This window comes from Botryllus schlosseri, chromosome 7 (genome assembly GCF_051294905.1).
Source record: "Botryllus schlosseri isolate E-star chromosome 7, Bs_hap1, whole genome shotgun sequence".
In the NCBI taxonomy this organism is placed as follows: Eukaryota; Metazoa; Chordata; class Ascidiacea; order Stolidobranchia; family Styelidae; genus Botryllus; species Botryllus schlosseri.
Genome location: NC_137242.1, coordinates 21,999,117 through 22,116,810, shown reverse-complemented (window position 1 = coordinate 22,116,810; position 117,694 = coordinate 21,999,117). Strand labels below are relative to the sequence as shown.

Genomic DNA, 117,694 nt, shown 5'->3' with positions numbered 1-117,694 from the left:
CGGGTTCGTGCTTTGGATTTTCCAGAGTCAAAATGTCCGAATAAAACACCTCCTCGACGATGGTTGGTATGTGGATAACGGTGTTCGGAAAACGGTTGGATTTATGTCACCCATCGCAATAACAATTCCAGGTCGAGTTTTACCCCGCATGTTTACTATATTGTGTCTTTATTGATCAATGTATGTCTCGACATTCAGTTTGAAATCGGAAACCCTGATAAAGTATGTAACCGGATCCGGATATCAACTCTGAATCGATAAACCAATGAACAATATTCAAAGTACACATGTTACACCCTGTGTTTCCACGAAAAAATACCATCCAGACATACGTCGCGCTTGTTTGCCCACACCAGTATACGCGTAAATGGAGGTGTGTGACATTGCATGCAATGTGTTGGTATACAAACACCGGGGAGTAAGCCTTCGATCCACAGACATTATCATAGCCGGTAGTTTTGATGTAGATCGAGTGCCATCACACCCGATAACAATACCAATAAGACACATTGCAATGACTCTGAGTCAATCTGAAGCATGACATACAGACACACAAACATGGAACCGTAACATGGGTTATTCGCACGACGGCGAAAGTGAACTATACAGCATATACCAATAGAGCGTTCACAGTCGAATATGCGAACCATGCACAATCAAATACCCTGGTTTTTGTTGGATATGTACGAAGCCAATAAATCGATACATTTCTTCCCCTTCGATGTCAATAATACAATCGTCAATCCAATTCATCGCTCGAATGTGAGGTTCGTCCGGTGTAAAATCCATGTCAAATAACACCAAAGTGGGCCTTCCGTGTTTTATTATTTCCACCGACGCTTCTTGTCTGTGTCGTAACACTATGGTGCGGGGAGTCGAAAAACGGTGGATTGTGAAACGGATTGACATGACCAACTGAACCGACGTCAATAGCCTTATGACGATGCCGTTTCAAAATGTTACCGATCTCTTGTGGTGATGACCGTTTCGAAATGTTACCAGACGAACTGGACCCTTACGATGATGTGTTTTATGATTGCGTGTGAAATCACGAGGTAGTGTTCTATTGTGGTGTACGATTACAGTCTTCATTCCACAGAAACACACCTTATTTAATCACAGTATCAGTCCGAGATTTGCAGAATCACTGTTCACGATATTTATCTGGAGTCGTTATGTGGGAGTAGCGACATCGATGCATCGTGACTGAATCACTGATCGCAATCATTTCGAGCACCCATACTTCGATAGTTCACATTGGTCAAACGCTGCAGCAGAAAACTTCGGTGTCGACAACGCGACGGATATTGACCGATGTATCCAATTGGTCTGGGTGGTCTGTCCGGAGATAGGGTCATGACTATCTTGTAATGTTACAACGCGATAAAACCATCGAGTAAATCAGTGAACGGTGTCGAAATATCGATGTAATAGCGCGGACTCATTGCAATGTGGCTTATTGGTATGACATTGTTATCGGGTGTGATGGCACTCGATCTACATCAAAACTACCGGCTATGATAATGTCTGTGGATCGAAGGCTTACTCCCCGATGTTTGTATACCAACACATTGCATGCAATGTCACACACCTCCATTTACGCGTATACTGTTGTGGGCAAACAAGCGCGACGTATGTCTGGATGGTATTTTTTCGTGGAAACACAGGGTGTAACATGTTTACTTTGAATATTGTTCATTGGTTTATCGATTCAGAGTTGATATCCGGATCCGGTTACATACTTTATCAGGGTTTCCGATTTCAAACTGAATGTCGAGACATACATTGATCAATAAAGACACAATATAGTAAACATGCGGGGTAAAACTCGACCTGGAATTGTTATTGCGATGGGTGACATAAATCCAACCGTTTTCCGAACACCGTTATCCACATACCAACCATCGTCGAGGAGGTGTTTTATTCGGACATTTTGACTCTGGAAAATCCAAAGCACGAACCCGGACATCACAGAACTATCGAAGCCTATTGTCCAATTTTCCAAAACATACATTTCGGTGTACAAGAGCATATTGTATGTGGTTAACCGATGATATTGATGTGATACGACTGATGGGGGTATACTCTGAAACCGGTAGTCCTTGTATATTTCCGTCACTGTTCGTTGTAATCTATTTCAAACTATCGTCAATACAGCAAATACCAAATTGTCAGGTGTGTTTGTCAGATTTCAAAATGGAAATGGTTTTGTTACTCTAGGAAAAGGTAGATGACCAAGAGAAAATGTATTGTTACACTGGGTAAACGCCAGATCTCCAAAGGAAAATGATATTTTTACTCAGGTAAACGACGACCCGCCAGGTGAAAATGGTTTGTTGTTTGGTGAAAATGGTTTGTTGCTCAGTGAAAAAGGTTTGTTACCCGGAGAAAAAATATATTTCCAAGTGAAAAAAGGTTTGTTACCCAGAGAAAAAATATATTTCCAAGTGAAAAAGGTTTGTTACCCAGAGAAAAAAGATATTTCCAAGTGAAAAAGGTTTGTTACCCAGGGAAAAAAATAAGTTTCCAAGCGAAAAAGGTTTGTTACCCGAGGAAAAAAGATATTTCCAAGTGAAAAAGATTTGTTACCCACGGAAAAAAATAGATTTCCAAGCGAAAAAGGTTTGTTACCCGAGGAAAAAAAAAAATTTCCAAAGGAAAAGGGGTTTGTTACTCTGGGAAACGATGGACCCCCGTGTGAAAATGTATTGTTACACTGGGTAAACGCCAGATTTTCAAAGGATAATGGTATTTTTACTCAGGTAACGGCTGATCTCCAGGTGAAAATGGAAATTTTACTTGAGTAGGTATCGTATGTTTAGTGTCGTTGGTATTGTTAAACGTTGTCGCCGGTAGCCGTTGGTATACTATTACGAGTGTGAAAAGGATTTGCACGTCCTGTGCAGAGTATCGCGATAGTGAATATATTTTTCCACGTGATGAAACAAGATCGCTGTTTAAATTTTAATGCATTTCGATTACCGAGTTGCTGTACAATAGAGATGACTCTACATTAGACCGTACTGTGTACTTCGATTAAAACCACAAGACCACATGTAAATCTATTCGCACAGCTCGATGATGTTGATATAGTGTTACTTGAATTAATTATTACCTATTTACACAACATAAAATAACAATTCATGTCGTAGTAAGTAAGTTTCTTGAACTCGTGCTTGATGAAAACGAATGGCGACAAGTAGGTTTTTGTGTTTGAGTGAAAAATAATTATTTAGAGTAGTGACATTTTGCGGTCAACGAATACAAATCGATCATGATATTACAATATACGTCTTCGTCAACATAACGACTTGGTGTAGAAATACTTTCACGTTTTTTGAATAACTGGATTCTCGAGACTTGTTACTTGTACGATGTACCATTGGTGACTATAACGGCCATTTTGTATGATAGTATGTTTTAGTTGTATTGTTGTGAGGACAACCATGTGATGACTCAGCACTTTTCGTTAGCAAAGTAGATTGATTTGTGTGTAAGATGTAAGCACCGTAACTAGAAAACATATGTACTCTGTTGTTGGAGTAGCTGATTTATTGCTATGACATGGACATATCCTGAAGCCTTGGTTTGTTGTCTTACGAAAGATGAGGCGACCTCGGTAGCGTAAATTGTGTTAACTAAATCGGATGGATACCACAATTGTGCTGGACTTACACATGGTATTCGCATACTGTACACATACAAACTTTTGTGTAAACAACTCTGGTGTTTCTGTTAATACTAGTTCTGTGTTGAACTACTTGATTATTAAGATACGTGACCAACCATTCAGACAATAAAGTTCTTGAGGTATCGAAACATTTTGAAAGCGTAGTCGACCATTCTCTAGTATCGAATGACGTCGAATATTTTTGTGACGTAAATATTTTTCATATGCCTTTGGTAAGAAATGAGTTATGCAGGATAATCATACACAACCTACAAAAGTAAAACTTGTTGCGTTTGATTGTATACTTTATATCGATGTCTTTGTGATGTTGAAAGACGGCTGTGTTTACATTTGAATATAGTAAGCGGAGTAACTCAAGTAATAAATTTTACTCGTTTGAAAATACCGAACAAGGGATAACAGTATCAATATGAGCGGTAATTATTTTTCGTGATATACAACCAATCTTCCAAGCATAACTTTTCCAAAAATCGTCGTGTCATAGTCGGTTGTTACGAACTCGAAACAAATGTACTTCGATTATCACGTCAAAGGGGATTGAGATCAACGCAGTATTTCGGAGGTGAATGTGTATCGTTTGGTATGTTCAGCAATCACTAAATGACAAAAAATATCGAACTGTGCATACAACTCGGTTAGGTAAACGATACAGTTACAAATCGGATGTAAGCTTGATTTTCAGATGACAGCATGATGATGTAAAGCTCAACCACTCCATTGTGTTTATTGCAAAGTATTTGACACAGACAAAATATTGAACGAAGGCCCACCACTTGGGTTCATTACAAGGTGAGTGAAAATTGTTTTCTGTTGGCTAGGTATGATTTGCATTTAGAAAAAACGATCTACGCCGATTAAGTGACGCTGTTTAATATCCGATGAGTGAGTGAAATTTCCTTGTGGTTTGATTTAGCGGGTTAATTACCAGCGATTCAATCACATACAAGTAAGATCTTTTACGGGATGAGTATTGTGACAACATATACTTTGATGAATGACCATGTGGGGAAATTTCCGATTTCTTTGGTCGTGAGCGTTCTACAAATATTTCTGGCGTACATTTAGCAAGCAACCTACAATATTCTTTTGTTATGGTAATGACTTTCGCAAGTTTGGTTTTATGATTACAATTACTTATTCAAATGATAATTTATGATCACTAACAACAATACAAACACATTTTGTAGATTTCAGTGTAGCGCCTATTGCGATTTTGTTAATGCTATGAGTTTTGTGTATTACTCAAGTCTAGTAGAATAGGATGTATCCAGTAAAGATACTCCAAATTGTTTTTGTGTTGATCAAAGTCTTGAAGTGTAAATCTGTAGACTTCACAACGCCTTAGAGAGTGTGAACGGAATTATGTATTGATCGCACGCTTCAAACGGTACTCGATACCCAAAGTGATATTTTCACACTCTGTAAGTTGTGTATGTTTCAATGCGCTGTCACAAATCCCGACAATATATCGTATCAATTGCTGGATTCAATAGTAACGACGTGTCATTGTAATATACTGACTCTACACTTAGTCGTTTCAATTATCCGTTGTGAATCGGGATAATAAAGCATTTTGTATCGGATGCATGAATACTGGAATAATTACATCTTTAGCGCTGTTTATCGCAAACGATAGATTTTAATAATTGTACTGATTGTTGAATGATACCGATATTGTCGTTTCATCTTTAGTCTTGGTTACTGGAAATATTTTCTGATATCCGCGATACGCAGAGTGATTTTTACCAAGGTGGAGTAATTTTCCTATCAAGAACATTTCAGACACACATAGTTTTACAGCTTAATATGTTAATAACATTGGTACTGAAAAGTTTGTTGCTGTCATAACATTTACCACAACGCCGGGTCTAATTAACGCAAATAATTTAACAATCAAGTCATGATAAACTATTACATATGTCAAATCATTGTGTCAATCCTTATGTTCACAGCATGATAACTTTCAATGTAACACCGGCGTTTGATCGTAAGAAATGAATTCTTAACTACATTGGTCAGACATTCAAATATCATATACTCAAAACATATGTTAATCCCAAGTCACCGACACCGAGAAGTAATTACTTTTGTCTTACAAAATATACCAGATAGTAATTACTTTATCTTGCGGAATAGTAACGACTTTTACAGTTGAATAAAATACGATTTGGCGGTATATGACTACAACCGAACTTGCTATGGATTTTGGATTGTGGTGATTACTCGCGTAGTCTTGTCTACTTTTCATAAGGATACTTTTTGTTTTTGGTTGGGTAAGTTACAAACGGATTGACTTGACAAGGCTTTTTGTATTTTACTCTTTTGAGTATGGGAAGATGTTGAAATGTTGAGTTGTCATAGTGATAGTATTTCTGAAACTCTATTTTACAACGGAAACGGAGTCGTGAATAGAGTTGTCAGTTTCAAGGATTGTTTCAAAGTATAATCTTGAAATGTGACTGGGTGAAAGTTGGTAGTCATGTTTGTCAAACCTATTTCAATTCACGCAATGTCAAAGTCCAAATATTTCATTCTGGATTATCTGGATTTAGCTTTAGTACATCCCACGAATGGATTCCGACGCCGCGCTATAACATTTTTGATGATAAGGACTCGAGGATTTTCATGATAGAGTTGACGAGTGATAAGATGCGTGTTTTTGTTACGAGTTTGATTTCATGTTGATAAAGACAATAACTGTATAATGCACATACTTGTGATTCTTGATTTTCATACAACTAGTTGGTATTGATTCTATAGGCGAGAAACAGCGGCGTGGAATGTGTGAATAATTCGATGGGGCTGAAAGTCGGTGTCGGTAATATTCAGGTTACGTACGATTCAAAAGATCACGAAAAGATTTCTCAAAATAATTAGAATTGTACCGAATTAACACATTCAGATACGAATCAACTTGGTTTGTGTAGTAAGTTTCATTTCAAGTTGACAAATTGACACATTACTTGTATATTCACATGATTCTTATCATACAACTAAAGTCAACCACGTTCCGAAGTGTCAAAACATATAGCAAGCACCAGAAAGTGTCAAATTGTTGGTTTTCGAATCACCGTCTGCGACGGCTCTGTGACAAACTAATTACCGAAATATTACCTTGTGAGCGATCGGTATGTCTTTAACACCAAGTCACTAAAATGGTTATGCCCGAGACATTATCTTGTTAGCGATTGCGGGATTTGCAATCTATTTTACACTTTTTGAAGTGTTAATTTACGAGTGTGGTTATTTGCTGGTTGCTTTTTGTGTCACTGCTGAATACTGAATACTCCTGAATGTAATAGTGCTGACTGGATTAGTGTAATAATCGATACGATAGTGCGCGTTCGAAATCCTCACAACAGATCGCGTTTCCAAAGCGGACGTAGTTAGTGGGTCACTAATATCAAAACGCGGTCGCGAACATCGGTTTTTCAAAATCGCACATTGTACTGTGGTTTAGTGAATTTCCTGTTTAGCGATACTCGTGACTATTTACTTGATACATATTCAACACCGTGTGATAGATGCCTATACCAGAAAGTACGATTCACGACCGCACCCATAAGAAACAACGGCGCATCACCAGAGATCACGTAAGAATACATGACAGACACATTATCATCGTTAGCATGTCACCGCACGTATACCTAAAAACATTAGCATGCGACCGATCCCTATCTCCATAACGCTATCATGCGACCGGAGCCTATACCCGAAAGTACGAATCATCACCGCACCCATAAGAATAACGATATATCATTGTCGCACTCACCGTAAACGTTAGGATCAACTCGAACCGGTCATATTTAATAATTTTGGGTATACACATTAGGTAACGATCAATCACGTGACTATTTACTTGATACATATTCAACATCGGTCGAGAGATGCCTATACCCGAAAGTACAAATCACCGCCACACCCATAAGAACACATGGCGAATCACCACAGATCCCGTAAGAATACACGACAGGTGAATCACTGCCTCAGTCTATACCTGAAATTACGACTTACCAACACGAGTATTTCAATACGATTCACCGCTGCAGCCTATACCCGAAAGTACGAATCACGACCACGAGTTTTCAATACGAGTCACCGCCGCAGCCTATACCCAAAAGTACGACTCACCACCGCGTCCATAAGAACCCATTACGAATCACGGCCGAGAGGGGGGTCTGAAAGTACGAATCACCACCACGAGTTTTCAATACGAGTCACCGCCGCGCCTATACTACCCCATGCAAAAATCACCAATGTGCCAGCGATCGTATATACTACTATGGAAGCGCGAAATTTTTCACTATCATGAAACGCGGCGTGTCTAAAAAAGTTTGAAAACCGCTGAGTTCATGGAAATAAACAAATGCAGCCATCACATTAAATAATTTGACGTTCGTTGTTTGCTGTTATTTCATTGTGTTATTTTATTCTTCATGTGACAGGTGGTGAGAAAACAATTCCATGCATCCCAACAACCCAGGCTGATAATGCCTAGTTAAATAGCATTTGCTATTACGCCTCGCTTAGATCATATACGTGATTATGACGACATAAATTACGGAAACATTTTTTGACCGCCTTCGGCGCGCGTAACTTATATAGGTGGTACGCGAGCACTGCATAAAACCTCGAAATGGTACGTGGGTGAAAAAATATTGGGAACCACTGCTTTAGGGTTAGCATATTTGGAGATCCGAAAAGAAGACACGTTTCAATAGTTACAAAAGTTACAATAGCGGACGAAAAGCGGGTAATTTGGAAGTTTTACGGTTAATGTTATTGGGTCGACTAAAAACAAGGTCATTTCTCCGACTCGGCTCCTTCAAGATCCGTTGCAGTCGACCATTTTTTAGTTAACCTATACTGGCTATCGGTGTTTACTGTGTAGATTTCATGTTAAATTTTCTTCATATCCCTTGAAATCAAGTTTTACGTGATGACATTTTTAGTTGTTTTTGTACAGTCGCCTAACTCTCGAAGCTCGACATCATTTCTGCACCCTACATGAAACTTAAACGTTAGTTAAGAACGTAAAACTATTTGCGTACAAACCCCACAATCGCCCTCTGAGACCCTTTTGCCGTCGCCGCAACTTCTCGAGCAGAACTTCGCTAGAAACAGAAAAATCAATCTGATTCGAAATCGAACATAAATTTTCCTTACCTGACGAAAACGAGCTGATCGTTATTCCGAACATAATCGGAATCCAATTCTTGATAGACATTTTCAAAACTGAACTTAGAAGATAAATGATGGTGGGTTGGGTATGTCCAGATCATGCGGCCAACTGCAACCGAGCCACACAAGCAAATGTATTTCTTAGATCCGTGTTCACCAATTTATTACGAATTGTATTTTTTATTACACAATCAATTTCCCATCAATTTCAATACGTGTGATAGGTGTTCAATGGACTGCGCTTTCGAGGAAGTCAGCTCATCGATATCGTTTATGAAATACGTCGAATCGATTCTGCCAGGAAGCTAACCTGATCAAGCATCATATTTGATACTTCGACGCAAACAAGGAAACGTTGACTTCTGAACCAACTAGGATTTTGGTGATATGGCATTTTAACGACCACCAGAAAACCGACAATAACTAATCACTTCTTTGGTGGCGACGGCTGGGATACACAAACCTGGCAGTTTCTAGACTCCTCACGGCTTGTACGTATAGAACACCAAATCGGTGGAGTAGAGAATTACTGTTCGCACAATCTGGCCTTTCTGGACCGTGTCAGCGATACGGAGAACCTGATATTGAAGTTTCTTTCATTTTTATCAGTGGCCAGAGTGCCTTCTTATCGAGAGTACCCTAGCAGAGAATGGCGTACTCAACCCAAAGATGTAACCGTATGCTTGAAGAGTCCGGACGCATGAAAACTATATATTTCGAGTCACTTTCTCTCGCTCAAAAGTTGCAAGATAGATTTTTCTATTCATCGCAGTAGGACTGCACATAATGATGCAACATTGGGAGTGAATGCGTCAGGTTTGATCAAAATAACCATTATCAAAGACAATCGCCTCGCATGTCAGGGTTTGTAAATGACGAGTCAGCGCTATTCACATTCAGTCTATAGAAATAGAATATACAATTGAATAATATTTTCATATTGAATTAAACCCGAATACTTCCGCCTGAGACACGTCATACAATAGAGCAGAAAGGATTCATTCAGGCAGTCCAATAATAGGTTAGGAAAGGAAAGGACGTAGTCTATTTTCGTCTTTGATGTTTTTGCGGCATATACACCGACTCATGATACACATACACACGATCTGTGCATATGCATACCATGAGTGCATGATGTGGATATGACGCTGGACAAGGAAGTGCAGATATAGCCTTTTCGGCTTTCTAAGTCATGCACCACCCCTCCATGCTATCCCAGTAATGCATGAGCGACAAGCAGGGAAGTCATGGATCCCAGTGTTACTGATCAGGTCTTTGGTCTGACCCGGGCGGGGATCGAACCCATGACCTACCTATCAAGACACCGGACGCTTCACCATTACGCTATCTTGTCGGTTAGGTTAAATGAAGTGAGCTGAATTCTCTAGAGAAGATGCGTTTGTGAACTGTGATTCACTTTGTCAAAGTGATTTCGCAAGTAACTCATAAATGTTAAGGGTCGTTCGCGATATCTCAGAGCGTTCGAGGTTGCCGATACGTGAGGTCGTGAGCAATGTTCCCTCTAATTTTTGACGGGTCTGCGCAGACTCACCAACTCACTGCGCAGACCCTTGGAAAACAGTGCGTAACGACTACAAAAAAGGTCATCACTTCGGATTTTCTGTGCGCAACTTGGATTTTCTGTGCGCAGAGACCGTAAAAGCACTGCGCATTTGCGCACGTGCGCAGCTTAGAGTGATCATGTGGGGTAAAAGTATATTCGTTCGAGATAAAGCTGGAATAAGATTATTCGTGCCTCGTCATGATATTAAATAATAATAGTCGTGTGACGTATTACTATCAAATATTTATCCTTTCTCACCCACTTTGATCAAATGTTTTCGAAAATCTTGATCAAATTATGAATGATGATTTTCAGGTGGGCCAATTCTTATTAGTCCGTTTGTTGCATGTTGTTATTTCTTGATCTCCCATCAGGATTGTCGCCATCGCAATTTGTCCGTTTATTGCGGTGGTCCTCAAAGTGGCCGCCAGCGCCCCCTGAGAGCGTTCTCGAGCATGAAGGGGGTGCTTGCGATGAAATGGGCGATTAGGATGCGAAGAATTTTGTTGCAAGAAATTCAACAAATATTACATACATACAAACAAATCGTACTGGTGCCGTGGCGATCCAAAATTATACCCATTGCCCCCCATACACTTTAAGTGTGATAATTGTTCAGAGAAAGAAGGCAGAAAGTCAATTTTACGGAATTTTCCCGCTTGTGGCATTCTCAGAAGTGCCGATGCACTAGATGGCTGCCCCTACACCCGCACTCGAACCGGACTTTTGATTATGTAATAACTATAGGGCAAGTTTTTGCAACTTTTTTTACAGCTTCAGGCAGCTTCCTAGATACTCGGAAGTTATGTGGAATATGCTGTTTTAAGCTGTTTGAAGGAATCTTATAGTGCAGCATTTTGCAACTTTTGTCCATTATTTTCATGCAACTTTTTTGCAACTTTTTCGATTTTTCATGAAAGTGTTTTCGATTTTTCATGCAACCAACTTTTTACTGGCAATATTTGGCAGTATATGTAAATAGATCGCTTGATTATGTCACTGTTTTTTGAGAATTTTGGTGAAATACTCGGCCAAATTCGATTGAAATACCGTAAATCAGCACTGAAGTAACGCTCTAACGGGTATTTCGGGAGTAGAGCCGGGAATTTGACCCTTTTTTTAGTCAACCAATGAAGAATGTGGATGGAAAACTGTATTTCGGGAGTGGAACTGGAAAGTTGACTTTTTTTAGTCAACCGACTAAAATGTGGTCTTTTAGTGCAACTTTTGTGAAAAAATGAATGCAACTTTCCACGGATTTAACTGCAACAAAAACTTGCCCTAGTAATAGCTATAGGGGGCAAATATTTATTCACTACGGGCGGCGCGCTACAAAGTTATTGTAAAATCTACGATTAGTGGTGCGTGTCTCAAGTCAAACAAGTTTTTACAAATGCGTTTCAACGAAAAAAGTTAGGAGCCAGTCCACTTGAAGTTCCTATGAAGTTTATTTGAATTATTCCACGTCAGAAAAAGTAACAATTATTTACGATTTTAATTTGCTCTCATCCGGAATTTCATATGCACTCATTCGTACCACATTTTTCATTCGCACTGCGTTTTTTCATCCGGACAAGTGCGTAGCATTCACAGGCTGAAAAGCACTGCACTAACCTGTATCTGGCTATCCTTCACAGCAAAATAATTAGGAACAATTTAGGATGTCAAACAGTGATGCGATATGAATACTACCGCCAAAGAATATAATCCCGCGAGCACAGCAAGTCCAAATGGATTCACGTGCCAGACTGAGGATCCGAGAAGCTATTATTTTGTCCTATTTCTGTCGTTTTCAGCTTTTCTGGTAAGTTGGATTTATATGGATACAGTATTTGAATAAAGTAGAAACATTTGATTTGGTTTCGTTTGAGCGAGATAATGCAGTGCTCGCAGTTTCCTGATCGGTAGGTCGGGGGTTCAATTCCCGGCGGAGTCAGACCAAATGCTTGAACGTAAACTGGCATACGCGACCTCCCTGCTATGCGCTCAGCATTTCGGGATAGCATGGAGGAGGGATAATGGTATTGCTGACTCGATAACCTTACATATCCCATCACTGTCGTCAAAGCACCTCGATAATGTTATCTGTTTCTTTTGTAAAGCTAAAAAAACCAAGACAGAAATGTAGCAGCATACGACAATACAATTCGCCACCTTCTCGCTTACTCATGGATATGGTTATTTGCATGTATTGATCTGACGTTATTGTTGAGTGAGCCATATTACTTTTGTCGTACTAGCAGAGTGGGGTACCTTGGTAGCATACAAGTTATGCAGTACATTAGTTCAGGTGTCCCGCACTCGCTGACTGAAATACATTGATAAATTAACGAGGTCAACACGCAGCTCGTACTAATTACTTCACATGTTAGATTGGGTTGTCCATCAGTTAGATAAGTGTCAATGACACCCTTTCGCCTCATATAACCTATGCTTGTAGTATTGATGCGCGGTCTAACGAAAGGTTCTCGCAATCGAGCGAAAAGACCTCGCGATAGACGTTTTGAGCAACCCCCGCATCAGTAGCAATGTGAAAATGGATCGAATAAACTTGGCTCCACAGAGCGATCACTGAAATCCAAATAAGAAATGTATTAGGATGCAGTTTGGGATCAAGTCACTACCTTCGAGTCACGAGTCATTTCGAGTCATTGCACATTTTGACTCGAGTCAAGTCACATTTCCAGTCAAGTTGCCTTTTCAAAGTATGTAGGAGGCCTGATTACGTCACTGCAATTTGCTAGCTGTATGAAATACCGTTTGAGTGGCCATTGATTCCGAACCGATGAACGAACATAGAGTTTAATATACACGCAAGAAGGCGCTGTATCGCTCACATATACTTCGAAATGGTAAACTACGTAATTGCATAGTCTCAGTTTATAGTTACCAGCCAAAATAGAGAAACGAATTGATAAGATGCAATACATTACCCATTTACAAATAGATATGATACCATTCGCCTGCGCCAATGGTTAAGGACTATATAAACTATATTCGACTTTAACTGCAATAAAACAAGAGGTTTGGTTGAGGTAAGAACAGAGAGGAGAAATAGACATTTTGCTATTCTATTACTTTACTACTAGAGTTACGACAACGTAAGCTGTAAGCTTCGATCACTTCGTTTACGGTCAATTTATTTGTCAGAGAACAATCGAGGCTCAGTGAAATGCACGGTCATTGAATGATTGGTCGCTCTCGCGGGTTGCACAAGCGTTTCGCGAACAATTCAAACATATGCAAGATACAGTGATTTTTCTCGACACCAATTACTCAACGACTTGAAATTGACTCGTGAATTTTGCTTCGAGTCACGAGTCAATCCACGTTTCTGATACGCCGAATCAAGTCAAGTCAAGTCATTTTAGCAAAGTGACTCGAGTCAAGTCAAGTCATGCGAAAAAGGTGACTCGAGTCAACCCAACACTGTTAGGATGTGGAATTCCCAGGACATAACAAACTTCGTTTTAAGAATAGACACATTATCGCGTCTCACCCATAGTAGTCAGACGGACTCGTAAATAAGCTACCTATAATGTCTTGAATATCATCGATTGCAGATAGTATGGAACAGTCTGCTAGTTATGACAATTGTCTGCAACTGGCGAACGTTACGTCGTAACAGGATATACGTCTACCTGCTGAGCTGCCTCCTCTCGGTCATAAGCTTCAGCATCATTGCATTTTATGAAATACTTCACACTCGTTATCATTTTGATGATGGCTTCATTTCTGGCGGAGTTTTGCAAAAGTAAGGTTTCAGTAATGAGCACAGCTATAGTAGGCATAGATCATGAATCCTGCTACACGCTCTAATATTTGATAATCAAGTGGTGAGCGTATAGTGAATTGGATCTACGAGCAAGAACTGTCTAGTAAAATGCCAATACAGTTCGCAGTACAGATACAGAGTATATGAATAGATTAGATACAGTTTGTTCTACATTGGCTTGCGAAGATATGAATTCACCCTACGACACTCGAGTATTGAAACAGGGTGTATAATATGGTGATAATATTAGTTGATGTGGTATTTCGATAATTCGATTTTAGATCGCTATTTTCTTTTTGAATATGTATTTATGAGTCTCTCCCACCCATGGAATTCATATATTCATTTACTTTCCACTTACAAGCAGGTCCGTAACTGCCGCACCCAAACCCCCCATTTGGTGGGTGGGGAGCTCGAAGAGGCCCAACATTATGTCGCAAATCGATATAAATAATAGGGTATTTCGTGGGAGATTCCCTGCAAGTTCAAAATTTTCTTAGCACATGGCGCGATTTAATGGATTTAAATGTGTACATTTTAATATTGGTGCCCGCCCCGACCCAAGAAAAAAATGCGCATCATTTATGAAAAAGAAATATGCAGTTCAGCGCCGACCATACCACTTTACGACATAACAAAACTTATGAAGTTTCGGCCAACATGCAACTTCGCGAAGTACTGTTTCGGCCCTGATTACGCGACATACAATATAAGGCTATGCGATATGCATAGATGAATGTGGAATCGATTGAGGTCTACATACGGTAGACCGATCCGTCATAGCTCCAGAAATGCAGTCGTCAGAATGCAGTCGTTCAGTCTCTTGAATGAAAGCTCATCTTTTGCAGTTACAACCGGACTGACTTTCGACATAATTGGGTGATGCGATCATGGAGTTTCCGTAAGGGCCTCACTGCTTCCTTTCAGTTGGTCATCGAGCTGAATATTGTGGTGCTCATATACGCCGCAAAGAGGTCCTTATTCGTAGTGGCCGCGGTGATTGAAGATGACCGAGTTTCCGGACAAAGCAGAGTTAGAATGTTGTATAATCGCACCATACGCAAATGGGTAAGTTATATAGCAGGGGCGGGCAACTTCTCCGGTCGGCGGGCCAGATGCGGGAAAATGAAGTACTCGGCGGACCGGATTGCAAAATCGATACATTGATGGCGCATTTCCCCCCTATACTAGGGTTACCATATTTCTGTAACCCAAATTCCGGACACTCTTTAGCGCTCACTGGCGGAGTTCAAAATGAGTTATGACGTCACACTAGCAAAGCTTTGCTCATAGATCAGAGGTGGTCACGATCCGGTACAGGAATATGTGGCAGTGTGTTGTGTAACCGGGACCGAAAGCACATGTTTTCAGCCTCTTCCCGCACTATAGGGTAATCGATACAACTTCTCAGGGGGGAGTTGCTTGTCTATATGCATCTGGTCGTTAAATTATTTGAATGAATTCTGTCAATAATATTGGTTGTTCCATATATTGCTAAATAGATACTACTTTCCGCCCACATGATCAGAATTAGCGGTAGTGCTGGTGGAGGATGATGAGTTCAAAAATACAGGGAGCGTAATTGCACATCGTTAAGTCATGTTCATGTCCTACCGATAAGATTGTTTATCAGCCTTATACCGGTGCGCACCGCGGAGCTTTAACAACACCCCACATCCAGTGGTTTCCAACCTTTTATGGTCGCGACTCCATCTCCAATTTAAAAATGTTCCGTGGCCCAGATCAAAATTTGACGAGCTAATTACTAAAAGAAGTCAGCGCCTTTGCCCAGACTTACGGCTATTTTAGAAGCTGATTACGTTCAACATATTCGCGAACCCCAGAATAAAAACAAACGACCCCATACCGTTTAGAACCACTACCTTTGAATAAAGCATTTAAACGGCCTTAACGATCTCTAAGAATATACCGTTCTCCTATAATTGAGATTACAATTAGGCTTATTCCAGTAAATGAAGGCTGTTTTTATTTATATTTTATTGCAGTTTTAGCGATGGTGGTAGTCTCCATATAAAAATTAACAAATATGATAGTAAATCGCGCGCAGCGCGAAGAAAAATATCATGCATCAGCTTAAATATTCTCAAAAATATTGTCTTTATGCTGATTTACGAAAAAAATTATGAACTCACGTCAAGTCTTCGAAATTCCGGACATTTGGCATATTTCAGAATTCCTCCCGGACGCTAGTTTGAACAGTGAAATTCCGGACATGTCCGGGAAATTACGAACGTATGGCAACCCTACCCTATACAAGTAATACACCGTGTTTAATGTAAACTTCAAATTTAATGCATAGAGACCAAAAACAGTATTTAATTAATTTATTACCATAATGTACTTCAATATAGCTTTTAAAGTCAATCAGACATCTGTGGTCGATAAACTTTGTCAACAAGTTGTTTGCGCTCTGGCTGCATGTCGAATGTACACTAGGGCTCTTCAAAAATGACTTTTTTTTCAAATCGTACTGGCTACTTGATAAAATTGTTAGGTTACCTAATTTAAGCCTACACACAAAATTTGCTTCAATTCCAACCAGTAGCCGCATTGCTACAGGAGAAGAAAGTTTCTACTTATTATATAAAAATAAATAGCGAAAAATTTGAAAATTTTCTGTTCACCCCATGAAAGTGTTAGGTTGTGTATAGAAACGATGCTCACCAAATTTGGTTCAATTCCAACCAGTGGAAGCGGAGTTATTGCCGTCGAAAAATTTTGATTTGAATAAAATAGTATTTACAGTGAGCACAACCATAATAAATAAACAAAGAATCGGTCACCGTAAATACTATTTTATTCAAATCCAAACCCATCTCTGTAACGCAGAACGAATGTGTATGTGATGTGGTTGACGTGTAATCTGACTCCGGGTGAGCATCGTTTCTATAGACAGCCTAACACTTTCATGGGGTGAACAGAAAATTTTCAAATTTTCTATTATTAATTTTTATATAATAAATAGAAACTTATTTCTCCTGTAGCAAAGCGGTTACTGGGTGGAATTGAAGCAATTTTTGTGTGTAGGCTTAAATTAGGTAGCCTAACAATTTTATCAAGTAGCCAGTACGATTTGAGAAAAAAAGTCATTTTTGAAGAGCCCTAATGTACACACCCTTAGTATGACTGCACGCGAATGTCATTTATATTAGAATGGAGCCTTGTCTTGTTTATCTTCATTGTCCATGGTCGAAAATGTATGCTCGAAAATGTATGTAGACCCGAACAGAACAAGTAATTTTATGACTATCTTTCTCAGGTTGGCAAACTTGGATACATTCTGTGACGCATCATAATTTTCAATACTTACAGATTAGGAATTCACTTTCGGGATAGGAACTCTCTGCGAGCTGCTCATATACCCGTCGCGCGCCGGATCCGGCCCGCGGGCCGTATGTTGCCACTGTTATATAGGCTTACCAGGGGTGGGCAATGGCCATTGGCCTGTTCCATGTTCGAACCGCATGTCGCAAAATACGGCTGTAAGAGAAGCGCGATACACAAAATACGAATTTATTTACTCATAATGAAGTGTAGGCCAATAATGAATGAATATTGTTGTGCGGTGATAAGCCTACTGTCGGTGACCATCTGTGAGCAATGTGATTGATATAATACTGATAAGTCGTCATAGCAGTGAGGAGCACTTCCTTCAAGCAGACATTTTTCAGTAGATCCGGTTTTAGTGCTAGTTGCGGATTTCAGAAAGTGAGTAAACACGTGTTGTGAATCGTGAGACCGGTGTTATGTTGTGTGCTGAACTTTCAGCCGTTGCTAGCTTAGAGTCATCTCTACTAAAATGAATGTAGACATTATAGGGATTGTGGGGGTCAAAACCTCCGATTTCAAACTTGTACTGATTGTCACATGAAAAGCCGATTCAATTCTGATAAAATAAAAATTAATGAGTTGCTTGAATCTTGTTAGGTGTGTTTTAGTTAGTAAATCTCTGAGTTTTAAAGGCTGTTAGTTCTAGTTCTAGTTCTAGTCGAAAAATCATTATATAGTTCGAGTTGCACATTTTGATAATCCAGTAATAGTTTGTACAAGTCTGCCTTCAAAGTTAAAACGAAGTTTGGGCCTGACAATATTCCATGACTCAATGAAAATAGCTTTAGTATATTTTTATCAGCTCTCATGCCGAAGGTGGCATATGCGGGCGTGTTATTATTACTATGTTGCATACTATTCATTCTTGACCTTCCGTATGCTATATAGTTATCGCCTAAACGTACCATACTGAACTACAAGAAAAACTTCTTTCGTGACACGCAAACTTCAGTTACGGCCCCTGCAAAAGAATACAAATCATTGGGTGCGATAAATGGCCAGTTATAAAGTTGATCAATTGGTATATTGTGACGTAACACACAAATGACATCATATTAAAAACGATAATTGTTCTCTCGCGAGGCCTTCCCATCGATATCGTTATAGTGTCTTCGAATATGTCTTCAAAGATAAATTCTAAGAAGCAAAATAAATGTAATGGTGATCGCTTTTCCAATATAATCGTAATCGTAATAGACTACTTCCAGATTTTGCTGTAATCGTAATCGTAATTGCGTGATTAAGAATTAATCGTAATCGCAATGGATTACATACATGAAGTAACCACCTCATGTCTGATTGTATCCAAGTAAAAGGTACTATAAGGCTGGAACGGCCTTATGTAAGTTCATTTTCGTCTGACTATTTTTGACCACAATCACTGATCTGGTAGTAAAACGAACAAAGTACTGTTAACTGTATTGTGTCACAACCTAACGATAAGAAGTGAGACCCTGCATCGGAATTCAGCGGATAATTTTCCGAATTAACCTTCTTCCGGCAAGTTTCACTTTTGCTGCCATCCCGAGAATTTTGACCAAGTAAAACGGTTGTCACTGGAAGAGAAACAATGTCATATAATTCGAAGCAACTAGAAATTGCTGGAGTAAATTTGGCGCTTGTGAGTCGAATCAAATGAGAGATTACTTTGTGTACTCTAATCTCTGTTACAAATGCTGCACAGATGCACAGTGAAAAATTATCGCTAACCAAATGCTATTTAATTATATCAATAAATGGGGTTTAGTTTTATAGGGATATTTATGCATACACTGGGCGGATACATCGAACATAGGTTCCTCAGTTTGTTCGCAACGTCTCGATCTATCCGTAACTCTATTATTAATTGAGATCGATGATCAATTATGCAGAAGCGGTCAGTAACGGCGTATTTCTACTTTTTGGAATTACTCAAGTAGTTTTCATCTACTTCTGGTACTTACTCAAATAGATCTGATTTTCTCTATTTCTACTTCGTAATATTTTGTGATCTAACTACGTACTTTTCGCTATTTTCAGTTTGTCAAGTAGAAATAGTTTAATCCCTAAATACGAAAGATAGCCTGAGGAATTTCGGGGATGTTTTCACGGAGTATCAACATTTTATATTCCTAAATGTCAAGAGAAGCTCAGGAATTTTTTACGCTTCGCGGACAGTAGTTATGGAGTGGTAAATATGTTTTCACGAAAGTATCAGTGAATGTAATTTAGGTACCGGATTGCCTTGTTCCGCTCACACCGCATTGTCGCCCACATAAAATATTTCATCACAGTTAATATGGATCACCATAATGTTTGAAACTGTCGTTTTACAATCTAGCAATTATCTCTGATATCGTAATCTAGCAGCCCATAACGTGTCTTGCTAATCTGGAAAATCCGGATTTTTTTAACGTTACACTTTGTTTTAGCAGATCACCTTTGAAGCTTTATGGACAAAAGACATGAAATATATTTTACGCATTTTAGAAGTGGTATTCGTATTTCACTCTCAATTCCGATCATCATGCATTGAGTTCGAATTACTTTCAGTTCTTTTGTCTGCAGTGCAGAACATACATGTTGAAGCATAAAAGCAAGTGTAAGCTACTAATGCCTCCATTTTCCGAAAATGAAGCTACACTAAATGTAAATTTTACGATCCACAATATATGTTAATAACGCATACTAATCGCGCAGTGTTGAAACCGTATTCGATACAATTTCCCCGTATTGCTCTTCGCCTAAACTTGGGGCCTTATAATATCGGGTAGGGCGTCATGCCATGATATTTGCTAAAACGGGGTCTTCTAGTAAACATAGCGGACAAATGCTTATTCTGTCGAAAATTGATACCTCCTGGGATGTATCAATACGAATCAAGCTCTCAGCACCTACCGCATTGCTCAATTTGCAGCTTTTGGTAGTCATGCAAACGAATTAAGACTGTTTTTAAAACTACGTACTTACTTGAGTAGATTTAAAGTCAGTCAATTCGACTACTACTTCAAGTAGTTTTAGGTGGCTTATGGAAGAAGTACTTATACTCGTACTTAAGTAGATTTTTTTCGTTACTTCTACTTCTACCTGAGTAGCTTTCTTAACTACTTTGACCACCTCTGCAATTATGACGCAACAGAAACAAATAAATCACATCACAACACATTAGTCATTGTTTGTTTTGGCGGAGGAAGGTGCGCTTCACCTCCCCGCGCAAGGCCACATAGCAGGGCAGTAATCGAATTTAGCGTCGGAATTCTACATCATAACGCTAATATATCGTTGCCAATCTATACTTCAGACAGCGAAGCTTTCAAAGGATTGCGAGGCAGCTCTGGTAATAACAGTGACATGGCTTGTTCCTATTGGTATTGCAATTCCAACAGCATTCGGGTGGAACTGTCTCGAACACTGCAAATGCCTTCCTAGTTACAGGGGGATGATCTCATTCTGTGAATCAGGTTTGTGATGCATCATCTCTTGAATCACCTCTCATCAGAAATACCCCTGCCATGCATGCATGGTAGAGAAACACAGATTACAATACCGTCTGTGGGGGTTCTGAACTTGTTTATGTCTCGAAATTTGAGATCCGGGAAAAACAGGCTGCTTATATTCAAGCTTCAGTTAACTGCAGTGAATTACTTAGCCTTAGCAAGGCGTATTGCAATTTGATATTTAATATGATATAATGCATTGACGAGACGATGAGGTAATATAAAGTTGCACCATTAAGCAAGCGAATGTGATATTCACGAATTAGATCTTTAAAATAATGTTTTGATTTTGATCCGCTACTTTTCAATAACCGACAAAATGAAACCAGATCCAATCATGTTTCTAAAATACCATCGGATTTCGTCCCAAGTGAAACGCGCAATCCTGACCCAGCACACCTTCAAGGTGGACTTTATGTGCATTTTATCAAACAAGAGAGAAATGCTAGGATAGTGTGAAAGTGAGGTTCACCCTCTGTGTGTGGACCTCTGGAATTTGAAGGTTCGCGTTCAAAAACGGACATTGGTGGATTCTGCACTGTGAACCTTTTCAGGTAATACAATTTTCAAAGTGATTATTACGTTTCCGGTTGAAATTCTTTGCATTTCAACTTCGGACCATACTGTCCACATGGCGTTGGCGGCATGAAAAGAAATTCTGCACAAAACGCGCATGCACCCTGCCAATTTGTAAAATTATTTGCTCACAAGTTTTCTCGGAATATTATCAGCTTTCGAATCTTTTGAACAGTGGTTCTTAAACGGGAGGGAGGGGGTTGTCATATCATCAGAAGGGAGCGCGAAGCTGCGCAATTCAGGTACACTTCTTAGTTATTGCTCTGTGTATGGTCCTAATTTCATATTTGAGAATCCTCCCATCAACAGTCCTAACCTTCCATGCGATCAAACTATCAGTTGAGATTGCCAGCATTCTGTCTGCATTTTGTGATATGACGATAAGGGGGCGAGGAAGTTTTCACTATCCTAAAGGGGAAGTGTCTAAAAAGTTTGAGAACCACTGCTTTAGGAACTCTCTGCTATGAGCTTTACCCGCGATCACACGATAATAAGAACGAAACACTACATGTAGCAGATCAATGTATTGTGCTTAGTCAACCAATAAGTTATTTATGTTATCGAAATTGATACAAATAATGCATCGATGTATGATGTAAAAAATCTATCCCGCGTACGGGGTCTATCTTGATTTGACATCCTTACTGCCTCGTAAAAACCAAATCCGTCTGATAGACGTGTTGGCTACTGTATAACTTGTTTTTGAGATAATATCTGGTGCAAGTATAGAAACCGATGTGTAACTCTTAAGATTATATCTGCCCTGTCTATAGTTTGAATCCTCGTCGAAATTGTTGGCAAAGCAATTTTGTGGAATTATTATAGCATTTGATTGTTCCAGTTCATACATTGGGAGACGTTTACAGACGTCACATGTACTTCAGCATTGCTGCATAATATCGACTAAGTTGTCTCTAGTTATCATGGACATTAGTATTTACGGAAATGCAGGGTTAGAATTAGCAATATGACGTCACGTGAAGTGATAGGGTTACGTTCGCGTTCACACATGAACTTTTCAAAAATGTTCGCACGAACCAGAACCTTTTAGGGCTTCGCACCATCCTTGAAAATACCTTTTTAATTGTACTTGTACTAATCAAATAATGAATATGCCGATTTTGCTTGGTGAGAGCACCATCTCCGTGAATAGATATCCAGAATTTACCCGTCTCAATTTTTTTCTCTCTCTCTCTCTCCCTCACCGGAAGAACATGATACCTCTACTCGATAAACTGGAAATGACGAAAACTTGGTCTGTAAATCACAAAATATGACGAAGTACAAGTAGCAGGAAATGAGATGAACTTCGGTAAGTAGAAGCACCGAGGAAACTACTTGACTACTTCCAAAAAGTAGAAGTACTTCGTTACTGACCAGCTTTGATTAAGATTGCAATTTATAGTTACCAAAATGAAGTATATTTCTCGAAATGATAAATAAACTACATTACATACCATAACAAATTTCACGGAATTTCATCAGCAGTTTTACATTGTGATTTGATGTTTTCGTGGGACCATTGCGGCTTTAGTTTGCCCTGAATAAACCTGCATGCGCATAAGCATTTACATAGCTTCCTCACCTTGTTTATCCAGACGATCCAGCCGTTGTTTGTTCAAGTATCTGGTTGCCAATGAGGAGGAGTTTCTTCGTTGTGTTGGGATCAATCTATTTTGTAACTGTGATATATATGCTTATTACTCTGGTGTTTGTCATAAGACAATATAAAGTGACTTCATCTCCTAGAAATTCAGCAGGTGAATATAAATAAGAGGTACACTTGAGCTACACATAATTTTAGTACTCTACTTTTTCCCTAGCAGAGCCGCGTGAGCCTGTGGAAGCAACGGTCAATTCACGTTCGTGTTCTGCATCTCAACACGACACGCCATCGAGACTTGGATCAGAGGTAATAGTCAGTAGCAGTAAGTCGTAGTGCTTAGTATTACTGCTTTTGGTAGGAATATAGCGTCCATAATGCAGGAACGTTTCCTCATTCCACATACGTTAAATCAGTGATAGGTTACCAAAGCTTAACGGTAATGAAGCCACCAAAAAGGGCGTGGCCCGTGGGTTCAACTATACTGCTGTAGTGGCCTGTGTCGGCCTACCAGTCCTATGCTACGGTGACAGTAACGATATATATTTTCAGACTAATTGTGGATCGATAAGCTGTTGCACGCGTGTGTCATTTCACGCCACCGTAAAGCTTCTGATCGCTCTAACTGTGAGTGTTATCTTGTCGGTGACTCCATCCATATCGGCTTGTTTCGCTGACGTGGTTGCTCCAGAAGGTTAGTATTCTCTATTTTTAAAACTATCCCACTGTATAAAGTTCTACAATTCAGGATGACTTATACGCTAAGTTTTAGGCAACATACGTGTGACGCACCGAACTAAACGGATTAATGGCATATCTAACGACTAACGACAACCTTTGTATGGAAGACTATATACCACAGCATGACTGACTATACGCTAGCTACAGCAAGAGAACAATAATATAAACCCTCAAGATTACCGGACCACGATATGACCTTTCGATGTCGCCTTCCGTGACATGCCACCTCATTTTCCCGCTTGCTATTTATATCACCTTCTTTTACTTTTCATTCAGTGTGCATGCCGCCTTTTTATATCCCATAGGCCAAAGACTACTCCAAGCCGTTTGGACACATTCCTATCTTTTCATGGTATCGCAATTTTGTGGTGTAGTGAACTGATAAAAATTGCCAACAAATCGAACGATGAGTTCAATCTCGCGACAATTGCACATGTTGATACACAGACATTAACAAAAATTATGTAATTCTTGCAGGACCAAAACCGAACATCAATGCCACTATCATCGTTTCGTTTTCGCATACATTAATCATGCCGGTAATAGTGATCAAGTACATGGGCGGGCTGCAGCAGGCCTGCAAAAGCATGATCTTCAAGTTTCCGTGCTTAACAACCGTTGCAATCCAAACAACTCAACGAGAAAACGACGATCGCAAGATACTTCAAGTCGACGAATCCAACGTAAAAGCACAGACGAGCAACTGAATAATGTCGTTGATCGGAGAGCCGAACAAAGACGATATAGGCTATATTCTCGGCAATTTATCCAGCATTCAGCGTTGATTTAAAATGCGGCGTGTTTGACACTCGTAGGGCATCAAAAATCATGTATTCTTTTTAAATAACGATTATATGCGATACTCTTCAACAGGGGTTCTCAGCCGTTCTTTGCCAGTGGCCCATTTTCCGGTTTGAAAATGTTCTGTGGCCCACCGCTTATCCTAAAGTCCCGTCCCGTTCAAGGCGTTGTCATCGCTGGCGCCTATATGCCTATTTCTCCCAAATATGCGCATTTTCTCTTATTTACCATTACAAATGTAGACCCTCATATTCACGAAATCGCGCGAAGCGCGACGAATATTTTCAACTAGAATGAATCTCCTACAACAAACAAACGACCAACCAACGAAATTTGGGCCCCTTTGAGCCCCCCCTCTAATTGGGAGTTTTAGGTACGGCAGTTTCGGTCGTGGTAGATCGTATAACTCTTTGGTACATTATTATGGCCGCTGTTCCACTCACGTCGCGAAACCCAATAATCTAATCCACACCTTCACTGTGTGATTCGGGTCTTAGTTCCACTATTGTGGGGATTGAGGCTGGGCCAGCTTCAAACTATTTTTTGGTGAAAGGGATACTGCACAGATGTGGAGAAATAATATTTTAATGTTCAATCTGAACAATGTAGGCCTACACATAGTATGTTCTGTATCTAGTGAAGTTGCGATGTCAGAACATTCAATTCAATGATACAATCATTTCATGTGAATCTTACATTGTGCACAATGATTTCAAGACCGGAAATTTTAAACCGACTCCAAACAGACTCCTGGGGTCCCTGAAGCTTTTTCAGGGGGTCCAGGAAGCCTCTAAATTTGTAAAATGCTTGATAACCTAATTTACATTTCATTTTTTTAATTAGGAAAAGCATTGGCTTGTTTAGCTTCATAATAGCTAAAACTTTAGGACTCGCAACATTGCAATGGTCGCCTGAGTTGCTATATCCGGCTGTGCAAACTCATTTTAATTGTCAAATTGTTAGTAGCCTGCTGATGAGAACATTATGCTGTTTACGGATGTTTTGTTGGGTTTTGTGTAAAAATGAAATGTTGGAGATGTGGTGGTCAGACAAGCAAACGTTTCGGATTTGAAGTCGTCAGTCTCAGCAAATTAGTAAACAATCGTTTGAAATCGAAATTCCATAGTTTTTTCGAATATGTCCCGATGAAGGAATTGAAACCTCGCAACGAAATCCATTTTCTCGTGTGATATAACCTCTAAATAGCTTTAATATGAGATGCTATATAGAAATGACTATAGGTTGGGCCCACGTGGTATGTTCATTAAAAACTCACACCAAAAGCTGTCGTCTGAAGCGGTACGCGTTAATAATACATTCGCGAACAATATATCTTTGTGGAAATGGATTTTCGGCGCTCGTTCATATCAAATCGAAAACGCAGATTTTCTCGACAATAAATACGGATGTAAAATGACCTTCGAAATAATAAAAGTCCACCAAATTTCTGCATATAGTGTGCTCTTATTTTCAAGAAAAGACATTTTGTGTCTGTTTATCACTAGCCAACATTTACTATTTGCACAAGACAGTTGACGGTTGCACGATAATTGAGCTAATTTTGAACCAAAACTTAAGGCGGTCCGCGGAGGTCCGTGACAGTCGAAAAGGGGTCCGCGAGGACAAAAAGGTTGAGAACAACTGCCGTAGCCGGTGGATAAAAGCCACCGTTTCCCCTCCCATTTTCGACTTGTACATTATGACTCCATACGCTCTACTACGTCCCATCAGAGTCGGATGGAAAACTTAAGGCTGCCTACGTATAATTTGATAATATGAATATATTTTTGAGCGAATAACATAACAAGTATAACCAAATTTTCACTAGTTCTACAATATTCCCAATAGCTCTGTGGCTCACCAGTGGGCCGTGGCCCACCCTTTGAGAACCCCTGCTCTACAAGTATGTACAGATGTCTCCAGGATGCGGTCAAACTACAGATAACTAACCTACGGATAGATGCGCTACACGTGATTCACGGTCGAGTGATGCAAGGTTTGGCAGATTTTTGTCGCTTCATAGCATGAAACGGCTACGAAATTGCTAATCCCATAGATGACGACCCGAGCGCTCAAATTAAGTAAAGTGGATCTTATTTGAAAGCTACAGACAAGTCTTCAAAATTCCAGACATTTGGCATATTTTAGAAATTCCTCCCGGACGCTAGTTTGAACAGTGAAATTCCGGACATGACCGGGAAATTCCGGACGTATGGCAACCAGAGTTGGATCAATTGTAATTTGTAATTGAGCTGAATGTAATCAATTACATTTTTCAATGTAATTGTAATTTAATTGTAATTGAAGCATTTTTATTTTGTGTAATTGTAATTGTATTTTGACAAAAATTTTGCTCAATTACAATTTCAATTACATTAAATTGCTATTGAGACCTGACAAGCACAACATAAAATAATTGACTTATAATGCATTCTCTTTAAATGTCGACAAGGAATTTAATGGATCCATTCGCGGCAGTGATGAGCATCGGACGGACTCGGATAGCATTCGGACCGGATATTAGACAATTTTTTGGCGGTCGGATAGGATTCGGATATTATCGCAGATTTTTTCCCGGATATTGTCGGATAGCTGTAAATTTTCATACGGATATTTCCGGATAGTGGTAACTAGATGTGAGATTTGATTACAGGCCAATAGAAAAAAGTCATCGATTCAATAGTTAACCAAATACAGACAGCTGACACCTTGCGATATGAATGGTAGCAGTCTAGAAATGTTTGTCAATAGTCCAAGAAAATACAAATAAACTATCGCCACTACCATTCTTACTATTCAAGAGTAGACAATAATTTATTTGCTAAAACACATCAAGTATACCATACTTGCCAGTCTAACGATATATAATATGTGAACTGATAAAAGATGGTATGATCAGACATGAGCTCTCCTGACATAGTTATCATCAGTACAGTATTCTCGCAGAGCAGTTTCTCAAGTTCACAAAATTGAAGGTTTTGTTTCAACATCAGTCGCAGAACTGCATTTGCTTTCCACCTTGACATGTAGTTTTGGAATAGCTGAGGAATGTCACAATAGGCCATACAATCTCCAGAATCCTCAAAGTAGTTGTTGTGGCAGTCTTCTGTAGATAAATATAAGACAAATCCCTCTTTGCGTACTTTGTTGCATTACTGATTTTCATACTACCACAATAGTTGTATGATACCCTTTCAATCAGCACTATACAGCGGTGCTTGTGCTATGGCACAATCTTTAGCCACCATGGCACAATCTTTAGCCACCATGTGTCTTCCGGCAGTTCATGATCATAACGGAATATATCCCAATGACGTTCAACAATGTATTAACTCCATTTTGTGATTGTGAGAAGGTATTCCCAGTGTGGACTTGGACTTTGCGTCAGCTTGGCACGTCGAGTTAACAGCTACAGTACCCACACACTTGTAGCCCGACCAATCAAATAAGAATATGCATACAAACATATACAAGTAACTTTCTGCAGTCAGAAAATTATATAGAAAGTTATATAAAAAGATAGGTAGACAGATAAAATGACGATAATTATTATAACGATGCCTCGACTATACAGTAGCCTATCGTCCCCTTTGAAATCATTCAAGATACATGCATACCTTACTAACGTTAACTAATAACATATAACAAGGCTATGAAATCCAGAATTCCTATATACAGTTACAACGAAACCAAAACCTATTCAACTCCTGCTTACACTTCCCTTCCTTCAGCAGCTATATTTTCTCCTATATGATTGACGGAATCAATCATCTAGAACCACTGAGCCATATAAACAAAAGCTGTTAGTTTTTTTTTCAACGAATGGTCTGTTCATATAAATTTGATTTCAGTTGACGAATTGTGAAAAAAAAGCTTTAGCGTTATTATGGTGCTTTCCTATATGATTAAAACGAGAGATCATGTTAACAGTTTGAAAGTCAACACCAAGCAGTGGTGATCAGTGCGTTAGGGATGCATCATTTCTCTTGAGTGGAGCTCCATGAACTGTTCGAAGTGTACCGCGTACGGTACAGTTAACTTTGCATTGTTCGAAGACCTCGAATGTTGTCAAACTGCTCGTGCTGTCTTGAGTTTCGTTTCTCCGTAGTAATGGATCAATGAGGAAAGTCGACGTCTTGAGAGATAGCACAGCAAGAGTGAAGCATGGAGAGATTGCATCCTGATTTATGGGTCACTGCCTCTATGCGATAATTGCTATGTTCAAGTGAAACACCACAACTTTTCAAATGGCCCAATGCACCTTAGAAATTATATCCGAAAGGCCAAGGATACAGCACAGTTGAAGATAAGTTTCTTCTCTTCCAATATACAAGTCGGCAAGACAACTACTGACCTGCTATTAGTCACTGGAGAGGAAATTTGGACAGCTAAAGAGGGACATTCAGGATGGTGCTATTATTGACATTTTGTGTGACTCGACTATAAGCGTCGTGCTCATCACTTTGAACTGATTTGCTAAAAGTATTGTAAGCATCAGCAAGTTTCCACTGAACAGGCCTTCACACATTCCAGCATATTTGTGGACAAAATGTGGATTATCCGCATCCAATATTGACCATCTGAGATTGTAAAATTCCATGGTTACAACTTGCTACTATTACTTCTTGATATTGGGTAATTTGGTTAAATGCCTGATTGCCTAATAATCTGTCATTTTTAATTTTCTTTTGATCCGAGACCCCACTTTCATTTGCACACTTACTTTAAATTAGTAGCGTTGTTTCTTCGCGTTAACGTTCCTATAATTAAAATTCCAATTTTTGTTGTTTGTTTTTGTTCATTCCATAGATACAATTTGTGATCTTTTCGTGCAGAACTGTATCTAAGCTCAGCTCTACAATTGATATTCTGCGATATCATTATTCGATAAGGATTTTTCGGATTCTTGTACGAGATTCCCGGATAAAGTCGGATAGTTGGATGAGATTCTTCGGAGTCGGACGGATAGTTCCGCAGACACAAAAACTGTCGGACGGATTCGGATTCTCAAAAATCAACATCCGCTCATCACTGATTCGCGGAAGCCCTTGACTGCGCCCTTGCGGGCGAAGTTTTTTTTTATTTTTACCGCTATGCTGACTCACACTTGAATACGCCGAGAAGCGAACTGCTGAGCCGGCTAAAAGCAGCAGAATTGATAGTCCCATAGCTGGCGCTCCAAGCGTAGAAATTTGATATGTATGGTCCTAATCGAAAGCTAGTGTCGCACTGATTCCGCAATAAAAGTATATTTCCGGGCAATGGTACCATCCCAAAATAGTCGTGAAAGTCAGGGAATCGGCATTGTTCTGAGCAATCGCTGGGCGCAATTGGTCATTGTTGTCGCCATGCTGCTGCGGCGCTCTCACTTTTCAGAACAGTCGGCCCTAAACGGCTATTTTGGAGCAGTTACATTGCCCTGACGAGATTTTAATTTGTAATTTCGGAATTAGTACATCAATAGCTTACGATAAAGAACAGATGCATCAAATTTGGACGCTTGGATCGCCAGCTCTAGGACTACAAAGTTTGCTGCTTTTAGCCGGCTCTGCTGTACTTTTGTCGGTGCATTCATCCGTGACTCACATCTTGCGAATCTATCCGTGGGTTGGCAATCTACAATACGATTTCAGATCACGATGCTGCATCGTTACTTCGTCTGGCTAACTAACCATACCACTGGATATTATATAACGTCTTATCTGACAAAGCACGGTTTTGTTTTTACTCCTCATCCTAATTCCTACGTCCCTCGATAAAAATAATATTATTTCTTCAATTATATACTATATACGCAATTCCAACACGTGCATATATTATAATACTTTTTTCAACGACATACTGCATACTGGTATAGTTCGAAAACGTTTTTTCTTTTTATTAATAAACGGGTGTTTGCGTTTCATGAATGAAACATGAATACTTGAATTGTTGTTTATTACGACGCTACGGTTGTCAAGGAGCACGGTTGAATTTATGATCATTCAATTGCATGTTGAACAGCAGCAATTGTAATTGTAATTGTAATGTAATTGAAGCATGCAAGGAGTAATTGTAATTTGATATTTTAGCATGGAGTAATTGTAATGTAATTAAAACATGCATGAAAGTAATTGTAATTGTAATTGTAATTGAACTGAAATAATGTAATTGATCCAACTCTGATGGCAACCCTACCCTAGTTGGCTTCGTTAGAATAGTGAGGCAGGGCTGCATACTAAGATGTAATATAACTTTTGACCAATGACATATATACAATACAATGATTGGAAACTTCAGTGAGCTCTGCATTTGAGCGTGTCGCCAGTCGTCCTTCACCGAGGTTATGTTATTGACGATGTAAACAGAAGGTTCGTAAGCAATCTTTCTTTAGGAACTATCGTTTAAGTATTGAAAAGTGTTAATCATGACCTCTGTTGAAGGTGAAATGTGTGCATGTGTGCAGATATTGGCCACTACCGGTAGCATGGCTTAGTATCTGAACAAAACCGATGTATCAGTGTGCCTATGTGATGTACATAGTGATCGGAGGCGGTTTCGCAGTTGCAAACAACTGTAGCCGTTCCCTCGCTCATCTAACACTGTAGCAGAAGAGGATGACTATTACTTTCCGGTTCTTCCCTGGATGCACAGTGTTATGGTCATTGTGCTGCGTCGCTGCGATTGTTTAGAACAATGCCGATTGTCAGACTTCGAGGTGTATTTCAAGGAGGTTCCATTGCCCTGAATAGCTTCTCGTAATCAGTGCGACAGTAGCTTTCAAATAAGATCAACTTTATTGAATTTAAGGAGGCAGGTCGTCAGCTATGGGATTAGCAATTATGTTGCGTTCAGATTGCTGAGCAGTAATTCCCTTCCGGCAAGCAAGCGTGACGATGGGTGTTGCGTATCCATCCGTAGGTTAGTTATCTATAGTTTGAGAGATCCAGAGGTGACACAGGATCACTCACAAGCGACAAGACATCAAGACGCAGCAGGGAAAACACAAGTAAAACAAAACGCAGGAATATGTACAAGAGATATGTTACACACACCCATAAATAATGGTCATGAGACCACCACCACAATGTTTTTAAAAACTCAATGTCAACGTCTTGAGACGAACCCCACAATATGAACAAAACTTCAATGTCAAGTCTCAATATATATTTAACAATATCATCAAAACTTCAATGCCAACGTCTTGAGACGAACCCCACAATATGAACATTACGATTACAACTGGAACATATTACAACTGGAACACCCCACAGACATGGTTTCGTAACTATCAACACTTACGGAGAATCGCGTTCATACTGGCCATAATTTCCCGCGAATTTACCGAAAAAACGACCTGTATGAACATAAGTTCGCGGTAACTCTAAATAGGTATGAACGCGACCTTTTTCCGGAACTCTTTCGGTATTTTTTCTCTATGTGAACATCGCTTGTTTCCGAACTTGTTCCCGAAAGAGTTTCGTAAATCCGGTATGAAAAGGGCCTAACAATACCATCAATTCAATGCCAACGTCTTGAGACGAACCCCACAATATGAACAAAACGGCAATGTCAAGTCTCAAGATATATCCAACAATATCATCAAAACTTCAATGCCAACGTCTTGAGACGAGCCCCACAATATGAACAAAACGGCAATGTCAAGTCTCAAGATATATCCAGCAATATCATCAAAACTTCAATGCCAACGTCTTGAGACGAACCCCACAATATGAACAAAACTTCAATGTCAAGTCTCAAGATATATCCAACAATATCATCAAAACTTCAATGCCAACGTCTTGAGACGAACCCCACAATATGAACAAAACTTCAATGTCAAGTCTCAAGATATATCGAACAATATCATCAAAACTTCAATGCCAACGTCCTGAGACGAACCCCACAATATGAACAAAACGGCAATGTCCAGTCTCAAGATATATCCAACAATATCATCAAAACTTCAATGCCAACTTCTTGAGACGAACTCCACAATATGAACAAAACTTCAATGTCAAGTCTCAAGATAAATCCAACAATATCATCAAAACTTCAATGCCAACGTCTTGAGACGAATCCAACAACATCAACAAAACTACAATGTCAAGTCTCAAGATAAATCCAACAACATCATCAAAACTTCAGTGCCAACGTCTTCAGACGAACCCGAGAATGTCTTCAATACTTCAATGCCAACGTCGCGGTTCTCGCATAGAGTCTGAACTTAAAGCAGCAACTTCGTGATGTAGAAGAATCACCAGTTCACCACCTTGCGCAATTCGAATGTTCTGATCCCAGCTGCATTTGTGTATCTGCAACGTTCAACAAATCTCTCGCTAATCCAATAAATACGTCGGGTCGTTCACGACCGTCTCCGTTCTCCATCAGCGCATCCGTGTCATATCCAGAATTGGACTGCGTGCTCGCCATTGTAGCCGTTCCTCGCTCATCTAACACTGTAGCAGAAGAGGATGACTATTATTTTCAGGTTATTCCCTGGATACACAGACTGCACCGATTGGAGCGGATATATTATATATTCCAAAACGCACAGGGCACAAGCCCATGCGCAACGCACCACTCGTCACAAATCAACTCAGAACCTATTTTTCCCTTGCTGCATGCCTGAGTGGTCTTGCCGCGCGGAGGTCATAGGTCAGGCGGTTACACAACGCTGGATATTTCATAGTACGAGGTAGTGAAAGGATCAGGCAATGATATATACAATGATTGGAAACTCCAGGGAGCTCTGCGTTTGAGCGCGTCGCGAGTCATGCTTCACCAGCGGTATGAAATCGATGTAAACAAACGGTTCGCCAGCAATCTTTCTTCGGGAACTTGCGTTTACCGTAGTGAAAAGTTTTTTTTATCAAGACCTCTGTTGCAGGTTAAATGTGTTCATACTGCCGTACAGGTTTTGGCCAATACCAGTAGCATGGCTTAATATTCAGACGAAACTGATGTAGCCTACCAGTGTGCCTACGTGATGAACATTGTGATCGGAGATGGTCTCGCAGTATCAAATAACGGTGGATACTTCATAGTACGAGGTAGAGTTGGGATCAGGTCACTATCTTCAAGTCATTGCAAATTTTTTATCAAGTCACGAAGTCATTTCTAAATTTTTCAAGTCAATTCAGGCAGGTTCTAAAATTGACTCTGAAGTCAGGCCTTCTGAAGTTGTGAAAGTAGGCAAAACCTACCTGAGGATATCGCAAAAAGCATCACGTTTATGAAGTAATAATAGACATTATTCCTTTGTTACGGAGATTCATCTTGTGATTCGAATGCTCCTATATACAATTGAATAAATAGAAATATTTTTGTTTGATACTTAACAGGAGTAATCGTCAGCAGCTTGTAGATACAGTATACAATTGACTAACTAACAGATGAATACAATGTATAGTCTAACTCATTTCTTCATACTACTCGAGTACTTTTCAGACCGTTCATTTTCTGCTTTAACAAGTAGATTTCAATATCCAATTGACCAACAAACATCTGCAAAATCTGGTCTTATCCTACTTTTTCAAGCTACTTTTCAGGTTTGATAGACTTGTGCATGTGCACAGCCAATGATATATAAATGATTGTTCACAGCATAAACTTTGTAGTCATTTAATTGTAATATTGTCCATGTCCAGTTTGTCAACTCTTACAATCATAGTTGACTTGCAAGAGGGTGACTTCGAAGAATGGGAGGGAATAGAGACTGTCCAACAATCCCCTTGAGGTCTGCCCCGAACACCGCATCGGCACAGCGCCTCATTAACCAGCTAGAGGCCGCCGCCGCTCTTGTTGGCCTCCAGATCAACGCCAAGAAGACTGAGGTTCTGGCCATACCAGCTTTACCGCAGAACGCTACACCAATTCGACTGGGAGATATCGATCTCAAGTATGTAACGAGTTTGGTATACCTCGGTATTGACGTCGCTGACTCTGGAAAAGCGCTCAAGGCGAGGCGAGCAAAGGCCTGGGGCGCGGCAAGACGGCTACATAGCCTCTTCCATTCAAGTGCCTCAACCCAACTCATGACCCGCATCTTCCGTGCCACTGTCGAGCAGGTTCTTCTCTACGGAATAGAGGCACTCACGCTGACAGAGAAGCTGGCTAAGACGCTCAACGCTAACTATGACGCACTCCGCCGCTATGCACTCGGCATTCACCATCCGGAGCATATATCCACGAACGCATTGCGAGAACTCACAGGAACGGTCCCATGCCGTCTACTGGCAGCTGAACGACGCTTCCGCCTAATCGGCCATCTAGTGCGGCATCAAGACGAGCAACCAGCCGCCGCCATCATTAATCACATTCCCACGGAGCCATGGCGCAGAGGTGGCTGGAATCGGAGAACATGGCGCTCGACAATGGAGACTGATCTAGCGCAACGCGGGCTGTCGCTTGAAGACGCCCACGACCGTCCACGTTGGAGACGCTCAACACGAGCCCAAAACTGATTATCTCGATGTTCTTTTTGTCTCCTCTTTTCTTTTGCCCTTTTTTATTTTATCTAATTGAAAAGTCGATATATATATAACAATCCCCTTCACTCAACAAATTTCCGAACTTACACATCACCATCTACTCCCTCAACGGTCGAGGTGATCATGGAAGAAGTTGATCGAATCTGAGCGTCATAACAATGTGACATCGGATGGGTATTACAGAAGCAGGATTTTGAACAGCTTAAATACCTCACCTCTTCATGGACTCCTAAATGCGCTGATACTAGTCGTGACTAAATTTCAATGAGGATACCAACACCATAATATCATTGAGAATTTTATACAGGGTATAGATATTTCATTTACTATAACAATTGAAAACTCATACTTTTCGTCAGACCATCCTGGAAGCTTTTTAGTGCATTCTTCAGCATCCATCAATGGCGTATCAGTTATAGATGTCGAGGGCTCCAGATCATTCATGAATGGTGAAGCATCATCGCCTTGTTCTGAATTTCGCAGACCACTGCACATATCTCCTGCAATTGATATATCACCTATGAGAAAAAGTTTTTGTTCCCAAACGAAGCGCTAGCTACAAACAAGGCGATTGGGAGGGAGATACATTTTAGAATAATTTATATTAATCGAATGTTACTGTCACAGTGATTCTGAAAAATCTAAATATTCATTGACATCTCCATTCTCAAAGTATTCGGCTGTAAGATAACGTTACGCAACACGACTACATTTTCACGCCGGAACTAGAAAGCTATACTTATTATTAGGGCTGGGCACAATGATTCGAGTACTCGAATCTGAATCGAGCATTAATCTTAATGATTCGAGTCGAGTAGTAAAATACGATTTTTTCGAGTACTGAAATTATACGCTCCTCGCCACTGAAAGTTAATTTAATCACGAGAATTGTAGTTTCGCTACTAATTTTCCGTGTTGAAGCCTTGAAACCTTGATTGGCCGTATCGTAGCATACGAAAGCTTCGGGAATAAATATGAATGTATTTTTCACATGTGTTATCATACGAAACATGTAGTACAAAGCTGCGAACGTTACTGGAAATTTCCGAAGTCATGATCATCCCACGACATTGTCACCAAGTGCAATAAAATCGGTATGGTCGAAAAAATACTGAAGTATCTTAAATTTGATGGATAACAGGCATTTTATTCTTTCTGGACGCATAAAAGGTTCATATTTGAACTTTGACATATTACATTCTGTTATGACGTCATAATGAGTGATACTCGATTACTCGACTCGACTCGAAGCATATTACGTGATTCAGAATCGAATCACTCCGGTACTCGATTTTGCCCAGCCCTACTTATTATAATCAATAATATGATCACTGACAGCTATGCCGTTGTTTGTAATTTGAATTTGTAATTGTGAATGTCACTGACACATTGTGTATAAGAATGTATTTAGAAACACTGCTATACACCATCAAACAGTAGGTGGCATAAAACTTACTATTCGTCTGCTCTTCAGTCAATGATACATCCACATTACTGGTGCAATTTGACTTACGAGCTCCAAGCAAATCTGTCACTTTCGAAGTATCTGCAAGACAAAAATATCAAGTACCGAAGCATGTATAACCATAACCATGAGACTAAATTACCTGAATTTTTCTTTTCACTCAATTTCAAAATATCGCCACTGCGTAGTTCAACTTCAGAATCAAATTCAGCCCAGCCAAAATCTTTTTCACAGTACTCAATGTTGGCATTGTCGGCGGGAACTTCAGGGAATTTATGTAATACAGCAGTTTTCACTTCTAATACAGAGTTTACTCTAAACACTTTTGAACGGTCACCATAGGTCACCTTCAACTTCAACTGTGCTTGAGCGTTAGCCATAGCAATCAAGACATTTCAATAACCTGAAATACATCAAATCAAAAATATTGATCAGTTATATACGCCGGGACGTAACCTCATCAAGTTAATGTCATTGATTACATATATCTGTTGCGGTTCATGATACATCAAGCCTGTAGGACGAAAAACACGAAAGCCGTCTTCTTTTACAGAGTAACTATGAAAGTGTTTGATAAACTGAATAGACTTTATCAATTTAGTACAAAAGAAGCACTCGGCATTGACTAACAATATATACTCAATTCTACAAAGTGTTAGTTCATCACCAGTTTTCTCAACAACATAAATATCCTGAACCTGATGTTTGTGCGACTCATCATGAAATACATTGACACTAGCCACAGTTTGGCCGTCTACGTCATGTTGGACTCCAATTAGTTCGCTGTACTCTTTTGGAATCGAATCCCTGCGTAATAACCGTGAATCAAAAATTGGGACATCGTCATGCAGAATATTACACGAACAAAATTCATAACACCTCCGATATTGTAGCCGATATGCAACTGACAGAGAAATATTTTTAAAATTTGAATTCGCCCTGGCGATTTTCTCCAATCGTTGATGGTAACCCTCAAATCTCATGCACCAAAGATTCCCGTACCCTAAAATCACTATTCCGTAGTGTAAAAGGAAGTCAAATTTATGTTTTAAAATATCGGGTGCCGTCTCTTTGAAAGTCTCGAAGAATTCGGTAACGAGATACACCAGTTCATGAGCATTTTCCCTCTTTGTAACTTCAGCAAATATAATATCACAGATTTTTGATAGGAGCAAATACCAGGCCCAGATCATATTCCCTTCAGGGATGTCAGGACCCACAAAAAATGGAAGATGACGGAAAAAGCACCAAGTTTGCGACGCGCTCAGCCTGTTCATCTTTCCAGTAAAGTTGGGCTTGTTACGAATCTCATGCCTTCCATATCGAAATGACATTACACGTTCTACGTGTATGTCTGTACTGTACTCATAGCGCAAATGGACGCTATCGTTCCCCTGTTTTAGACCGTAAAACACAGTCTATTTCATTTTTCAATCAGATTTTCACAATCGTTCAGTAATGTCCTTAAATCAGGCGCAGTCAGATTTAGTCATCGAGATTCACGACATAGCCATAGCATATGAAATTGTAAGACACATCTCAGGTTGGAACACCCCCAAAATCTACGTAGACCAACGCTTACGGTAATATAACAGACTCAGATAACATCATGGGGTGGTTGACCTTACGTTCATTGACCTTAGACTACAAAACTACGTCTACCACAACGCATGTCGATCACAGTCAAATCAGTATTTCACAAACGATATCGATGAGCTGACTTCATTCTTGCAATCACAGTCAGTGGAACACAGCATATGGTCATTGCACACATATTGCAATTCATGGAAAGGTGATTGTATTTGAAAATATTGAACACGGAACTAAGAAATACATTTGCGTGTGTGGCTCAATTGAAGTTGGCCGCATGATCTTCTGCACCTACTCACCAGCGTCAGTTCAGTTCAGCTCCGAAAATGTCGCTCAAGAATTGGATTCTTAATATGTTCGGAATCGCGATCCGGTCGCGTTCGTCACGTACGAAGAATTTGTGTTCCATTTAGAATCAGACAAATCTAGAAGATAGGGGAGATGTGGTACCGATGGATCACTGGGACCGAAAATACTTTGAAAATCCTCTATGATAATTCCATGATTACACTTCGTGAACTTGTCTACAATTGCTTGCTGGCAAAATCTCTCCTCACATACAAAAAAATTCGACGTGCGCGAGCTATGGGGTCTCTCACAGATGTTTTTTGTTTTTGGGGGTGTAAAGTAAATTTAGATCGACATATACATTTTTCTTGGTAACCTTCAACACGAACAAACCAGCAATCATTTTTATTGTGAAGTGCAGGGCTTGTATCAGGCTATATAATGGCACCTATTATTTTTTCAGTACTTTCCTTGAGTGGATTTTTTTTCGATTCATGTATAAAATTCTAGGGGTGGGGACCGATGATACCATAGCCAAATCAAGCAAAATAATCAAGCATACTAATCATAAAACAAATGAAACATGCCTACGTACAGAAAATCTTTATGTAATAATTGCATATGATGTTTTATCGCTATAACGAGGTGTTTGGAAGTCACACTGTCGATTTTCGGGCAATATGTATGTACCCTCAAATTTATAAGTCCGAGCCTAAATCGAAACGTGATTTTATGACAACATTTGAGTTAATATTTATTCTATTTCTTGACGGTTGCGATCAAACATTCTTCTTTGGCTTACTGTAGCTTAGATTATAATACTGAGCAAGAACAGTTGTCACATCTGAGGCATTTAGGGTATATGTGTCATAGGTCCCCGGGTCGTGTGCCATTGGACCCACCGGGTGGGGACCGATGACACGTTCGAGCAACAAATTTTGAACGCCCATAAATATTTTTTGAAAAGACGGATGTTCATGTATATGTGCGCGATAGGTAGAGCTTGTATCAAAGTGCTGAGCCAGCAAAAGACATGCTGTTTTCGGCTGAACATTTTGGGGCCAGCGATCATTTTACAATTTTTGATCCATCGGTACCACATCTCCCCTATGTCAATTATACAAAAATAAACGCGTCGTCGGCAGGATTCGAACCTGCGCGGGCAGAGCCCAACAGATTTCTAGTCTGTCGCCTTAACCACTCGGCCACAACGACCTCTCGACGCCTCGCCGAAAGGCTTATTAAACTTCATGTGGACAACCATTTCATGCTACCCATCCATTATTGCAGTGATGATATTAGTAGTAGACAATCGCGTTAATACGTCAATATTCCAGCACGGGGATATGCTTCAATATCCACCCCTCCCAGTCATCGGACCTTTCAACCGGCTCACAATAAAAACCTAACAGTGATTTCTTAACGCTTGACACGCAATGGCATAGGATATTTTTTATCAATCTGAAGCCGACTTTCCCAAAAATTACCGGTGATTTCGTAAAATGGTTTGGACGATGCGTCTGCTTGTTCACCAATGGTGGCCAACTGTTTCTCGTTTTGAAAATTTTGTTGATAACTCGTAACCGACCAGATAGCAGTGATGGCGTCAACTCAGGTCAAGTCACTAACTTCGAGTCGTTATTAGTTATTTAGATTCACAGTAAATTTTGCCTAAGTCATTTCAGAATCATGCAAATCAAGTCACGAATCAGGTCTAGCCAATTATCAATGTCAGACAAGTCAAAACATATCAAATTTTCGGAATTAAAGTCAATTTCAAGTCATCCAATAATTTCAGTTCGCGACGATTGATTTTACTGCACGGTTGTACCGGCATAATTGCATATATCGAATAATTATTCGATAGTCACTCTTGGCTCCGAGTACCATAACGATATGATTCATGGCAGTTATTTTTATAAATTGATGAGTATGTTGTACACAGGGTATGCTTCATTCAAAATAGTGTGGGAGTTCAACGCAATTATCATAACGATAACACTGCTCAAAAAAATGAAAAAAAAATGGCAGAACATCCGGTGTCCGGTCAATACCGAGAAAACCATTACCGAGAATGTCATTACCGAGAATGGACACCACCGAGAATGGACATTACCGAGAATGGACACCACAGAGAATGGACATTACCGAGAATGGACACCACCGAGAATGGACATTACCGAGAATGCAATATATGCAATGCCGGCATGTTATGCATATGCGCAGGTCGTGTGAGTGCATCACGGCATTGCCACATTCGGTATCGATGCTTGTAAATAAATGATTTTCTGCTGAGTTAACAAAGTGGGTATACCTGTAGTATCCCTATCAAACGAGAAGATAAAAATCTGGTATCTTTGATAGATTTCTGATTGGAATACGGATGAAAGATTCCAATTTCATACTAGGAAAGAGCTCACTACATGGAATTTATCCTAAGATTTAGTGAATAAAACTTTTTAGATGATCACGGAGCACCCAACTGCAAACAGTTGGTCCGAAGATTCGTATATGCTTGGAACAAGCATGAGCATAAAAGTTCACTTCTTGTTTTGTCATCTTGATATATTTCCTGACGACCTTGTTGATTAGCAAAGTCAGAGGTTCCAACAAGACATCAAAACAACAAAGAAAAAAGGATATTAGGGCAGATGAGATGAATGTATTATGGCAGACGATTGCTGGAACCATTCGAGAAACTGCACAAAATTGCTTACAGGCGAAAATCACACAAAAACAATTGTGCTTTAAAATAAATGAATAATATTACATTCCAACTGATTATTTCAAATCTACAATAGGTGGTTTACGTAAAAAATATTGAATTAATGCCACGTTATTTGAGTATCTAGGTAAATACTTATATATACGTGACTGGAGTTTATTTATGTATATAATATCCGTGAAAGTCTATAACTATGATAAATGTAATACCCATAACTATAGTGCTGCTGGTGTATTTTCATTTAAAATAGTCTTCTGTGTGTAAAAATAACAGGTTGGTTGAATTTCTAAACTTTATAGTACGAGTGAGCCGATTTTCTATCTATCCATTACAGCGAAATACCCATGGGGTATCTCCAAAACAAGAGCCAATTTGACAAAAACTTCGGAACCAGCAGTGCCCTTCAGAACCTCCACACCACTCTTACATTGTCTGCCTAAAATATGTGTTGGCCGATGTAATCAACAATCGACGTTTATTGAATGAAATGGCGTATGTAGAAAAAGACGGCGACAACATCATATTTATGTCTAAGAAAAAGTAAGGTTGATTGTGAATAGGAGAAAATCGCTACCAGATCTTATCAAAATTGCCGCGGAAATACTGACTTCACATTTGTACAACTGTACGTATAGATCAGGGGTTCTCAACCCGCAGAGGTTTATTTGCGGCCCGCGACATCTTTCATCATGAACGCAATTATTACTGACAGGGCATTGTTACATATTAATTTATCTGCTTAGCTATCTTATCGCACCGTCTCTATTTCGTTTGATTACTCATTTTTATGTGTTCAGGTTTCTTGATATATGCTAGACTTCAGATTTTTATTGTTGTGAATCTGTACTAGGTTGAACTCTGTTTCAAGAGAATCTCGCTACGTAGTACATTTTTTTAAAGAGTTTTTCCCTCACCGCGAATGGTTTGAACAGAAACAGAACAAGGAATGGGAAATTAAACGGCGAAAACTGGGTTTGTAACTTTGTTTGGAACAATGAATTTGCTTTCCCAGATAATAATGGGAAACCGATGTGTCATATTTGTCGAATCCAGTTTTCATAATTCGTACGAAGCGTTGAATCTTAAAATGAAACTGCGACAGTTTCGTCTGGTGTTATACATATCGCCTGATCTTGAAAAAAAACGTTGCTAGGTAGGTGTCAAGCCCAGCAATCCATATTTCGAGGCATTGTAAAATTGCCGACGAAGTTGCAGGCACATCGTTCAAAATTGCTGGGAATATCGCTGAACCCAAGAAATCTGCTGAAGAAGGTGTGATTTCAATATAACTGTGCGAGTATTCACTGTTTCCGGAACTTAGCAGCAATTATAACACCACCTGACATATTTCGAAGCTACAGTTGTCCGATTAAACCGTGACCAAAAGAGTATCAGCAATGTCAGTCAATCTTTTATCGCATGTTGTGAAACACGTTGCCGTGTAAACCGCTTTAGCCTAGCATTGGACGAATTCACCGACTCCAGACATTGCATAGCTAATTATCTGGGTGCATTTTTATCAGAGTGGACAACCAGGACATATTTGCAGAGGATATGCTGGCTGGGCGAACGTCGGAGGGTGAGCAGCGAAAAAATCCAACTTGACCAAGCTAACTTACAGCTAATGGTGCAGGGCCCCCGCCATGGATAACGGCCTCTGTAACAAAAAAGTGACCGTAATTTTATACTTGCTCGCTCACGCTTTGAAGCAGAAAGTTCTGTTCTCGGGTGGAGGGGTTTAAAGGTGCATATTGCGGCCCTTATACCACCGGTAAATAGGGTATAGTAGCCTTAATTTCATAATAGCCCACAAATACACGGTATTAATGTTCTGTGGCCCACAGCGTCTTTTGGAGGTAAAATGCAGCCCGTTATACAAGGGAAGTTGAGAACCCCTGGTATAGATGTAATGAGTTTATGATGTCAGTCAAGACCGTTAAGTCAGCATGCTGGTACGGGTGTGCCAAAACTGTTTTGTCTGTGATGTCGCTTCTGATGGAACTAACTACACCGAAGACGTAAACAAAATCCAGCAAACAAAGCATTGTTATTGATTATGCTGCTGTGCGAAGAAGATAATTTTGTGACTAGAAGAATAACTCCCACAAATTGTCATACCCCAAGTAGCCCACGTACGAGTCAACTGTCAAGTCAAATCATTGTCTCCGACCACGCTAAACGACCTCGCGGTGTACATGTTTATGGGTTCTTGATCTATACCTTGCTTTTGGTAATCGTGTATAGAGGCCTCAGATAAAACGCCATTCTCATTTGTATATGGACTGTGTTTACTGGTTCAAATAGATTTTTTTCTTTGTGATATTGAAGATTATATGAAAAATATAGAATCAGAGATATTTTGGTCGCCACATTTCTGTGATTCAAGCTGCAGCTATCAAGCAATAATAGTGTGAATGTCACAAAGTTGTGAAGTGAACTGTATGTCGATTAAGAGGCCAGGAGTGGCCATCAAAGCGCTTATTGAATTGGCGCGAGTTTGAGTGCCAATAAAACTACACAGCAAGTGACATATCCACTAGAGATGAGCGCGAATTTAGATTCGAGATAACCCTAATTACACTGAGCAGCGGGGTAAATACCATAAATATTGCTTTGTACGACTGTATCACGACTCCGGTGTAGCTCTACTAGTGGGATGCTGGCGGCGGCCCCACGTGAACGCTGCATAACTTGGGCCCTTATTAAGCGCCTCCAGCGTGGGCGGTCGTGGGCGTCTTCAAGCGATAGCCCGCGTTGCGCTAGCTCGGTCTCTATTGTTGAGCGCCATGTGGTTCTATTCCAGCCACCTCTGCGCCATGGCTCCGTCGGAATGTGGTTGATGATGGCGGCGGCTGGTTGATCGTCTTGATGCCGCACTAGATGACCGATTAAGCGTAAGCGTCGTTCAGCAGCCAGCAAACGGCATGGGACCGTTTTTGAGAGTTTGCGCAGAGCATTGGTGGATATGTGCTCCGGGTGGTGGATGCCGGTTTTAATAGTGAACTTGTATTGGGTATATTGAGCATATTCCTGCTCCCGATGCTTCAAGTGAAAGACCTGTTAGTCCAGGGGTCACCATCATATACTTCCAAAAATATACCAACTGGGTGAACTTTTATGAACAAATATCTTGTCATGATTACATACCAAATCAGCGTACCAAATCTTGCCATCATGTCATACAACATGCGCCAAACTGATCTTAGTACTATTAACTTGTGATCAAGCTAAAATAGTGGCTCTCAGCACTATCGAGCTATCATCATCTGTTCCGGTCGATAAAACTAGGTGGTTCGTGAGCTCAGCAAATTGCCTGAAATGGTACAAGCATGCAAAAAGATTTGGAAGCACTGCATTAAACAGTACATAAGAAGTAGCTGTTGGTTTCAGAAAGATTGGTGAAGTGAGCTCTGTGTTAGTCAATCTCGAAACGCAAACGCAATTTGTAAGATTTTCTCGCAATTAGCTTCGTCTCGTCGATGCAGCCCCGGTATTGCACTGTGATGGGGTACAAAAGACGCCTCAATAATAATTATATTGCGGGAATTAGATGCCTCACTCACTATCAGTTGTCAAAGTCCACAGCTTCAATTCTTAACCGGAATTTTGTGCCACTTTGTTTTAATTTGATCTGCAATCATCGTTACACTGGTCAACACATATTTTTAGCAGTGTTGGGATCAAGTCACTACCTTCGAGTCACGAGTCATTTCGAGTCATTACACATTTTGACTCGAGTCAAGTCAAGTCAATCGATTGTCAAAGGTGACTCGAGTCAAGTCAAGTCACTCGATTTTTGGAGGTGACTCGAGTCAAGTCGAGTCAGGTCAAGTCAAGTCACGAGTCAAGTCACAATTCAAGTCAAGTTGCCTTTTCGAAGTATGGGGCATGATAACGTCATTGCATTTTGCTAGCTGTCTAAAATACAGATTGGGTGGTCATTGATTTTGAATCGATGAACGAATATAGAGTTAAATATACACGTAAAAAGGCGCTGTATCGCTCACATATACGTAGAACTGCTAAACCACAGTTTATAGTTAACAGCCAAAATAGAGAATAGATGCGAAATGATAGGAAGCAATACATTACCCATTTGCAAATCAATATGATACAATTCGACTTTGCGCCAATGTCCGAGGACATTATAAACTATATTCGAATTCAATTCCAATACAACAAGAAGTTTTGGTAAGGTAAAAACAGAGATTAGGCTTAATTACTTTACTAGTTTACGACAACGTAAGCTGTAAGCTTCGATCACTTCGTTTGCGATCAATTTATTTGTGAGGGAACAATGGAGGCTCAGTAAAACGCACGATCATTAAATGATTGGTCGCTCTCGCGGTTGCACCAGCGTTTCGCGAACAATCCGAACATATGCAACATTCAGTGATTTTTATCGACATCGATTACTTGATGACTTGAAATTGACTCGTGAATTTTGCTCCGAGTCACGAGTCAATCCATATTTCTGATACGCCGAGTCAAGTCAAGTCAAGTCATTTTAGCAAAGTGACTCGAGTCAAGTCAAGTCATTCGAAAAAGGTGACTCGAGTCTGACTCGAGTCAAGTCATGACTCGAGTCATCCCAACACCGATTTTTAGGCAGACAAAGTAAGAGTGGTTTTGGGGGTTCTGAAGGACACTGATTGCGAATGTGACCTTAGTTTTTTCAAATTGGTTCTTGTTGTGGAGAAAACCCATGGGGCTATTTTGACCAAAATCTCCCATTTTCGCGGAAATGACTAGATATTAAATCGGCTCAGTCGTACTATAAAGTTTAGAAAATCAACATACTTGTTATTTTTACACGCAGAAGACTCTTTTAAATCAAAATGCAGCAACAGCACTATATTTAGGAGTAATAGATTTATCATAGTTACAGATTTTCACGGATATCATGTACATAAATAAACTCCAGTCATGTAGCCTACATAAGTAGGCTATTTAGCTAGATACTCAAATAACGTGGCGTTAATTCGCTCAGTTTTACGTCAACCACCTATTCTAAATTTGAAATAATCAGTTGGAATATAATATCATTGATATATTTCAAATCAAAATTGTTATTTTCAAGATTTTCGCCTGTAAGCTATTTAGTGCAGTTACTTGAAAGTTTCCGGCAATGATGTGACATAATATGTTCAGTTTTTCATCTCGTCTGCCCTGATACACTTCTTTTGCTGTTCTGATGTCTTGTTGGATCCTCTCCCCTTGCTAATCAACAAAGATGACCAGGAAATATATTAAGGTTTCTGAACAGGAAGTGAACTTTTATGCTCATGTTTGTGCTCAAGTGTTCGATATGCAGATCGGCCCAACTGTTTCTATGATTGGGTGCTTTATGATCAGCTAAAAAGTTTTATTTACTACATCTTAGGAGAAATTACATGCAGTGAACTCCTTCCTAATGTAAAAGTGGAATCTTTCATCGGTATTCGAATATACCAGATTTAAGCTTCTCGTTTGATAGGGTTACTAGGTATACCCACTTTGTTGACTCGGCGGGAAATTATCCATTTACCAGCCAAAAGAAAGGAGACGCATATGAGTATTGTAGTTAAGCCTTCCAGGGACAAATTTTATAGTTTTATACTCCTCTTCAATCTTGGTAGAATGACCAATCGATACAGGAGAATATGTATTTCCGTTGTGCAAAAGTACAATTTTCAGGCTTGACAAACTTCTTTTTTGACAAACAAATATTTCGCATCATGTCATGTTAATATTGATAGAAAGACTGCGGATGACATGAGGGTTCTTCATAGTCAATTAGTTATTTATGTGCAGTATAAAATCAGTAAAAACCACGATTTTCTTCCTATCAAGTGAAATATTTAAGGGTAAATTCAGTAATTTTGGGCTTTTTAGGGGTATGAATATCTTCTGACAAAGGGCCAATCTGACAAAACGAATGTGATATTCGTAATCAGCAACCTCAAAATCCCCAGAAACGACTCTCAAGTGTTCTGCCTATTTTTTTTTCATTTTGTTGACCAGTGTTATTGATCCAGCTTTAGACTATTGCTTTTTCGTATTGTTTATTTCTGTTTACCGCACGTGGCTCTTAGTTTTTTATTTAATTGCCAAATATGATGTTGTGGCGCTGTTTATTTGATATGATGTGTCGATATAATCAGTTGGCAGACACAGCTCCATCGCTTCTTTGTGTCTGTTTATTGTTTCATCTTCTCTTCCCCAAAATATAGCCAACCACATTGTATAATAATTGCATGATGTGAGTCCAAGTTGAAACATAATTCGCACATACTCAATGTTTAGACTGATGGAACATTGGACATAATTATATTAAACGAATGGATTGGGATGCTGACGAGCAGCCGGAATGGGGTATGTATTTAGAAATCCTACACCCGCTAATCTGTGCTTCCCACTATCCAAATGACCTTCGGTATAAGCCTTTCGGCGAAACGTACGGAGAGGTCGTCGTGGCCGAGTGGTTAAGGCGACAGACTAGAAATCTGTTGGGCTCTGCCCGCGCAGGTTCGAATCCTGCCGACGACGTATAATTTTGCATATTTGCTATATTAGTCGAATAAGTTTTTGTTATCTTTATTAGCCTGGTGAACCCTACGCTAATCTGATGCAAGCCTTCGTCGAGACCCTAATTTCGGCTTAAATTTCACTACTATATAGGCTTACCATATTTTGCAAATCTAAAAAGAGGACATTTTTTCAGATACTTCAGACTTGCAAAACCGGAGAAGAATTCTCAAAAACCGGTGAATTTTTCCCACATTACCAAGTGGAAGACTAAAAAAAAGGTCTTCTTTTCGCTCAGAGCTCAAAATACCGTTTTTCCCCCCACATTGTCGGGTGGAAGACTAAAAAAAAAAAGATCTTCTTTTCGCTCAAAATCACCGTTTTTAACTCCGAAATATCCGCCGGAGCGTCACTTCTGTACTAATTTGCTGCATATCGCTCGCAATTTGCTCTAAATCTGACAAAATCTCAAAAAAGAGGACGAAAGGGCGTCCTCCGAGGACACTTTCAAAAAAGTAAAAAAAGAGGACGTATGGTAAGCCTACTACTATAGAATACAAGCTTTCGAACAAGAACAAATTCTCATTCATCACATTACATACCTATATACACATCTATTACATTAATATACAATACTAGAGTACAAATTGATTTTGTATCAAAACAGTGTTGATAAAAAACAATAAAACATGATTATCACAAAAAGCAGAACGAATAAAATTTATCTTTTTTGCAGATACGTGTGACGTCTGCCGTTCCATTTCAAAGTTCAAGACATACGAGGCTCCACTTCAAAAAGCGCCTCCCAACAGCGTGATATGAACTGCTGGATTGCAAATCAGCTACTAAATATCTGGAATAGAATCGGTATTTCAAAAAGACGGGGTTTCGCTTTCGACCACCTCCGTACGACCGCCACTGCACACGACGTAGGCCTACTAACACAATGATCACAATTCGACTGTACTGATTGCGCGTAATTCCCTACTGATGGCCAAGGCGGGCGTGTTATCGCGAATCACATGACCGACGTGGATTTATCGAGCCCTAGTTAAAAACCATTGCTCAAAAGGATATACCGAATCTATTAACAAAATACTCGGTTACGTGATCTTAGGCTGGCAGTATTGTGACGCCAATATGACTCACTCTCAAGTCAAGAACATAAGGTACACCAGTACTTAACTGCATGCAGAACAATAGCAACTATGGGCTTATATTTATTCTTACCATATCGATTCATCCCGACTGTTGTTCTGCGTATTTAACGTCACACAATCAACAGAACAAGACTTCTGCTAAAACCAATCACAGCCAATGTATTTCGAGTCTCTGTCAGAGTAGTTCGACTATAAGCTCTAACGCGTTGGTGTGCCAGAACAGCAGAGGTATGAAACGAGGGCGGCAGTGATTGCAAACTGTGTGCCGCGAATTGTTTTGGAATTTCAGAACAAAACTGTATTGGTATTTGTCGAATTTTATTTTACGTTATGGAAAATCAAAGCCCCGAAAAACTTGTCTGGCTTATTCGCCGCTGTTACTGAATCAACTCATAAATAAAAAAATATTTCGCAAAGCATAAGCGGAATGTCTGGACTTCGGATAGCACCGCACTTTTATTAACTTTTGATCGGTATTTTAATCCAATTGGAATCAATATATCAAACCATTTTTCTGCAGATGAAGGAGATTCAGCTCATTGAATTAAGAAACGACGTGTTATATCAAACGCTTTTTCAAAATGCATGAGTTTTGGCAGTCTATTACCAATTTCGATTCAATGATCGATGCAAAAGCAAAGAAAATTACATTGCCATTTGCATCTTCATGGGTACGGTATGCGAACATTTCATTCATGTTTTGACTGAACTATAAACCTGTAAAAGAAAAACGAGGTAGACTGCTTGGACTTGACAACGATATGAGGGCTTGCTTGTCAGCAATGCAGTCTCGTCTAGGTCGTATAGGCTGTTCCCATAAACTAGCATATCCTTCGCATTAACACGCGAACAACATCTTGCAAGTGCGTCACATTTCTCTAGTGTGCCACCAGATGAAAAAGGTTGGGAACCACTGCACTTGCGGATCGCTGGAGATGCATTATTTATCTTGAAAAATCAGGAAATATAAAATTTATATGCGTTGAAAATCGGTATCGCTATTTAATCATATCACAAATATCATTGTGAATATCAAAATGCTCGTTTGGAACATCTTGATATCGTTTTGAAATTATCAGCGAGATCATAGAAATTGACACATATGTTTGGACCACACGCCGGCTGTGCAGTTTCAGCGACGAGCGAGAATATTTTGAAACGTATCTTGAGTTTCTCCGCGGTATTTGCCTCATTGTGATCCGACCATATCTTGTTCCAGGTTTTAAGCAGCTACTCTGGCGCCTATCGCCATATTCAACGCACTTGCGCCACGACAATGAATGATGTAATGTTCATATGCCATTTTGCCTGAGTGCGCAATTGGGACGGCTTTCATTCACCCAGTCTTTCCAATCCATCCCCGTTATCTCTCACTTCCATGCGTCCTTGCGTGGAAGGGGCTGCCGACTCTGAAGCTTTGCTTCATCTCACTTAATCCAACTATAGGCATTTGTATAAAGTGCCCAGCCTACGCTGTGAGGTCAGTTATGAGGTGCAGAGATAAACTTCCGGCACATAGAAACTTATCCGAGTCGGAAGGAGCATAACACGGATGTGCTGATGGTGTGCCAGTATTCTGCATTGTTCATTGTTGTTGTGGTTATAGTAGGTTCATTATGACTCATTCCATATAGTAATGAACCAGAAGTACTGTAATACATTGATGCAATGTCTGCGCCAACGAAATATTATTCATTTTTGTAGCAGCTTGCTTGATTTTTTTTCAATTGATATGGACAATAGACATGCAGAGTACACACAGGCGAATACACTTTCGACTTAGAGTAATTTAGGGGCTTGCTGTCAATGGTATAGTTCCACCAAAGCGTTTAGCGAGTTCAGAGTTCGCCAGACAAAGTCCAGGAATCGTAGTGCGCAAAGTGCTGATAGGCGTGCGAGTGACAAGAGCTTGACATCATCCCTCATTCCATATGCTCAAATTTAATATGTTTAAATTAATTAAATTTTATGATAACGATATACCATGCCTTTCATTTCCCGTAAAAACTCTCAGAATCATCAGATATATCAGTATAGATGATGCCGCATGCAATATGAATACCACAGCAAAAGAATATAATACTACAAGTCACATGACAGATGCGATTGCAATTCTCTGCGGGACCGAGGACGCAAGGAGTCACTTCTTCGTCTTGTATTTGATCAGCACCGCATTCCTGGTAAGTGGCGTTCTTCGTGAATAAGTTGATATCGCATCGACAACCCGTCCATACACTGCAATGGGCCAGATTTAACGACCAATTAGCTTCTTTCACTGAACTACATTTTCGCTGCCTATATTTTAGCCTGTTCGCTTTTTCTATTTCTAAGGATATCGAATATGTACGAAGTGGCACACAATATCATGCACCGATTAGGTCTTCCGGACAGTCGGGTACATAACAACAAATTAACACTGCGGAAGTTTCGATCAATTAGTTTTGTCAATTCGAATATCTGAATTGCGAATATATTATCCGGCTAAAATTTGCAATGATTTTCAGAATATGATTTTGATTACGACTCGCCAACACTATGGAATTGTTATCACACATTATTGGCGTGGAGACTGGAGACATTGTAAAGGCGCGATAGTTCTCGAGCAGGATGTAATATCCAGACAGCACTATGGTTCTGGCGCGAAGTGAATAAAGCAGGGATTCTTACAGTGTGGTTTGCGACCCAAATATGGGTGACGAACGGTATAAATTTGGGTTGTGACCACACAAGAGTGATCTTACAATATCTATGTAGTATTTGCTGAATTTATTGCCACAAAAAAATTTCTGCGCGCCTTGCGCGATCTCGTGTGGATGGCTTGTGCATATGCGAGGTAATTGCGTTGGGCACTATATTCAATACTTGAGACACGCAGAAAAGTGGTTACGGCACTATGTAAAAGCGCCGACCATTGTACGTATAACACAAATAACTCTGTTGTCATGATGAGATCTGAGATGTGCCCGTCCTTGTTTTCTCTTGAAAGCTTTAGTTTGCGTGGTTAATCCTCGGCTAGGTCAGAGAGAGAGGGGAAGAACGGGGCCAAACTGTGGTACTCCATAATTTACATAGTTTACAAAAAGCATTTCAAATGTAATCGCCATTGTGAAAGAACGGTATATTCCTGTAGTATAGTAAGGTTATTGGAAGCCGTTGGGACGATTAGTCTAGAATTGTGTGCACCGTGGGGATAGTGTACGCTAGCTATTCGGGGCCGACCTTTTCCGCGCAGGGGTGCACATTGCACAAAGACACGAAGTTTTGGCCAAGATGCGGTGCTGAAAATATTGGTAAAAGTGACGCTCGCTATTTGGCCAAGACTATGAAGACATGCGATATTAATCGGTTCGGTCGTCGAAACGGTCGGCACCGAATAGTCTTGGCCTCACCATCAGATCCCCGCAGCTACATATGTGACACGCAGACGAAGATAATGTAGCCCAATTTGAAGTCGTGGGCGTCACAAATGTATCATTGTACTGTTTTGCGCACAACTGATTTTCTGCACCTCTCTTATGCATATATTTCTATAGCCCATCGGCAAAACCAAGCCATTAGGTATTTCCTTGCACGGTTCTTCTTTTCGACGTAAAGAGAAATCTCAAGTCTCCTATAGTCGACGAAGAGTGGGACTGCCTGCATATTATATCCAATCCAATATTATTTTCCTGTCATCATTCGCTAATGGTAGCCTACTCTGTATCGCAGATAGTGTGGAACAGCTTGCTATTTCTGACGATTGTCTACAACTGGGGAAAACTGCGCCATAACAGGATCTACGTTTACCTGCTGAGCTGCCTGCTGTCGGTCATAGGCTTTTGCATGGTTTCATTTTATGAAATACTTCACACCCGCTATCACTTTGATGACGGGTTCATTCCGGGAGGAGTTTTGCAGAAGTAAGACAGATATTTGATTACAGCTCCAGTCACGACGTCAATATATATGATTAGAATGTGTATGGAGAATCTATACAATATTAATAATTGAATCCGAATATATACCTACTTTCAATAAATGCGACGCATTAATCTGCCTCATTTCCTATAAGCTTACTCTCTATCAATTGGGGGAATTTTCGCGGTCATATTTCCAAACTTGAATAAAATCCGCGGTTGTCCAGTGCAATATATGCGTATTGTTTCTGAACCACAAAGTCGCCACTCGTTTTTCAGATACGACCAAACTAACTACCTTCACAATTGGGCGATGCGATCATGGAGTTTCCGTAAGGGCCTCACGGCCTCCTTTTATTTGCTGATGGAACTGAATATTGTTGTGCTCATATACGCCGCAAAGCGGTCGTCATTTGTAGTCACCGCGGTAATCGGAGATGCCACAGATCCAGTACAAAACAAAACCAGCGTTTGGTATAATCGAACTTTCGGAAAATTGGTGAGTTAAATATTATAGGTAATCGCGCATATATTATGTACCTGCAGATTCGAGTAGCCACTGCAACATTTTATTCTTGTTTCGATGTAGTTCAAGAAGTGAAACTTTTCGTTGCCACGAAAAATCTATGACAGCGTTGAAATGCATTACACAAGAATCTTTGAAACCAATTTAAGAACAGGCGTCCTATAGGTACTCATTGCCGACACTAAATATATGTAAGGTATTCAAGTTATATAGATCTTCGAGGACATAAATACCACACAAAAAGGTGAAATGAATCGCCCTTCAGTTATAATTATCCTCAGTTAGCTTAGATTGCTGCGACACCAATAAAGTAAACTGAACCTGTACCTGCAATATATATATATTGTCACGGTGGCTTTCTCGCAGCGTGAGTGACTCTGTCATGCTCTACTTAACTCATAACTCGAGAGAAGCGACGACCACGTTTTCGGCCTATTCAGAGACAGACGTCGTACAGTAAACAGGGATTTTGTGTCGCCTTTCGTGTAGCATTGCATTAATGTAATATCTTCCATTTATAGTAATTGCCAGCGTATATTTTAACGATACGTTATAGACCAGTTAGTTAATCCTACTCGCAATACAAGCTACGGAAACCCACTGTGTCTGGACTTTAACGGTCAGTTAGATATCGGTCGTTACTTGCAACAGATATTCCAGTCCAGTTCTATCGAGAACTGATCCTACGCGACAAAAGAGTTAAAATATACGAGTGCCGACCGACGTCGTCATGGATACATCACTGCCAGCAGCCGAAGCAGAGGTGCTCAGCCAGCAGCAAGTCAACACGGTTTTGACACTGCCAGCAGCCGAAGCGGCGGTGCTCAGCCAGCAGCATTCCAATACATTACTGCCAGCAGCCGAAGCGGCGGTGCTCAGCCAGCAGCATTCCAATACATTGCTGCCAGCAGCCGAAGCAGAGGTGCTCAGCCAGCAGCATTCCAATACATTACTGCCAGCAGCCGAAGCGGCGGTGCTCAGCCAGCAGCATTCTAATACATTACTGCCAGCAGCCGAAGCGGAGGTGCTCAGCCAGCAGCACGTTCACAAAGTTATACAAGAATCCAACACCGCTTACAAGACAGCTAAGCGCGCTTTCTTCAACACCATCAAGAACGCATCCTCACACACGCACGTCGCCGAGTGCAAATGCGAACTAGACGAACTAATCCTTGAGCTCAAGGATACATTACACGAACTGATACGGATAACACAAGCCTACGAGTCTACTGGTTCCAGCCTACCACGAATTTATAAGCTGAACGCAGATATCACCCGCTGTCAACGTAATGCCAACGGCGCCGCCTTCGCAGCATACCAGCGTACCTTCTATAATTCCAATCAACTACGAAGAAGCACTAAATCGAATCGTCCATTTCGCATAAGTGCCACTACTTCCAAGGAAGCCGCAAGAGAACGAATCAAGGCTGAACTCGAAATAGAGATGAAAGGACTCGAAGTCGAATTTGAAGCAAAGATGAAATTTATCAAAGCAAAGATGAAATTTATCAAAGCAAAGAAGGAACTCATCGACGCTCTCACCGAGCTGAAAATCGCCAGTATCAAATTGTCCCACATATGCCCACGAAAACTATACAAACCTGTCCCAGAAAACGTTGTCGTGAGTACCGAACTTTCACCTTTACGTACTACCTCTGACACAACTCGCACGCATGTATCTGATACATCTGTGGTTGTTAGCCAGAGGCCCGTTAATGGGCCGGCGGTCACTACGTTACTTACTTCCCGCTTGACCATACCGTCAATTCCTGCAAATGCCCATGTCCAACCTAGTCCAGTCCATTCCCCCAATCATTCCGACGATATAACCGTCAACTTCCTGAAAGCTAATCCTAATGGCACCGTCCAAATGGCCATTCCGCACAGTGTGAATGTCTCCACTGGGCTGGCCATGCCTGGCATTACTGAAGTCCTTGTGCAACTTCAGGGGTATTTTGAAGACTATGATGCCGAAAGTCAATCTCACACGAATGTACTGGACTCTGTACCTCCGCATATCATGACTGGGCGTTTCCAATCGCTTCCGCCCTGGGAGACGAAGACCGTGAAACTGTCCTGCAACAGAGTGGTAGCCGCTAAGCCGTTCGATATCCACCGATTGAAGTCCTCGCAAAATCCTGAAATATTCCGCGGACACCGAGACGGGATCAACAAATACCTGCATCGGGAATACGCTCGATTCGCTTCGGCCGATCCGATACTTCGCATCAAACGTCCGCCTTAAACTGTGTTAGCACCGCGCTCATCGTACTACACTTTTTATTTTATTTCTTTTCATGCTAACTTATTTTGCCTATTATTAGTCTTTCATACGCTGATCACCACCATTCCTTCAATTTGTGGCTCATGGATAACTGCATTTTTTTGGCATTCACCATTCGCCACAGGGCCGGCTATGTCACGGTGGCTTTCTCGCAGCGTGAGTGACTCTGTCATGCTCTACTTAACTCATAACTCGAGAGAAGCGACGACCACGTTTTCGGCCTATTCAGAGACAGACGTCGTACAGTAAACAGGGATTTTGTGTCGCCTTTCGTGTAGCATTGCATTAATGTAATATCTTCCATTTATAGTAATTGCCAGCGTATATTTTAACGATACGTTATAGACCAGTTAGTTAATCCTACTCGCAATACAAGCTACGGAAACCCACTGTGTCTGGACTTTAACGGTCAGTTAGATATCGGTCGTTACTTGCAACAGATATTCCAGTCCAGTTCTATCGAGAACTGATCCTACGCGACATATATATATGAATAAAGTAAACTGTACCTGTATCAGTCGACTACGAACCGAAGTATAGAAGTTAAAATTGAAGTGTCACAAAACATTGAAAGGTTGCAAGTTCTTCAAGGTAGTCCAATTAGGGAAATGGTATTTCACTACCTCGATAAGAAGTACTGCGTTACTGACCAGTTGCCACTTGTCGTTATTCTGGCCACCGATCCAAACCGAAAGTTACAAGCAATGCCCTGTTAAGAGGAAAATAATTTGGGCGGAGATGACAATTCAGAAATCACATATATTTTTGAACAAATGTTTTAACTCCACGCGGATAACTGAACTGTAGCCTAATCAATGTCTTAGAAGGAGAAGATATCCAAGGAACACGAAGCAGCGTTACTGATAACAATGGCTTGGCTTCTTCCCATTACCATCGCGGTCCCGACGGCATTCAGTTGGAACTGTCTCGAATACTGCAAATGTCTTCCAAGCTATAGGATGTTATCGACCTGCAAATCAGGTTTGCATAAGTGGGAATCCTTCCATGCATCAGTAGATTATATTCACATCCAATCTTTCCAGACGACCCTACAGTTGTTTGTTCGCGGGTGTGGTCACCAATGAGCAGGAACTTCATCATTACGTTTGCATCAATCTATTTTACGTCAGTGGTATACATGTTGATCAATCTGGCGTTGGTTATAAAACAATACCGAGTCGCTTTCATCGTCAAAAATTCGGGTGAATAGTAGAATCAAGTTGCAAAAATCAGTCACAATCACATATGCCTTCTATTGAATATTTCAGTAGCACAAAATTCAATCGAAGCGAGCATCCCTGCCAGTTCCTGTTCTGTATCGGAACATGACGCCGGATCAAGTATAATACCAGGATCCGAGGTAACAATAAGCTAAGCTTGAAGTGGGAATCTTGTTCCCTGTTACATTTACTTCATGTTTTCTTCAAATCTCATAGCGATATATGATACTGGTAACACATGGTTTTGTCGGGTCATGTAGTGGAGCGTCCAAATTCAACTGATATCTTTAAAAGTAGCGAGGCGAACGTAAAATAGAAATATCAACGTCGAGGCGTTAGGTCTCCACCATGAAGTTCTATAAAACGATAAAGACAACGATTATTAACAGGCAAATTTCCACGACTGTTTGCTATCTTCGGTAGGCCTACACGTGAAGTCTGTATATCACAACAGTGTATATTGACAGAGATGTTAAGTTACTTCACAAGGCGAGGTGATGTAAGGTCAATTTACGAAAAGTGGTTGTCCTGACTTCAGGTACATATGTGGGTCTTTAATTCGACGGAGTTTACCTATTTGGTTGACTGTTACGTATAGCTGAATTAAATCACCCTCGGGTCCTGCTTCTATAATAACGGTGAGCATTGCCGCAAACACTCAGAAACCTTTATCACACAAACTTTCAACAAATTTAGAACAGCTCAGATTCGAGGAATTGCTGCGTAAGCGTGTCGTTGCACGGCTCTATGAAGCTCCTGATTGCACTTACTATCAGCGTCATATTGTCGGTAACGCCGATCGTAACAGTATTCTTCGTGGATGTAGTAGTACCGGAAGGTTAGTAAAGACTACGCACATTGCGCTGTATTTTGTTCACAATACGTTATCATACTTGTTCCAAATACCAATCTATAGCTGGTTGAACATCAACTAACTAGTGTTTTTAGCATAGTATTAGATCTAGGACAGTGGTTCTCAACCTTTTTGTGGTCGCGGATCCCTTTTGGACCGTCACAGACCCCGCGGACCCCCTCAAGTTTTCGTTCAAAATTAGCTCAATTATAGTGCAACCGTCATCTGTCATGTGCAAATATTAATTGTAGGCTAGTGAGAAATAGCCACAAAATGACTTTTATTGAAAATAACTCCATACTATATGTGAAAATTGGCTAGGCTTTTAATATTTCGAAAGGAATTTTCCAGCTGTATTTATTGTATAGGAAATCCGAGTCTTCGATTTGATATGAATGAGTGCCAAAATCCATTTCCACCAAGATATATTGGTGGCGAATGTAATATTACCGCGTAACGCCTCCGACGACAGCTTTTGTTGTGAGTTTTTAATGAACATATCACGTCCAGCCTAGTCATTTCTATCTAGCATCTTATATTGAAGTTATTTAGTGGTTATATCACAGGAGAAAATAGATTTCGTGGGGAGGTTTCAATTCCTTCATTGGGGCAGATTAGGAAAAAATTCAGGAATTTATATTTCAATTTGCTGAGACTGATAACTCCAAATCCAAAATGTTTTGCAAACATTTAGAAGTCACCCTGTTTGACCTTGCTGTCTCCAACATTTTATTTTTCCACAAACCCCAACAAAAATCTCTAAACAGCAATATAATTGCTTTAGCAGGCTATTGGCAATTTGACAATTAAAATGAATTTGCACATTCGGATATTTTATATCAGACGACCATTTCGATGATGCGAGTCCTAAATTCTGAGCAATTATGAAGCGAAACTGGCTCATGCTTATCCTAATTAAAATAAATAAAAAGTAGGTTGTCGATCATTTAAAATTTTAGAGGCTTCGCGGACCCCCTGAAAATGCTTCACGGACCCCCAGGGGTCCGCGGACCCCCGGTTGAGAACCACTGATCTAGGATAAGTTGCGGATTTTGAATAGTGAGTAGTTCTAGTTCTAGTCGCACATTCAAAAAAACATAGTTGCCGAACAACTAGGAAACACGTATCGTTGTTTGGTGTGAATCATGATACCGTTGTTCTGGGGTGTGATGTTCTTGCAGCCATTGCTAGCTCAGAGTCATCATTACTAACTATGGCGTATCCAGGGGGTGGTTTCGGGGTCGAAACCGGGCCCGTTTCAAACTTGCACTGATGTTCATGTGAAATACCAATCCGATTCTGATAAACTCAAAATTAATTGGTTGTTTCCGAATCTGATATATAGTTATTTTTGTTTTAGTTAGTTGCCGATTTTGAAGGGTCGTTATAAGCTCGAGTTTTAGTTCTATTTGCGAGGTTTTAAAATTTAGTAGTTCTACTTCTAGTTCTAGCTGCGCATTTTGAATATCCATTCGATTTTGCGAGTATGTACGTTATCCGCTAGGTCACGGAGAAACATTAATGCCTGACTTATTCATAGTCTAACAATACTATTGTTATAATATATATAATACGGGCTTCAAATTACCATATATTCAAGCGGTATGACGAATACAGTTACTATTCTCACAGGGCCAAAGGTTGACGAAATGACGTCCATCTTAATTTCCTTCTTGCACATTGCAATTATTTCGTTGATATTGATCAAGTACATGGGTGGGCTGCAAGAAGCCTGCAAAAGTATGATATTCAAGCTACCGTGCCTAACAAGTGTCACGATCAACAAGTCTTCAATGACGACACGGTCTTCGCAAATTGTTTCACGCAATGAAAATGTGCAATGAAACAGAACGATGTCGTTATGCCGGAACAGATTGCTAATGGCATGCTGCTGTGTCCCGATCCCCTGCTAAAGTACTGCGCAAAAAGGAAACTATCACTTCACTCGAGCTGAAATCGGATAGCCATCAATGTTAGGGAACAGCGGATCATAATTGCCTCGCGTTCACGTTATATGATCATTCCGATTGAAGGAAGAGCTATTTTACTCACTACCAAGTTAACTAGGGAATTCATGCGACCAGTGAGAGGATGCATTAAACTTTATTGAGTTATAAGAATGCTCGGCAGTTATGATCATTTCGTACCCGATCCCTTCGTTCATTCTCACGAGTCCTGAGACAATCATCCTGCGCCGCGCCAACTCAGTAAGCCTCAAGATCGCCAGAAGCGATATGACTCATTGCACATCTAATTACACCACATCTGTTTATTGTCTCTTGCCCCAGTGATACATCATCATTCTACTCTGTATATGCTCTTCATCCATGACGACCTGACCAACCGGCATGCCCTCAAGCCACTGCTGTGATGAATTGAAAACTCAATATCTATACTGCGACGTACCAGTTTGCAAAAAATTACGGGGAATGAATTAATAATTTTATGCATATTTTAACGGCAATAACCATTTTTGGAAAAACGAGATCATGGCCGACATGTAATTGAATTGCGTGTATATATTATTATTAATACTGATCAGCGCTTATCTGTTAGTAAGTCATAAATTTGACGTACAGTAGTTCCATCATATAATGTACAGTACACATGTCGTGGATTTAGTATTGTTGTGTAATGAAAAGAGGACAATGAATCTATATATAAAATAAGGTATTAGCAACCAACAATATATATGGTGAAAATTTGGAATGATTCACATACTTCGCTGTTAGTTAAATCAAATACTTAGTTGGATACCATTCACCATCCGTATAGTTGTTGTGTCTGTTTGGTAGTTGAAATGTTTTGCTATATCATAAGTGCAGGGAATGATTTAATGGATTTCATATCTCGTGACGCAAATGGTAACTTTTAGAAAAAGAATCGCATAATTCAGAAACCAAAATAGTCATTTTCAATGACCTGAATTTTTCTATCACATGGGTATCATGTTGTATGACTGTCGACCATTTCTGTTAGCTATTCCGCTGTATAAACGCCACACGAATTTCTGTCGTTACCTTTTCCGAAGGTAACACTGTAACATCCAATATCCGTTGCGATTACATGCGAATTGATGTAAGTAACGTTGCCCAGTACTGATCAAATCCAGTATATTTTAGCAACAGTATTGCATTAATCAGAGAAAAGAATAGTCATTTTCAATAGGCATTTTAATTCTTATATCACTTGGGTATTAATTCGAAGTTACGTCTTCACCTGTTGTTGTTTTTGTATTTATGACTCATCATTTCTGTTAGCTATTCCGCTGTATAAGCACCTGAAGAATGTCTGTCGTTACCAGGTATCTTATCCTTTTGTCAAAGAAATAGTTTAACATCCGATCTCCCTTTCGCCTCCTTTTTCCGATTCAAGTTGTCAAGCAACTACTAACAGTATGAATATTAGTGCGAATGTCACCAAGTTGTGAAGTGAGCTATATGCAGATCAAGAGGCTTGTATTGGTCATCAAACCACTTATTGATTTGGAGCGAGTTTGAGTGCCAATATAACCAGTCAGTAAGTGAAATATCCACTAGAGATGAACACGAATTTGGATTCGAGATAACCGGAATCACTCTGGGAAGCGTGGTTCAATACCACAAATATTGCTTTGTCTGACTGAATCTCAACTCGGGTGTAGGCAGACAGACAAGTTTATTTCTAGAATGTATCAAAATATTGCGGTGAAATGGTGGCCAGCGATACAACCATCAGGCAGATCACCAATGGTTCCTCTAATTTTTCACGAGTCTGCACGCACTCCAACTAACTCCGACGTCCCTTGGACAACAGTGCGTACCGACTCTAAGAAAAGGTCACAACTTCGTGTCCTTTGTGCGCAGAGACCGTGTCAGCACTGCGCAATTGCGCACGTGCGCAGCTTAGAGGGAACATTGCATATCACTGCTGTCAATCTAGCTATATGGAAGAAGCAACTATACACACACGGTAAAATTACAAGCAAGCAGAACAAATGGTAACAATGGTATGAAAACGAAGAAACAAAACGATAACAAATTTGGTTATGATTTCAGGAGCTGATATTTATAGTGATACTAAAATCGTTGAATGACATATTTTTCAATTTAGTTGAAATCTCTGTCCAGATTATTGGTCATAAAAAGACTAGTACGGTGCTTTAACCGCAGCACCAAAACGAATCCGGTCCTTGCATCACTACTGAAGAAGTAGCAGAATCCCATCATAACAATAAAACATTCAAATAATTATTGACGTAATCAACAAATGAATAACAGTATACTCTGCTGATAAGTCAATAAAGCGTGATGATAAGGGATTTGGTGACCAATGGCTATGAAGTGCCAGTACCAGAATTGTGCACCTTGTAAAAATGCAAATAAGATCAGGAAATATAATCACGATATACGCCAAAAAATCTACTTAACAAATCGACTAAGAGTTACTGCAGGCTTTGGTGTTCTGAAGTTTTGATTCGACGATGCGGCGAGTGAGAGGGTAACAGTGTGCATGTTTTCTCGGTTTCAAAAGTAAACTTATATTGGGTATATGATGGAGCATACCCGCTCCCAATACTTCAAGAGAAACACCTACCAATCTTAAAAAGCAAAAACAATTTGTAAGACTCTCTCGCAACTTATATAACTCGACGGGGTCCAAAAAGACAGCTCAATAATTCTATAGCGTGCATTAGATGCCTGTCTCACTTATCCAGTGGTTCTCAATCGGGGGTTTGGTTTTTAATGTTTAATTAGGAAAAGCATGAGCAAGTTTTGCTTCATAATAGCTACAACTTTAGGACTCACATCTTCGAAATGGTCGTCTGAGATGAAATATCTGACTGTGCCAACTCATTTTAATTGTCAAATTGCGAATAGCCTTCCAATGCAATGTATAATACTGTTTAGAGATCTTTCGTTGGGATTTGTGGAAAACTGAAATGTTGGAGATAGCAAGGTCAAACAAGGTGACTTCGAAATGTTTTCAAAACATTTTGGATTTGGAGACGTCAGTCTCAGCAAATTAGTAAACTGTCGTTTGATATACAAATTCCTGAATTTTTTTCCGAATCTGTCCCAATACAAAAATTAAAACCTCGCCACAAAATCCATTTTCACCTGTGATATAACCACTAACTAACTTCAATATTACATGCTAGATAGCAATGGCTTTAGGCTGGATGTGATATGTTCATTAAAAACTCACACCAAAATCTGTCGCGGAATTTGAAGACGCGGATTTTCAAGACAATAAATACAGCTGGAAAATCCCCTTCCAAATAATAAAAGTCTATCCAATTTCTACATATAGCGTGCTGTTATTTTCACGAAAAGTCATTTTGTGGCTGTTTATCACTAGCCCAAATTTACTATTTGCACAAGACAGTGTACGGTTGCACGATAATTGACCTGATTGTGAACGAAAACATGAGGGAGTCCGCGGGGGTCTGTGACGGTCCGAAATGGGTCCGCGAAGACAAAAAGGTTGAGAACCACTGCCCTAATCACTATGATGTGCCGATATTATCAGTTCGCAGACAAAGCTCCCTCGCTTCTTGTGTATGTTTATGTTGTTTAATTTTATCTCATACAAAATGTAGCCAACCACGCGCATAATATGGTCATAACATGAGTCCAAGTTGCAATATAATTCGGGTATGATAATACGAAACGAATGGACGATTTGGACACGGACTTGAATCCAGGAGAGGATATGGATTTAGAAATCCTACATCCACTATTATAAAATGGTTGCCCACTGCCCAGCTGAAGTTGTGTAAACCTTTCGGCGTAATATCGAGAGGTCGTCGTGGCCGAGTGGTTAAGGCGACAGACTAGAAATCTGTTGGGCTCTGCCCGCGCAGGTTCGAATCCTGCCGACGACGTATAATTTTGTATGTTTGCTATATTTGTCTAATTCAGTTTTCTCGATCGGGTAAGGGTTGCGAGCCTGGTAATCTGCAAGCCTTCGGTGAGTCCCAGATCACGGTTTAAATATCGCTACTATTGAATACAAACTTTCGAATTCCTTATTTTCTGAGTCACCACATTACACATCTATCTACACATCTAATACATTATTATATGATGATGGTGTACAAATTGAACTTCAAAACATCAAATCATAAAACATGATTATCACAAAAAACAAAAAGAATAAAATTGATCTTTATTGCAAATCCACGTGACTTCTGATTTTCCATTTCAGAGGTTAGTCATTTCAAAGATCAGTTCAGCAAGGGCGTAGCCAGAAAAAAGATTGGGGGTAAATAATTTATGAATTTGGGGAGATACCCCCATATCTATCCATCCGACTTCATAACTACCCTTCACACGCGATTCATTGACACACACACACACACCTTCCGTAGCGTACTAAATCCGGTATTATAGACGATCGATTCATGAACAAGCTTCAATCGCATGAAAAACCAGTGAATATTTAAATTGCAGTCTCGCGCAAACATTTAATGAGGTAAATAAATAAATTTTATCGATAATATTATTCCGTGCATACGATGCGGATGATCACTGATCAAGTGGTGTCTTCGAAAGGTTTTGGCACGTAATTATAAATATTGAGCAATGTCAACGTCGCACGCGGTTCAGCCTATTCATGAGGCTCTACCACATCTAGCACAGTGGTTATCAAACTTTTTTAGATATGTGACTTTATGATAGTGAAAAATTTTGCGCCTTCCTTATCGTCATATCACAAAATGCAACCGTAATGCTGGCAATCCGAACGGATAGTTTGATGGCATGGAAGGTTGTGACTAGGGCAAGTTTTTGTTGCAGTCAAATCCGTGGACAGTTGCATTTATTTTTCACCAAAGTTGCATTTATTTTTCAGAAAAGTAGCACTAAAAAGTGGCATTAATGGAATAGTTCCCTAAAATCATCAGCGTATGAGATAATCGAGTCGATTCGTAAATCGAAACAATCGGAAAAATTTGCAAAAAAGTGCATTAAAAATGGAAAAAGTTGTCAAAAGGTGCATGAAAAAATTGCAAATAGTTGCAGTATAAGACTCCTCCAAATTGCCTAAAACGCCATACTACATAACTTCTGAGTATTTAGGAAGCTGTCGGAAGTATTTAGGAAGCTGTCGGAAGCTGTAAAAAGCTGAAAAAGTTGCAAAAACTTGCCCTAGTTATGACTGTTCAGTGTTCATGAGAGAATTCTCGAATATGAAATTCGAACTATACACAAAGCAAAAACAATGAAATGGAGGTAAATCGCGCATCGCACGACTTTTTTTTAGTTGGCCACAGCATCGTGCCCTCCGTCAGATGCTTTCAGGCCCCAAGTTTGAGAATCACTGCAGTAGCAGGTTAACTTTGCCTGCGTCCATTGTTATTAATTGTTTCCTTGAAGCACGTTGCTCTAGTAAAGAATGTCGGTACTCCAAAGATATTGGAATAGCTCACATGCACTAAACCAAACAAAGAAAAACTTATTTGTTCAGACCCGTGCAATTTTAAATTGGCTCTTCTTTACGGGGGCAATATTTTTATGTACGAGTCGCATTCCTGCCGCGGAGGTCTGATTGCAAGGACATGTGCATATTCGGCGCCAGTCATTTAAGCATCTATACATCAATATCTAAGGCTTCGGCAATCATGCGTCGATTTAATCGCCGTCAGTCATTATGGGAGCACACTTCGTGCTGCCGCATTTCGAGGGAAATGGGCGGTACCTGATCATTTCGAGTCCCTCTTAGAGTACTTCGACTAATCTTCAAGGTGGGCTGCTGCCATCCTCTAATGTGGTTGCGGGCCAGAACAGTAGAAGCGAGAAACCAGGGCAGTGATTCCAAAATTGCGTGCAGCCACATATAATCATGTATGCCGCGAATCGTTTGGGCATTTCGGAACAGAACTGTGCGGACGTGTTGAGGCTTTCCCAGGCCGCCAATATGGTCAACTCCACTGACCCCTCTGTGCGTGCGGTTGCGCGTGGAAGGGTTGGCGTTGGTCGTCCGGCTACTTGCCGAGCCTCAGAGGCGTCGAAGGCCATGACAGTCGAATTTTTAAACTGCGTGAGTCTGACAGGGCGTACGGGGACGCCTACGGGTTTTGGACCGAGGTCCGACCCGCTGCTAGGCGTCTCGGTGCTCGCTGGTTCGTGAGCGAAGACGGGCTCTATCAGTTGGCTCTGGGCGCCGACTGCTGTCAGGATTTGGGTCGTCTCACCAAATCCCTTCACCTCAAGGTGAACCAACGCTGGAAGACACACTGGATGGGGCTTCCCGACCAGGGCAAAACTGTGGAGTGCCACAGCCGGTACGGGAGCTCCAACCACTTCCTCTGGTCTTCCAACGTCATGACGGCAGTCGAGCGTAGCTGGATGCCTAAATCTCGACTGAATCTTCTGCCGCTCCGGTCGATCCGGGGTTGGTTTAGGAAACGTGTGGAACCAAGTGTGGTCTGCTGCAAGTGCGGACAGCATACCGAGACCCTACCCCTTGTACTGAACCACTGCCTGCCAGTGATAGCATCACGAACAGGCACAATTCGGTACTTGGGGTGCTTCCGAATAGTATACCAAGCTCTTCTTCCTTTTCCAGCTGCGATGGGGACCGCGTTTGCGAGAAGCACGCCACATTGGCCAACAGGCGGCGGAGGCCCGACCTCATCTTAGCGAACCGTTGCCGGGTCTTGGTCATCGATGTGGTGTGCCCCTTCGAGAATGGAGTCGCCAGCATGGACGCCGCCGTGGAGTTGAAACACACAAAGTACGAGGACCTCTGTCACTCCCTCCGTCTTGCTACGGCCAAGACGGTGGAGATGCACACGTTCGCGGTCGGGTCCCTGGGGAGTTACCACCCCAGGAACCAGGCCACTCTACGTGCGATGGGTGTTTCTCTCTTCGAGTCCAAGCTGGTCTCCGAGCGAGCGTAGTCGCTTCTCAGCGCGGCTCTCATCATGTCTGGAAGGCTTGGTGTAGCGTACGGGACCGCGAGAGGACTTGACCCGCCCTTTTTTCACGCAACTCTACTTCCTATCTTTTCTATCCAACATTTTTGTGTTTTTCTTCGTGCGTCGTGCTCCTCTCTTATCTCCTCTCTTTCTCCTTCTTATTACTCACTCTGAGTGCCTGTGTGTTTTTCTTCTTGGAATGAATTACCACTAGCCATCAAGGGGTTCGACTGCAGGCACATGGACACCGGCTTGACTCACGGACTCCTCCCCAAGAAAGGGTCATTTTAGTATGGTTTTGTTTAATTAAGTTAATTTGCAGTATGGTGCTCAATTGCTAGGGGGAGGAGTTCCCAAACTTTTTGTGTAACAGAAGACTTTGATTTTTACCACAATAGTTATATTTTTTAATGCCTGCAGTCGGATCTCGCCAGTTCGCCTCTTATTTTTGTTGTTTGTAGACCCCACCGCCATGTAGGCCTATTGTGTTGTTTTTGGCGGGGGTGTCGTTATCTATGTTTCATGTCCTGCTGGCGAACTGGCCCCGTCCTCTTCTGTCCTTTGTCTTGAAATAATATTGCATTTCATGCAGACATGGGGTGATTACTTCATGAATGTAATCGATTGCGATTACGATTATCTCTGAATCACGCGATGACGATTGCGACTACCATTACAGCAAAATCAGGAAGTAGTCGATTACCATTACGATTACATTAGAAAAGTAATCCCGATTACATTAATTTGCTTCTTAGAACTTATCTTACAAGATATATTGAAAACAATATAAGGATTGCGTCGAAAAGGCCTGATGAGATAACAACAGCTTTCTCAATAAATGATGCGCTATTTGCCTGTTACGTCATAATGTACCAATTCATTGGACAATTTATCGCATCCAACGATTTGCATTCTTGCCAGGTCCGTAACTGCCGCACCCCAAACTCCCCAATAGGGCGGTTAGAGCGCTCGAAGGGGAATCAAAAGTATTTAGTAAAACCAACATAAATTAAAGAGTATTTTGGTGAGATTTGATTAACTTGAACTTTATTTTGGGCTTCGCAATTTAAATGTCTCTTGATAGCTTGATTTTCAAATGCATACCTCTCGCCCTCATAAAAAAGTATGCATAATTTACAGGAATAAGCATTTCGGTGCCGGTCATTACCGAGCCACGACATACCAAAATACCAATGCAGTTTCGGCCAACATGCGACTCCAAGAAGTGTATTACTAAAGAAAGACCTTGGCCTAAACTTGGAGCATGTGTCCATTGTCAATAGCCGCGTGGGCGTGCGTGACTAATCCTATCCTTAAAATCTGAGCCCACAATACAAATGCCACCCGGGCCACCCACAGAAGAATAAAGACAGGGCAATTCTTTGTGCGTGCGTCTCACGAAAGTTTTTCTTTTCGTTATCTACCTTTTGGTGTTATATATAACAAACCGGACGTCACGAATTAACAATATACAATAAAGTAATTACAACAACATACCAGATGTATATATATAATATTGACGATAATTCAGTCTTCGACTTGAAAATTGACCACCTAATTGGGCCGCAAGACCAACGTTCGGAGACCAACGTTCGGACGAATTGCTGTTTTGGTCCTTATTCTAGCTACAACCCACGATATCATGGTATATAAGCGGATGGCGATGGCAGCAAGTAAAGAATTGCGAAATAACGATTGGCGCCTGTTCAAAGTATTAAGTCATATGAGAATAAGATAAAGTGACCATGAAATTGTCCCTTCTACTTAATACAGATACTGCACGCTGCCGTTACGAGAAACGGTTATGATATACATCAGAAGCTGTTGATTTTTAATGCTTTGTCGTGGAAATTGTGATGTTTTATTTGGCGAGTACAAAATTTTAAATCTGTGCTCGGTGTACGTACGTACTAGGGATGGTGTGAACCTCTGAAAGGTTCAGGTTCGTGTGAACGTGAGCCTGTTTGAAAGGTTCTGTGTGAATACGAACGTCAACCTCATGACGTCACGTGACGTCGTATTTCTAATTCCAACCCTACATTTTAGTGAAGGCATAGCCTATATTAATGTACACGATACTAGAGATCGACCGATATTGATTTTTACAGGCCGATACCGATACTGATATATCGGCGCACTCACAGGCCGATAACCGATATCATGGGCCGATATTATTATGGAAGGAGCAGAGAATAATTTAACCAAAAATAATATATATTAGGCAAGATGGCACTTGTTCATGCCACAGAAAGCTGAACAACAAACGAGAAAGCTGATATTGAAAAGAATTATTGCTTAATGGTGCACATTCGTTGAAAATTGGGATAACCCAAAAAACAAAACATAATACAGAATTGCAGATCAGTACAGAAAAGGTAGGTTGTAATGCAGGAAGCATAGTTTCTCTGCATGCTCACCCAGTTAAATTCGTCCTGCAAGGGTAAATCTGTCATTTATCACCAGGCAGTGTTATTTTTGGCATTTCAGGAGCCAGATGCCAAAACTGCCAAAAATAAAAATTTGAAAATGCCAAAAATCACCAATTTTTGAGAAGAGCATGTGTGAAAGGCAGGTTTCTTAATCTGGGTCCAGCCCACCCATTAGGGGTGAAAGCCTGGTGTCCTAAATGGTGTGGGCACAGCGAGATTGAACGGCTGACTGCATTTGGTTTACGTCATACTTTCCATTTGCCCAAAGGCGATTTTACGACCATTTTTGACCTGCTTGCCGAGCGCTAAATTTGATAAAACGGGTATCAATGAGAAGCTGCCGCTATACTGATTATTAAAATATAAATTATATTCTGCTCATGGAACTGGAACCCCAAAATCAACCACGATTTTTGCATTGTGATCGAGTTTAACATTGTGACGTAACAAACTGTCTGACTATTTCTGAGCTGCGTAGTCTCGTTTTGCCAGACAGTCTTGTTGCGTCAATGTTCTTAAAGAAGCTAACCTTCCCAGGACTCTTCCATGGTAATATTAAAGCCACACGAAGTGACAAAAGTCCTCCGAAAATATCTCGGTAGACTGAAGGAGATGGGATTGTCGGGCTACTAAATAGAGTGTGTTGAGAAACTCCTGGAAAGTATCGGGAAGAAAATTCTTTCCGCGATGAGATCGATGGCACTGGCGAAGTGATCTCCTTTCATGATGCATGGAAGCCGGTTCGGCCCTCCAAAGATTTTGAAGCTCTGAAAACCTTTTGTGGATGACTGGCAACATTCTTTCCCTCAACGGCTACTGTTGAAGCCGATATTTCCCAGATTCGCTGGGCGAGAAATGAAATTAGGAGAAATTTAGCTGACCTGAGTTTGGAAGCACTGTTACAGTGCAAACGATTTAAGTCTATTCAACAGCTGTAACAATTAGGTGTTGAGCGTGAGCGTGTTTTTTAGGCTTTTCTTTCTTTTTTTGCCTATTGGCACCGATTCCAATGGATACTGCACATTTTGTGGTTTCGTTTGATATTATTAACCTATGAAATCGTTTGGTTTTTTTCTTCTTGTTTGTTAGCACTGATTATACGTGGATGCTGCACATTTTGTGGTGTCTTTTGACAAACTGGCCGAAATGAAGCGTTTTTGTGACTAATTCGAGTCTGAAACTATCTATTTAGACGACGATGCCAAAACTGCCAAAAATAAAAATCGAAAAATGCCAAAAATAAGTTATTTTTGGCAGTTTTGGCATATGCCAAAAATAACACGGCCTGTATATCACCCTTTACTTCGTCCATTTCTTGAGATTGAGAAGACGGAGCATTGAATTTCCAATAGTTTTGAATTTTTTTAAATATAAAATATCGGTCGCAATATCGGCCTTTATAGGCCGATATCGATAATCGGGAAAGCTCTAAATATCGGTCTCGATAATCGGCCATTTCGATAATCGGTCGACCTCTACACGATACCTATAGCGATGACTCGGGCAACATGGTGCCACTCTGCTAAAGTAAAAATTGACGTTTTAAACTTCGGCACATGTTTCAACTGGGACAATCAAATGGTATAATAATCCCATAAAATCAATATCTTCCGTCGCTTTGCCAACAATTTCGACGAGGACTTGCAAGGGAATATAAACTTACGCCTTAACGGTCCAGGCCAGCCCGACAATGTATTCGGCGTCCGAGTATTGTGCTGAGTGTAAAACGGGATTCTAGACTTGCTACGGATATCACCCATTAACAAAATATACATCAGTAGCCAACACCCCAATCCTACGGATTTTGTTTTTATGATACAATAAACATATGAAGTCAAGATTGACCACGTAGGCCTGCTAGATTTTGTACATTGGACAACCATATCAATTTCTTTGATTGGTCGAATAAGAATAATTTTCTGGCTACATGTAGTGCATCTCGGTCTTGATGTTGTGTCAGTGCTGGTCAAGCTCACACCAGAGAGCCACTAAATATTCACAAACGGAATGCTGGTTATTTCGAGCAACATTTTTGAGATTCTCAAGGTGCATGCTCGCTTAGTGTTGATTTTTTTATGCTGCAAGCGCCATGCATTGAGTTGCCAGCAGTTGAAATGCAATAACTTTCATCCGAAGCTGTTATAATGAAGTGAAAACTGTAATATGTGAAAAAAGGTTTACAGTTCAGAACCTACCAAGGCTCGTTTGTGACAGGGTTGTAACCAAGTCACAAAGCTCCGAGTCACAAGTCAATCTCACTTTTCTAGTTTTGACTCGAGTTAAGTCGAGTCAATTTCAATTCACCACCGAGTCAAGTCCGAGTCCAAGTCATCGAGCAGAAGTACGAGTCCGAGTCATGGTATTATGACTCGAGTCCGAGATCAAGTCATTGTGTTGATCGCTCAGTTTCCAGTTAAAGTCGTGTTAAACCCACTTTTATAACTCTGTTTAGTGATATCGAATGGTTCATATTTATAATATACTAATTTTCCTCACGTTTAACAGTTTCTGGTTGTATTCTCAAGTACCAGTACCAATAGACGATACCCCAACAGGGTGGTTACTTTACCATTTTTCGAAATTACAATGAACTGTGGGTCTTGGCCGGCTGAGTCTCGAGTCATATGACTTGGTTCGAGTCATGCGCAATGACTCGAGTCCAAGTCGAGTCAATACACAGATTGACTTGAGTCGAGTCATTTCCGTATTTCGAGAAAATGACTCGAGTCAAGTCGAGTCATCAGAAAATCGTGACTCGAGTCTGACTCGAGTCGAGTCATGACTCGAGTCATTACAACCCTGGTTTGTGAACGCGAACCTCTAAAATTCTGAGGTTCAACACACACAGAACGTGAACCTCACGTTCATACCATCCCTGGTACGTACTGCATAGGCCTGCTGCTCGCCAAACTCCAACAGACAAATTGCGTTTAACTGTAAGCATAACCTTTAACCAAACATCAATACATAAGTTACCATTTGCAACTAGGCAGAATGGTGACTATTATCCTGGTGCGAGGTAGTGGCGTCTGGAGTGTTGCGATAACCTGATATATCGCACGGCAGGTGTTCTTACAATCACACTACAATGTAGGCCTACGTCGAATATCTATTTACATACAGTGTGTGGATACTTCTTACGCAATCATGAGCGAAGCTAATACTTCTGACGTAATAATGAGCAGTGGTGTTTGTAAATCAGACGTTTGTGCTATCATTAACCTGGTATAATATATTTTCCTTGTTCGCGAATGTTGAGTTTATGTCATAGTCCTTGTACAAATAAAAAGTAATCGCTCTTTCACAACGAAATCGATTAGATATGGGAAGTAGTCGATTACGATTACGATTACTTCGGAATTTTTTCGAATGTAATCGATTGCGATTACGATTACTTGAAAATGCTGTAATCGTCGTAATCGATTACGATTACTAATCGCGATTACCCCATGTCTGATTTCATGTATGTGATTCGCCTATTTATTTATATGTTCAACTAAATTATTTTTCCCGCCACCGTAAATGGCGATTATTGATCCAAATATATACGCGACTGTATTTATTCTTTGCGCATGTATTCCTTTGATGAACCATGCCCGATAAAATATTAAGACGCAAAAAGTAGCCTATTTGTGGAATTTTGCTTGACGTTGTGGAAACCTAGGCCCAAATTTTTATTTGACTTGCTAGCCAGTCTCACTGAATCAACTCATGAGCAAAACAATCATTCCAAAGCACAAGCGCAATGTATTCCTGCGTATGAAGAAGAACAGCTCGTTGAATTGAGAAACGACCAGTTTTTAAGAACATGTGTGCAACCATCTAGGAAAATGTGGGAATCAACGCACTAGCGCAGTGCTTTCAACCGGTGGGTCGCTACCCATCAGTGGACCACGAGTCCATCTTCTTACGATTAGAGGGGATCATACCCTTTCTCCTACTCTGAATTAAAGCTAGGGTTGCATATAAAACAAATTGTTGTTTAAATGACATTGTTTAAAATATGCTTTGAACAGTGTTTAAAACAAAGGCCTCTAAAAAAATTGTGTTTTTTAGTAGTATAATTGAATAGTATATTCATATTGAAATGAACCCGAATATTTTCGGCTGACACTCGTCAGGGGTAATCGTCAGCAAGTAGTAGAGAATTGGAAAGAACATTGTATATCAACAATCGTATCACAAAATATGACGTCACCAGCTGCGAATATAAGTGCCTCTGTGATTGTGGCTACGTGGGAAGAACGTCAAAACGTCTGCAGGATCGCATAAACCAACATGTCCCCAGATTTATCAGAACACGCGCATCACGCTCAGTGACAAGCTCACCTTAACTCATCCGCTTAAGATTGATGCTGATCGATCAAAGGCCATTAATTCTGCCATCGGCAAACATCTTTTAGATAATCCGATTTATGCGAATAACTATCGAGACGACCGATTTTGAATCGTTGGGTGGGGTCGTTCACAATTCCATTTGTGTGCCTTGGAATCGACTTTTATCAAAATACACCAACCAAAACTCTGTCAACAAAAGGAGTTCGTGTACCACCTAAAAATAATACGTTGAACGCTCTCTCTTTCATGCTGGTGACGTCATATTTTGTGATACGATTGTTGATATACAATGTTCTTTCCAATTCTCTACTAGTTGCTGACGATTACCCCTGACGAGTGTCAGCCGAAAATATTCGGCTTCATTTCAATATGAATGTACTATTCAATTGTATATTGAAGTTCTGTACCTGCAAGAAGCCCTTCAAGTAGCATAATTATGCCATAATTTTGTAAATACTTTTCAAAAAACATGTTGTATGAGCCTGAGCCTACGGACGACGATTACCACCCGATATAGCTGACGTAGGCTATACGATATGGGATGGTTGGAATTCTCGAAATAGTTGGTTCAACAGCTATAATACGTAGATATAGATCATTGGTACGCAATGAATGTTCTGATGATGATGACCGCCGACCGTAAAAATATTGCAAGACAATGTAGTCCTAGTTAAAGATAATTTTGGTCCGTATATGACAGGGGTTGGAACCCTATTTCGTCACAGGAGCTATATTTCTCCTATATTATTAATTCTGAATATCACTCTACTATGACGTCACAATTAGATATGCGTGACGTCATGGCTCAGAAAAAATAAAAATATGTTTTAAACAAGGGCCTTGTTTTAAACGTGTTTGTTTTAAATAGATTTTTGTTTTAAACACAACCCTAACTAAAGCCATGTTCTGGTGCTCACAGTAACTCCGTGGTTTTCAACTTTTCGGTCTTCGCGGACCCCTTCTGAACCGTCACGGGCCCACGCGCACCCACAAAGCTTGGTTCTAAATTTAGCTCAATTATCGTGAAACCGTCATCTGTCTTTTACAAATATCAACTATAGGCAAGTAATAATCAGTAAGAAAATGCCTATTCTTAAAAACACCATCACACTATTTACGTAGGAATTGGGTACACTTTTATCATTTCAAACCGAATTATGCAGCTGCATTTTTTTGAAATATACGTGATCGTGTCTTGAAATCCCGTGCTTTCGAATCGATATGAACGAAGGCCAAAACTGAGTTTGCACAGCAGGATATTTCATCTCGGATGACCATTCTGTTGATGTGAGTCCTGCAGTTTTAGCAGTTATGGAGCGAAACTGCTTCGTGATTTCGCTAACTTGAAGAAATACAAATTAGGTTATCAACTATTTCGAGGTTTCGCTGATCCCTAGGGGTCAGTGTACCCCCGCTTGAGAGCCAGATTTTCGTGACAGTCATTTTGATAGGAGTGCGGGAGTGGACAGTGTGCGATCGTGTATGCCTTGATATTGCTAAAGTTTATTGGAAAATACAGCCCAGTCGATTGTAATCAGCAAACAATACTCGGGAGACTTTAATGTTCGACGAACGACGGATTACTACTTGAATACCCGCTTTCTCCTTTGTGATCCACTATTACGAGCAATCTTGACAACTTGTTACGCTCGTATTCTCAAATTATCGCGCAATTTCAATTGTGGGCGTCTATAATTTAACTCGTCACTCACACGACTCACTGTACGTTGGATGACGTTCTCATATGTTCGGTAATATCTCATGGTCTAAGAAACATTGTGGTAAAAGTGAGTCGCGAACTGAAAAATCTTGGGAAGCACTGCACAAGCGGATCGCTGGAGATGCAGTATTTATCTTGACAGAGCAGGGACTGTAAAGTTCATATGTGTTGATAATCTATATGGCTACCTAATCATATCATGAATATCATTGTGAATATCTATTGCTCGTTTGGAACCCCTGGTCGTCGTTTTGAACTTATCGGCGAGGTCATGACAATTGAGATGTATGTTCAGATCAGTCGTCCGGAACCAGTTGGGCAATTTCAGCGAAGAGCGACAGAATATTCCGAAACGTATCCCGAGTTTCTCCACGGTATTTACCTCATTATGAGCTGACCGTGTCGTGCTGCAGGATTTTGCGTTTTTTTGGCGCTTATCGCTTATTCAGCTCATTTGAGCCTCGACAGTCGACAATGAATACTACAATGTTTATAGGTCTTTTTGCTTTTGTACACATTTGGGACGGCTTTCATTCACCCAATCTTTCAGTCCAGTTATCTCTCGCTTCCATGCATGCATTCTGCGTCTTTCAGCTGCCGACTGTGAAGCTTTGCTTCATGTCACTTCGTCCTTCTTGGCTTCTGCATAAAGTGCATACGCTGTGAGGTCAGCTATGACCTATCCGAGTCGGAAATAGCATACCACGGATGTGCTGATGCTGTGCTAGTAACCTGCATTGTTCATTGTTGTTGTGGTTACAGTGGATTCATAATGACTCCTTTCATAAAGTAATGAAACCAGAAGAACTATAATACAATAATGCAGTGTCTGCCAACGTATTATTCATGCTTGTAGCACAGCGCTTGATTTTTTTTCATTGGATATGGACAGGACATGCCGAGTGCGAACACGCGAATCCACTTTAGTAGTTTAGTTGCTTGCTATCAATGGTATAGCTCCAACAAAGCGTGAAGTGTTGTGGAGCTTTTTTAGAGCGTTTATATTCGCTAGAGAATCCTCGGGAATGGTAGGGCGCAACGCGCGAGTGACACGATTGAGAGCTTGTATCATCGGACATTCCATGTGCTCAGATTTAATATAAGTAAATTTAATAAATTTCAACACTTTGCCTTTTAATTCCAGAAAAATTTCACAATCATCGCATATGTCAGTAGTTGATACTGCATACAATATGAATACCACAGCAGAAGGATATAATAACACAACGCATATAACAGATGTGATTGCAATTATCTGCGAAACCGAGGACCCAAGGAGTTACTACTTCGTCTTGTATTTGATCTGTACCACATTTCTGGTGGGTGGTGCTCTTATTAAATAAGTTGATATCGCATCGACAACCCGCCAAAATACTATTATGTGTGAGATTTGAGAACTAGCAGGTAGGGATGGTGTGAACCTCTGAAAGGTTCAGGTTCGTGTGAACGCGAACCTTTTTGAAAGGTTCTGTGTGAACACGAACGTGAACCTCGTGACGTCATATTGCTAATTCCAACCCTATCTTCCAATGAAGTGATAGCTTATATGTACACGATACCTAGCGAAGACTCGGTCCACATAATGCCACAATGCTGAAGTACATATCGGCGTTCTAAACGTCGCCAAATGTATCAACAGCGGTAATCAAAGGATATAATAATTGCGTAAAATCAATACATTCCGTCGCTTTGCCAACAATTTCGACGAGGACTTACCAAGGAATATAAGCTTACGCCTTAAACGGTCTTAGCCAGACCGGACAATGTGTTCGGAGTCTGAGTATTGCTACATTGATATTGAGCAGAGTGTACAACGGGTATCAATACTCGCTACCGATACCACAAACAACAACAAGTTATGCAGCAGTAGCAATCACCTTAATCGCACGGATTTGGTTTTAATGATACAGTAAAGATATGAAGTAAAGATTGACCCCGTACGCCCGTTCGATTTTTTACATCAGAAGACGATATCAATTCCATTGATTGGTTGAATAAGCATCGTTCGCTGACTACGTATATCGCTCGTGATGTTGTGTGATTGCGGGTCAAGCTCACAGCAGATAGTCACTAAATATTCACAAAGGGAAAGCTGGTTATTTCGAGAAAATTTTTGCAACAAAGCAACTAAAACTTTTAAGGTTGTCGAGGTGCATGGTGCATGCTCGTTAAGCGTTGATTTCTTATGCTGCCAGCACCATGCATGGAGTGGCCCGCAGTTGAAATGCAATAAATTTGAGCCAAAGATCTTATAAATGGAGTGAAAATTGCAATTTACCAAAAGGTTCACAGTGCAGAACCTACCAAGGTTCTGTTGTGAACACGAACCTCTAAATTTCCGAGGTTCACACACAGAACGCGAACGTGAACCTCACGTTCACACCATCCCTACTAGCAGGTTCTGTCGCTGAACACATTCTCGCTGCCTATATTTTACCATGTCCCATTTGCTTTTGCCAAGTACATTGGATATGTACGAAGTGGGATACAATACCATGCACAAATTAGGTGTTCTGGACAGTCGGCCACATATCCACAAGTTAGCACTAGAGACGTTTCGATCGATTAGTTCACTCAAATCGAATATTGGATATACAATTGTGCATTATCTGTAATTCGATTATATTATCCGGTGGAAATTTGAAATGATCCTCAGGAAATGATTTTGATTATGACTTGCCAAGACTATGGTAGAGTTATCCGACATTATTGGCATAGAGGCTTGGTAAACGCGCGATGGTGCGAAGAGACTAAACCTAGCGTAGCCTATCGGCAGTTTTTTTTGCTCGACGTTAACAGAAATCTCAAGTCTCCTAGTCGACGAAGAGTGGGACTGCTTTCATCTTTTATCGATTAAATATTTATTTCCTGACACCATTTGCTAATCGTACTCTGCATCGCAGATAGTGTGGAACAGCTTGCTATTTCTGACGATTGTCTGCAACTGGGGAAAACTGCGTCATAACAGGATATACATTTACCTACTGAGCTGCCTTTTGTCCGTTATAGGCTTTTGCTTGATTTCATTTTATGAGATACTTCACACCCGCTACCACTTTGATGACGGGTTCATTACGGGAGGAGTTTTGCAGAAGTAAGATAAATATTTGATTGCAGCTGCAGGCATGACGACAATATTTCAGAATAGAATGTGCGTGGAGAATCAATATAACAGATCGTAAATCAATTCGATTAATTATAATTGGTCGTAATATATATCTACATTAAAATGAATTAACTGATGCGACACAGTAATCTACCTCAGGACCGTAACCGCCGCACTCCTTACCCCCCAATTGGCGGGGACCGAGCTCGAAGGAGGCCAAAAATTCTTTAGTGGATTAAAATAAGTCATATAATATTTTTTTGGACAGTTATGCAACTTTTTCATTTTTTCGCGCTGCGCTCGATTTAATGTTGTCAAATATCTTGAATATTGGGTGCCCTTCCCAAAACAAAAAATAAAAATACGCAAGCTTTATTGAAATGGGCACTTTGTCGTCGGCCATTACCGCGCAACGACGCACAAAGACATATGAAGTTAGAGGCCATGTAACCTGCGACTCAGAGAAGTGTGCCAGAACGATCAGCAGCGAGAATACCTTGGCCGAAAAGGACTGTCCCTGTGGTGACCGAAAACTCCGATATGTACACATATATGCTTAACTGTCCATAGGCGCCGAAATGGCTGGCGCCGAATATTCCTGTCCTGGCGATCTGAGTCCCACAAGACAAATGTCATCTCTAAGGAACATTATTTGCCCGTAAGGAAATACCAATTTGAAATCGCGTACGTCTTTTAGTTTAGTACGTTTGGGCGATTTCAATATCTTTTGACATATAGCAGATAGAAGGTCACGAAATAGCATCATGTAACGAAGTCACTATACCAACGGGTACGCCGGAAGATGTTTAATTATTATTTAGTGGTCTTACCTTTTACAACACACCTCAATCAGCTCTACCGGTAAATCTGATTACGTGAGCAGAGAGAGGATAAAAATTGATAGCAATATATATGCAATTCCCGATCACATTGACCGATTCAATCACGAATTATAGAAATTTTTCACGATTCGCGCGTTTAGGCGATACAACTCCCTCACCAGACGGACACGAAATATAGATGATAAGCAGCGGCAAACAGTGCATAGCCTGAGATGGGTATGGGGGGAAGCTCCCCATAAGTTCGCTTTATCACCTATTGGGGCCCAATACCAACGTTTGGGGGGGGGGGGGGGAGCTGACGAAGTGCTGTTACGGTCCTGATCTGCCTCATATCCTAGGCTCTATCAATTGGGGGAATACTTGCGGTCAAATTTCCACAACTTGAATAAAATCTGCATAATGATCAGTGCAATACAGGTTACATAGTGATTCTGAACAGCAAAGCCGCCACTCGTTTTTTCAGATTCAACCAAAGTGACCACCTTCACCATTGGGCGATGCGATCATGGAGTTTCCGTAAGGGCCTCACAGCCTCCTTTTATTTGCTGATGGAGCTGAATATTGTGGTACTCATATACGCCGCAAAGCGTTCATCATTTGTAGTCTCCGCGATAATCGGATATGCTCCAGATCCAGTAAAAAACAAATCCAGCGTTTGGTATAATCGAACTTTCGGAAAGTTGGTGAGTTAAATATTATAGGAAGAGCTTCTTGGAGGTACAGAACTTCAATATACAATTAAATAGTATATTCATATTGAAATGAACCCGAATATTTTCGGCTGACACTCGTCAGGGGTAATCGTCAGCAACTAGTAGAGAATTGGAAAGAACATTGTATATCAACAATCGTATCACAAAATATGACGTCACCAGCATGAAATTTCGAATGAGAGAGCGTTCAATGTACTATTTTTAGGTGATACACGAACTCCTTTTGTTGACAGAGTGTTGGTTGGTGTATTTTGATAAAAGTTGATTCCAAGGCACACAAATGGAATTGTGAACGGCCTCGACCTACGATTCGAAATCGGTCGTCTCGATAATTATTCGCACAAATCGGATTATCCAACAGATGTTTGCCGATGGCAGATCAAAGGCAATTAATTCTGCAATTAATTGTTGATATACAATGTTCTTTCCAATTCTCTACTAGTTGCTGACGATTACCCCTGACGAGTGTCAGCCGAAAATATTCGGGTTCATTTCAATATGAATATACTATTTAATTAAATATTATAGGTAATCGTGCATATAATAAGTGCATGTAATGTCGCGTAGCCACTGTGACATTTTACTCTTGATTCCATGTTGTTCAAGAATTGAAACTGTTCGTTGCCAAGAAGAATTATGACGGTGTAGAAATGTAGAAAGAACGCTTGAAACCGATTTCAGAACATGTGTCCTAGATAAGCATAGCCGTGTAACGTCTCCAAGTTATATAGATATTTGAGAGCATAAATTCCACAGTAAAATAATGATATGTAGCGTCTTTCTGTTATAATTATCGTCGGTTAGACCAAATTGCTGTGACACCGAGAATGTCAACTATACCTATCAGATCAGTGGACTAAGAGCCAAAGCATAGATGTTAGAATTGAAGTGGGACAAACCATTGAAAGGTTTTGAGTTCCAGCGAACTAAACTTTCGAATAAAAACTCTCGTCACAAAAAGCAATTGTACTCATAAAGAAGTAGAAGTATTGCCGTGAATTTCGACTCAAGCGATTTCCAGGACATATTTTCCAGAACATATTTCCAGGACATATCAAAACTACTCGGGTCACAGTAGAAAAAAAGTCATTAAAATTACTCAAGTAAGTAGGTTTAGTCGAAGGACGGTGTAATTATAGCAATTAATATGAGGATGAAATCATCAGAATTCCAGGGTGCATCTTCGTGACCAACGCTAAATCATGCCAGTGTTGGGATCAAGTCACTACCTTCGAGTCACGAGTCATCTCGAGTCATTGCACATTATGACTCGAGTCAAGTCAAGTCAATCGATTTTCGAAGGTGACTCGAGTCAAGTCAAGTCACTCGTTTTTTGGAGGTGACTCGAGTCAAGTCGAGTCAAGTCAAGTCAAGTCACGAGTCAAGTCACATTTCAAGTCAAATTGAATTTTCGAAGTATGAGTGATGATTCAAAGTCATTACATTTTGCTAGCTGTGTGAATGACAGATTGGTTGGTGATATCTGTTGAATCAAATAACGAGTATCAGGGTTAAATATACGTGCAAAAAGGCGTTGTATCACTCACGAACTCTTAGAGCTGCTAAAATGGAGGATCGAATACGAAGCGCCGAGAAGTTGAAACAAATAGATATGGTACAATACACTACCCATCAACACATCCGTGAGATTATAAACGCATAAACTATATTCGTTCGATTCAAATCATACTAGAGGGTTGGCTAAGCTGGGCACTTCGCGATGTAAGGACTGAGCCGTCTAACTATAGATAACTAACCTATCTATAGTCTAACAAACAGAGATACGTAGTTATTAGATTATTTTACAGCTAGTACATAAACGTAAGCTGTGATCATTTCGTTTTCGGTCTATATATTTGTGATGTAGCAATGGAGGATCAGTGAAAAGTACAATCTGTTAATGACTGGTTGCTCTCACAAGTCACACCGGCGTATCGCGAACAATCCCAACAACAAAGAGATGCAGCGATTTAATTGACACCGTTTACTAGATGACTTGAAATTGACTCGTAAATTTTGCTCCGAGTCACGAGTCAATCCTAATTTCTGAAGCGCCGAGTCAAGTCAAGTCGAGTCATTTTTGCAAAGTGACTCGAGTCAAGTCAAGTCATGCGAAAAAGTTGACTCGAGTCTGACTCGAGTCAAGTCATGACTCGAGTCATCCCAACACTGAATCATGTATGTATATTTTTAAAGTATATTCATTTACCGTGACATAGAAATGTTTCGCTCAATTGTTATGACAATGTCACTCATAGAATGTGATGTAAATATATCCCAAAACTAATTTCTACTTTAAAAATACAAGGATACAATGTAAGCAATGGACGGAGATGAAGATTCAGCAATCATACACTTTTTCGAACAAATGCTCGAACTTCCAACGGATAAATTAACCGTATTTAATATTTTAGAAAAATATATCCAAGGACCACGAAGCAGTCTTACTGATAACACTGGCTTGGCTTCTTCCCATTACCATTGCGGTCCCAACGGCATTCAGTTGGAACTGTTTGGAATACTGCAAATGTCTTCCAAGTTATAGGGTGTTATCGACATGCAAATCAGGTTTGTAAAAGTGGGAATCCCAACATGCATCCGTACATTATACTTACATCCGATCATTCCAGACGACCCTACAGTTGTTTGTTCGCGTGTGTGGTCGCCAATGAGCAGGACCTTCATCGTTACGTTCGCATCAATCTATTTCACGTCTGTGGTATACATGTTGATCAATCTGGCGTTAGTTATAAGGCAATACCGAGTCGCTATCACTGTCAGACAATCGGGTAAATAGCACGATCAAGTTTCAAAAATCCGTCACAATCACAAATTCCTTCTATTGAATATTTCAGCAACGCAACATCCAGTCGAAGCAAGCATTCCTACCAGTTCATACTCTGTATCGGAACATGACACCCGATCAAGTGTAATACCAGGCTTCGAGGTAGCAATAAGCAAGACTAGAAGTCAGAATCCTGTTCCCTAATATATAGAGTTTAAATTTTCTTCAAATCTTATCGATATTTGATACTGATAACCAGAACCGAAACAGCACTTCGTCAGGTCCCCAAAAATGTTGGTTTGGGGACACTCTCTGCCGAAACCCTTTTGCCCTTCTGTTATACCGTTTAGTAAGTCAGCTTATATCGCCCAGACACGCGGAGATCGAATATTTTATATAATCCATGATTGAATCGGCCAATATGATCAGAAAATCAGATTTACCTGTAGAGCTGAGTGAGGTGTCTTGGAAAATGTAGGGCCCACAAATGATAATTAAACATTTTCGGCGGACCCGTTGGTATAATGAATTCGTTACATGATGTTATTTCGTGACCTCCTGTCTTCTATTTCAAAAGATATTTAAATCGCCCAAACGTACTAAACTAAAAGATGCACACGATTTCAAATTGGTATTTCTTCACTGCAAATAATTTTTCCCTGCGGGGTGGCATTAGTATTGTGGGGCTTAGTTTACCAAGACAGGAACATTCGGCGCCAGTCATTTAGGCGCCCATGGACAATAAACACATGTATATATTTATGTCGAAAGTTTCGGTCAGCATAAGGGCAGTCCTTTTCGGGTAAAGTTTTCTCGCTGCCAATCGGTCTGGCACACTTCTAGGAGTCGCATGGTACATGGCATAAAATTTCATATATCCTGGTGCGTCGTGACTCGGTAATAGCCGAAGCCGAAATGCCCATTTATATGAATCGTACATGTTTATCCTTGGGAGAAGGGTACCCAATAAGAATACATTTGGCAACATTAAATAGCGAACAGCGCGAGAAAAATTGGAAAAAGTTGAATGGATTTCCAAAAAATATTCATATACTTTATAATTTATGTTAATTCACGAAATAATTTTTGGCCCCTTCGAGCTGCTCCCTCCAATTTCGGAAAGGTCGTCGTCCGAACTTTAGTTACATAGGCTATTTTAATCTTTAATTCGACGGAGTTTACCTATTTGGTTGGCTGTTACGTAGCAGAATTAAATCACCCCCGGGTCCTGCTTCTATAATAATAATGAGCATCACCGCAAACACTCAGAAACCATAATCGCACAAACTTACAACAAATTTAGAACAACTCAGATTCGAGGAATTCCTGCGTAAGCTTCTCATTGCACGCCTCTATAAAGTTACTGATTGCACTTACTATCAGCGTCATATTGTCGGTGACTCCGATCGTAACAGTATTCTTCGTGGATGTAGTAGTACCGGAAGGTTAGTAAAGGCTACACACATTGCGCTATATTTTGTTCAACATACGTTATCATACTTGTACAAAATACTAATCTATGGTTAGGTGCACATCAAGTAACTTGTGGTTTTTGAACAGTACTAGTATTAGTTCAAGTTGCAGATTTTGAAAAGTGAGTAGTTCTACTTTTAGATCTGGTTGTGTATTTTGAAAAGTGATTGGTTTTTGTTTTAGTTCTAGTTGCACATTAAAAAAATCATAGTTGCCGAACAACTAGAAAACGCGCAACGTTGTTCATATGGTTGCATTTAAAACAATGCCTCAAAATGGTGTTATTTTCGAAAGTTGTATTATTATGCCATAATTATGTAAATACTTTCCAAATCCATGTGGTATGAGTAGACAGACGATTTTCACCCGGTATGGTCGAGATATACACCATGACATGGTTAGAACACTACATCAGAACGGAATGGATGTTCCGATGATGATGACCGTCGACCGTAAAATGCTGCATGGCGATGTAGCCTAATCCAGGTTAAAGATATTTTTGGTTCGTTAATGACTGGGGTCTTAAGCCCAAGTCATCAAAGGAACCATATTTACCCTACTTCTTTCATTGCCAATGCCTATCCAGTGTCACACCACAATTAAATATTCGTGACGTCATGGCTAAAACAAAAACAAAAATTCATAAAAAACACAAAAAAAGATTGTTTTAATTGATCTTTGTTCTAAATGCAACCGTTGTTTAGCGTCAATCGTGATATCGGTGTTCTGTAGTGTGATGCTCTTGCAGCCATTGCTAGCTCAGAGTCAGCATTACTATGGCGTAGCCAAGGGTCGGCTTTGGGGTGGAAACCGGCCCCATTTCAAACTTGTTCTGATCTTAATGTGAATAACCAATCCAATTCCGATAACAATAAAATTAAATGGTTATTTCCTGATTTCATCTACAGTTAGTTTTGTTTTAGTTATAGTTGCGGATAAGGTTGCATTCATAACAAACGATGTTTTAAAATCCTTTTAAAAAAATTTGCCACAATTGTGTAAATACTTTCCAAAAAACATGTTGTATAGGCCTACGGACAATTACCACCCGATGTAGCTGACGTATATCGATATGGGATGGCTGGAACCCTCAAAATAGTCGGTTCAACAGCAATAGTGCCGATATTTCGTCAAATAAGCTATATTTACCCTATATTTTCAATTGTCAATGTCAATCCACTATGCTGTCACAACTGAATATTCGTGACGTAATGGCCTAAAAATAACAATAAAAACTTGTTTTACAAAAGGGCCTTGTTTTAAACATGTTCGTTTTAAATTGTTTTTTGTTTTCAATGCAACCCTAGTTGCGAATCTTGCAAGGTCGTTGGTTCTAGTTCTGATTTTAGTTGCGAGGTTTGGAAATGAAATAGTTCTGGCTCTGGTTGCGGATTTTAAAAAAGTGATTGGTTTCAGTTCTAATTGCGCATTTTGAAAAGCCGGTGGTTTGTGAACGTCTTACGTTATTCGCTAATTAGCGGGGGAAAAATAAATGACAGACTTAATGATTGGCAAACATTACTATTGCTTAATATACACCACATACGCTCTAACTTACCATATTATAAAGCGGTATGACGAATACCCTTACTATTCTTACAGGGCAAAAGATTGACGAAATGACTTCTATCTTAATTTCCTTCTTGCACATTGCAATTATTTCGGTGATATTGATCAAGTACATGGGGGGACTGCAAGAAGCCTGCAAAAGTATGATATTCAAGCTACCGTGCCTAACGAGTGTTACAATCAACAAGTCTTCAATAACAACACGGTCGTCGCAAGTGATTTAAGGCGATAAAAATGTTCAATGGAACAGAACGATATCATTATGCCGGAACAGATTGCGAAAGACATGCTGCTGTGTCCCGATTCCCAATGAAGTAGGCTACTGTGCAAAAGGGAACTCTACCACCGCACTCGAGCTGAAATCGGAGAACGCTCAATTTCAGGGAACAGCGGATCATAATTTCATCGCGATCACGTTATAAGAACATTCCGATTAAGCGAAGAGCTATTTTACTCATTAGCCAGTTAACTAGGGAATCCATGCCACCAGTGATAGGATGCATGATCATTTCGTACCCGATCCCTTCGTTCATTTTCATGAGTCCCGACGGCAATCCTCCTGCGTTGTGACAACTCATTAATCGTCCTGATCGCCAGAAGCGATATAACTCATTTCACCTTACACCATATCTATTTGTTGTCTCTTTTGACTCTAGTGATACACCACCATTCTACTCTGTATATGCTCTTCAGCCATCACGATCTGACCAACCGACATGTCCACAATCCACTGCAGCGATGAATTAAAAACCCGACACTGCTGCGACGTACCAGCTTGCAAAAGGTTACGGCAGTGGTCGGGATCCTCTTTGGTCCTAAGAGCCATATTGACCCTATATTGTCCATATTACCTCCCAAAGAGCCATACATCTCAATCAACTACTAAGTCACAATTAAAAAATCGTGACGTCGTCGTAGCGCTAATTCGACATCACGACATGGGATTTGTCATCTGGATCGTATTTTCCCAGTAAAAACTCGTACTAATCATGCTGGTTGCCTTATTTGAATTATGAGTATGCAAAACTTGGGCTACATAGATTCTTTGCAAATAATACATTTTTAATTGTTTTGCACTAAAAGCATTGGTGATCCTACGATTGGGGAGGGGGACTTTCGGGGGGACGGGGGGGGGGGGGGGGGGGGGGTATTTGTATGTAATCGCAATTCATTTCTCGCCGGAGATCAAAAAGACAATAGACATTTGGAAACTGCATTGTGATACCGGCGCTGCGATGTCTCCTAGTCTCTTTGATCAATGAATGCATCGTGCAATTCAATATTTCGTACCGGCTACAGCGAATGTGCGATTGATATTGCTCGCCAGCGGGGCAGCAACTTAAATTTTACTATTTTGAAAAGAGGTCCGAGCCCCTAACCCTGAATACGTCACTGTAGTAACCTATATCAAAACAAGTTTATACTCTACAAGAATAATTATGCTTCCCGTGCTGAAGATTTAATAACAAGTTGCTGCAATATTGATAAATTAGGCACAAAAATAATAATTTCGCAAAGAGCTATATCTATGTCCAAAAGAGCCATATATGGCTCGCGTTATGGGAATTGATTTAATAATTATATGTATATTTATACGACAAAAATCATTTCGGGCAAAACAAGATCATGGCGACATGTATTTGAATTGCGTGTATCTATTATTAATACTGATCGGGGCGTATCTGTCCAGTCAAAAATTGGACGTACAGTAGTTCTACAGTGTAATTTGCAGTATAGGCCCTATACGTTTTGTGGAATTGGCATTGCAGTGCAAGGCCCACGTAATTCGTTACGCGAAACTCAGTTTGTGAAGGGTTGGCATAATTTGAGTTAAGAAACGAGGACAATGTCTCTACATAAGATAATGCTTTACCAACCAACAATAGGTAGGCTACTTGGTGAAGAATCGGAATGATTTAAGTATTTCGCTGTTAGTTAAATCAATTACTTAAATTTGGAAAGGAATTAACATATGTGGTAGTTGTGTCTGTTTGGTAGTTGAAATATGTAGTTGAAATATGAATTTCCAATCTCGTGTAGCAGAAGGTAACTGTCAGCAACAGAATTGCATAAATCAGAAACCAGATTAATAGTCATTTTCAATGAACATCTGTTTGAATTTTTATATCACTTGGGTATCACTTCTAAATTACTTCTTCACCTGTTATATGACTGCCAACCATTTCTGTTAGCTATTCCGCTATAAAAAGCCTGGAGAATTTCTGTCGTTACCTTTTCCGAAAGTAATATACCCTAACATCAAATCTCCGCTGCGATTACATGCCAATTTATGTAAGGAACATTGGATTGTATTGATTAAATCCAATATATATGTGAGTAACTTGTTGTCAGAAGCTTCGAACAAGTTCAGGCAGAATCCAACAGAGTTATATTTGCTTTCACTACTTGGTCACGACAATCACACGATGGTAGCTAGCGGGACTTTGGAGCAGGAGCCGGAGACCGGAGCTGGAGCGCCGGAGCCGTGCATTTTCACCGGAGCTGGAACCGGAGCCGGAGCTCTACATAAAATTCAGCCGGAGCCGGAGCTGGAGCCCGTTATTTGAGGAGTAGCTCCGGCTCCGACGTATTTCATAAGATGCTATTATATATGCAGCAACCACATCTGCTCATTTATCATAACTGAACAGCAGGCCTGAATTTTAATGCTGTGCACAGCAATGGCATTGGAGTAAAGTGCGTTCTAGTGCAACTATGATGTTATCGACAATTGAGAAGTATTCATTATGACGTCACAAGCCAGAACGGCGGCACCTATGTCTTCGTTGCTACATCGGATGTTACTGACGGTTGACAGATTCTAGATTGAGATAATTAATCTATGGGTAGATTAGTAATCTATATAGACCAGGAATGGCCAACCTTTTCGGCTAAAGAGGCACCTGCAATTGACGAACGAGTGCGCGGTCCACTAGCCGCGCCAAGCGGGTAAAATTTTCAAAGTTTATAAATAAACTAGGTCAATAATATTATTACTTGAGTATATTGCGGGTCTATTGTACTGTATACCGCCCGCTAGGCTCAATTTGCAAGGACACGAATATTCGGTGTCTGGCCACATCGATAACGGAGGTATCCGATAATATGCGACAATGATTTTGTGCCTACATTTCACCGTCGACGATCTTTATGCGAGCGCAAACGCGACAAGACTTTCTCCCCTAATTGCGAATACAGTTAGACCAGTGATTCTCAACCGCGGCTCTCCGAGCCGCATGCGGCTCTCGACTGCTCTCCGTGCGGCTCTCACTAACGATGTGAAATCATTGATGCTTCTACGGAAATTCTAATTATTCATGATCATAAATAAATCGCGCCTTCAACACAACAAATGTACGTTTATGTTCACGTTTACTGACGCGAAGGTCATTCCCTGATCACAATAGAATCCTACGTAATACAAGTTGTACGGGTTGTGACGTAACATTACCGATAGTAATTTCGGTAGGCTTTAAATCCGAACCTTTACTGCTTTACTGAAGGCTCTGACCGTCTGACCTAAGCCTAATCAGGTGTCTGTAATGAGACGGGCGAAGTTTATTTCGCTCGAGACGGCGGCTCATATTAGAATACGGGTGACAAGAGACTCGGTCAATAAGACAATCAACGTTTGGGGTAACTGCAGGTACTTTATTTTCTTACTCTTTGCTTTGATCTTGATAGCGTTAGAAAATATCGGAGACTTTGGTTCAATGATAATGTCAGGTTCAGATCAACCTGCAAAGAAATCTCGCACCCTTGTGCAAGAAAATCGGGCCTTCCAAAGTGAATGGGAAGAGGCGTATTTTCAAATTGAGGAAAACGGCAAAGCGAAATGCCTTCTGTGCCCTATAATAATAAACGGTGTAAAATCTTTCAACGTTAAGAGGCATTATAAAACACATGCGGGAAAATACGACGTCTATCAAGGTGAATCAAGGAAACGGAAGTTAGAATGTCTGAAAGCAGAGCGTAGCAAACAAGGAAAAATGTTTTTAAAAAAAAAAGAACCCGAAGAGGTAACAATAACATCATATAAGATCAGTCATCTATTGGCCAGCAATATGAAGCCATATTCTGATGGCGAAATTACGAAGCAGGCTATTGTTTTGTTTACCGAAGACAATTGTTCTCCTGCCATTCAGCAGAAAGCTAAAAAATTGCAGCTTAGCAATGATACAGTAACGCGTCGTGTCGATTGCATATCCCAAGATCTGCATGAGCAACTTATTCACAAGTCGCAAGATTTTTCTTACTACTCGCTTGCTCTTGACAGCACTAACGACATTACCGACATAGAGCAATTAGCTGTATTCATCCGGGGAGTCATGCCAGATTTCAAGATTTGCGAGGAGTTTCTTACTTTGCGATCTATTCATGGCACAACGAAGGGAACCGACATGTTTCGTGAATTTCATGCTACTCTTCAAGAAGCGCATTTAGACCCATCGAAATTATATTCATTGGCGACAGATGGCTGCCCAGCAATGCTCGGCAAAAATCTAGGTCTTCAAGGACTCGTCAACAAATGGCGTGCTGAACAGAATCTTGACGCTGTGACTTGGCAACACTGCATTATACACCAGGAAAGTCTTGTTGCTAAATCATTAAAGATGTCCAATGTGACAGATATAGTAATATCGACCGTAAATTGGATTCGAGCAAACGCACTTAACCATCGAAAATTCAAGGCTTTTCTCACCGATATTGATGCTGACCATGGAGACTTGATCATGTTCACCGCTGTACGATGGCTAAGCCGAGCTGCATGCCTCAAAAGATTTTACGCGCTACTTCCTGAGATTAAAATATTTGTCGAAGGAAAGAAAGACATCCCTCAGTTGGGAAACGAACACTGGGTTGCTGACTTGGCGTTCATGGTGGATATTACCTCACACCTGTCGTCACTAAATCGGAACTTACAAGGAAATAACAAGCTCTGTCACGCCTGGTACGGGACAGTGTCTGGTTTCATTGAGAAATTGTGTCTTTGGAGAAAGCACCTAGAGGAGGGTGTTACGACACATTTTGTAACGCTTTCAAACCACCGACAGAATGGATCATTCAAAACATATGACCAGGTTATTAGTACCTTGATTGACGGGTTTAAACGTCGAATAGAGGGAATGCATCATTCCGTACCCCTGATGAATATATTTTCAAACCCAATGGCAGTAGATGCCGCCACTGCCCCTGATATTTTTCAGATGGAACTGCTGGACTTGCAGTCCGATATAGAATTGCGACTGTTGTTTCAAAGCAATGGACTCCTTGAATTTTGGGGTGCTGTTCCTGAAGAAAAATACCCCAACCTGATAGCTAACGCATCGAAGAATGCCTGCATGTTCGGTTCAACCTATGTATGTGAAGCCCTTTTCAGCAAATTAGTGAGGATCAAAAGCAAATATCGCAACCGATTGACTGATCGTCATCTGAAACAGCTCTTGTGCACAGCTTCCTCCACGATGAAACCTCGTTATGACAAACTTGTGAAAAATCAAATTCAATTTCAAGTTTCGCACTAAGTTGCAAAATAGATAGTGATCACCACAGATTTAGCGTCACGCCTTGTTCATCCAAACTCAATTCACATGCTCTCGGAACTCAGAAAGATTGTGGATTAAGTCTCAATAAACATGTTGTGACGCTAAATCTGTGGTGATCACTATCTATTTACTATCTGGAAGAATGTAAATTGTAAATCATCCGCAATCGGCTTCAACGGTGAAGGGTATACCTCGGTATACCATCGGTGAAGGGACGTGGCTGGGTAACGTCGTTTCGGAAGTTGTCCGTATGGGGAGTGCCCGCTGTCACAGTGTCGTCTGGGGAAATTGTCGTATTTGTTTTGGCCGTCGCTGTTTGAGCCAATCGCGGTTTTGGCCGTCGCTGTTATGGCCGTCGCTGTTGTGGCCAGTCGGTGTTTTGGCCGTCGCTATTAAGGCCGTCGCTATTTTAGCCGTACACCATTTCGTTGATACCATTTTTGATGATATTTTTCTATTCTCAATAAATTACGTTATTCGTGCCATCATGCGGCTCCCGACAGAGTTGAGGTTCATAAAATGGCTCCCACAGTGAAAAAGCTTGAGAACCACTGAGTTAGACTCAATCGGGTAAATTAGGCTTTTTTATATTTTCGGTAGGGGGTAGGCTACCAAGCAAGGAATCGTGTGACAATTAAACACGCGAGGCGTGAAGAAAAATTTCAGTACTATTTTAGTTTATTGTAATGTACGACGATTTATTGAAAATGTGACTTGGACCATGGATCTGCCAATGCGTCGGAACTTATATTTTAGTCATCAACATCCCAAGTGTCGCAGCCATACTTGTAATTTTTGGTTGGCATTGCAAGTTCACAATCTGAGCAATTCATTTTAGATAATATAATAGGAAATTACCTCGCGGTCCACGCAAAACCCTCTCGCGGGTCACATTTGGCCCGCGGGTTGGCCACCCCTGATATAGACAGGCCCATTCGATAATTTCAGAGCCGGAGCTGGAGCCGGAGCAGTGGTAATAATGCGACTCCGGAGCTGGAGCCGGAGCTAATGTATGATAGAAGAAAGCTCCGGAGCCGGAGCTGGAGCAGTTTAAATTTACGGCTGCTCCAAAGCCCTGGTAGCTAGAAACGTCTCGTTATTCAGTACAATGTCACAATCGGCGGTTATTATTTTTTATACGGTCCATACACATAACATACAATGAGATACGCATGCATTCATTTGCGATGAGCAGGAACAAAATATGCCGAAACGATCATGTGCATTGTGCAGTCTATCAATCCTAACGGAAACATTTGCAAGGCAATTAGGAAAACATGTAAGGCGTGAAAGTATTAGCTTATAAGTAGCAGATCGCTACTCATACGGCCATCGATAGCCGTCGAACGCGTATAATCGGTCCGTATGAAGATGTTGACTATATATGAGTCAACCGCGCTTAATTATGCGCAAGTTTGACGACATGATATGAGACACGTACACGTGATATACATACTCAAATACTCAGAATCCTGATTCAATAATATATAGTTGCTAGTCAATTACAAGCCTGCGTGGTGGCGAGATAGCGTAGTGATATAGTCCACAGCTGCAAACACCAATGGGTTTGCGGGTTCGAGTCCGACTCCGTAATTATTACGTAAGTGCTGGGGGTTTATCTTGGCTCGTCCTCGCCATTTCATCCGTGTAAGCGGTGTCTTGTCAAAGCCCAGAAATAGACCGTGCTTGAATTCGGCATCACCTCAGAATTAAAATGAAGAAAATTGCCCTGGTGTAAGTGACCATAGTAGCCGACAAACACCATGAATACCACAAACAAACAATAAGCCTTCGTGAAGGGATGGCAATATTGCTGCGTCATTATTTATAGAGGGTAGTGTTAGCACGCTTGCCACAGCGCCATTTCGCCGCATATCTAAAGGTACAGGCTGGTACAATACCCAACTGCCAAAATATGCGATGTTCCATATAGTCGCAGGAGATCTATTGATGCTAGTAGGTTAAACTATCGAAACTGCCAAAACATGCGGTATTACGGATGTAGTAGTATATACGGACGGAACCAGTCAGTTCGTTAGTTTCCCACAATACCAACATCACAGAGGAACCCTGCCGGAAACTGTCCGTACGTTGTCCCTAAAGAATAGCCAAAGGTACATCGATCATCCATTGTCCCTAATATGACCCCTTGCTCGTGTTAGGAGAGGCGAAAGTTCGCCTAACCCAGAGGTCTCAAACTCAAATGTGCTCGCGGGTCAATTTCTTAGTTTTGATGACGCCGCGGGCCGCACCCCCAATAACAAGGATATTCAACGCAGAATTTCCAAGTAGGCCTTAGTTGAAGGGAGCTTGGAGACATGCATTCCACGAACGTCATGAAAATGTAATTTAGTATTGTACTAATAACGCTTGACGCGGAAAAAATCATATTTTCGAATATTTGAATAAAATTGTTTTTATGCCGAGCATTATTTGTTCAAATAATGAGTTAAAGATCATACGAGATCATGATTCATGACATCGTAAAACTGTCGGGTTATAATATGTTGCTATAGTGGACCTTTGACGTGCCACAATTTTATGTAGAATATTTGAAAATCTACTGGAGGTTGATCTGATATCAGAGCATATTAGCGGTGTAGCCTAATCCGGGTCGTGATAAGTAGGTGTCCAATCGCCGATGAATTCATTGCTGCTACAGCTGTGGAGCGTACTACTACCTTACTTGCCATCGACAATAACACGGATAGAGATCAGACAAATCCCTGCATGTATAACCAACTATTCGTCACGGGGGTCACATAATGCAGGTGGTTGCCATACTGACCTGATTAGATAGATACCCTACGCAACACAAGCTACGGCTTTTTGACATATTACTATTCCCCATGACAGTTTCATAGATTGTTGCATCCGTAGGATTGCCAAGTTACCGTCCCGGGTCGCAAGTCCTCTGATTTTAACGTTTGACTCGACTCAACTCGAGTCATTTTTATTTAATCACCTAGTCAATCCGAAATTTGGTAATTTTACGTTTTATCATCATGAACTAGAAATGTGACGTAATAGCTGATCTTTTACCGCATGGTAGCTTTTAAACGTGATGTGATAGTGTAGTTTGTTGAGATTTCAGTGTTTCTATAGTAGATGTAGGGTGAACTTCAAGTTCTTATATCTAAAAAAGATATGTGGATATGTGGAATATATTGTCGAATACTCTAAATTCCAAAATGCCGTCGCGGGCCGCACAAAATGCTCTCGCGGGCCGCGTGTTTGAGACCTCTTGCCTAACCCATCTCTCTACCACCTTATGACAAAACATGCCTAGTTTGCTTAATATAATGACAATTGCACAATCATCGACAGCACGCTAGATCCTTTTAGTTGCTGAGAGCCTCCCACATTATTGTACACGATATTGACGTTGATTGGTTGTTTCAAGTCAACGACGTAGGCCTACATTCTGGGATACAATAGCGGACTGGAAATAGAAATGTTTCGAGTGCGAAATATATTATCCTATATGGGGCATATCGAGATTACTTTCACGATAAGCACTGGGAAAGAGTGATCATCGTAAAAGTGAATCATGATAATTGTTCATATACCAAATTAGCGCAAATGCGAGAAAAATGGCATGTTTGATGTAAGCTTCGTTAATTTTTTCGATCGCTCCTTTTTCGATCTAGTTCTGTCACTAGCCAATTTTACACAGGACAGCAGTGTTGGTATCAAGTCACTACCTGCGAGTCACAAGTCATTTCGAGTCATTGCAAATTTTGAGTCGAGTCAAGTAAAGTCAATCGATTTTTGAATGTGACTCGAGTCGAGCCAAGTCACTCAATTTATGGAGGTAATTCGAGTCAAGTCGAGTCAAGTCACAATTCAAGTCAAGTTTTCTTTTCGAAATACACGAGGTATGAATAAGTCATTGTATTCGCCCTCTATTTTAAATCGATGACCGAATATGTAATTAAATGGGCATGCAAAAAGGCGATGTATAGCTCACACATGCGTAGAATAGCTGAACTACATACTTAACTGCATAATAGGTATATAATACAGGATAGATTACGGATCATCAGATAGTTTAAACGAATTGATACGATGTATTACACAAGTTGGCCTACATATCCATGAGATACAATCGAAGCCTGCGCCAATGGTTGATGAGAAATATAAACTATGTTCGAATGCAATATAAACCATACAAGAGGTTCGGTTAAGGTGAGTATCGGGCACCAATAACCCCTGAACAGTCGATAGAACAGAGATGGAGACTTTGCTATTATATTTCTTTCCTACTAGTTACCAACAACGTACGCTGTAAGCTCCAATCACTTCGTTTGCGTTCAATTTATTTGTTATAGAATGAATGAAATTGGTCGCTCTCACAGCTCACACTGGCGTATCGAGATTTCGAGAACAATCTGAACATATGAAAGAGACAGCAATTTTTATCGACACCGATTTCTTGATGACGTGAAATAGACTCGTAAATTTTGCTCCGAGTCACGAGTCAATTCACATTTTTGAAACGCCGATTCCAGTCAAGTCAAGTCATTTTTGCAAAGTGACTGGAGTCAAGTCTAGTCATAACGAAAAAAGTGACTCGAGTCTGACTCGAGTCAAGTCATTTATTGATTCATCCCAACACTGCTGGACAGTGGGCAATGTAAGTTATATAAGCATATTGATCCACTTTTTTATATTTACTGACACAAATCATTATTCATCGTGTTATTCATTCCGCCAAAGATGAACTCAAGTATATCAGAAACTAAACCGATAACTCGGCGCACTCTCTAAAAGAATAATACATTTGTATCACTACAGTTTAGTCACAACGCAGACGCAGATATACATCCGTACAAAAAGTTCTCATGTAACTGCTCAGTGTCCACAGAACGCCAGTCATCGCATGAAAATATAACACTCTCAAATTCAGATACCATACGCAAATTTAGTCATGGTCATATCGGAAATTCGAGGACATTAAAATTATTACTACTTCAGAGATCGATCGTACAGCTCACTGTTTAGCAGCGAACGACATTAAGGATGGATAACGTAACTTCCAGGGTAGCCCTGAACGCGACCGTCGAAAACGAGAACGGCAGTCAAGATATTTGTACCATGGAGGATATACCGGTAGAAGTGATTGGAGTATATCTTACTTTTTTGGTGATACCGGTACGTAATCTTGTGTGGTAGTAGATTGTTTCATTTATACGTGGTAGAGAAATGATTTAGCCTTATCGTGCAATGTGACAACCCATATCGGATTTACATATTTGTAGTGAACATTATGCAGTACGGGAATCACTATGTAGCTGCTCTCGCGTCGTTCAACAAACTACATATAGTAGCATTACACGACAGTGCTGCGTGTGGGTAATATTATTATTATGATAGCACAATGACGACAGTGGCGCTTATGACATGTGCAGGCTTATGCGCCACGACATTGAATCTTTATAAAGTTCAGTGTCTTTGCTCTTTGGTCTTGTGGACTTTCCATGCTCGCTCACTCCCAAACTTCAGTCACTCTCGCATTCTCACATCCAGTTACGGGACTCCGCTGCCGACTTCGGAGCTCGGCTCACTCTTTGCCTGGTCTTTTTAAGATGCTGTACTTTCAGCGGGCTCGGCGATGAGTAGCCCACATAAACCTCCGACACATAGAAACTTGGCCGAAACGAGAATCGTGCCAGCAATCATTGGTGTCGTGACGGTGTCGCTTATCACACTGTGCCACTCGCTTCCCCGTGTGGGTAATTAACTGTTCGTTTGCAAAGGTCGGAAACTTTCGAAATCTAGGGCAACGGTTTGAGCTCATATGTAGATTTCAAGAAATGGGTCTTGTTTACCTAACAGATCTTCTGTCGCAATCGAGAGAACTGAAAAGAAACCTTACGTGTGAGCGTAAATGTGTTGATCAGAGAATTGCGATCACGAGTGGAAACAACAACAAATAAGCAACCGCTTCAGTGCGGTGAAAATGTTTATGCCGATATAGTCGAGTAGGTTGCGTCACAATGGAATCACAGTAGACCGTGTCACCACGACACGCATGAAAAGTTTCACTGGAGCGCGACTTTTGGATCTATGTAAGCCAGTTGTTCTTAACCCTGTTGCTAGCGCCCCTGAGAGCGATTTGGATTCCAAAGGGGACGGAAACAATCACGGAACGATATGGGTGACGCTGGGACGCTATGGGGCGCATAAAAATGGCGTAACAGTACAGATGGTGTAGCAATTGTCATATGGATGCAAACTTCTATAGTATAGGGTTACCATACGTCCTCTTTTAAGAGGATTTGTTCTCTTTTTTGACTTTTTAGAAAGTGTCCTCGGAGGACGCCCTTTTGTCCTCTTTTTTGAGATTTTGCCCTCTTTTTTGAAAATTGAGGTCATATTTAGAGCAAAATGCGAGTGATATGCCGTAAATTAGCACAGCAGCGACGCTCTGAGCGAAAACATGACCTTTTTTTTAGTCAACCACCCGTTAATGTGGAGGAAGAAACGGTATTTTGGGCTCTGGGCGGGAAAGTTGACCTTTTTTTTAGTCAACCGATCACCAAGTGGGAACAGTTCACCGAATTTTGAGAATTCCTCTCCGGTTTTGTGAGTCTCAAATTTCTGAAAAAGTGTCCTCTTTTTAGATTTCCAAAATATGGTAAGCCTACTATAGTATCCATAGTTCTATATATTTTTGAGAAGTGGTGGCAAATTTAATTTTGACAAAATTCATCAATTATTAACCAGAATTTTCGTCGCGCTTGACGCGAAATATATCGACGTCGTATTAAATGTTTCCACGAATGCAATGGTTACTATAAGTCATCTATAATGTAGTTTTTGCACATCATGCGCGTACTAACACAGATCCAGCACACTAGTTGGGGGTTTTGAACTTAGGTATTGGATATTGCAGCACATTGTGTCTCGAAATCTAGGGATGATTGGTTATATACCACTTTTGAGAGTGCGAGCTATTTGCACCGTAAGACATGCTTTGGAGCTTTCTGAACAACGTTTCGGCAACTCTTACCTCTTTATTATATCGCAATCTTGTGGTGCATTGATTTGATAAAAATTTTATTAAAATGAAGATGATGATTAACTAAGTATCCCTGTTTTCGAGAGCTATTAAATACAACGCCACCAAATCGGGGTCTGTAAATTGGGCACTAACCCGATACGCACGAGCCCGTACCCAACATTTGTTATAAGAATCTTGATCAGATCCAGAAATTATCCGAAATTATCGACTGAACCAGGACTTCTGCCCCGTCGTATTTAGTACAGTCCTTAAAATATGGGGAGGGGGCGCCTCACCATGAAAATTTACCGAAAGGGGTGTTGGGAGAAAAGGATAAGAACCACTGCTGTAAACCAAACAATTTGAGAAAAAGCAATCCAGACATCTAATTAGACTAATTGGAGTGAAATGATGATAATCGAATTATAATATAATTTTTAAAATGTTTCTATCCTGGAATTTTAATTCTATTGAAATTTCTAGTGTTCGTGGAAATTCTACAGGAGATATGTATGGCGCGAAACGAGTTAGTCCTGGTAAAGGTATAATGCCGTTCGCGATTATCATGCATAGGCTATGATAATTAAGTTTGATTTCGTGTGAACCCGTCTCGATTATTGTTGTATTTCTTTGTTATTTGTAATTTACTTTAATTTCCTAGTTTTGGAGACGCATTATAATTACCATTCTAATCTATTTGGGAAGGACTGGTTAGCTATGATGCTTATGTGATTTGGAGAAGTTGAAATTTGTTCTATAGTGGGCCAACTCTTCTCGGTATGAGCGCGCTGTGAAATCAAAATCACAACTCATCAAGATACGCGACATACGTGTCTGCGTGCTGCGTGCGTGCACACTACACACACATACACACTACACAGTCCAAGATAAGATGAACAAATCTTTTTCAACATGTAATTGTGATTGGCTGCTTGATCCATAATGGCCATGAACTCACTGTAAAAATATAACTGGCATTATGTTATTTCATATCTAATTTATTATGATTGAGACTCTATACGCTACTACTGCATCAACGTCGAATAAACCATTGTATTGAGTATATATCTGTTACGAAGAACTTCACCCAAGGAACAGCTTCTCGAGTTAAGTATTCAAGTATAGCCGAAATTCCAAGATAGTTGGTTAGCTACGCTTCTAATACAGATCACCAGAGACAATAAGCTCTAATTGCTGCATGATACGATTGTTGATATACAATGTTCTTTCCAATTCTCTACTAGTTGCTGACGATTACCCCTGACGAGTGTCAGCCGAAAATATTCGGGTTCATTTCAATATGAATATACTATTTAATTGTATATTGAAGTTCTGTACCTCCAAGAAGCTCTTCAAATATTTCATATCTGGTACAACTTTTGATAGAAAGGACTGCTGTCTTTATAATTGTTGGTTTATCCATTGCCGATAGCAGTTTCCGCTTCACATGCACCATGCATTCAGACGATTTCGAATGGAATTTTATTGACTGCAATCGGACTGAGTTGGGGGAAGCTACGTCCCAACATCGTCTATCTCTACGCAGCCAGTTGTCTGCTGTCCGTGATCTGCTTTTGCCTTGTTGCTACGTATGACGTGCTGCATATCATGTGCCATTTCGACGACGGTATCGTAGATGGGGGAGTGCTGCAAAGGTCAATAGTTTTCTTCTTTCGGAACGTCAAGAATATATTTTAATTAAACCAGTCCAGAAACTACGTGTAGTAACGTTTAATCGACTTTGATAAAGTTTACATATCATTACTTAATCCATGTTACAATCTCAATTAATAGATGTGTATTAGCTCATTGCCTATATGCTGAATGAGTTCATGAGAAACAGGAAAAACAGTGTTTGTCTATAGGTATATATGGTATGAATCAGATTGGAAATGCAAGTTGACTGCATATAGACGTAAGATATTTTTGTAAGCAATCGTTGGCCGTGGTGTAAAAGACCAACAGGTGATAAGCACCTACTTTTTTAAATAAACAACAGCAACAATTATTGTCGCATATTATCGTCTTATGCTTATTAGTATAGCTTGATGTTATGCAAAGCGAAGCTCGCGCAGTCCCGCGGGCCGAGTGCTGATCATCTCTGGGTTATACCAATTCCCAGAAGCTCATCAATCCCAAAATAAGAATATCAGCCTGATGTAAAATGACGTCAGATATCCGAACAAAACGAATACTCAACATGAATTTGGATATGAAAATCGACCGAGTTTGAATGGGAAACATGGTAGGTTAGGAATCACATTTAAAACCAACTATAGAGTTATTTCACAAAACGCTATATTATGTGCGAATATGCAGCACCACCTATAATTAAATACACGAATTTAAATCAGATATAATGCCAGATTTGGATTGAAAATACGACATCCATCCCCTATAGCCTCCATGTGGTGGGAGCCGTTATAATATACCGAAAACCTTTACAATCCTATAAATACGATATCGACTTTGTCATGACATCGCGTAGTATTACTCATTTGCCTGGCGACATGCTATGGTTGCGCAATGCTCATCCTTTTGTCGAGTAAAGTACGGATTTAATCATGCAGCGGACGCAACCGAGACACTGATAGCCGAGACGCTTTATTCAGATTCAATCAAGATGACTCCAGTCACGTGCAGGTGATGCGGGGCTATTCTTTCAGAAGGGGATTGATGGTCGCGATGTTACTAGTCATGGAACTTAACGTGGGGAGCATGGTGTACGCGGTCGGGGATAACGCCTATTTTGTCAGTCGCACCATCACGGACCAAAAGAAGTCACGAAAAGACAGCAGGCCCTCCACGAAAAATCTTGGATTTCTTACGGTAGTAACGCATATATGCTAAAAATACATACGTATTTCACAGCATTGGTACAAGATTGAAATGCTTAGACTGTTTTCATAATATAATTGAAGTATAGACCAGTGGCTCCCAACTGAAGTGCTGCAAGAGTACCACCAGAAAGTGAGGTAAAGAGGGATTCCGTCAACAAATAACAAAAATTAAAGACATCCAAATTCTAGTAGCATTAGGACCAGATTTAATCGGTGTGATCGGCCATTATATTATCACTATCCGTTCGAGATACATGAAATATGCGATATGATGCACAAGACACGATGAGTTATACTAAACAGATAGGAGGATGCTGGAACGACTAAGTACCGTCTCTTCAAAATTCACCTATGAAACAGTGATCGATCTTTATCTTTTCAACTATCTTTTAGACGCCCTTTCCTGTCCTTTGTCAGTAGGGCTTTTCTTTTTTTAACCTAAAAAACGGAAGATTTTAACCTGAAGTATGAAAATTTTGACATTTTTTTACGTAAACAAAACTTTATTTTGACCAAATTTCGACCTCACGTATGCAAATTAGGTGTTTTCGCACATAATTGTAACATTGGACTACTTGTCCTCATATATGGTTGAAGCTGTCTGTCCTTACGAAGTAGTTTGGCATGAAAAAACGTTTTTGACTTAAAAACTGAGAAGTCTTTACATGAATTTTTTTATTTTAACTAAATCTGACCCTATGAAGAATTCCAGTAGTTCAGAACAATGCCGAATTTCAGACTTCGAGGTGTATTTCCCTGCTTAGATTTTAATGTATATTCCCGGAATCAGTGCGACAGTAGCTTTCAAATAAGATCAGCTTTATTGAATTTAAGCACGCGAGTCGTTAGCTATGGGATTTGCAATTATGTTGCGTTCAGATTGCTAAGCAGTAATTTCCTCCGGGCAAGCAAGCGTGACGACGGGTGTGGCGAATCTATCCGTAGGTTAGTTATCTATAGTCCAACGTACAATCGGTGATACATTGATTTAATTCAAATTGACTCGTAAATGTTGCACCGAGTCACGACTCAATCCACATTTCTGAAGCGCCGAGTCAAGTCAAGTCATTTTTGCAGAGTGACTCGATTCAAGTCAAGTCATACGAAAAAGTTGACTCGAGTCTGATTCGAGTCATCCCAACACTGCGACGGCGGCCCAATAAATCATTGTTACGCCAACTCCCATATCTGTGACTCAATAAGGTCCTCACACTGAGCTACAAAAACAGGCAGGCACACACACACACACACACACACTAACAGGCGATGAGAACAAAGTCATTGACTATTAATAATCACCGCCATTAGAACCGGGGGCTGATCAGTAATATGACGTAGGTCGATGACATTTTTGTTTTCATTATAGCTTCGCAAATATCGGTGTACTCAAAGTGGTGATGTGCCGCGAACTATTTTTCCCATTCAAAGGGTGTCGCGAGGTTATAAAGGTTGAGAACCACTGGTACAGACTAGCTATAGATGAACTGTAATATCATCTCAATTAAACATTAACGCAGGGGTGGCCTACAGCCGCATTCCAGGGCATAGTCGTAATGGACTAGCTGGACGCCAAGTACCCATGCTAAAGAGTATGTGGCCATTTTCGGTGAACTCCGGACTAAGCTATTTTATCATAGGATTAATATACGCCCCAAAGTCGCTGGTGGTCATGCACATAGTCGTGTGAAGTGCGAACATTTTTTCAGTTTCACCAATGAATTCCGTTATTGATATTAGTAGTTTATATATTACTATCAAACATTTATCCTTTCTTAGCCCATGTGATCAGATTCACTGGTAAAGCTGATGGGGGGAATGTTTTCTAAAATTTAGGTCAAGTTATAAATGATGATGCGTCTTTGGTGGGCCAATTGTTATTAGTCACTTTGTTGCATGCCGTTATTTATTCACGTCCCATCAGAATTATCGGTATCGTGGGGATTGCGAGTTTGTATTTCAATTTGAGGCGAATCTGTACTGTGGTCGCTGATTGGAAAGGGCCCTACCATATATTAAAATTTAAAAATGAATATTCCTTGAATCCACGAATCGGGAGTCAATTCGTAAATTTAAATTGCTTATCGACGGCCGCCAACACATACTAATTAAATGTCGTGTCCACGACCGCACAGATTTCCTTCTACGGCCGCAGGCTGGCTACCCCTGCACTAGCCGGCTGTATAAATCTACAGACGTGATATATCCTGGCGCTTAAAATGTTGAACATGTGTAAGAGATCACAGTTTTGTGGTCATGAATTTATGTTGAAACATCAGTGTGCTTTATTAAATGTTTACTTAATTACAGTCTACACGATTCGGATAGTTACCACAAAAAAGCCAATCTGATACTAGATGCGACTCAGGTTTTCGGTTAGTCACTTGGAAACTTATAAAATTATTCATACAAAGGCTATATGCAAATATGTCATTATGATAGCAACACACGGTGTGTGAAAATTTTACAGGCACTTTGTCGATTCTAACCAGATGATACAAAATAGTTAATGAACCAAATCAAATAACACATTTTCATTGCCATAACAGATAGAATAGTCCGAGAGCTATTGTTAGGCCGACATGTATGCATCCGTCCTGGCACACGGTAACCTTTACATCGCTTCTAAAAGACGGCTGGACGGCATAAGACACTCGGAAAGAGGGGGCAAGCTGCTTTGCAATTGTCTCTGTCCTGGATGATTCCGATTCTACTCTGCATTCCGACCGAAGTGGATTGGAATTGTCTGAACTACTGCACTTGCTTACCTACTTACAGATCAATCCACGATGAGTGCTCCCCACCAGGTATAAATTTAATGCTATTATGCTATGCTATTATATTAAGTACCTGGTCGGACATCCCGGGTTCGGGCTGGATTAGGGCTTGAAGTGGAAAACTTATTTCGGCCTTCAGTCGGGTTGATTTTCAAATCGACAAACCAACCATCATAAATTATATGCTAAATAACTTTATTGGATGTATTACGTTGATCAATTTCCTCTCGCACGGCAGATATTTTCCATTCTGTATATGTATGATTTCTTTTTTGTACTGTCACTCACTATCGCAGACTGCATAACCGCTTAGGTGTAAAAGAATCATTAGGCCAGTTGCGGTGGCATCCTGATGCTTCATATCAGAGGTGGTCAGCAAAGAATACTGCAATTTTGCTGAGTAATGACGTAGGTTTTTCCCACCTGCACTTAAGGTTGCATTTGAAACAAACGTTGTTTTAAAACAACTTGTTTAAAAAAATGTTTTAAATGAAGGCTTTTATTTTTTTAATAGTGTTTATTTTAAGTTGTAAAATCATGTATGAGCCTACGGAAAATTACCACCCGATCCAGCCGACTTATATCGATATAGACTGGTTGAAACCCTCAAAATAGCCTGTTCGACATTAAAAGTACAGATATTTCGTCAAAGAAGGCATATTTACCCTATATTTACAATTGTCAACGTCAATCCACTGTGAAGTCACAATTGAATATTAGTAGGCTTGAAAAACAAACAAAAAAACATGTTTTAAATTAGGGCCTTGTTTTGTTCATGTCTGTTTTAAATTGATTTTTGTTTTAGATGCAACCCAACCGATACATATTCGAGATCTGCATGGATTGATGTTATCATGGGTCATATTGTGTTAGACACGAAGGTGCAGCCTATACAATTTCGAATTTATCCACCTCCGATTAACTACAAACCACAAAATTTACTTTTTGAAATTACTTCCTTAAGCACCTTTACTATCTTCATTTCCTATTTGTACTTGAAGTAGTTTTGATATGTCTCTGAAATTGATACCTACTACTTGTCATTACGTATAAATTTACTGCCCAATTTATACTCATATTGAACTAGCAATGTTGACTACTTTGACCATATCTCTGGGCGCAGGTTAGCAATGACCACAAACTTGTGCACTATGTGCAGTTTTCACCTTTATTACTTTTTACCTTTAAATTGCTGATAACTAGGGCGATTATTTTTGAGAGGTCAAAAACATTCAGATTTTTGTCAAAATTATAGCGTTAAGTCAAAAATTCTTCAGAGTTGTAGCAAAGTTAAATTCTTTTGAGCCATTCATTTTGTTGGTGTCGTAGAGGTTACACTGTCAGGGAACTTATCATTTGAAATTATATACCTTGTAGCCTACTGCCATCGAATGAAACAAATAAGTTGATATGGCGTGATAATCAACACACCTATCAAAGCGAGTGATTTCTCGTAGGTCTTAAGTTTTTACAAGCTCATGCCGATATCTCAAATCTGTATCTGAAAGTTGACTGCGGGGTGGACATGGCTCTAATAGCACAGTAGTCCTCAACGTATGGATGAATCGCGAGATGTTAACAAAACTAAGATTTGAGCTCGGTCTACAAAGTGCGATGTAGACTCTTATGATCAGATTCGACATAGTTAACGGTTTTAACACATTGATTTCAAATTTGTGATGTGATTCCAACTATCTGTATGCACATTGCACATGCACAGTCACGTTCATGTCATTTCTTATTGACTCGCTTTGAATTCTTTTCGGGTACATATTGGACTACGTGTATAGCCTAATATTCTATGCCTTCAGTCCTTTAAACGTTACTATTTGCAGAATCCAGCAATGTTGTATGCTCCCGGCTTTGGTTTCCGACAACTGGAAGTTTTATCGTTACGTCCTCCGTGTTTTACCTAATCACCGTTGTTTTTATGTTTACAATGCTTGGGAGAGTTGTTAGAAGATTTGTCAAAGTCCACAGTCCGGCGGCAGGTATGTGAGATTCGCAATACAATAATGTGGTTCAAATAACGAACTCAGTTTCACGTGTACAGATGCTCATGTCGGTGTAGTCCGTGATAGCAACACGCCGAAACCTAAGCAAGAAGAAAACACATCATATAAGCAAGGTACTGAAACTATATTGTATGTTATTTCTCCATATTCAAACACCACGATATGTTGGCAATTTGTTTATGGTTACGAATGCGCGTTTGCAAGAGAGGCCTCTTATACAAAGCGGAGGAAAACTCGGGTGTTCAAAAGCCCATAGCACAAATACCAACATGAGCGTTTCATCCGCATGTAGTGGACTTGGTGTACTCTTTACATGATTCGGAAGAGATCATCGAAGTAAAGTGCCAATTGCTTTGCAGATGTTAACGGCGAAATTTCAAGATGTGACGATAACGGCGCCAATACTGACGGCACTTTCACAATTGAAAGCAGCAGAAATACAATCGAGTCTCGGTAAGGAACAGTAGCAACAGTAACAGTAGCAACCAGCCTCCGCCATCATCAATCACATTCCCACGGAGCCATGGCGCAGAGGTGACTGGAATCGGAAAACATGACGCTCGACAATGGAGACTGACCTAGCGCAACGCGGGCTGTCGCTTGAAGACGCCCACGACCGCCTACGTTGGAGACGCTTAATACGAGCCTAAAACTGATTATCTCGATGTTTTTTTTGTTTCCTGTTTTCTTTTGCCCTTTTCACTTTATTTTATCTGATTGAAAAGTCGATATATATATAAGGAACAGTAGGGCGTTGCAATCTGATGCAAAATTCACAGTGGTGTTCAAGGAATATACGGGCGATATATACTCGAGTCAGTAACGTTGGTGTGTAAAACAGAATAAGTATTACTATTATTGATAAAATTGTGACAGTGGCGCTTACCAGATCACTTGTTTGTGAGCGTCACGTCTATAAGGGGACGAGGAAATTACGAGGGAATTAGAATCGTATTCATCTTTCAATATTAGTCGAAACTGTACAGTGTACACTTTACATTGGCATATACATTATGGGCAGAGATCATAAAGTTGGGTTATCCGGGATAATGCCAATCATCCGTGCAACCTACTAAACTGGATTAAAACCAGACGACTTCTTATAATCCTTGCGCGAATCTTATCCAGCTTTATGCGCCACACTCAACATTGGTAATCAGTCGATTAGCATTCATCCGGATAAGCTAACTTTACGATCTCCGCCCTACATATATGTAATTAGCATAAATTATAGATGACTTTTATCGACACAAATGTACACATATATAATATACAATAATTAAATGTGTCGGTGATTGCGGTTCTGTTTGAGCCAGTGGTCCCAACCTTTTTGTCCTCATTCCTCCCTTTAGATTTATTTAGAGTCTTCATTCCCAACTACCCAAAATATCGCCGTATTTCTTTTTAACTTTTGTCATTACGGAACAGGTATTTGCTTGTTTGAGTACACAAGACACACAACCACACCAGTACGCAAGACAATCGCCTATGACTGCAACATAAAACGTATTGAGAACCGATACCGAAAAGCGTTATTTCACGTCATACTGGGCGTGCTGGATGCGTTTGTGACACCGTGGTTGGTTTCCAGAGTTACAAATGAGCTTTTGTGAACAACATGCAATATAATTTTCGATACATACATTCCCCAGAGCAGCTAACTGCAAACGGTAATCGCGCGCGCATGTGTCTCCGTAAATATATAGGCTATCCTGTATATAGTGTTTAACAAATGTGTCTATTTCCCACTAGAAACCCTTGAATTCCCAACCGGTTGGGGGCCTTTGGCTAGAGCTGTCCATGTCCAAGTGTTCTCGCCTCCACCCTGATTCAAGGCATTGCTTCAAAGCATATTTATTGACTTTTGCAATTCCAGCAGGCGACCAAGGCTGCACGACAATGTTGTAGGTTACACAAAGTGAAATCAATAAGTTGTAGTTGAGTGGGTAAGATGTTATTCTGATAAGACAGCGGAACGCAAAATATAACGATAATTCAATTGTAACTGCTACTATCTTAAGAAGAATTATTAATGCTACTCTTGAAATTAGTGATTCTGATTCGATTAGAGCTGTCCGAGTGCTCACCTCTGTTCCTGACTGAAGCGAGGCACGTAACATTTTCTTTCAATATTGCAGCTCAAGCAGGCGGCCAAAGCTCCACGACAATGTGAAGTTGCTGATCGCCCTCACAATATCTGTGACAGTATCTGTCACTCCGATGATTCTTTCATGATTCGCAGACGTTGTGCGTCCAACGAGTAAGTCGGGACAGAATGTTATAATGTGATTTGTATGTAACATCACGCTATGAGTACTTATGAATGGTAATGTTGACAGGCCCGCCTCCTAACGAGGTGTTGTTCGATGTCACCATCGCCGTGACACTGTTCCACGCGTTGTGCGTGCCGTGGATTTTACTGTGTTACATGGCCGGACTGCGGAAAGCGTGCAAAGACGCGTTTGTGAAGTGCCCCTGTTTCACTACCATAGCCATCAAAAGACGAAAAGCAAATGCGGTCGCAACGAGCGTGTGTGCTACGATTGGTGCGGCGTCGAAAGCACAAGTCGGTGATTTCAAGTCGGACTCGATAATACAGTCTGGTGCAAGGACGCGCGACTTGGAGTGAAGTACTTATACAAACTGCCCATGCCCGTTCTTTCTAAATAAAGAGATCAAACCAAGCTAATGCAATGTCTGTATTTCTAATGGGTTTACACTATATCTGCCCAGGAGTTTGGAGCAGGCGTAAATCTCAAATTGCTCCAACTCTCCGTTACATCATGAATTGAACTAATATTTGCAATACCTAGCGTTTCAAACCAACATGATCAGTGAGCACAATACATATATTTCTGCGCAAAGAAGTGTTCGAATACCATTCTTAAGTATGAATTATATTGCCGCTATCAAGTCTTAATTCTTTCACAGTAGTATAATAGCATCTTATGAAAAACATCGTAGCAGAAGGTATATTATTCAAAAAAACTCGATCCATATCCTGCGTTACCATCAATTGAAATTTTAGCTCCGGCTCCAGTTCCGGCTCCATAGCCCTGTGCCGAACAACTGATAAAATTGCTTATCCAAGGCAAGTACTAGCAATACGCGGTAACATCATACGCAAGCAGTAAAAATTTCCATCCATGTGAAATCGTGTGCAATTTCCGCCACATATTTCAGTAGGTGGTGGCATTCGCAATGATAACCGACCTCTACCCGACCTGTTGAACTAAGAATGTATTTTAAAAGTCACGGTCTGATTTGTAGCGCGATTGCACATTAGGTTCGATTGGCACAAGGCACGAAGGTAGTAGTGAATACCATCATTACAGACTCGCATTTGCAAGTTACTGCATGGCAAATTTTCCCACTTTACGGGTTCTTAAAGTATTGGTCGCAATGGGTGTAATTTTGAGTCGCCACTGGACCAGAGCGTTCTGTTAATATGTATGTAAAATTTGTTGGATATCTTGCAAAAATTTCCTCTGGATTATTTTTACAAATCCAAGGTCACCGTGTTGCGTACTATAGCCAATATGCGAGACACGCGGAAATATGTCTTGATATTGAGAATGTGACGACCTTTGTGTTACACATATTGGTTTGAATTCATGATGAGATTTGCCCGACTAGTCTTTATGGAAAACAGACTGCTGGTATGATTTACCGTTGGGATCTCTATCGAGCGAGTGCAGTCCCATGAGTCACATTCGTTTCGAGGCCAACCCATTCCGTGCCGTGACAAGCGAAGACGTGAAGTTTTGGTCAACAAAACACTGGGAAAATGCGGTGCCAAAAAGACCCTGGCTTCAAACGACCGCCGAATTCGATATTGATATGCTCGGTCGTCGAGTTTGTGTGGACGCGAACCTTTTTGAAAGATTCTGTGTGAACGCGAACGTGAACCTATGACGCCTCCTCCCAGAAGTACGGTTTATCACCTTATGGGGGCCCAAGACCAACGTTTTTTGTTGGGTGAGGGGGGGGGTGAAGTGCGGTTATGGACCTTAACGGTCTAGGCCAGACCGGACAATGTATTCGACGTCTAACTATTGCCACATTGATATTGAGCATCGTGTAAAAATGGTTTCTATACTTGCTACCGATATCACTATACATCATCAAGTTATACCGTAACCTACATCCCGATCGCAAGAATTTGGTTTTTAAATAGCTGGTTCGTGGTACAGAACTTGAATATAGCTTTCAATACAACATCCATTGCAAAAGAATATTTACTGAACTCGAATACTTTTCGGGCGCCTCTTTTCAAGAGTTAATGGCACACTAAATGGATTTAAACAGCTATAAATGCAAAAACCAAAAAGGCAAAGTATGACGCAACAATCAAAATCACAGACCATGAAATTCGCATTGTACCAATGGCAACAATAACAATAACAATAACGATTTTTTACATTAGACGACGATTTATCAATTCCATTGATTGGTGTAATGAGCATCATTGGCTGACTACCTACATGTAGTGTATTTCGTTCTTGATGTTGTGTGATTGCGGGTCAAGCTCACATTAGAGAGTCACTAAATATTTACAAACGGAAGGCTGATTATTTCGAGCAAACTTTTGTAACAAAGCAAGTAAAGTTTTTGAGATTGGCAAGGTGCATGCTTGGTTGTTGTTTTTTTATGCTGCCAGCGTCATGCATAGAGTGGTCCGAAGGTGAAATGAAAAGAATTTTAACCAAACATGTAATAAAGATGTGAAAAAATGTAATAAATGAAAAAAGTTCAAAGTGCAGAAACTATCAAGGTTCGTTTGCGAACTTGCACCTCTAAATTTGAGAGATTCCCACACAGAACGAGAACGTGAACCTCACGATCACACCCAGTGATGGCCCTACGAATGGGGGGGGGGGGGGGCTGGGACAGACTTACCGCCCCCCCAGAAGTAACTAACCGTAAACCGAGGTCGACTTCCGAATTCGATACCTAAGTGTTGGAGGTTTACCTAGGCTCCTCCTCGCCACCTCATCCGCGTCAGCGGTGTCTTACAAAAGCCTAGAGGTGGGCCGTGCTATAAGTCGGCAGTTACGGAAAATAAGAAGAATATCGGCCTGGTGTAAATGACCATAGTAGTCGACAAACACCATGAATACCCCAAAACAAACAAACAAACCGTAAATTCTGGGGGCTCCGCCCCCAAGACCATCCTTTCCCCCTGTTAATATTATCTTTCTTTCACAACGTCAAGGTTTGGCCGGGGCTGGGTTGGGGCATATCTATTATTGCATGTGTGCAAGGTTAGACTACATCAAAACTAAGTAATTCTACCGCATGCAGAGACGTGATGATTATCGGGATACGGGACTTTTCTAACAAATCGTAATCATATTCTTGCTTGGTCGACGGATTTCCATGTTTATTCGATATTATCATTAAAAAAAGCGCATAAACCAAAGAGTGGGGGGATTCGACCAGGGGGCCCGGGCGACCGCCCACCTCGTTCACCCCAAAAGCCACCACTGATCACACCATCCCTAATGAATAGTATGATCTTATTTTCAAGAAAAGTCAATTTGTTGCTGTTTATCACTAAGCCTACAGTTATCATATGCACGAGACAGATGACGATTGCACGATAATTAAGCTCAATTTGAACTAAAATTTTGTGGGGGTCCGCGGGGTCCGTGACGGTCCGAAGGTGGTCCGTGAAGACAAAAAGGTTGAGAACCCCTGATCTAATGCATCGTATAGGTATGTAGGCTACCTCGTCTGTTTGTTACGTCCCCACTCCATGCCCAGTGGTGCGCATTGAAATCGCCGAAGATCAAAGCCTTTCTTGATAAGTTTTCCATGATTCGCAAAATACCAGTTTTGAAATGTTAGTCACCTTTATAGCTCTCAGAGAAATGCAGAGATACCTCAAATATGTGACTGGGAGTACTGAACTTGAATAGTTCTTTCAGAACTACATTGATTGCAGTTGAATTTGTTACCTCAAATAATTTTCGAGGGCCCTCATCAAATTTCCTAATATTCCAAACACTTTATATTCTCCAGATTACAAAAGTAATTTCACATTCTCCTGCTCCAAATTAAATTGTTTTGCGCCACAAGCTGCGTCACCGTGCTCACAATTCGGGAGTCAGATTTTCTTCACAATCATATTGATTGGAGTGTGGAATACGACAGTGCGATATTGTGTATGCGTGAGATGGAAATGCATTCTTTCTTCAAAGTCTTTGCGAACGTTGATCGGGAAATGCAGCAATCCAGCCCACTTACCGCAAATCATTCTCCTCATACCCCGTTAATTCGTCGTAATACACGAATTGCTGATTGGATATTCGCTTTATTGTCTGTTTTGTCTGTGGTATTCATGGTGTGTTTGTACCACTAGGCGCGACGAGATAACTGTACCGCACTGAAAACATAAAAACTGGCGCCAGGAGCAGTGGTTTGAACGTTTGTCGCGAAATCGTGTCTGGTGGGCCGCGCAATGAAATTTGGATGAAAAGTGGGACGCGAACTGAAAAAGGTCAAGAAGCGCTGTGTTTAGGCTTACCATATTTTGGAAATCTAAAAAGAGGACACTTTTTTAGAAATTTGAGGCTTGCAAAACCGTAGAAGAATTCTCAAGAATCTGTGAATTTTTCTCACTTTGTGATCGGTCGACTAAAAAAAAAGGTCAACTTTTCGCTCAGACCTCAAATCACCGTTTTTCACTCCGAAATAACCGCCGGAGCGTCACTTCTGTGCTAATTTACGTCATATCACTCGCATTTTGCTCTAAATGTGACCTAAAATTTCAAAAAAGAGGACAAAATCTCAAAAAAGAGGACAAAGGGGCGTCCTCCGAGGACACTTTCAAAAAAGTCAAAAAAGAGGACAAATCGTCTTGAAAGAGGACGTATGGTAACCCTAACTGTGTTAGAGTATGGATACGATACGACAAATATCAACAACGCGGCGTCAAGTTTCCGCCATGAAGTTCTATAAAACGATAAAGACAATTCTTGTTAACTGGTAAATTTCCAAGACTGGTTGCTATCATGCTGGGGTATCTTCGATACACCTCAAGACTATAGAACACAACGGTTTAGATTGAAAGAGAAGTTAAGTCACTTTACGAAGCGAGGTGATGTTAGACCCATTTTCGAAACGTCATGCTGACGTCAGGTACATATGCGAGTCTATAATCCGACGGAGTATACCTATTTGGTTGCCTGTTATATAGCTAAATTAAACCACCCTCCGGCACTGCATCCATAATGATGATGAGCATTACCGCAAACACTCAGAAAACATTATCGCAGTAACTTCAAACATATTCAGAATCAATCAGAATCGAGGAATTGCTGCGTAAGCGCGCCATTGCATGCCTCTATGAAGCTACTGATTGGACTTACGATCAACGTCATTTTGTCGGTAACTCCGATCGTAACAGTATTCTTCGTGGATGTAGTAGCACCGGAAGATTAGTAAACGCTGCGCATATTGTGCTATATTTTGTTCAACCAAAGTAATCATCATTTTCAAAATAACAATCCATAGTTAGTTGAACATCAACTAACTAGGGTTTTAGTATAATATGGGGTTTTAGTATAGTATAGGGTTTTAGTATAGTATTAGTTCTAATTTAAGTTGCGGATTTTGAATAGTGAGTAGTTCTAGTTCTAGTTCTGGTAGCAGATTTTGAAAAGGGAGTAGTTCTAGTTCTAGTTCTAGTCGCACATTAAAAAACATAGTTGTCGAAAACTAGAAAACAAGTATCGTTGTTAGGCGTGAATTGTGATACCGGTGTTCTGTATGGTGATGTTTTGAGGTATTCATGGTGTTTGTTGAATACTATGGTTATTCACACCAGGCCGATATTCTTCATTTGTTCCGTAACAACTGACTTATAGCCCCCTTCTCGGCTTTTTGTAAGACACCGCTTACGCGGATGAGGTGGCGAGGAGGAGCCTAGATAAACCTCCAGCACTTAGGTATGGGAATTCTGAATTCAACCTTGGTCGGACTCGAACCCGCAACCCATAGGCTTTGCAGCCACGGATTATACCGCTGCGCTAGTGTTATGTCCTTGCAAGCAGTTATGGCTGTAGGGTTGCCATATTTTTGTGACACAAATTCCGGACGCTTTTAGCGCCCACTAGTGAATTTTTAAATGATGTATGAGCACAATGTCTATTAATATTACGTCAGACCTGCAAAGCTATGTCTATCGACTAGATGTGGAGGTGTGGCGAGATAGCGTAGTGGTATAAAGTGGGCCGTGCTACAAGTCGGCAGTTACGGAATGAAAATGAATAAATTGGCCTGGTGTAAATGACTGCAGTAGTCGACAAACACCACGAATACCTCAAACAACAACAAGAACTAGAGGTGGTCTCGGTCCGGTTCAGGAGTATGTGGTTCTGTGTTGTAAGTTGTAACCAGGTACGAAGCCACATTTTTCAGCCCCCTTCCGAACAAATAAACACTGATTTTGGGCCCGCCGTAAGGTAATCGATGCATCTTCTGTGGGCTTACTGTACGCATCTGGTCGTTAAATGATCTGAATGAATTATGTCAATAATATTCGCTCTTCCATATATAACTATATAATTTTGATCCTCTCGCGGCCCACATGATCAGAGTTAGCGGTAGAGCTGGTGGAGGATGATGACTTCGAAAATGCAAGAAGCGTAATTGTACATCGTTAAGCCACCATGTTCATTGTTCATATCACACCGATAAGATTATTTATCAGCCTAATGCCGGTGCGAACTATTTAAACAACGCTCATCCGGTGGTTTCACATCTTTTATGGTCGCGACTCCATTTCCAATTTGCCATGGCCCTGCTCCAAATTTGATGAGCTGATTACTAATTAAAAGGTCTGCACATGCACATTTGCCCAGACTTACTCACGGCCTATTTTGGAAGCTGATTACGTTCAACGTCTTAGCGAAGCTCAGAATAAAGCTAAACTACCCCCCGGTTTAGAACCACTATGTTTGAATAAAGCATCCAAACGGCCTAAACCGAAACGATTGTTGATATAAGATGTTAGGTAAGATTATAGTTGCTGACGATTACCCCTGACGAGTGTAAGCCGAAAATATTCGGGTTCATTTCAATATGAATATACTATTCAGTCGTATATTGAAGTTCTGTACCTCCATGAAACTGTTTAAAAACAAGTGGTTCCCAACCTTTTTCATCTCGTGCCTCCCTTAGCCGAAATTTTAGCCAAAATTCCTCCCTTACCGCGCGTCTTTTCTAGCAGTGCTGTAATAACACTTTGTATACCTCCAAAAACCATGGTCTTGGTCCCAATCACAAAAATTCCGGAAGGCTTGACTCAACAGACCCCCACACTTTCATTTGTGTTTTCGGCTTACCATGCCCGAATCGCAAATACAACTGCTGTGAAAAATCAGTATCCATAAATTTACTGTTCTCGTGATTTTTTTCTCAAAGTTTGCTTATGCATTTGGCCAACAATAGTGGTACTTTCATAAATAGCAGGGTTGACCAGACTCGAGTTTGACTCGTGTCACCATTTTCTGATAACTCGACTTGACTCGAGTCATTTTCTCAAAATACGGAAACGACTCGACTCGACTCGAGACAATCTGGGTATTGACTCGAGTTCGAATCAGCCATATGACTCAAGACTATAAAACGGCCAAGACCGACATTTCATTGTAATTTCGAAGAACAGTAAAGTGACCACTCTGTTGGAATTTCGTCTATTGATCCTGGTACTTGACAACGCGACAAGAAACTGCTCAAAGTGAGGAAAATTAGTATATCATAAATCCAAATCATTCAATATCACCAAACAGTGTTGACTTGAGGATGACTTGGACTCGTACTCGAGTCATAATACTATGACTCGGACTCTACCGTCTGCTCGGTGACTTGGAGTCGGACTTGACTCAATGATGAATTAAAAATTACTCGACTTGATTCGAGTCAAAACTGTGGAAGTGAAATTGACTTGTGACTCGGAGCATCGTGACTGGGTTAGCCTTGATATATAACATACGCGTGATCAGATTCCCTGCTGGAGTTCATGGAAATTTAGGACACCCATTACGTTTCGGCAACATTGCACCAAGTTTACCATGTCTTTTTTCGATCGGGTAGCTGTTCACTAAAAATAAAGCAAGGCTAGCGAACTCTTTGACTTGAATCGATGACGTTGGAATATTTAGCACTGTCTGAAAATGTTGACTTGAAAATATAAGATAAATACTTTCACTAGAGGCCTTGTTGTGATAGATTCGGCACGACATTTACTCGCTTAGGATATATTTGATTGAGAGGCCGTCGCTGGCCTACAAAATTGTCTTGCGAACTGCAGCACATCTGAACTAGTTTAAAAAAAGGAGTGTGGGGGGGGGGTTTGTATGTGAAAAAGAGATTTCAAATAGCATTTGAAGATATACTTTCAGGAAACAAAAAACAGCCATAAAGGAGCATACGCTGAGATATAACTGATTGACTACATGACAGTTCGAACATGAACAATTTGGGAAATCCGTTACAATTCTAAAGTGGAATTCCTCCCTAAAAATTGCAAAATTCCCCCCAAGGGGGGAATTCCTCCCCGGTTGGGAACCACTGGTTCAAACCGACTCTGTGAATACAACGTTATCTTGTAATTGCGATTACAATTAGGCTTCTTTCTGTAAAGGAATGCTATTTTTTTTTTGATTTGCGAAGGTATTAGTCTCCATATTAAAACTAGTATATGTGACAATAATCACGCACAGCGCGAAGAAAAATTTCATGTAACATAAATCCACCCTAAAATAATATTGTTTATGTTGATTTACAAAAAATTATGAGCTCACTTCAAGCCTTCAAAATGCGGACGTTAAGGCATATTTTGGAAATTCCTCCCGGACGTAGTTTTTGCAGCGAAATTCCGGACATGTCCGGGAAATTCCGGACGTATGGCAACCCTACTATAGGTCAGAGTCATCATTACTCACTGTAGCATAGCCAGGGGGTGGGTTTGTGGTCGAAACCGATCCCATTCAAACTTGTGCTGATGTTCGATGCAAAACCAATCAGATTTTGATAATATCAAAATTAATTAGTTGTTTCGGAATGCAATCTGATGTTAGTTTTGCTTTAGTTAGTAGCGGATTTTAAGGGTCGTTAGTTTTAGTTCTTGTTCTAGTTCCGAGGTTTGAAAATGGAGTAGATCTATAGTTCTGGTTGCGGATTTTCAAAAGTGATTTGTTTTAGTTCTAGTTGCGCATTTTGAATATCCAGTAGTATGTACAAGTCTTACGTTATGTGGTAAGTCTCGGAGATGAATAAATATCAGACTTAATGATTGTCAAACATTTCTATTGCTATAATATATAGGGCCTACCATATAAACTCTAACTTACCATATTTGCAAGCGGTATTATTCTTACAGGGCCAAAGATTGACGAAATGACTTCTATCCTAATTTCCTTCTTGCACATTGCAATTATTTCGGTGGTATAGATCCAGTACATGGGGGGACTGCAAGAAGCCTGCAAAAGTATGATTTTCAAGCTACCGTGCCAAACAAGTGTCACGGCCAACCAGTCTTCAAAAACAACACTACCTGAAAATGTGCAATGAAACAGAACGATGTCATTGTGCCGAACAAATTTCTAATGACATGCTGCCGTGTCTCAATTCCCAGCTGAAGTACTGTGCAAAAGCGAAACTATCGCTTCATTCTAGCGGAAATGGGAAAGCGATCGATGTCAGGAACAGCCGATTAGAATTGCCTCGCGATCGCGTCATATGAGCATGACGACTAAACGAAGAGCTATTTTACTTAACAGCAAGTTAACTAGGGAATCCATGCGACCAGTGAGGGGATGCATTGAACTTTATTGGGTTATAAGAAAGCTCTGCACTTATGACCATTTCGTACCCGACCCCTT

General features: G+C 40.4%; 4 protein-coding genes and 3 non-coding genes across 8 annotated transcripts; 6 read left to right on the top strand and 1 right to left on the bottom strand.

The window, feature by feature from the left end:
- Positions 1 to 11,934: 11,934 nt before the first annotated feature.
- LOC145443041 (uncharacterized) lies at positions 11,935 to 29,541 on the top strand. The gene is made up of 8 exons (XM_080321023.1): positions 11,935 to 12,240; positions 14,000 to 14,190; positions 15,060 to 15,279; positions 20,843 to 21,002; positions 23,213 to 23,374; positions 23,438 to 23,526; positions 23,770 to 23,911; positions 24,436 to 29,541. The coding sequence occupies exons 1-8, from the start codon at positions 12,118 to 12,120 to the stop codon at positions 24,663 to 24,665; spliced, it is 1,317 nt and encodes a 438-aa protein (XP_080177149.1). The 5' UTR covers positions 11,935 to 12,117; the 3' UTR covers positions 24,666 to 29,541.
- A 10,166-nt stretch (positions 29,542 to 39,707) lies between these two features.
- Positions 39,708 to 39,789, bottom strand: Trnas-aga (transfer RNA serine (anticodon AGA)). Its single transcript has one exon. It is a non-coding gene; the product is annotated as a tRNA-Ser (tRNA).
- A 7,956-nt stretch (positions 39,790 to 47,745) lies between these two features.
- Trnas-aga (transfer RNA serine (anticodon AGA)) lies at positions 47,746 to 47,827 on the top strand. Its single transcript has one exon. It is a non-coding gene; the product is annotated as a tRNA-Ser (tRNA).
- A 3,157-nt stretch (positions 47,828 to 50,984) lies between these two features.
- Positions 50,985 to 61,094, top strand: LOC145442847 (uncharacterized). The gene is made up of 8 exons (XM_080320874.1): positions 50,985 to 51,146; positions 52,675 to 52,865; positions 53,142 to 53,361; positions 56,497 to 56,653; positions 56,716 to 56,874; positions 56,941 to 57,032; positions 57,589 to 57,730; positions 59,378 to 61,094. Exons 1-8 carry the CDS (start codon positions 51,021 to 51,023, stop codon positions 59,587 to 59,589), a joined length of 1,299 nt encoding a protein of 432 aa, XP_080177000.1. The 5' UTR covers positions 50,985 to 51,020; the 3' UTR covers positions 59,590 to 61,094.
- Positions 61,095 to 63,529: 2,435 nt separating this feature from the next.
- Trnas-aga (transfer RNA serine (anticodon AGA)) lies at positions 63,530 to 63,611 on the top strand. The gene has a single exon. It is a non-coding gene; the product is annotated as a tRNA-Ser (tRNA).
- Positions 63,612 to 75,183: 11,572 nt separating this feature from the next.
- LOC145442846 (uncharacterized) lies at positions 75,184 to 113,334 on the top strand. Of its 2 annotated transcripts, XM_080320872.1 has the most exons (8): positions 75,189 to 76,453; positions 78,038 to 78,228; positions 79,546 to 79,765; positions 82,210 to 82,363; positions 82,426 to 82,584; positions 82,651 to 82,742; positions 83,884 to 84,025; positions 85,656 to 86,727. In XM_080320872.1, the coding sequence occupies exons 1-8, from the start codon at positions 76,301 to 76,303 to the stop codon at positions 85,844 to 85,846; spliced, it is 1,302 nt and encodes a 433-aa protein (XP_080176998.1). In that variant the 5' UTR covers positions 75,189 to 76,300; the 3' UTR covers positions 85,847 to 86,727. The 2 variants fall into 2 exon arrangements, with proteins under 2 accessions (XP_080176999.1, XP_080176998.1); XM_080320873.1 differs by lacking the exons at positions 83,884 to 84,025; positions 85,656 to 86,727 and adding an exon at positions 113,103 to 113,334 and having other exon boundaries at positions 75,184 to 76,453.
- Positions 96,108 to 108,487, top strand: LOC145442852 (uncharacterized). Its single transcript, XM_080320881.1, has 9 exons — positions 96,108 to 96,322; positions 99,639 to 99,829; positions 100,787 to 101,003; positions 103,644 to 103,818; positions 105,624 to 105,779; positions 105,842 to 105,916; positions 106,163 to 106,256; positions 107,942 to 108,063; positions 108,143 to 108,487. The coding sequence occupies exons 1-8, from the start codon at positions 96,191 to 96,193 to the stop codon at positions 108,036 to 108,038; spliced, it is 1,137 nt and encodes a 378-aa protein (XP_080177007.1). The 5' UTR covers positions 96,108 to 96,190; the 3' UTR covers positions 108,039 to 108,063; positions 108,143 to 108,487.
- Positions 113,335 to 117,694: the final 4,360 nt, after the last annotated feature.

Bases quoted from the DNA above. Each gene is read 5' to 3' on its own strand.
- LOC145442847 (XM_080320874.1), top strand. From the start codon at position 51,021: ATGAATACCACAGCAAAAGAATATAATACTACAAGTCACATGACAGAT. The intron at 53,362-56,496 runs GTGAGTTAAATA...TCAATGTCTTAG, and splicing joins ATCGAACTTTCGGAAAATTG to AAGGAGAAGATATCCAAGGA. The intron at 56,654-56,715 runs GTTTGCATAAGT...CAATCTTTCCAG, and splicing joins GTTATCGACCTGCAAATCAG to ACGACCCTACAGTTGTTTGT.
- LOC145443041 (XM_080321023.1), top strand. From the start codon at position 12,118: ATGAATACTACCGCCAAAGAATATAATCCCGCGAGCACAGCAAGTCCA. The intron at 14,191-15,059 runs GTAAGGTTTCAG...CATCTTTTGCAG, and splicing joins TCTGGCGGAGTTTTGCAAAA to TTACAACCGGACTGACTTTC. The intron at 23,912-24,435 runs GTTAGTATTCTC...TAATTCTTGCAG, and splicing joins TGACGTGGTTGCTCCAGAAG to GACCAAAACCGAACATCAAT.
- LOC145442852 (XM_080320881.1), top strand. From the start codon at position 96,191: ATGGATAACGTAACTTCCAGGGTAGCCCTGAACGCGACCGTCGAAAAC. The intron at 105,780-105,841 runs GTATGTGAGATT...TCACGTGTACAG, and splicing joins AGTCCACAGTCCGGCGGCAG to ATGCTCATGTCGGTGTAGTC. The intron at 106,257-107,941 runs GTAAGGAACAGT...TCAATATTGCAG, and splicing joins AGAAATACAATCGAGTCTCG to CTCAAGCAGGCGGCCAAAGC.
- LOC145442846 (XM_080320872.1), top strand. From the start codon at position 76,301: ATGTCAGTAGTTGATACTGCATACAATATGAATACCACAGCAGAAGGA. The intron at 78,229-79,545 runs GTAAGATAAATA...TCGTTTTTTCAG, and splicing joins ACGGGAGGAGTTTTGCAGAA to ATTCAACCAAAGTGACCACC. The intron at 82,364-82,425 runs GTTTGTAAAAGT...CGATCATTCCAG, and splicing joins GTTATCGACATGCAAATCAG to ACGACCCTACAGTTGTTTGT.